Here is a 144179-nt window from a genome sequence, read left to right on the forward strand (position 1 = left end):
TAATGCTAATGCGAAAGATGTCTCATTTGCCATTTTACTAGACTTCAACTAGCTTTTGATACAGGAGATAATAGCATCCGGATAAACAGTCCTGAGCAATGGGTTGTTCCATCATATAGAGCCTTGCAGTGCATGTCATCATACAGTGGTTTTCATCATATGGTATTTTTCAGAAGTTTGTAGTGTAGATCAGTTACTGTGTCTATTCTTTAGCCCTAATAACAAGTGGAGTGCCCCAGGGCTGAATTCTAGAGCCACTCGTGTTTTACTTTACTTGTATTATGTTTCACCTTAAAAGTACACAGAGTTTACCCTAGCTACATTTCTGATCTAAACATCCCATTGACTTTTCTGCCTAAGTATACACTTTTGCAGTTCAACATTCAGTTTTAAAAGCTAACCTGGGGCTGGTAAAGATTGCACTACAAAGCCGGAATCTTTCTTCTTCTTCTTCTTCTTCTTTTTCTTGTACTTTCCTTTCGGCTGTTCCCTTTCAGGGGTCACCTCAGCAAACCATGTGTCTCCATTTAACCCTATCCTCTGCATCCTCTTCTCACCAACTAACTTCCTGTCCTCTCTTACTACATCCATAAAACTCAGCTTTGGTCTTCCTCTAGACCTCCCGTCTGGCAGCTCCAACCTCAGCATCCGTTTACTGATATGTTCACAATTTCTGCTCTGAAAATGTCCAAACCACCTCAATCTGGCCTTTCTGACTTTATTTCCAAAACATCTGACATGGTATGTCCTTCTGATGTACTCATTCTTGTCAAAAACCTCAACCCCCTGCCTCCTGTCTTTTCTTCAGTGCCACTGTCTCTAAACCATACAGCATTGCTGGTCTCACCACAGTTCTGAACATCTTTACTTTCATTCTCTCTAATTATCTTTTATCATACAACTTGTATGACATGCTCTGCTGCTCAGAACTGTTACCTATAACCTCACCGTTCCACTTGGTTCCCTCTCACTCACACACTTGTATTCTGTTATACACATGTATTCTCCACCTGGTCTCTGTTCTCGCCACAGATCACAATATCCTCTGTGAACATCATAAGAGTCTCCCACTCCCTCCATAGTGTCCAACCTAGCATACAAGTCCTCATATTCCCTTTGTTTGGCCTTAGCCACCTCTACCTTCATGTTATGCTGCATCTCCCTGTACTCCTGTCTACTTTACTTACTATGTCAACACAAGATGTAGTTTACCTGAATGCTTCTACATCTGCTCTTATATGTCACCCTATGTTTCTGCCTCAACTGGAAGAAGGTATTCACTATAGCCATTTTGCGAAGTCTACCACCACCCGCGTTCCTGTACTGAAGACCAAACCTGCCCATCACCTCTGTTTCTTTCACCAACATGTTCATTGAAATCTGCACCAATCATCACTCTCTTACTTCTCAGGATGCTCTGCATCAGATCATCTAACTCCTCATCATCTTCTAACATTTTCTTCTAATTCACATCCTTCCTGTGGGGTATAACTACTAATATTTCTAGTGTGTAGTTTGCGTACAACAGTATCTAAACATCTACACTTTTATGCTTATTGTGACTAAAAGATTTTGAGCTTAAAAGCGAATGTTACTGAACCATGATAACAGTTATGATCATACATTGTCATTATCGCTATCATATTGGCACTGAGAATGCTATTAACAGGTAAAGAACAGTGTGATGATGGCCCCGATTGTAAAAGTATGATCAATGCCAGATGGCTGTAAACACATAGTGAGCTATTGTCTTTCAGCTCTGGTCTGCTGAGCAGGATTCTGGAAGGTAGAGAGGGATTGGCAGGGGAATGGGAGGAAAAGCAAGTTTGCTTTGTTTTGAGTTAAAATCCCTGGACTGTTTCTTCTCTGCCGATAGCAATAGCAGCATGAGTAATTAGTGTAAATTCACAATGTGCAAATGTGTGTGTTTTTTGTGGTGTGTATTTGTATTCAGATGGGTGTGAAGGAAACATTTGTGTGTAGTTTATTTATTTATTTTTCAACCATGGAGGCACGGTTCACTTGAAGGTAAAAAAAAAGAGATATATTTACAACCACCACAGTACGTTAGATTTTGTCTGGCACTGATCCTCTGTTTAAAACCCAAGGACACATTAACTCTCTGGCTTCAGCTCTGCATGGATGGAAAGAAGCAGCAGGGAAAGAGATAAGAGAAGAGACGAGGTATTTTATGGTGAATGAATGTCAGTTTGAATATAGTGGCTTTGTAGATTGAGGGACATTTACACATCCACACTGGGACCTTTTAATCTCCATTAATGGGAGACAAAATGCCAAGAATAATCTCTAAAACTCCAAGAGATAATGTTGACTACTTGCAAAAGAAAGTAAAGAAAAAAGTACTGTAGTGTAAATTTGTTTTGGGAAAGATTTCAGTCCAGATATGAGGTCTACCTGCACTTTAACGTTACAATTCTTCAAGCATTATTTAAAACTGATCAGCACTCAAATATTGCTGAATGTGGTTGTGTATTTCTTTATAAACATATTTGACAAACAATCATTGTCCATGCAGATGCCTGTAATTGCTGCTTCACATTTAAAGGCACTCCATATTTAATGAGCTCACCGCTTTTAATTTGAAATAGCAGCAGTGGGTGATGTGGTGTTTGCATTAGCAGTAACTGCATACAGTTCAGTTACAGCTACACAGTGATATCATGGAAAGAAACTCCATGAAGGTGGGGGATAAGTGGCAGACCCCGCAACCAAAAATAAAACTACTGTATAGAGAGATAGTTGCTAAATATACAGAAATGTGAAGAGTGGCTATTGCTGCAATAGAATTCAGTCTTTAATTGCTTTCAGGATTGTGACTTTACTGTTGACCTGTCCACAGTGTACCTGTTTTTTTGCCCAGTGACATCTGGGATTGGCTCCAGCACCCCCGCAACCCTAAACAGGATAAGTGGTTTGGATAATGAATGGATGCATGGAAATTTAATGCCGGTCACATCTCGGTCACATGGCGCACATTGCCACCTGTCAAATGCTCACTGTGAAAAAAGAACAAAAATGCTGCTGCATTGAAAAAAAGAAAAAAAGATTTGGAATTTATTTTGAACTGACGTGTGTGTGTCAAACAGAAAGGAAGCTGCTGAGTGTGAACACTGCCCCAACTTCTACTTTGCTGCTAAATATAAACGTGTTTCCAAAGTTAGTCCGAGGTGTTCGAACAACATCTATTTAACATCAAATGATTTCTGGGAAGTAGAGAGCCGAGGGAATCAGCGAGGAGGAAAGTAGGAGGGGATATATGAAGACAAGAAGGAGGGGGAGTGAAGACAAGCAAAAGGACTGGGCAGTAACTCTTCCTGAGCATAAAAGGACATGAAACAAAGATAATAAAAAGAGACACCAAAGAAAGGAAGGAAAAGAGAGAAGCAGTTTTTTTTTTTACAGAAGTCATCTTTTATTGCCACGTAAGAAAGTTGTATATAGAACAATGGTGATATACTGTCAGATGGCAAATCAACAACAAAAGAAGAACAAAAAATATCCCTGTCATCCCTCCCCAAAGTAAGGAAAACAGACAGATTCATAGCAACACTATGGTAATATATCTCTTGGACAAAACATCTGCTATATCTCTTTTTCTAACAATATTTGTATAGTACCAAAATACAGCTTTTTCATAACTTAATTTCACAAATTATAAAGTCAGTAAACAGTAAAAGGACGATGGGGCATCACGGTGCATATTATAAGCTACTGTGCAAACAATAGTTGGAGATGGGCTCTAACATGGAAAATATGCTTTACTAGTCACACATAAATGCAGTGTTGGGGCCATATGTATCCATATACACATATGCATAAATACCACAAACTGGTCTGGACATCAAAAATAGAAAATTGGTTCTGATATAACTTTGTATGTAATGCATGATTAACACCAAAATGAGTTAATCAATGAATTATTCTATAAAAGGATATACTTGCTAATGGATAGTAGTCATATCGCAAATAGCTTATTGATTCTTCAAAGGTAATGGAAAATCCCTTGGCTCTGAACCATAGCAGAGGTCAACAACCATCCACTGTGATTGATACCCTTCTGGCAATGCTAACAGCAATTATATTTAATATAGCTTAAGGATAAAAATCATACATATAAAGCATAGGAGCAAACCCTTTAAGAACAGACGTTGAGCGTCACTGGGCAACAAACACTGTGTCTCCTCTGTGCATAAGTACAGACAGCTCCCGATTGGTGAAAACATTGCGTGTAAGGACTGATGCTATACAAAGTCGTAAACATAGCTGACGAGTAACCCTTTAATAATATAGTGATATACTGATTTTTTTTTTACCATACAGATGCTGCTCTTCATAGGCTGTGACATTTACAACGCTATCGAGTCCAGCAAACAGCAACAGGAAGTGACAGAAAAGAAAAATCATGGAGGAAAATCTGGTAAAAATTTAACTTGTGTTTGAGCCCTTTAGTGTCATTGCAATGCACTGTACATATTCCACCCTCTGAGCATGATAACACTGCTCTTACTGTTCTTTAATGAAAAAAAGTATACTGCATTTTACCACTAATGATAAAGGAACAAAGACTCTCTTCACTGCTTCCCCACCAAGACATGAATATTTACAGACAACTGCATTTTCCTGATTCAGACTGACACCAAGAAGGCCTTCATCTTCAACGAGGATGCTCAAAAATACACAATCCAGCAGGAACTGACGATTATAAGTCACCACGTTTTACAAACAACCAAATCCGTCTGGCGGAATCAGATGTGATCAGCTCGGATAGCTTGGGAGTCGGCATGTCTGTGTAGCAAAACTGCAGCAACATGAAAACACTGGACAGAGGCATTTTTTTCATCTGTGTGGATGTGTGTGAGCCGCCGACAGTCATCTCGGATTCACAGCTTTCCGAAAGCAGCTTTTAGCGCTCACGTGCCATGCAACCCCAATATTTAGCAGTATCAATAATCCAGAGCTTCCTCCCTATCAAGTGTTGACAAATGGTTCTTTTTTCTTTGTCAGCCACTGTGGACTGAATGCACCGCCAAAAGCTCTTCTCCAGATTTCTCTGCCGATTAAAGACAACAATAAAAACTCATAAAGCCCCCCCCCCCCCCCCCGGCCACTGGTCCCACCACAGCTCCTGTTCTATCTCTTATTTAATTTTTCTTGTAGATATTCCACTGTGTGCTGTCCCAGTGGCTGGAAGTGGTGCTGAAAAAGAAAGCTTGACTTTGCATCTTTGTATTAATAGATATCACCCTGGGCCAAACCAACGGAGAACAAGTTGGAGCCCAGTGCCCCTTTTCCATATACCATTCACAACTCTTCTAGCTGCTTTACCCTCTCTGGCACCTGCCTCTTTCTGTGTCTCAGTGAAGCATGTGTGGGCTGGTGGGAGTATAAGCTCTTGTAATACACAGTTTTGTATTTTGCTACTACTTGTCAATATGTATTTCGCGGGTGGGTAGGTGGGTGGGTTTGAAAGGTGTTTGCTTTCCAGCTTTCCCTCTCTCTTGTTTTGAGATGTTTCATTAAAATCTAAATCCCTCTCGCTCTGGTTCTTGTTTGCTTGTCTCGGTGCCCTTATTAATCTGACATGTTAGCACACTCTACCACAACACAACTCCCCGACTCAGTATTAGCTCAACAGTCATTCAGACCTTTCAGTACACAATACAGTAAGCGGTTTTGATGAGAGATGACTAATGTGGTGTTGTGGCTCAGGTGATGCAGGGATAAAATAGATTAGTGCAGAGACCCAGGTTCAAATTGTGTGTTTTGCAGGTGGGAAGCCAGTGAGGGAACACTGTTGACTAAAGAATCCTACTGGTTGGCAGGTCTTACTTTCTTCTGTTGTGCTCTTTCTGGTGATTTATTAAAAAATTTGAGCTTAAATGTACTGAAAATATTAAATCGGCAAACAAGACAGCATAATATTAGTTATTAATTCCAGGTCATGAGGTGTTAACACTACACAACTCCAGGTTTCATGTGCGACAGGCCTGATTTTTGCTTCTGCTGCTGTTGCTGATCAATGTACCAGTGAACCGCCGTACCCTCTACCATGGGTCTGATACCTATAATTAGGCCAATTGCACTTCCACTCTTCATTTGACTTCCATTCAGCCAGGAAGGAGAAAAAAGAAAAAAAAAAACCCCAGTAAAGACAAATCTTTAAGCTGTGGCAGGCGGCTCACCCACAGGGTAATCAGGATGTGGATGGCTTGGATCAATGAGTTCAAACTGAGTGGTCAAGCCTAAATTTGGATCTCATTTGGCAGTGTCATGTTTTGTGGTTGGTAGTTAATTAATCACTCTGAAATGTGAAAAAGGGAGGCAGACATTTCCAAGCAGTGCAATTGTCTCCCAAATAGCACAATCACCCCAAAATAAGAAAATGGAATAAGGAATAATTCACATTTACCTCTTTTACTTTTCACCTTGTAGGTTTTGGTCATTGTTATTTGCCACTAAATATACTACCATGAATTCAAACACTACATGTAGTAAATCTGAGAAGGACAACAACCTGATCTTTTTAATAAATAATGAACTGTTCGAGCCTGTAGACTATCTGTGTCCTTCTGTCTCCTGTTTGTTTTTTTGTCTGACTGACTTTATCTGATGAAAAAATGTCAGACATGACTCCTGAACTCACTCATCTGTGGCACTGACCCTATCAACTGTAACCCAGCCAGCGCAACCAATTTCCCTCTTTCTCCCAGGTTTATTTTGGCTGTTACGGTGAGGGATGAAGGTGTTTGTTTGCCAACCGTTTCCACTGTCCTGCCTGCTTACCAATTGTTCCAGTGACTGCTTTTGTAGAGCTGAATGGGCTTTAAGGATGGAGCAGTACAGGGTGGCAACAAGGGTTCATATTCCCACATTTCCGCCTTGCTGGATTAAGTCAATTGGGTCTGATAATGCACATCCTGAGTAAACATTGACCTGCTTCTCAACTGTGCCACAAACAAAATCACCAGCTGTCAAGAAAAGGGGAAAAAAAAGAACGACTAAATTTACGAAGGATTATCACAGGAAGCAAACTGGTTTATGGGATTGCAAACTCAATTTATATATGATTCACTTTGTTTGGTTTGTTTGTTTGAGTTCTGACTTCTTCAGAGACAATAATCATATGCCAAAGTTGGATTCACACACACACACACACACACACTCACATACGCACACACGCAAGTTATAAAGAGTGGTGTTCAAGAGGACACACAACGTTACAAAATTGCAAACTGTATTACATTTTTTGGCACACAGAATCAATCACTTATATTTTCCTGCTAGGACAAAACCAGTCATGCCTTTGAGAGGTGGGGGTGACTTATTATTCACTGTCTCATCATGATTGTACTCAACTTTCACAGAAAAAAAGAAACCGTCGTATATCTGCTCTGAACATTTTTCATTCAGCCATGGAAGGCGCAAAGAAGAAGAAAGGGGTGAAAAGAAAAGTGTAGAAGAAGAAAGCACAAAAAGAAAGAGATTAAGAGAGAAAGGCTATGTATATTTATATATATAAAAAGCATAATATCAGTTATCGCTACAAAGGGCCAAGGTCTGGAGTTTCACAGTCTTTCATGTACAACAGGCGCAGTAACAGTACTGACTGTCTCTCTGCTGCGATGACGCCGGCACTGTGGGAGCAGTAGGAAAGCAGAGTCCACCCTGTAACATGTGTGTGTGTGTGTGTGTGTGTGTGTGTGACACATTTTAATGCTTTGATTACTTCTTAAATCCACAGCCTCAATTTAGTCTCAGGTTTCCAGTCATGTGACCCTCAAGATATTCAAGAGTTTGACAGTATGAGGCAAAAATACGCCCTTCCAAAGACCCGCCCTCATCTTACGCGCAACTGGCTCAGTTGTATAATCGCTATTTTGTTTTAAAAACTCAAGTATTAGGCCCCCTTTTGGATCTCAGATCTAGAGTGCTTGCAGTCTGGAAATGCACTATATCTAAACTGAGTGGAGCACTGCTGGAGGTGGCAATAAAATGTGTCACAAAAATCCAATGTCTTGTTCTCTCATCATGTTCTCTTGTACTTACATGCTTTAAAAAGGACAACTAACACATTTTTTTTTTTTGCTTGTTCTCTGTCCACAAATGTTCTGACAATGTGTCTTTGTTAGTGTGATACTCTCAGAGCCAGCCATCCCCTGGTGCTCGAGTTCGATCAACACAAAATGTCTAAGACATAATAACGGTGCCAAATTTATCTCAAAACAAGCAATCAGATCACATGCTGCTCTCACTGTGTCCTGGGTGTAGATTTTTTATTTTAATGTGACTAGGAACAATCAGATCTCCTAAGATGCATCCTAATTGCAAGTGTAAAGAGGGTCTTATAGGTGGGGGCAACATTTCAGATAACAAAAATCAAAATGATAACTGTAGGTGCAGCTGCTAAAAAGTATCACACCATTACAAAACAAGCAAAATATGCTCATAGAAGCCCTTAGAACATTTGGCCTATTTGACAGACTTAAGGATTTATTTTTATGTTTGAGTCATATAACCCAGATAGTGTTTTTTTTTTTTTTCCACTGATAGTGATATTTTTTTAGCTAGAGCTTGAGTACAGTGAGTGATCTAATCAAGCCGGGTTTCGTGCGGCAGCGTATTCCATCGCCAATGAGAAAGTGGTATTTTTATCCCCATTATGCTCTCTATTCACAGTAGTTTCTTGCTTTTGTCTAATTATAGAGAGGTAGAACATACACATTCGGCAAACTCTGTGCAAAAATGCAGAGACGCCAATGCTCACGTTCTTTCCACCTTAATATTTCAGGCATATAGTTGCCCATATATATATATTATGTGTGCTGTTATACTGATACATACAAAAAAACATCTCTTTTAATAAAATAAGTCAGTCTATCCATTTTTAGTATGGCCCTTCCTAGCCACTCCTACAATAAATCAGCTTTACTCTTGCATCTCTTTTTAAGGAACAGTTCAGCGTTTTGTTGCCTGACAGCCTCACTTTGTCAATAAAACTGTGTTACTGTGCACAAAAGAAAAGAAAGACTCCATTTCATGCTTAGATTTTATTATTTGGAGGTGTCTGTAGCTTTTTATTTTTCTACTGGACAGAACCAAGCTACAGTGGCTGTTTCTCTCTGACTTTGTGCTAAGCTAGGCTAATGGACTGCCCTCTGTCGCTTCATATTTAATTAAAGTAGTTATGTATCCCAAATTGTTACTGACTTAGCTGCCATTCCTAAAATGATTTCTTTCTGGGGTATAATAACACAGTCTTAGAATGTGGTTTCTCTAAATTGACAAACACTGAACTAATTGTTTAATTCAAACAGTCTAATGCAAAGAAAATATCACAAAGTTAACAAAAAATATCAGCCACCTGGAATTGTTGTCCTTTTTTAAAAACCCTTATCAGTCAGACCGTCATGTGTGCTAGATCTACAGTATATATTTGTTTATGTGTGTGAAAACGTGTCTGCATGTGCATATTTCGGAATGCTTCTGTGCATTTGAGTGTGTATGTATATGAGAATGACGCTCCGAGCAGCCGCTGCTAGCTGCAGCATCGTCCAGATGCTCCCTTCCTGCCTCCTCATCCCTCCTCTGGGCCAGCTGTCACCACACAGACGGGATCACAACAGAACAATGCCAGTGCTGCAGCCTCCGTTCGCTGTGCTGGAGCCTTGTGGAAAGGGGGCAACCTTCAGCTGCAGAGCTTATGAAGGCGCTTCTGAATAGCCACAGTACAAAGCCCTGCATGTCTGCAGTCCAAAGCCCAGTGCCCTCATCACGTGTGTCTGTTTCAAAGCCCTCAGGTGATTTGGGGGTGAATCACAAAGCAGTGTTATTTCTTCCAAACCATACAATGCTTTGTTGGGCAGATGAGTAGAAGTTGTTGTGAGGTTTGTGGCTAAAGTTGCTGTGTTTCGCCATTCCCACAATGCTTCAGTGCTCTACACTTGATCCGTTATATTGCTTCTGAGGTTTGATTCATACAGTAAAGCCAATCAGCAGTTTCTCACTTTGCCGTCGGTGTGTAGTTGCACTGTAATGCTCAGATATTATTATCATTAAGAGTAGATATTAGCTGTGAGACAACACCCTAATATCACCACACAACCACCCTTGGTCTGTGGGCTCTTTGCTGTTATGGTTACAAATGCCAACTTGGAGGCGAACCTCTTGACAACAAAAGTCCATTCAGTGATTTGATTGGTGAACTCTCTGATTGTAAAACAAGGACCACTAAGACAGTGTCACTGTCCCACGACAATCACCAGTATACCCACGAGCCTCAGCTTCTTCACACAGACACATACACAGATCTGCACCTTTGACCACCCCAGTAGTTGGTGTATCCACTCACAGATTACTTGTGCCACCACTCCACATGCATCCTTTTCCTCTCTTTTTCTCCCTGTTCTGCTCTCTCACACAGTCACCTCTGTCTTGCTGTTGGTCACAAAGTAGGGCTGTGTTGGGAGGAAGTGTTGACTGTGGCTGTGGCCTCTGGTGCTGTGGAGCTGGTTCGGCTCCAGCACGGTACACTGAGGCCTCTTGTGCCCGTAGGTCTTCCTCCGGCCCACCGTCTCAGTTGCGATTGTGTTGGAACTGTATGCTATTGGGCGGCCCATTGTAGCCGAGCGGGCCCCAATGGCAGTCTCAGCAGCCCTGGAGATGCCCAGGGATGTGCCACCTGGCATGGTCCCCACCATGTGAGCCAGGGAGGTAGCCCCGAGTCCTGGTGGCTTGCTACTGTGGCTGTGAGCATGAGTGTGAGAGCTATGAGAACTGTAAGAGCTGTGGACAGCATGGCCATGGCTGACTTTGAGTTTCTGGCCGTTTGGCTTGAGTCCCCCTCCTCCTCCTCCAACAGCTATGTGCCGTTCTGTTGGCAGGGTTGAGACAGAGGAGATGCTGGGCATCTCCGTGACATAGGTGGCTACTGGTTCTGGTGTCAGTGGACCCAGGGAAGTCATTGGGGTCATGGAGCTCATTGGGGTCATGGAGGTCATTGGAGTCATGGAGACCATTGGGGTGAGGGAGGTCATTGGGGTGAGGGAGGTCATTGGGGTGAGGGAAGTCATTGGGGTAAGGGACGTCATTGGGGTGAGGGAAGTCATTGGGGTAAGGGAAGTCATTGGGGTGAGGGAAGTCATGGGTGTCATAGATGTCATGGGGGTCATCGACGTCATCTGGGTGATGGTGGGGTTCATTGGATTGGAGGTCATGGGGTTCGAAGCCATGGGATTGGTAGTCATTGAGGGATTGATTGACGACATGTTTCCCATAGTGGGTCTCGAGTTGCCCATTGGCTGGAGAGGAAGTCCACCTTTCGTTGGCAGTTCCACCATCAGCCGACGCTTGTTGTAGATTTCACCATTGTATTTAGCAGCTGAAAGAAGAGAAAGAGACAAACAGGGACCTAAATTAAATGGTAGGTTGACATAAAAAGCTTCTAAAACAAGTACTTTTAGAAATTAAAATTTTTTCTTTTGGCTGTTTGCTCTCTTTAGTTCATCACTTGTGAAAAATCAGTATCCTTAGCTTATCTGTTTTTTCTACTGTGGAACACAAAGAAATAAAACACCTTCACAGAATGACTTGAAAAATAAAACTTTCTGCAGTGTGCAGAAACCAAGGCATGCACATGTGACACAAGAAAACACCCAGGCAGGAGTTAGGATAAAAAACACCCTATCCCTTTTACTCCCACAATCTCAAAAGGTTGTACTGTATAACAAACCCTGTATACTTTTACTTTGTTAGTCAGCTTCCCCTCACAAAACTGACCAACCAGGGTGTCAGGGCTACTGTAAACGCCTGCATATAAATGGCCTGTTCTGCCACCGGAGGAGTGAAATCAAAAGGAAAGCCCAGAATGTCTCCTCCACCTCGCCTCTTCCTCTCTTTCAAAGCCAAGAAAACATCTAATTTCTGTGTGGTGGGAAGGTGTTCACTATGATAAAAAGAGGAAATCTGGGAGAAAGATGTGAGGCCATTGCCATGTGGTGTGGTGGTCGTCATTCCAAATACTCCTTTTGACATATAAGATAGTAAAGAGACGACTGTAAGAAGACTTGGAGTATTGCCTGTTCTGCAGTATGGCGTAAAGGGTAATGTAATTTCTGTGCAGTATTTGGCATCTTTGAAACGGACAGAAAAACCACTACAACGTGCACTGCAGTTGTCAAAAGATGTTCTCTGTATGTTATGGTACATGCAAAAAGTTGAAAAGTGCAGTAGCTTCTTCGGCAAACAAGCTGTTATTCTCATTCTAGCTAAATGATCTTGTTGATTACTTGTAGCTTGCTTGGTCTGAGCTAACTGTGTCCGGCCAAATGCATGACTGACTGGTACACGCAGTATATTCTGTTCCTATCCAGACAGTAAATGGTAGCAGAGAACTAGACACAACTCTCCTGTCCACTATTTTACAACACAACCCAGGATTAAGGGATTACTCTACTAGATATGCAGTACTTGACATTTTATAGTGAGACAGGAAAGCAGCACGATAACTTTGCATGAAAAGGCGTTACATAATATAATTTTAAGGGATAAAGAGTATGACTGTATGTACTGTATAAATGAAAAATGCATGCTCACGCTGTACAAAGTCACACAAAACAGACTGTATGCATGCACAAACGCATCACCATATCTTCTGCAAAACGGTGTGTGTGTGTGTGTGTGTGTTTAGTCTTGGAGCAGTCAGATTTAATGCATCACATCTAGTCCCCCCTCTGTCTGTCACCAAGCATCTTATCACTGCGAAATGTAACCTTTTTCCCTCGCCAGATTCATGTTCACAGTCATTACTCTTTAGCCCTTGTTGCTGCCACGTCCTTGAATATAAAGTTAACACACTCGGTGAGTTTGCTTTGCCACTGTAACTATAAATCTAGTTTATTGCTCTATGATCAGGGAGAAAAGTGAGAGAGTGGCCCTGTGGAGGAGTAGCGGAGGGGGCTGTGGATGAGGAGGTAGGGGTGGAGGGAGAGCAGCGTGTCACCTGAGTCCCCCGCTAGACCGCCCCTGGGGATCAAACTTGCTCGGGCGACAGGTGAATCAATCCGGTGGCAGTCAGCTCAACGGTGCACACATCCAGCAGCATACGTGAGTGGAAATGGAAAACACTGCTGTTACACAGTGTGAGCTCTGCATGCCTCTGCCTGAGAGTGGCCAGCATCCCACAGAGACTAACACACATTATGCATCAGGAGAAAAATCAAGCACTGCTTCTAAGAAGCCCCTCAGCACCAACACCATAAAGATTTCATTGGTGTTAGACCAGTATGTCAATTTGCTTTTTATTAGCTGTCAAGTTGTCATGGTGATGTAGGGCTTATTCATTTCCCTTCCTAAAACCTTTAAAATGTGTCTTTAATTTTACAATATGTTTTTACAAATCCAAAGACCTAATTAATTCCTGAGATTTCTTAGTATGTACTATTAGTGGGTGGATCTCTGTGTCACCGTGCTGCCATGCTACCTACAAACATCCATTAGTCTGGGTTTCAGTAGAGAGTTGAATTGTCTTATGCTGATGAGAATGCTGTTTGTGAGGATTTCTCACTTTTGAAAAGTAAACTCTTTACAACTAAAGAGTTGTATTATTTGGCAGGAAAATGGTCAAATATAGAGATTTTCAATGCTGGCACAGGATGTGAGATGTAATCTGAACCTGCTCCCTGCAGTAGATCAGCTACTATCTCCACTGTGCAAACACAGTAATGCCAGGAAGAGAGAACTATTGCCAATTGTAGCACATAAAACGGGCTATTAGAGATCAGTGCAAACTGCAATCTGTGCTCTGGTATAAAATGCTAGAGAATATGACATCTCATTGTCATGAATGTTTTAGCCACCCAAGCAGGGTGGCTTTGCCATTGGAATGAAATTGTTGGTCTCTCTGGTGATATAACCATTTTTTGGTCGCCATTATAAAATGATGTTTTGGTAAAAAGCTAATATATCTGATATCTTTTGCCTGTGTTGCACTAAATCAACAGAAAAAAGGCAGAAAATCTCTTCCCGTGTGAAGTATTTCTGAAACTAATTTGTATGTAAAGAGGATTATAGAAGATTATATCACAAATGAGGTTGTGGGAATACAGTGGCAAAAAAAAAAAAGTATGTGAACCTTTTGGAATTTTGTGGTTTTCTGCATTAATTTGTCATAAAATGTGATCTGATCATCATCTGAGTCAAGAGTATTAAGACATATAATGTGCCTAAAATAGGGACACAAAAAAACTTAGGTGTTTTATGTATTTGTTAAACACAACCATGTAAATCTCACAGTGTTAGTTAACAAAGTATGTGAAGGTTTCACATTCGTTTTTCCACTAGCACTATGACGTTTTCATGGTTGGTCTCAATAAAGACATGAAATATCAGAATTGTGTTTTGTGTTGTAACTTTAGACACATTGTATTTGTTAATTATCTTGACTTAGATGAAGATCAGATCACATTTATGACAAATGAATGCAGAAAACCATGAAATTGCGAATGGTGAAGGTTCAAATACTGTTTCTTGCCACTGTACATAGTTATAAGCTACATGTTTTCAAAACACATTTTTAATAGAAATCTTTTCTTAAGTCCTGCATACAAAAACCCATGCAATAAATGCTGGAGGCAGGGTGTGTGGAAACTGAAAGTCTGTTGGAAGATGCAGAACGGGAGCAAGTGGGATAAAACAGAAATCTATAAAAATCAAAAACTAAGCAGTTCAAACCCCAATTACTGCAGATTTACCTCGCAGGCCATCCATGGAGAAAAGGAAAAAACATATTAACAGGCATGTGAGAGTATGGATTTCTAGCAGTTGTTAGATGTGGCAGAGTAGATTTGCCTCAGACATGGGACTAATTGATCCTTTGTACTTGTTGAAGTACGCATCCTCCTCTGGGCTCGGTTACAAGTCTGCATCCAGGGACCTTCGTTAGTTGGTTTTTGCCTTGGTTGCAGATAGAATTCAATAAAGTGACCTTATATAGAAGCACATGGGGGATAGTGGGGATATTGACTGACAGAAGTGTGGCTTATCAGCTTGATGGCAGACCATTGGGAAAGTGGCAGAGACAATTAAAGAAAAGTTTAAAAAAGGCAGCCAGTGGATGTTGAGGAAATGGTTTTGATCTTAGACTTAGTTCTACTCCTCCTGGGGTCAACAGGCAGTGAAAACACCACACTGTGTAGGAGAGAAGAACGAAAGAAAAGCAGAGCGTATTTAAGTTGCTCAAGATTAGCGGAGCTCACGTAAAGGTGACCTAAAATAAATAAATAAATAAGTAAATCACCGCTGGCATTTTAGATTTCGTTTGCTGTTATTTATTCCCTCTCCCTCTGCTTCTCTCGCTCTGACTCCACACACACATTTTTCACAGCTCATCTTCTGTGACGTCCCCATCATTGAACTCATAGTAATGGCATCTTGCCTCCTGGATTCCCAGGCTCCTTTGCTCTATCTATGAGCAGGTTTCCAATCATTTCATAGGTGCCTCTTTGAATACCACTTGTGGAATTGAAATCTGTCAGTCAAGGGTGAGCCTGAGAGGGGGAGGAGGGGGCCTTCCTTCAATTACAGAAGTGGAATCAAATATGAGCCGCTATAAGGGAGGATCGAGATTAGCTGCCACTGATTCTTTAAGGGGGCATGTGTAGTGTGATGAATTGAAGGAGATAGTGAAGAGGAGCCGGTCTGCGAGAGAGAGGTAGACAAAAGAAGCAAAAAGAAAAGCAGAGGAGAATGCATGAGGTGGATGTTATAAGGAAGAAGATGACAGAGAAACAGCCAAGACATTAAAGGTTAGAGGACCGAACACGAAGGGGAAGAATGATCTAGATGAAGGAAATGAGAGGGTAGTTTTAGATATTAAAGAGAAAAAAGGAGTACGTGTGCTCAAAAGGAGCTCAAGACAATAAGAGGAAGATACTGACAGATAAACCATGCTTAAAGGTTAAAATGTAAGTGCTGCATTGTTGCCTGGACTGAAATCAGTCTTTGCAAAGACAGCTGTGTGCAGACCCAACTGTGCAAGGGGTTTGAAACTGTCACTGTCACTAACATTAAAACAACAGATTGAGAATTTTAAACAGCTAAGATGAGCACGCTCTTCTACCTATAATATTACATTTCTTAGAGTCAATTTCAGAGAAGACTTTTTTTTTTTTAAACTCCACTACGTGTCAATAGATTCACTCATGGTTTTAGTCCACTAAACTCTACTATGAAACATAACCGGCACTTATTTAGCTAGATGGTCTTCGTGAAGTTTTCAGACAGAAAATAACAGAGAAGTGTGTGTGTGGGAGTTTACAGCTTTTGCAGCATCCAAAGTGGAAAAGCATTCATTTGAAAGCACGTTACAGTTCTTCTAAAAAGAAGTGTCATTTACTGCCCGTCATAAAAACAGAAGTCACTCTGTTTGTTCTGGGATAAGTAGGAAAAAATAGAAAACATTCAATAGCTGGGTTCAACTGTGGTTTGATTGTTATTAACAACGTCTCTGAAACAGATGAAGATCATTTCAAGTTATATCTGTGGCTGATAAAAGTTTACTGAATGAGTTTGATTTGTTGAGTGTTGGATTTACAAAACAGGGTTGGGCTCATTTTGCATTTCCTCCATCCCTAATTGTTGCTTCATTTGAACGTCTGACTCTCACTGTACAGCATGATGCATGCACACACTGTTTTGACTTCAACTCATCTCATAACGCAGCTTATACATGGATTTACATCTTTACGTTGAAGCTATTTTCAACCCTGCTCCCTAAAGATGTTTCAAAGTTTCTATGCAATCAAACTGTAAACACAATTATGTTTTAGTAGCACACATAATCATATTATACTCATGTTCTGATTAGTGCTGTCGGTTCGTTAAATTATCTAATCACACTCACAGACTATGATGAATCACTCACTAGCATCTCTGCTCACAACAGCAAAAATGGGCTTCGCTCAGAGATCGTCGTGCGAACCGGTCGTGTTTCTGTGGAGGGACATTTCATCACTGCAACGTGTGCACAACTTGTTTTTGTTGTTTTTTTTTCCAAACCTCCACCTAGAAGCTTTTCATGAAGAAACTTAGAGCTCAGTCTCGCCAATAATCCTAATATCTGCATTTGACATGCTCTTATCATACTACCAGGTCCTTGTCTACTCAAAACCACGTGCTGTAAGAGTTTAAACACATAAACCTGCAAAACAAACAAAAATTAATAAAGCTAAAGTCACAAAACTGGGTAGTTTGGCGCAAAAGAAAATGTAGATTGGATACTAGGCAGGAAAAAAATCTGCTGTCTGGTTAGATGTTATTCATATGTTCAGTGTTTTGCTGTTTATTTCCTACGTTTTTCCAAAATTCCACCCTGAATCTATTTATTGGTGCAGTGAGATGAAAGAAAAGCAGTCGCCTGTCATCAGAGAGTGATGATAGCCGACTGATTGTCAAGTTGAGTAACAGTGGAGTAGGGTTCCTGTCTAACGGATGTATTACACTCTGATCTATTGAAGCTTCTGTCAGTAGAGGAATTGACATCTCTGCCTCTCAATCTCCTTCTCTTGTTGTTGACTGTTGGTTTAGATAAATCCACAATTTCCTACGATCAAGCACAGCTGCGTTGAAAATAACTTTGCCGTTGTTAGATGTCTATATTGGTGCCAGTTGTCTGGGAATTATAAAAATACACCGCTAAAAATGACGATGCCTGGGTCCAGCACATGACAGTGTTGATCACCATTTACATTCGTGTTTTCCTTTAAGCTCAACCACGATGTGTCCACGTATCATTTATTATTATTCTCCCGTTCCTCTGGTTTCAATGGTGCTGCTGGTTATGTAAACCTCTACTGCAATTACACAACACCTTCTTGCTTCCGGGGCACAGAGCAGTACTCAGCATAAACAAACAAGATAATCTATTACACTCTCTTACTCTGTTACTTACATGTGTGCGGATGAGTCAGAGCGCTGCACATGCAACACAGAGGAAGTTCACACCTACGTTTGTCATCTGAATCTAATCTTTTACTGTGCGCTGTTTGGCACGCAGCAGAAGGTTTTGCAAAGACAGGCCGTGTCTGGTTACTCTACTAATAAAGGGCACAAATGCAGACAAATGGCATCTTGCAGGTGTTTCCACAGATATTGTGATGTGTTTGTAGAAGCGGGGCTGAATTCTGAGTCAAGCGAAGGCCGACTACTGTACCAGAGCGAGTGAAAAATGCACAAGTCAATCTCAAATTAATCTGGGTTATGAAATAGTGATGCCACTGCCAAATTCAAATACGCTGCACTGGCAGCTGTCAGACTGGTATAGTTTAGGGACTGTGTGTAAACTCATCAGGATGTAATTTATCTTTGTTTTTGTAACAACCAATGCAAAATACATCAAAATAGCTAAGTGACACAAAAAGCTTTTTCCCCTCCTCTTTAGGAAACTTTAGTAAAAAGCAAGTGATGAATAAATCACAAGGCCAGTTCTTCTTTTCAAATCAAGACGTTCTTCGCTGCCAGCTCAGGATGCATCACATGGTGCCTCCACAACAACAACAATAACAAAAAAAAAAAAAGCTGGGGGAAGCCCTAAGATTCATTGTCATGATGATGCAGTCACTCCAAACACTGAGCCAGAGGAAACAGCTCGTAAAACCAACACCTGTTTCATTTTTATAACCAACAGTTCAACATCAAGCACACAGCACACCGCCTATCTCTAAAGGTTTTTTCAGTTCATCTTAAATTTTAGACATTTAAAGAGAGCATTAAATTTGACATCCACTCACCCACAGCCTTCAGGGAAGCGTATTTGTTGAGATCCTTGTTCTGCTGCTGCTGCTGATGTTGCTGCTGCTGCTGCTGCTGCTGCTGCTGCTGTTGTTGCTGCTGTTGCTCATAGACATGAGCCAGCTGGCTGAGGGTGGGGTAGGGGTGCTGCTGGACCATGTTGGTGGCTGGCCCCACGTTGTTGTTGATCTGAGCGCCCTCTGTGGACGAGGACACAGGATAGGACGAGGTTATGCTACGGGTCGAGGGCATTCGGGTGCACTGACAGTTAAAACTCCAGCCCTAATTGGACATGAAGCCGCTCCAGAGGAACACTTGTTGGTCAAATGATTTGCTAAAGGGCATCTTGACAGGAATATCACTCATTAAAATTTTTTTATACTGTCTCATCTGCCGTTCTATAAATGCTGTCGTCACTCCACAGGGACACACATCCATTCATTTCAGTACCATCCACAGACGAGCTCTTCCTGTCATTCTGCAGCTGCAGCCTATTGTATGTCATGTAGCCAAATGCACACAGTTGGACCCAGTCCAGGGTCTGTGTATGTACACTGATTAGCTGCATCTGCTGTCTATTACGTGAGATTGCACCAGTAATTTCACCATGCAAACCAGTGTATTTGTGTCTACTATTAAAGCTGAAGTGCTCATGTCCCACATTACACTTTTTTTGTGTACATTTCTCATAACTCCATTAAATGAGCCCTCTCTAGCTACAGACTCAGCCCAAATCCTTGAGTGATGTACAGCGTGAGCATTGTCTAACTGTGTTTCTAACTGTAATAGTCCAACCTGAGCACTCGGCTTGATAAGTGAATTTTCAAAGCGAATATGTATGAAGCATATTTTTCCTCTTCATCGTTTTTTTTTTTTTTTTTTGTCACAGCACTTGACCACCTTTCCAGAGCTGACATGTGGTTATTACCGCTGCAGCGAGCAAAAAACAAACTGTCACATTCAACTCTATCGGCGTGCTGTTTTGCGGACAGTTTTTCTTTGATGGGGACGTGGACTTCTGCTCTTTATGGTCCACCTGTTGAATCTTTACAATCAGCCCTCACAGCTTGCTCTGATTTGAGGATGAAAGTGTGTGATTGAACCGCTGAGCTGAGATTTTGTTCTCACAGATGATCTACTGTATAAACTGCTGTTTCAGTGTGAACCACAACAGGAGGAAACCAGTGCTTACCTTTACCTAACGACTTGTATTTTAATTTAACTTCTTAATTTTTACTTGTAACTACTTTGTTATTAGCAGTACTTTCAACTGGTAAGACTTTATAAGTAGTTATGAAGCACTCTGATGTTAACTGTAATGAATTAGCCTAATGAAATAAGTGATTATTAGATTTCAAGAGATTTGTTAAACAAATGAGTCTACTCTCTAATCAATGCAGCACATAGCCCACAGCTCGAAAAAAAAAATCCAATGGCTTTAACTTGCTGCCTGTAAATGATTGGAAATCATTAGTAAAACTGAATTCTTTTTTATTTACAAGTGCAGCAGAGCTTGTGATTCGCAGGAAGACAGCTCAACCAAGGGATGGTCATAATGGGCTACTTGGTGGATCAGCCTTCCTCCACACTTCAGTTATATAACGGCACCTAACGCTGCACCTCCACTGGAAGTACAGAAATCAGAAAGTAGGATAGCACGTGCACAGACGGAAATGAAGGGTGGTGGAGTCGCACCAGAGCAATGGGGAACTGCTCTAGCAGCTGCGCCTGGCTTTAAAGTCAGACACAGCTGAATGTTAAAATATGTGTGGGAATTCAGAGGACACTCCGCGTTGTTCTCTCGCTGCACTGAGCCTGCCAGATAATTGCAAATTCCTGTAACTGAAGGTTATGGTACTGTATCCTTGCTAAGTGAATGCATTCTGTTAAAAGCCCCAATACTGCCACTTGATCATTTGAGAAGTAAGAAAAAGTTAAGAGACAGAGAGTAACAGGAGAAAGTGCAATAGAAAGAAGGAGACAGAAGAGGGATGCATAAAGAATGAAAATGGCTGGCAGACAAATAAAGGGGGGGTGTGAAGCACAGAGAGAGCTAAACGAAATAATTTATGCAGAAAGCCGAAAGAAAGAATATAGACGAACAGTGAAAGACAGACAGTCTCAACACAGCCCTATACATACAACTCTTTTCCTTTAAGTCTTCTTATAGACGCTCATACAGATGGCATTTTGTTGTTCTACAGCAAACAGAGAGGGAAGCTGTGTGGCCACAACCTGACAGTATTGATTTGCTCCACCATTTTCTCTCTGTTTCATCTCAGCAGCGCGTCGTCGAGCTGCGAGGTTGTGCTCGCAGACCTTAAACCTGCACCGCTCAACTGCCAAGGCTGAAGCAAGTTGCGTTGTTACTAATTAATCACTTAGCCCTGGCACCGACTCAAGCACGTACCGAGTGGCAGGGGAGAGAGAGAGAGAGTAGAGACAATTGTGTGAGTGTTAGAGACAAAATAGCCTGATGTGATGAAATTATCCCATAATGCTGGAAGAAAAGGTGAAGACACGTGAGGTAGGTATGTGTAGACAACAGGAAACTGTTGGAAATAATGTAAGCTGGAAATGTTTCTGTTTCTTATTGAAGCGTCTCCCAGGTGCTCTCTGTAAACAGTTTCTGCTGTACTGAAATAGTTGGGTAATACTGGCTCGATGAAAGCTACATCGTTTAGGTAAATTGGAACTGAGGTTGTGTGAGGGAGCTCGGCATATGCTGCGCAAGGGAGAAGGAGGAAATAGGGTGAACAGAGAGAGAGAGAGAGAGAGAGACAGCCATGGAGAGGAGGATTTTCTCATTTCATAATGGATTTTGTCTGGTTGAGAAGCACAATTATAAAATTCAATATCCTATATAGAAGCACAGGTGCACCTTTTTTTCAGGAGCCGGTCGGCAGCAGGGAACTCACGATTAAAAAAAAAAAAGTGGGGACCTCACATTCGTACCACACATATTATCCTTATGTTGTTCATGTATAATATCAGTTCTGGTGAGTCTGGGTTCAGAGACTACAATTATCATTAATCTGGATTTTAATATCTTATTCTCTTTCTAAGATTATACTATAAGAAGTCCAGCAAGTGCAGGAGAAGGTTCGCTTTTCTTAGCATGAAGACTTGAAATGAAGAAACAAGTTAGCCTGGCTCTGTTCACAGCTAACAAGTTCAAATCTAAGTAACACAATAAATAAAAAATCAATGTGCTGGTTCAGATTTTGCCCCTGACACCCACTACTTTTTTAACTCAAGAAACAATCAGTCTTGTTTGCCTACAATTATTATTAGTACTATCCTACTATTATTATTGAAGCTGTATAGAAATGGATGGTAAAGTCTCTTGGCATACTAAAATAGGAACAACTGTCCATCGCTATCTACTATCCTCCATTTATCTCATCCAGGATCTAGCTGAGTAAAACGCTTTCCTCCCTAAATAAAAGAGATCACACTCACACACTTAACGGTTCAAAGTGAAAACAAACGCATCACCCTGGACGACACTGTGAACCCAGTCGACAGGATGACTGACAGCTGTCAACAGGATGCCCATCAGGATGATGCAGTGGGAGACTGCTGGTGTGGTCACGGCGCTTTGCCAAGCTGAACCAAAACACACAGGTCATGACAGTGCCGGCCAGCTTTAATGCCTGCAGATGTGCGGTTTCACACAGATCACGGTGAAACATGCAGAAATGAAAAGACATTACGTTGAACTTGTGGTTGTAGGTCTGGCAACAGAGCAATGATAAATATGTAGCAGAACAGTGGTCCTCCTCATTGAAATTCAGCATTTTAAATTAAAGCAGGAAAGTTAAGCTGTGCTGGATGACAGTTGCCTCTGTGCTAGGTGAAAGGTCACGAGGTCAACAAAATCGGTGGGCCTTTTCGTGTACAGAGGACAGTGTGTTTATGAAAAGGCCTGAGGACACAGTGTGCTCGTGGAAAAAATTGAAAGATGCTAGGGAGAACATTATGATGCCAAACGTGTTTTAAAACTTCTGTGCACAGTCTATCAGATCAATAATGGTCTAATGTGGAGTTCTTAGAGAAGGTACAGTGCAGCAACTACTACCACTGCCCTGTGTAGCAGATATCATGGACCACTTTAATAACAAGCTGTGCACATCTATGCCACAGTCAAGAGTGTAATAACAGAACATGAATCCTTATTAGTGAATTCAGTTTTCGTTTTCTTCGGCACTGAAGATTATTTTACAGACACTGAGCTTTCTTAGTGACTCGATGTGGAAAAACATTGGTTGGAAGGGGCCATTTTGGAGGCTGTTGAAAACATGCAGTGTTGATGTTGGATGTAATCCTGTATGGGGATTTTTAATCCTATTAGAGTGTTTTCTCACTAGCAGTAGAAGATAAAGGCAAAAAACATAGATTTTATTCTTAATATCTATGAGGTTGCAGTTGTGCAAACGGGGACCCTGTTGCTGGGTAGTAATGTCCTCACGTTCCTCCTCAAATATATTGATTTAAAGTGGACGTTCATTGGTACAATGACGAATATGGAGAATTCAAGGTTAAAGGCAGGATTTAGCTACTGCTCTTGTTTAAGAGAGTGTTTCAAGATCACTAAATGAAAATGAAATAGTAACTTTTAGTTTACTGCTTTGTTGTATTTCCTCACTGTGAGTTCTGATTTATTATCAAATCTGTTCACGTACATCGTTTCCATGGGCGAGCATTTTCCACCATGCAGACAGTTGAATGGCTGCCAGAAGATTTCTAAAGGTCAGTTATTATGATTTTTCTCAGACCTCTGTGAGCTTGACAAGATGGACGTCTGGCTGTGGAAGATTACTGCAGACCAATCAAATGACTTCCTGTATGTTCTTTTTACAGAGTCACTCCCAACAATGTCTCCTCGCCAAAGTATATATTACATGTTTTACAGTGACAGTAAATTGGTTTGAGGCTGAATCATTTCTGTTACATCAGTCGCTGACACTGTTAGCAGTTGATTTGACCGTGCATTTGCTCTGAAAATATGCCCCTGATGTAAATTTATTTTTACCATTAAAGAAAAAGGCATTTACACGAATTCACACTGCAGGGCAGAGGCGCGGGAATGTCAGGATTACAGTAAGTGTGACTGCACTGATGAGACAGCGTGTGGATGATGAGCTTATGACCGCCAGGTAACAGACAGCGCAGACAGTAACGCGCAGCACGAGTGTGCACTACAGAACGCTGCAGAGGCAGGAGTCATACAGCACCAAAACACAGAGTGATTTCAAAGCTGCGCTGTCTCCCTTGTGGGAAGCCAGACATCCAGCATGGAGCCGCGAGGCTGTCCTCCCAGGGGCAGAAACGGTATCTGTGCTTTTTTCTTTTTTTTTTTTTCATGTCCCACACAACATACTCTCTTCTTCAACACATAAAGAGGTGGAAATACGGCAGACAGCACATTCGACCGTGTCCCTTGATGTGCACTGTATAGCCGTGTGTGCTCAAGAGAGAACGAAGCGAGCACATATATGTAGGAGTGCTTTTATCTCATGCTTGGCTTGTCTCCATTGCTACTGGCTCTACAGTGTAATTTCACTGTTTGCTTGATTCGGCACTGAAAATTGTAAGCAGCTGACTCATCTAATATTCCTTGTTTCATCTCACTCTGCAAATGAATAAACCCTTTTCTTTTCTCGGGCTGCAAAACTGCCTCTCTGTCATTACTCAACCTTCTCTATCTCGCTCTTCCTCTCCCTTGTCATGGCAACAGTATTCTCTCGTGTAGTATTTTCTCTGCAGCACACGGCAAGTTCACATTGTCCCGCAGTCACCCGCGCCCACATATCAACAGGCAGGCCGGCTGTACTGTACTGAAGAAGTCATTGTTATGCAACCTATACTGTGCTGCCTGCTGCTCTGCTGGTCTGCCTGCTCATCTCTCTTCACTTATTCTTCACGTGTCTTCTTGCCTCTTCTGAGCTTGATCTGGGTCACATCCTAACAGCTTTGTCAGACATTGTCAAAAAATAAATAAATAAATAAATAAATCACTCGTGTTTTATTGAAAGACCTGCTCTAGTTTTGTATAAAGACAAATCTGTAAGTCATCTTGGGGTATAGGCGAGCAAAGCATTTTGACGTTGAATAGATGTTGACACAAACGTCTGCACAAAAATTAAAACCAGTGTAAGTAGATCCTAAAAATAAAAGATGGGACGTGCACAGTTGTCCAAAGTGAGAGTAAAGACCTGTGTGATATTAATTAGTAACAAAGACGTTTGGCACAAAATGCTCCCTGAGACTCCAAATGACTTTAGAAATTTTCTTAGGAGTTAAGTTTATCTGTAAGAGCTCTTTGCAGAAATCATTCAGTTACACAGTGTGTGACAGGGTACACACATCGCATCTCGTGTGGGGTCCTCTCTGTTTCTCTACATATTCATGTTTAGTCACACTGAAAATGGTAAGCGGGTTATGTGTGAGTCTGTGTGAGGCAGGAGTATAGAGCATCCTCTTTATTTGCCCTCCTGTCTGTTTACAGAAGCACTGCATCTGTCTTGACATCATCCCTTCTGGCTATATCTCTGTCCCGCCACATGGAGGACAGCGAGGATCACAGGGCGAGAAGACGCCTCCCTATGTGACCGCTGACCTCCTGAAAATTTAGCCAGTAGCTAGACGTAACATCCCCTTTGTTTGGCAGGTCAAGGAAAGCATGTTTGGATCCTTGATTGAATGGGTCAGACCTCCAGGATTAGTGGGCACGAGGGAGAAGTTCCTTCTGATCCTTGTGATAAATAAACATAAAAGTTTGCTGGCGTGAGAGAGAGAGAGGAAGAGGAAGCTAGAGAAGAACAGATGTCTGGTGCTCCATGGGTCTTAATACCTGCTGGCCCTGACAGCAGTGGGAGGCAAGTTTGAAGTGTAAAGGCCAAAAGGTTCACAGATAGAAAATATCAGACACTGGTGCTTACACCTTGAGAGAGTGCCAGGTTTATCAAAGTCAAGGGAACAGCAGACACATTTTAGAGGTTCTTCAAAAGTCACTGAGCAGCCTAGTTGAAATCAATGATTCCTAACCAGGGCTACTCTTACCCTAGGGGCCATACCTGCAGTTATCAGGAGATATGTGTAAAGATTGTGGAGCAACTCAATTTGATTAAACACTCCATACTTCATACACATTTTCAGTCAGAATGTCACCCTGAAACTTTCAAACTAGTTGGCAGGCAAGAAGACACGTCTAAATAGGTAGCAACAAATATTAGAGGTAAGCATCATTAGAACTGATAAGTTAGATAAGCAGTTGGATCGATTAGCTGGAATTAAGTAGTTGAAAAGTTTAAATACAGACTTTTGAATTGTATGAAAATCCCTTGCAACAGCATCCACATACAGTATATAACAGTGTTAAATAACATTCGGTTTGGAGAATTTGGAACAAGGGTTCGTGGAGCTCACTCGTGGGAGAACTGTAAGTCTGAAAATAATAAATAAATAAGAATTTGCATGAACATTATGAAGATAAGAGAAGGAAAACCAGGCATGTGCAATATGATAAATGAATCCTAGTAATTTAAAGGCATGTCCCTGGCACCAGCATTTATTTATTTTCTCACAGATTGTTCCTTAAGGACTCGGGTGTTCGTCTATCATGAGGGGTATACCCTGAACAGGGTCGCCAGTCTGTCACAGTGCTGGCACACGGAGACAGACACCCATTAACACTCACATTCACACCTACGGGCAATTTAGTTGCCAATTAACCTAACCTGCACATCTTTGAACTGTGGAAACTGGAGCAGCCAGAAGAAAATTCACCGGTGCACAGGTGTGGAGAAGATGCAAACTTCTTGGGTGTGCGTGCACATGCATAATACATCTCTTTTGCTCAGCTATAGGGTCCGTGTATGACATCCAGTGAACAACAAAGAAATGTGTCCGATCCTCAGCCTTATATAAGGCCTTGTTTTCCAAACATTGTTCATCTCATTATCGTCACCATATGCTGCTAGCTTTGTCTTTGCTCATTAGTAAATCAGTACACTCACACTTAGGAAGAGATAGTGAGAGGGGGCACGGCGGAGACTGTTGTGAAATGTTTAAGAGATACGGAGAAATGTGTGGAGCTCATTCCAAATGTGGACACGTATCTCTGAGGGATTCTCATGAGGGTTGACCATTACACAGATAGAGGATGATGCACTGAAACCGTATTATTGAAAAGTCTGTCACGGGAAATGGCGGCGGGAAATGATAGCAGGGAGAATGGCTTATCTACCCTTAATTGTTCTTCCCTGAGTCTTTGAAAGCACAATGACTTCCGCAGCGCCATTTTATGATTAGAGCTTTCTGTCATACCTTCCTCATTTTGAAGAGCTATCAATTGGTATTGTCCCTTGCTTTTTTTCTATCCTATTCACGGGGGCGCATTTGCCGCAGGATTCAACAACTGTCTCCCTCGTGTCTCAGTCTCGTCACAGGACAATCCAATGACTGAAGTCTCACAGGACATTGTTAAGGCAAGTAACCGCATCAATAACAAGCTATCACTGTGATATATGACCTGATAGCTTAAATCACAAATAATTCAATCAATGGGAGCAGAGTTTTAGGTCTGAGAAAGAAAAGAAATGTGTATTGGTGTCAAACCTATTGTGGTTATGACCATCCCCTGAACATTATTTTCAATTCATACCATACTCAGATCATTTATAGTGTGTAGTTTGACAGTTGTCTTAGATTTCTATCTGTATCCAGTTCCTGAACTGTAGCAAATGGGGTCAACCATGTGTAGAGGCATTATAATGTGTCATTGCAACTGACTTCTCGCCTGTATTAAAATGGAAAAGAATCTACCCTGTGACATCTACACTACACGAGTCGTTGGAAACATGAAGGGCGTTCAAGCAAATGAAATGCAAAGTGACACCTCTGGATAACAAGACCTGTTTATCAGATGCTTAAAACCGCATCCTCTGCAGAGCGGAGTGGTGGCAGATGTCTGAGACAACACCAGGTATGAAATAGAATATGCAAAAAGTTGTTTGGAGTAAGGAAACCGGTGAAATACTATCTGAGAATGGCAACTTCAAGTCAACAAGAAATCAGTACATTGACTCTGTTGTTTCTCATTGTGAAATAAGTTTCAATTTATAGATTAGTAGCTTGACATCATATCAATACCAAGGACTCTAAAGGTTAGGGGCAATACCATTGAATAACCACTGAAGAAGAAAATTCTCATGCATTATTGAGCAAATTATTGATCATTATATCTTAGAATTTATCATATAACTCAACAACTCCCAATTCAGTACTAGCGTTCTCTGTTTACCAATTTTAACACATGTGAACCAAAAAGCACAAGATCACCAACAAGTGGCTGAAATGAGTTTCCTCCATAGGCTGGCACAGCTTAGAGATAGAGCAAAGAGCTGAGACACGCAGAGAAAAGTCAAAGCACAGCTACCACTCTTTCATGTTGAAAAGAGATCTGGGCATCTCGTTTGGAAGCCACTTGGGCACCTTGTATTGAGGGTTTCTGAGCATGTCCCCCTGGTAGGTGACTCAGGAGAGTCATTATAAAACATAACATATAAGAAATATTAGGAGTTTCTGCTACCAGTTAAACTGAATTAGTCAAGATGGACTGTTAACTTAGTTATTAGTAACACAGCAAACCCTGGCCTTGTGTTACATGAGAATGAATCTCAGCATTCAGTATCTGTCACATGTTTGTATCGGAGGCCCCTGGGTGGTCATCTCCAGTGGTTACAGACCAGGTGCTTCTCTCTGTGACAGGGCTCATCAGTCACCAGGCGACAGAGAGAGAAGCAAGCAGACAGCGAAAACAGAGAAATAGATACCTGCTTCACTAAAGCACATGATTGACAAAGAGGAGCCCTTATTCATCATGATGATGAAGCACCACTCAAGGAAACAGGGCATCCGCAATAAATAACATCTGGGCCTATTGTTTTTTTGTTTTTTTTTTAACAATCTTTTGTCTCTTTCACAGAAAAATGTTCCATTTTAAGTCGCAGCCTGATTGGTATGAAATGTTGCCAGACAAAGAGAACACTTTTTAAAGTTAGTGTCCTCTATGTTTGCATCTTTCCACCTTTCTCTTTTGAAAGTCTGTAAACTGTAGGGTGCTGATAGGTGCAGTGCCACCTTGCCTTCCTGTGCTGCCATGCTGCCCACCCTCCCCCCATCCACTGTTGTGAGTCAGTTGTGCGACCGCCGTTCCATCAACCAAGGGCAACATGTTGCTAGAGACAAAGCGAGACAGACAGAGACAGACAGATAGGGAGGGAGGCAGTGGGAAATGGTGATGATAATGATGTGTGTCTCTACAGGGGGCTGACACCTCTGACAACATGTCAGCAGTGCCGACCCAGATACTACTAGAGAGAGACAAGCAGGACACTGCTTTCCAGTGGTTGCTTGCGAGAGCCTGTAAGGACGTTATAGTATTTATTCTAACTAAAAAACAGAAAGTCCAGCGCACAGTATTTTACTCTGTATCCTTGAATTTGTGCACAATGAAAAGGCACTTCAGAGATTTAACACACAATGTTCAGTTTACCTATCACAAGCAGTACTACTCAGGCTGTGGATAGAATTGCGTGACATCTCTTAACATGACCTTCACTGTGTTGCTTTGGCTTGAGTCTTTGAACTGTGTTACAAAGTGGAGATTGTAGTCTGAATGATACTGTAGCCAGTCTGTGACTACTTGTACATAAATTTAGCCTCTTCTGCAATAATCTACCTGGCAACCGTCTTAATTTTAGAAAATGACAAACTAGGACTGATCAAGGTATGGCCTTAACCTCCCTGCACAACTCATTTTCATTTATAGTACGTTGTTAAGTCATTAAAACCACCTAAAAATGTACATAGGCATAGGGCTTCCAGGTTATTTTGTAAATGCAGGTGGATGCTGATCAAGTGGCATTTACACAACACACAGAAATAAATTAGTAAGTGGCATTTAGTGTACAGTAGTGTTTTTCTACCATATTGGTATTGGTACTCAAAGAGCTTAACACTGCTTCTCATTCACCCACTCATCTGCACAGTCACATACACTCTCAGAGGCAGAGATGCTGGCCTGACCCACCGCGGTCAACCTTCGGGTCAAAACACCAACCCGACAATAGTTAGACGACCACTCTACCTCCTGAACAACAGTCGCCCAACAGTGAATTTCCTTGGTAAATAATGAGGTGTCAAGGTGATGCAAATGCGATCTAAACTTGTCTATGTAGTGGCAGGTGCATCAAACTGTGACAAACAAATGGTGTGCAGCAAGAAGTCTTCTCCATGTCACCAGCTAAGCAACAGCTAAATGCAGCTGCCTCTATTATTATACACTAGACAGACTAGAGGTAGGATCCTGATAGCCGATTGTGTTTAATTAAGTGTAACCTCAGAATGTATTCCCCCTGCAGTCTCTGACCCAAAGTCTTCTCCTCTGGCTTTGCTGAAGAGAAGCTTTAAGTGTAAAGGCTTTAGTCTGTTGCACCTGGCCCCTTGGACTGAATCCCTGGCAAGTCTAAATGTTGGAGTACAGCTGTGAGGGGCTTTGCTTGGCCTGTGAAGACAGGAGAGGACGGTAGGCAGGTTTTCCCTCGCTCATCCCTCAGCAGCCAGCCAGCCAGCGGCAGCTGGAGGAGAAATGCGTGACAATAATTGCAGAATTCATGCAAACCTGGGACTTAAAGCGGTAACAGCTTAAGCTTCGTGCAGCATCAGAACAATCTAATCAATCCTAGACTTCAATTAATCGGCTTTTTTGTTTGGTGAACAAAGAAAGGGCTTCTAGGTGTATGTATAGAGAGCTACAGTACAAATAACCCCTTGTTAGATAGTTTCTGGAACTGGCTTGAAGCACAGCGGCTTGATAATGCTTTATCATTATCTACAGACGTAATTTGGTTTGCTTGCAGACCTTGACATTTCCCCGAGAAGTTTCCTCAACAACATTTTAACCACAATCCATTTCATGTCCTGCCCCTCCTTTCCTAAAAGCCACAACACTACACATCAATGATAGAGTGAGTTGAAGCAAGGCACGAGAATAGCCTTGCATCCTCTACACAGCTCCATCTGTGAAGCACATAATCTGTCTCATGCTTCTCTCCTGCTTTAGCTAAAAACACTGGGATTTCACCTTCTGTTCGCTTGCTGGGGGTAATCTGACGGGAGGTTTTTGCTTCACCAAGGCTGCGATATGCTGTGGACTGAGTGTTTGTATGTGCAAGCATAATTTGCTTAATTAGAGTGTGATTGGGTGCTTTACAGGAAATGTGGCATTAGTTTACTAGAGAGAGAACGGCTATCACGGGGCCAGATCAAGAGTCTTGGTGTTTAGAGCGATCTCTCCTCTCCCTTCATCCTGCCTCTGCGTTGCTGCCATATGCCTGTGTGATATCAGCACATGGTAGGCAACACACTTGTGTGTGCCTGTTTATTTGTGTACCTGTTTATCTGTCCTCCTCCTCGCTTTCAATCCCCTGCTTTCTCAGTCCATCTGTTGTCAAAGGCATCCTGAGTATTTATCTGCCTGTCTCTCTGCTTTCTTTTCCAGCTACAGCTAAAAGGGCAGGTCAGCACACTTTCCCTGCAATCCTCTAAACTCAAACATATATCTCATAGAACATCTCCTGCCTTTCCCATGCTTCCTTCCAGCCTATGACAGTAACATTTGAGGCGAGAAATAGAAAATACTATTTCAGGTAGCTCAGAGTACCCCAGAGGGATCTCCGCACTAAGAGGGACAGATTAGCCCATGAGTGAATCCCACACTCCACTGCCGGACCTATCTATTCATCCACAAAGATGCGTCAGTGATGTTCTATTATTAGCTATATAATCTAAATATGCAGCTTATTGATGGGCCGCGCTGCAGGAATCAACTCGAGCAAGACATGCATACTCCCTTAGAGAGCTGGGGATGCGAGCGAAAGAGGAGAGGGAAGAGAAAAAGTAGGTTACTCAAGAAAGACCGGCTGCCTCGTTCCATTGGTAAGCAGGAGAACGCAAGCACTGGCAGGGTGCAATGTGTAGTGTGTGCTATGTGAATGTGCGTGTGTGTGTTACATTGTCTGTGTGAGAGAAGTGGCGGCAGGAAGTATACAAAGAACAACTGTAATGATGCATGTGAGTACAGGCACTATGCCGTATGAGTGCGTGTGCACATAGGTGCTTGCACCAGATTCCCCATTTGTGCAACAGTTTAGAGATGCTTTTTATGTTTCGCCTTGATTTGCTAGAAGTAGTAGAAAGGTAGACAAGAAACATAATACAAGAAGTGTGACATGAAGCAAAGGTCCACAACCAGATACGAACTGGGTACGCTGTAGTTCTGTAGCATTCACTGTAACCATTCGGCTACCAGGGTGCTCCAGTTTCTTAGGAGTTAGTTTTCCTATGAGCCTTTGTTTCGTGCACTTACAGTTTTGAATATCTGCCCAATGCTATTTGCTAGCATCCATGTGACAGTCATGGCAATGGTCCTGCAGAGTGGGAATGTAACTGTCTGCTCCTCTGCCTCGCTCCGTGTCTTGGCAACAGGGAACGTGAGGGAACCAGTGCAAGCACACAAAGACACCTCCTTCTGCCTGATGAATGTTGCAGAGCAGATGAGGCAGTCAGTGCAAGAGACGGTTTCTTTGCAACAGCATGGGGCTAAGAAGTAGGTCATAAGGAAATCCCCATATGGACGACCCCCCCTCCCACACCACCACCACCATCACCCTGCCCTGCTGGGCACTGCTTGCACTGCCAGCAGCACTCCAAAACTAACCCAGAGCGAGAAGCATGGAGGGGACAAACGCTTGGCTACATATAGAGTTGCCAGTGTATTTGGAACAGCCTCTGCCCTGACACAGATTGCATCTTCTAACAAGTTATGTGTCACGTGAAAAGTGGAATACCATCAGTTAATTAGAATGATTTAGTGTAGCTGAAAGGGCAAATAAAAAGTAGGCTATGAATATGGCAGATTCCATCTTCCAAATGGTTTATGCATTTGGATTTTCAACCCCACACACACAATTTTACAACTTGATCAGAAGATCAAGTTGCAGAGTCAGAGGTGCTGGCTCTCCTTGGACACATTAATGTCCCACATACTCACTGAAAAATGTCCGAGCAGCATTGCATGTTTTGACATTGTTGCACGTTTATACTTTTGTGGCTACAGTGTAAGAACTATTAGACGTGAATAATTCATAAAAATTCAATATGGAACCAAACTTGTGTTGTCACCAAATGGCTCTCTAATCTCTCTAGGAGAGTTTCTGCAGTGCGTTCAGTGGCCTGCACGGACTGGTGGAAAGGTCCATTTCTGTAAAATATAATATTCCTACAACCACCATCATATAGAATTCATGCCCAGACAAATTCATGCCAGTCCGAGGGTCACAAGTGCGGCAACACAGTGCTAGTTAGCTACACCCAATTAGCTGCCAGCTGTGTATTTCAGATGCAACCCTCTTCACATTGGGCTTTAAATAGTAGGTTCTGCAGACGATGAGGGTTTTCCCTTGGAAATGTTTTTAGGTGCACACCTGAAACCGGCTCCCTGAGGATGGAACAGGCACAGAAATATGAATGCATTTGCATACATACTGTACACTTCTCTTTGTTGACTATATATTTCATTTTGTCTCTTACTTGTGCTTTTCCCTATCCATGCATACAGTAAACACACCCTCACACTACTGTACCAACACACGTCTGCACACATTGCCTCATACAGTACTCGTGTCTTCCCAAATGAACTAAATCTAAACTGGTTAATTATGAGATTCATTGCTGTTAGCACCTGTTAGGTAATTAATGCCAATCACTGCCTTCTGGAGAGGAAAATTATCCTCTGTAAAAAAAAACATGCTTTAGCCCGCATCACTCTCTGTCTCTCCCTCTCCTCTCTCGTTTCCCTCTTCCTCTCTCTCTCCCATGCTTATTACCTCCATCAACCTGTGTGCCCTGTTCCTGCTGTTAGCAAATCACCCCAGAAAATAAATAAGCACTGCTATAAACAAATGTTGGAGCAATGGCCACACTCATTGATAAAGCAGTTGTGGAATCCCATCAACCACAGATGGGCAGACAGTGTAGGAGTGTGGACATGCTGATGAAGAAACCTGAGATGTCAGTTGGCAAACGCAATGAGAAAACAGTAAATAATTTAGGACTGAGCAAATGCTGGAATGGTAATGGTAGTTCTGGCCGGACTGATAGCTGGCAAAGCAACCTTGTGCTGCAGTTTCACAACTGTATATTGATATTTAAACCAGAAGCATGTTATGAAATTTTAAGATGTGTGTTGCAAATTTCATCAGAAATCAGCCACTTCATATGAATCCTTCACTCCAGGGTTGTTGGCTGCTACTGTCAGGTTGGAGGCGATGACATACACTTAGGCATATGTTTGATTTTCTTCTCAGATTGGTCACGGACACAGTCTATGTCTGGCAAGTTGCACTGTAAACGTGTTTCTAAAGATTATGATGTTCTAGTATCAAAAGCTGCACACTGCAATTGCTTGCAAATACAGAGGCTGTTAAAGGTGTCGGATTTAACATTAATAAACCATCAAGATAAACAAGTCACAAACAAACAGATTATCACTTTAAACGCTGGCACTTCTCTTGCTAATGTAGATTTGGTTGTAATAATTTATGGCAAAGGAGACAGCTTTACGCTCAAGCTTTTAGCATTTATAGCATCGCTAAGAAGAAAGGAAGAAGCAGCTATATTAGGGACTGATTCATCCAAACAGATAAACAGTAAACTCCAGTACAAACAACAGTGTAACCCTAAGGCTTTAGTTATCAAGAGCTATGTTCTACAACTAGATCAGTCATGTACCAACATCACTCATGGTCTGAACATGTTTACTAGAAACATCTCATTTAACAGTAATGGTGGGAACACAATGATTTACACTAGTGCTGGGAACAAAGTATTGATCATGGTTTCAACTTTTAGGAGAGAGACCTGCCCAAAGGCACGGATCACAGACTCCTGGTGGAGTGATGGAAGAAGTTGGAGTTCAGCTGTGAGGGGCTTTGTTTGGCTTGCGAAGGATTTTAAAAACCATATTAACTGGTTGACATTTTAAGATATTAGCATTTTGGCTTGAATTAGATAAAGCTACAATCAGCTCCCTCTCCCTGCCCTGCTACGCTCTTCTACGCTCTGCAACACTCTGCCCACTAATCAAGCAGAAATAATGGAAATTCTTGCATTGGTCAGAAGGGCAAACCTCGCTAGAAACTTTTTTCAGCGTCTATCTCTGCACTACTCTTAGGCTGTTCAGTCAGTTTGGGTCACAGGAGGCACTTTACCATTATAAGATATGTGTTGGAGCAGATTTCTGTGAAAAAGATTTTGCAGAATTTACACACTGTCTCTCATAAGGCACCTTGGAAGAACACAGCTATTGCTTATTGCTGTAGATACTTTGCAGCTCACCTCAACTAAACTTTTGCAACAAATTACAAATAAGTGCCTTGTTTTCACGTCCACAGACGAAAGTTGAATAGTGTGAGATACATTATAATTTAGTAAGGTATCAGGAGATAGATGCTGTGGGTCAAGGGAGGCAGTTACACATAAATCTAATCTGTTGCGCGGGCAGCGCTGCGTGCAATGAATTATACATCATTTATGGCTTTTAACTGTTGACCTGAGGGCGACGCAGAGCCTGTTGGAACAAAGTACACAGCGAGAGAGGAGGAGGAGAAAAAAGCTGGTGGAGGGGAGGTGGCCGACTGCGGGGATGTATTCCAGGTGCAGATTAAAATCAATACAAACATAGCTGGACTAAATGGACTTAGGTACAGCAAGCTGAAATTCAATATGATCCTGACATAACATGAGGGGCAGGAAGGGAGCTAGGTGAAGTGCACTCCAAGTCATGCATGCAACAACATGCCAATGCACACTGCACATACATAACACAGTAATAGAAAATGATATGATATTGATATTATAAAACATTATTACATCTACAGTAAATTGTTCGGCTGCCACATTATTTTACAAGAATCCATGACAGAGCAGCTGTATTGGTTTGTATTAGATTGTACAGGTGTGCATAATAAAGGGCCCATTGTGTGTAAAGAGCCCTGAAAGATGGAAATGCAAATGTAGGAATAAGTTTTTCTTAGATTGTCTAATTTATTATTTTAGGACAAACTAGCCATACGGTATTGGACAGTACATTGTATACTATATAGTAATGTTTATAGCAGAAAACCCAATTCATATTTGCTTACAGGCATATTTGCACCAATTATCTGTGCATACACAGGCGGATACAAACATACAGCAGCTTCTCTCTGCCATCGTCCTATTCTCCATCTACCAATCTACTGCCTTCTTATTGTCTACCAACAAAAACAAAAAAATCAATGCCTCTCATTTTCTCCGCAAACTAGACAAGACTGATCCACCTGCCACATTTGCGTCAATTGCATTTGTTCACACTTGACATGTAACAGACTTGCCGACGCCACGTCTTCGCACACAGAGGAGCGTTTGGCCAATTCAAGGCTAAATGAATGGCGAGTCGCTGAAGCCGCATCGCCACAACAGAAGGATGTTGCCATTGTGTGCGTGAAGGCGAGACACAACAGGGAGCTTTGTCTGAATCCTATCTGCTGTCTTCCCACTTTTATATGAGGAGAGGCCTGAAAGATCGATGGTCTCAGTATAGATTTCCTCACTCTATCTTTCGTGAAACACTCTCGGCGTCCAATCTGTGGGCTCCATTCTTCCTTTTTCATAGCCTTTCTTTTCTCATCTCCCGTCTTGCGCTTGCACTCTGCCCCATCTAATTTTTGTTCCCCCACTTTATGTCTCTCTCTGTCTCTATCTTTCAGACTTGGCATTTGCGACTACTCTCAGTCACACTCCGTATATCAGAATAGGAGCGAAAAAAAAAAAAAGGCCACTTTCAGATCCCCTGCTTCCATTTCCCCAGATTCCTGAGGGGGACTGATTCAATCGCTACCTGCTGGTGAGGTTGACAGTCACATCTAACGCTACCTCTCCCTCTGGATGTCTGTCTTTTATGCTTCTCTAGAATTCCACTACAGCAGTCAATGCAATTGCGGGCTCTCTGTAGTGAAAAAGTGCCTTTCTTGTGCAATTGGAGATGATTATCATATGTGCTAGGACGTACAGATTTGTATGATTATAGGCTGCCGTGTAGTGACTCAAGGGAAGTATTAAATCTGCATGCAGGAGTTCTACTTGAGATAATAAACCCAGAAGTTGAATGCATCATCACAAGCATAGTTCTCTATATTATACATTACTGGGCAGCCACATAAATTAATGTGCTCTCATATTTTCCAATAAGGTAGGGCCCTTTAGGATTATGAAGCTCATTAAGTTGCTTTGTGCACAGACACAGTGATCTGATGAGAAGATGCTAGATTGGTGCATATGCATATATGCATGAGTTGAAACACAGTGGCTAATGAAAGGCCAAGAAAACAATCCACATTTCCATACTGAGTCAACAGGTTCACCTAACCACCGAGAACGTGCTTTTCACAGGGAGCAATCTAAACCACCCCATATGAAACGGATAATGAAGTCATCAGTTGGTATTCTGGAAAATATGTTTTTTTCTTGTGAGGGTATGTGTACGTGGACACGTTTCACGCATGATGGTGTCCTGACATCGTGAAAAAGAACAGTAAACACATGTAGTGCTAAAAATGAGTGTGGTATATGCACAGTCAGCATGCTCACAGTGCAGACAGAATTGAAAAAGGAGCAGCCATGAAACAGTGAATACATTTTTCCGATAATCACCAACATCACACAGTGGCCCAGACTATTATCAGAATTAGATCCATGTGGTGCTATATACTCTGAGCCCTGTGATTTATTCCTATATATGTGTGGCGTACGTAGAATATGCAGATACTTTACTTTTTATGGTCAGAAACTGGAAGCATGAAGACTTTTGTGCCACCAGAGCATGTGCCACTGACCAACTTGGGCACCATCTTGTAATCCAGCACATAACTCTCCATAATACTGTACGTCTGTGGTGGATTTTCCACATGGACAGAAAAAACTCATTTTGGAGCTGATGAAATGTACGTCACACGGACCCTTGCACACACACAGAGCATGAGTTGGCCTTCACATGACACTTCTCTGTTTCTGCGCTCTAAAACTGCTATAATTGTAATTGTCAGTTCAGTTCATTCAGCTATTATGTAGAAACAGGCACAGCAGATCAGTTCTTTGCAAGATTTTGAGACAAAGGAAAATGAAAGTGTTTATTCGCTGTGTTTTCCTCAACTCTTTCTTTTGACACAGAGGTGATTCTGGCTGAAATAAATAAAGACAATGCAGTATCTGACCTTTCCTGAAAGAACACCTTGTGAAAAAAATAATAAAACTTGATCTGCTAGTGTAAATCCTCCAAGGAGGGGGCTTTGTTCTCTTGTAGACTTCACTTATTATCACTTGCATGTCACATAATTCTATATATGCTGCGATTTGAACACGTTTATCAGTGTTTTCCAAGCCTGCTGCATACATATAGAGTAAATGGCTACAGACAGAGACACATTCCTGCTGCCCTGTGGGGAAAACGGTGAGAATATCATCTATAAACTGCAACAAAAACAACACGAGGAGTAAACAGAAGAACAGATTCCATCACCAACTACTGCCATGAGAGACAAGAGATGCCAAGAGAAAAAAGCAACAGTGTCCAGAAGCCGATGGGAGCTGAGAACAGGGCGACTGCTGCAATCAGAAGGGTGGAAAACAAAACTCCTTCTCTGTTTTTGTGGAGATTCCAGGCTGGTAATTTGCAGGCAGGCAGACAGGCACAAGATCTGCCGAAGTGAGAGCCCAGTATCGTGATGCATCTCTCTCAGCCACATGTCCCCTATCCATGGGCCAGAGCCCAGCAGGATAGGGGGTTGGTGGTGGTGGTGTTGGGAGCGGGGGCTGTAAGCCTGTCCACAAATTTGTATGTTTGAGTGTTTGTGTGTGTCCATATGTATGTGTGGGGACGGGAGGGTGAGCGACGGGAAGGCTGCCAATGTGTCCCTACCTCCTTTGGGAAGGGTGCTGCGCAAGCCAGGCCATACTGACGCCCGCAGGCGACAAGACAGCCACCATGAGTTTGGTCATGGGTGTGTGTGCGTGTGCAGGGAGTGGTGGCACGGATTGTAGATGGGGTTTGGGCGGGCGGGGCACCATTGCTGGTGGCATTAGTCAGCTAGCCAAGCAAATCTGCTCTCTGCCCCCAGGCCGTGAGAAACATAGGCGTGGAACAGAATATATGTGTACATACGGAGCTTGTACACGTGTGGGCACTTTTTTTTTTTGGGTGGCCATATGCAAGTGTGTGCATGAGGAAAGAGGTTTCAGCACTTTAGAGACAAGGAAAGTGATCTGTTGCTTTGGCCGCTTCATCCAAAACAGACTGTTCCCTCTCAGAGCCAAGGCTTTCAAAAAGCACACAGAGCTGAGTGGCCAACGCACAGATTGGCGCCTATGACAATGAAAGCCCTTATCTGTCAGGTATACCCAATAAACCCTGCAAGGTAAACTCAAGTACCACTTCATGTTGTAATGATTTTAACTGAGTTTTAATACTAATAACAACAAGATATGAAGAAATCAAAGAAATCACAGAACTCCGTTCGGAGCCAGCAACACCCCCTTCATCTGTGGTTATCTATTACTTGTAGCTAAATATTTCAGCTGTCTATCCTTTACTTTTTTACTTTTTAACTAGTTTAACAGTTTATTCCCTGTGTTTGGACAGTCCAAATCTATATATATTCTCATTTGCAATTCAAACTGGTATTTTCTCCCTTGTTGTTCGAGATTGGCTGAGCTACTCCACTATTTTTCCATCTACCCCTGGGAACTGCAGAAGCACCCCAGGTTGGGAATCACAGATTTACTTCATGTGAGGACAGCTTCCACTGTGAACACTATTAGAAAACAGCTGGAACACTGTTGGAAAAGTGGCTAGAATATATATACTATTATTGTCAATAACACAGATGACTGGGGCTCTATTTAGGAAAGCTGTGCGACAGTAGCTGCAGATTACAGTAGATTTCACACAGCATAGCACAACTACATCTTAAGAAGCCTAAATAGGCTCATATTGTTGCTATGGATTCAGCTGTATAACTGAGAGACAGTGAGCATGTTATTGTTATAATGACCATAGCTGTTTTCACAGTAGTTCCTCTGCTGCAATGGGAAAATTAAGGACGCATGCATTAAGCCAAGTGCCTCTTGAAACTTAAACCCTGCTGTCTGAAGAACAAATAAAACCCTTTTGCTGTAGAAAGTGTGTTTACATTTATCTTTGTTAATAATTAACATTTTGGGTGAATTCCTATGATATAATATAATAATCCCAATATTTGCAAAAGGCTTGACTCATTAATTTGAATAGTCGATTACGAAGAGTCAGTGTAGCAGTTAATTAGAAACCAGTGGTGATAACCACCTGTTCAAACATACAGATGGGACGTCTGTCTTCTTATCCCATGACTGCTTGCGAGTGCTGAATCCTTACAGATAGTGAAATGTAAATGAGACTAAAATAGATGAAGATAGATAGATGTAATATCACCCGCCCCACTCAGGATTTCAGTGAAACGCAGCACACGTTAGGCACCTGACATACGCATGAGTGCACATGCACCCGTGTTATGTGTTGAGCTCATATACACCTGTGCGAGGGAACATGGACTTGCACATATGCACAACCGCAAACACACACACACACACACACATAATTACCTGTCAAATGCAAGATGTGACTTCCTAGGAGTAAATGAACTGATTCATATTCATGAGGAGGGCGAGGGGGGGAAAGTATTTGGCTGATTAGAAGTTAAGATATTCAACATCGCTATTGCTTCTTTTATTATAACTCCAGAATGACAAGATGGGAAATTACAAACTGGAAGATGTAAAACACCAGGTAGAGAAAAGGATCGGTGGCTTGCATTAGATCCCTTTCTTTGCCCATTACAATACTATTTGATGTGATTTTTGTTCCAGTTGATGTTATTGCTTTGTTAGGATTTCAGAAACGAAGGTAACAGGAAAAAAAATTCTCTCATCTTCTTTTCTAAAATCCCTTTTTCTCCTTTTCTCTTTCCAGTCCTCAATCCCAGTCTCCTCCCCCCTGCACACTGTGTTGACTCCTCCCTGGCCAGCCTCCCTCTGTACCTGAGTGCTGCTGTCTGCTGCTGGTCGATGCTTCCTGGCTGTGCAGCCCCAGAGCCCTAATAAACAGGAGTCTAATGGTGTCCCTGTGCTGCTGTGGGGCCTCACATTAAGATAATTAGGCACAGAAAGGTTGCAGGAATGAGGCTCTGGAGAGGTGGAGGCGACACCGCTGCTCAAAGAATCTGGGCCAGTTACTTACGGTCTCCTGATTTACACTTTTCTTATGGCAAAAACAATGTGTGTGGCACGAAATAAATGTGTGAAAATGTTGGAAAGCAATGGTGGTTTCTTAGAGGTGACGAGGTGCTCAAACTAAGAGCATCACCTAAAATGCATGGAGTTATGAGGAGACCAATCCTGATGTCTGGCAGCTAGAGGAAAAGGGGGGTTCTGTGCAGCGAGCTCCAATACAAGACTGAAATTTGATTAGTGTTACTTTCACCTGCTGCCAAAACTTTAAACTTTGCGAGATAGGGCTCATGGTCATTATTATTTCTAAATGCAAGTGTCTGAATCCAAATATGCCCTAAAATGCCGCTGTACTAATAGCCATATGATAGGACATTAGGGTCTCACAGCTAATTAAATTTCTTCTGTGTTAGGTAGCAAATATGAAAGCTATAGACTAGAGCAATTAAATCTAAAAACAGAGCATGCTGTGGGGCATGTTTGTTTTTGTCTGACAGGATCCTCAGACTGTTTCTCTGGATTTTGGTGATTAGCTGTTAGCCCTGTTTCTCTTTAAGCTGGTAATGATGAAACCCCTTTTTTTTTTCTAAAATTGCAATTCGGTGTCAGATAATGTCACTTCAGGAGGCCGACCTGAACACAAGGGATTCGCAGGAAATGATGCATACATGCATTAGGAAGCATGCACGTAATTGAGCATCATTCAATCTCACTGATAACAACTACAGAGTTACAAATCTGTCTTACACTGCTGCTAATACAAGTGGAACATCCCACTGCTGCTGCTTCAAATTAAAAGCATTCAACTGCTTTAAACACTGAGGGGCTTTTATTCTGAAGAGAGATTTGTCATTACTCTAGCTGCAAAAACGGCCAAAGAAGTAGCAGCAGTAATTTTCTGCATTTATTTTGCATTAGATGAAGAGTTTGCACACCTCCTCAGCTGGGGTAACCAACTCGTAGCACCCTGCTGGTATGTAGAAAAATCCTCACACTGTGCTCAGCATTATATTAATAGTCACAGCTACAATTCTTTTTGACTGACCTTTTTATTAGAACTACGTGAGTATCTTGATGAGAGATCCACCAGTTGTTCCTCTGCTCAGTGAGTGTTTGCCGCAATAACTGCACTTGCTGTTCCCACTATAGGGATTACACGTCGCTGCCCAAATTAGAATTTTCTGGTTACTAACTGTGTGGTGGCAACTGGTGCTGACAAATCCAGGGAGACGTGAAAGCTGCTGTGTTTTTGTGTATCTTAAGTTCAACTATGACAGATTCAGGAAATGTGTTTTGTGTATTGTGAATAATCAAATCGCTGGAAAATAAAACAAGCAAAAATGTTTTCTCAATGGTTTGGATCAGAAAAACTAGCTGTAGATATAGTGGAAGCTTTACTGTCGCTTCAATGTGCTGCGAGCCTGGCAGAAAACTCAGAGAGCCTCAACTGCACCTGCTTTTTCTGACCGTTTGAGCACAAGGACAGAGGCAGGGCTTCAATGGAAGCCGGCGCTGGAGTGACGCCTCAGATAACTACCTCCAGCTCTGTCATTTTCTCTTTCACAGCCTCGCTTTGCTTGTTTCTACGGTCGTCGCCGCCGCCGCCGTGTGTAGATTCACTAGCGGGAGTTCCTCTTTCTGCTCTGGCACTCTGCAATCAGATGTGACACGCTGAAGGCTCAGATGACAGCCGGGAAGACAAGGTCACACAGTCACCTACTTTTTAACAAAGGATATGAAGAGCTCCTTTTGACAGGCCCCGCGCCGTGCGTGCGTTTCGTGCACGCTCGCAAGGCGGAGCTGCAGCATTTCGCAGACAGGGGCCTTTTCTCGTGCCTGTGCAATCTCAGAAGCAATTATCTATTAAAATTTCATCCTTCCCATCTCCGAATGTTTAGGAAAAGATTATAACTGCTGGGGAGGTAATTAAGCCTGCAAATGGTGAGATGAGTTGTGAATACAGAGTGCTGGGTATGTGTGTGTGAGCGTGCCTGTGTGTGTTTTATCTTTATAAAACTAATAGCTCTGCCCACGTAAAGCTCTTTAGTGTGATACTCAAAATGACAATTACAGAACAGAACTGAGAAGTACAACATTGGTCTGGAGGACGTGTTTTGTGTGGAGTAACTGACAAGGATAACTATTTTCCAATTACATTTCACACCCGGTTCCATTAGATTATACAGTAAGTGTAGTAACAATGAGATCAGCTGCTGCTTTTGTCAATTAGCCTTAAACTCACACGACTTCTCGTTTCCAGCGCGATAAACTACATTGTCACAGTGAAATGGTACCAGCTCGATCCGAACAAGAATGCAGCTTTTCATATTGTGGCGCTTTAAAATCGGTCGCTGCCATCGGTGTGGGCGCTGCCACTGAGATCATCCGTACTGCTCCCTCTCCTTCCCCATCCTCGCTTTCTCCTCTTTCTTCATTCCTCCCATCTTTGTCTTCTCGGCTCTTTGATGCTCAAAGCAAAGACACGCAGGATTTTCAGCCTTTTAAGGATTCAAACAAAGTCTTTGGGTTGTGAGATGACATGAAAGTCTGCCAGTCATCCCAACTGGGGAATTGGTGGGCTGGCTGGTTCTGGTTCACAAAGCAACCAATGTGTCCATTTTTAATATGCAGCAGGTTGCGAGGGCCCCCTGCTAAATTCACATGGGGCACCCAACAGAACAAACAAATGCATCAGGCCTTTGTGTTACTAACTAATGCCGTGCTCCTCTCACTTTTGTGGCGCGTGTGATAAGGATCGCAAAGCGTATTGAAGTCTGCTTGATGCTCTATAAGATCACGTTGACGAATTCATTGAATAAATCGCTTTATATAACACAATCATATAAATAATAAAACAGTGGTGGTCATCAGCGATTCCTTTCTAGACAAGTAGCATTATGACTGACAGTCACACAAAGCCCAAAGGAATTTTCCCCTTCCTTTACATGCAGCAGAGAGCACATTCGTTGGTGCCAGCAGCAGGGCAATCTGGCCATAAGCTATAATCAATATGTGGTTTGCACTAAAAATAGATTTTTCAGCACAGTCTTCCACTGTATGTGAACAGCTCCTTTGTGTGCTCAAGTATGTGCACATACGGCGGCCCTTTAAACGTGAGCACTTATCTTTACATTGCAATTACCACTCACTTCGCACTTCCTGCCTCCTTCCCTTGTCGGTCCTGCGCACTCACAGGCCCCAACATAAATGAGAAATTATCATGCACTATTGAGTCTATTTATCTATCGTTAATCATGTAGAAAAAAAAAAAACATGTCAAAATCCAGTAAATCCATATCTAATTCTTCTCCCCTGCTACCACCCTTACGTGGTTCCATGATAAATCACCCCCACTCGCCAACCGAGGGATCGCGCAAACCAATCAGGTGGATGTCGGCGATGATCCTGCCAGATCACAGAGGTTAATAACGTTCCACATGATTACCCACAAGCCCAAGGATCATAAGGTTCAGGGGAGCAGGTTCCACATTGCAAATAATAATTTCACAGCAGTGTCCTCCTGGCACTCAGGTGATTGCTATCTCATCTTTCCCACAGTGAAGAGATGAAAAAAAAAAAAAACACACTGGAGCGGACCCCAGCACTGGCTGAAAGAGTTATTTATTATTTATTTATTGTTTTACTGAAATTCCACATCTGTGAAATCAAACCATTTTAATGAATGTAACCTTTCTCACCCCTTTTTCTATGAGATGCACTCTCATCATAACGTTGAGGTCTGTGGGCGTAGTGCTTCATGCTGAGTAGGGTTATGTCACCTTGTCGTTTGCCAGGGGAGTTGTTGTAGGATTACATATTTATCTCATTCTCGCAAATAGAAGTAGTTACTCAATCCCCCGCCACTTCCATACATGTACTCCTCCTGATTTTATTCTGGCAAACCTCTTGCCAGATCACTGGTGATGGTTTGAGGCTCAACTGTGTAGAGTTTGCAAACAGAAACTGTGAAATTCAAGGGAACGTTTTTGGAGAATTTAGGATGCTTTTGGTGTTATACAATAACACATACCGATAAAGGCACTTAACATTGTAGTCATGTGGACTCTATTCCTACAGCTTTCTAACTCGAAACAAGATTAAATGGTGAAATGCATTCACAAAGCCAAAGTGCAGTCTTTTTGATGTATGAAAACTACCGCTGCAGGGAGATGAAACCGTACAATATTCCATTCACCTGCTGTGTATCTTGACACTAACACCGGGATTGAAGAAGAAGCATCTAACGGGGTGAACGTGTGTACAGTCAATTTGTGTCTACAATACATGGTTTATGTTTAAAAATGATTTTATGTCTGCCTATTGTTTTGAGGGATTCCGAATGCTGTATATCCACTATTTCCATGCGTGTATGGCATGTGCATGTATTTATACACATGTTTGTGCATATTTGAGTGTGTGTGTATGTGTGTGTATGTGTGTGTGAGTGAGTGTGAGCGTGTGCATTCATCAGTTTGATCTTTGGTGTTAGAAACACAAAGAAACTCGGTACTGTAGCAGCCCACGGGACACAACAGAAATAGACGGCATTCATACGCGCCTGCATTCTACCACCACCCCTCGAACGCAGAGCCCCACCACCCCTCAAGTACCCCTACACAAGCTACCACCACTTCCTCGCCGACTCACACACACACTCCCACTTCCCTCTTTCTCTGTCTCATTATATCATGTGGGCACATACTGAAATAAAAACAGGATTTGAGAAGACAGGCAGATATTCTCTTTCTAACGTGTTATGAAACGGATGGGTATCTGGCCAGTGCGAGATAAATCCGAAAACCAGTGCCATCGTTGGAAACGAAAAAAGGGGGCCTTCAAGGATGCGTGTGTTCTCCCCGTGCACGCAATGTACTCTGGGTTCATGACTGTGCACCATTAACTAGATATGACTTCATGAGTCCTGCTGTAATGACTGGCTTGATTTCACTGTCAATCCTTAAATCCCTCCTTCATGAGGGCACTGTGACACCAACCTGGAGACATTCAAGTCATATTTAATTTTTGCTGACACACATACACACACACCACCCACACCACCATATGCTGCTCTAAGTTATAGACATGGTTCACAACAGTCAGGAAAGAGCTGTGCAAAACACTAATAACCAAGAAAAACAGGAAAGAAACTCACGGAGATTTGTGGCCCTGGAAACATAATGCTGCGAGTGCATCCCAAGGGCCTCCTCACCACGATACTGCTCACCTGGACACCCACCCTGCAGCACACTGGCGACGGCCCTGTCAGACACACAGACAGAGAGATGAGGGAGACAGTGATGGAGAGGAAGCGATGGATGAGGGCTGCAGACATGAGGAACTGTGCATAACATGATTAATTGAATTAGTCAGTTGGGCTGAGCTGCTGCAGAGAATCTTTTTTTGTTTGTTTGTGTAGTGCAACTAAGTGGAATAAAATGTGGCTTCATTTGTGCTTTTTTTTTTTTTATTATTGCGGATACACTTACACTGTTGCATTACACCATGAGAGTGTGCATATGAAAGCTTTTTCACGGGTCTACAATCGGGCAGATACACAATGGAGGGAAATGCTGCCTTACTCTAGTGAAAGAACCCGCCCCTGCCTCATAGAAGAGTAGCTCACGTAATGTTATATCACAATGGATAGACTGGAGTGGAGAAAGCATGTAACATCCACTCCTGTTCAGAAAAATCTCTACAAGGGAGATGACACAAGTTGTTCTGGTTGCCCAGTAACCAGGGGCTGGATGTGAATATAGCTGTAATATCCCTGACGCATTTATAACTAGTGGCACTTCAGTGTTAAGTTTATTTATTAGGAGACACTTATAATATGCACAGGGGGGGGAAAAATAGGAAAAGAACGACACGTTGCGCGCTCAGCATCCCTGCGTGCGTAGGCTACTACTGCAAGAGTCTTTGTAAACAAGCGCACAGAGGGAAGCGGGCGGAGAGGGAGGGAGAGACAGACGGAGACTTACCTGGTCATGTTCTCTCTCTGGGGTCGGTGCGCCTTTTCCAGCCCCAGTTTGGTGAAAATCCCCACGAGAGCCATAATGGCCACTACTCCACATATGATGTAAACAATTAAGTTCGTCTTGTCTTTGGTGCTGTCGTGCATCTTGTTCATTTTGTTGTAGGGTGTCTGTCCGGTCTTCATCCACACCGGAGTGTCATAATTTTTACAGGTGCTTTGGTCCAGGCGTGAGTGTTTGTAGGAGCAGCAGAAGCGGAAGCCACAGGTGCCGCAGCAGTACAAATAATTGCCCGTTTTGCAGATGAACGGCGGGTCCCACTGGCCCATCACGTCGTAATAACCCCGACATTTGTCTTCTGTGTGCGGGGTCTCCTCGGACGTGTTCTCCTCCTCTCTGGAGCCGTTCGAGGTGGCGATCATTACGAATCCTCCGAGGAGTCCTGGCTCACCGTCAGCCTTGCACACGAGAGCCATAAGTTTGAGCAACAAGAAGCAAAGAAGAAAGTATTTCCCTCTCATTGTGCGTTGTCCTCCTTTCAACTTCAGGCGGAAACGAAAAGACTTGGAGAGAGGATAAAGGGCGCAAGGTCATGATATGCTGAAAAGTCCAACAACATACATCCAAATGGCAACGCACCGTCATCCGCGCCTAAGAACATCTTTACTAAGGTGTCATCCTCCACGAAAACGCGCAGTATATAAAACAGTCTCAGTGGAAAGAGCTTAACTTGATCCGACGGCTCTCCAAAGCGCGCTCTCAGAAGCTAACGTCTGTCCAGAAAGAAATGTGCAGGCTTAGGTTTCGCGTTTTTAGGAGTGCACCACTTCACATATCCATCGGTGCGCTCTTACGCACAGGGGGGTAGGCAGAGACACAAGCCGCACCGAGGATGAGAGCGCAGTGAGCGAATAGAAGAGCCGAGTGTGGGAGAGCCTGGTGCGCAAAAGGAGAGGAGGAGGAAAACAGGAGGAGGGAGTGAGACTGCGAGATCTGAGGACAGTGAGAGAGGAGTGTGTGGGGTGGGGGCTTTATTGTGAAATATTATGATAAAAGCCCCGGATTACGCACATCACTATTATGTTTTGCAGTCTAGGAAAGACGTGGTAGACCCCCACCCCCTTATTCCACTTTAGGCATTTTGAGTAGTAGCAGTGGGCAGTGGCACAGCAAAAGAGAGGAAACATTTTGAAAAACATCCTTCAGTAAAAAGGCTGCCAAATATCCACGGGGGCTATCTTGTAAAGTCTTCCTAAGTGGTAACGCTCATGAAGACCCAGTCCTCAGTTCCCAAACTAAAGACGCAATCAAATTAGATAGATTATGTATTTTCTTTATCTTCAAGCAACAAACACATTGTGTGTGACACAGATTTTGTTTAAGCTGGACATGTTCCCAGGCAGAAGCCGAGTGGAAAAATATCTTTCTCTTAAAATGAATAGTGGCCCACTTCAAAACAGTGATGTCACACATTCAAAGCTTGCACCGTTGGCATACACATCTAGACACAACACATAGGCTGTGGACACTGGGATGCTATGAAGGAAAATTCACTTTAACTAATTTGCCTAATTTGAGCTGAGCCTAAATACTGTGTTGATCTATTTAGTGGGTAATAGCAGAACCAAAGAACGTATAACAGACACAGAATATATAACACAGGCCAATAAAGCGCAGGGACTGAGGATGGGTGGATGGATGTGAATCTTGAAACGAGCCCTCTCCGTGGTGCTGAAAGGTTCCAACCTCTGTCCAAGGTCCATAACGTTTTGTTAAACAGCTGTTTACCCTATTAAAGTTCATCATTGGTGCTGTATGCTTACATATAAAACAGCTATTTGTGTTACAGCATGCCAATCCAACTCTGTAGGCCTGTAGTTTGTGAGCAACAAGATAGCATCATTTACTGAATGGACATTTACTGAAAGGACATTCTGCGCTTTTCTCTACTACAGGTTAGTAACCACTCCAGGACATTTGGCTGTACATATATATATATATATAAATATACAAAATGTATATATTTATATATATATATATATATACCATCTATATAAATATATAATATTATATATATAATATATGTATATTTTACTTTTTTAAAAAGTGGATTGGAGAAAGAGTGTGCACGATCCCCATCCCCTGTTGTCCATTAAGAACTTTGTGAATAAAAATGACTGGTTTCTTTAGTGATTTTCAAAGGTTAAACATCGGGGGCTCCTTTGTGATGCATTTTTAGCAGATCAGTGTGCTCAGTGCCGACCTTTGACCTGTGATCTGTTCACTGTGGACCCTGACAGGATCAGCTGTTAGGACCCATGGATGGATGGGATTTGCTCATAGCATGTAATCTGGCCTAATTTAAACAGTAAACGTTAACTAATGACCGCTCGGCTATGTTGTATGACCAAATGTTGCAGCGGATAGATAAATGTAGATGTTAGAGCCCGACATGTTGCTTTCAGGCAAACTCGCCCTTTTCTCCACACACAGGCAGAGTAATCGATCATCGATAGTCTCCAACGTTAGCTAACTGCACTGACAGCTGGAGCTGCAAACCTCGGCGCTCTGACAGCTTCACTAAAGTGACAAATTAGTTTTCCTGGACCACTCTTTAACCAGGGGATCGTATGGCTAAGAGTGATGATATCTTTCTCAGGGCAAAACATCGGACGTTTAGCGGACTGACGGAAGGTAGCCGACTGTTTTAGCTTCTTTAGCCTCGGCTGTTAGCCATCGTGTAGGCTAAGGCGTTAGCTAACGCTCTCTAACTTGGTCGTTACACAGGCTCTTGTTGCTGGTTAGAGAATAGAGGTCTGACAGCAAACGCTGTGACTTGACAGCTGATTTAATTTAAGTTTAGTAACCGGGCCAAAGCTTGTTTAGGTAGCTAGCTTGCTAGCTTGTGTTTACAAAACTATTGGTAGCGTTGTACTCTGGTTCAGTAATGAATCAAAGTCCAGAAGTTAGCTAACGTTAAGTTCCTTCCTTTTTGTGGTCGTTTAAGTACTGGACATTTGTCCAGTATTATTTAATACTGGGCATAGGTGGTGGTTTAGGTATTTTATTGTCAAATAACTGACACTTAAAAAGTCATAGTCGTGTCATGTGTCACAACATCAAGTGTTGGCATCTAACAGAGGATCATTATTGAACTGAAACTTCACACTGAACATTTGGAAAGAATGAAGAAAGAATCAGATTCAAAACCTAGACACAGGGAGATACATACAGGGAGTGCAGAATTAATAGGCAAATGAGTATTTTGACCACATCATCGTCTTTATGCATGTTGTCTTACTCCAAGCTGTGTAGGCTGGAAAGCCTACTACCAATTAAGCATATTAGGTGATGTGCATCTCTGTAATGAGAAGGGGTTGGTCTAATGACATCAACAGCCTATATCAGGTGTGCATAATTATTAGGCAACTTCCTTTCCTTTGCAAAATGGGTCAAAAGAAGGACTTGACAGGCTCCGAAAAGTCAAAAATAGTGAGATATCTTGCAGAGGGATGCAGCACTCTTAAAATTGCCAAGCTTCTGAAGCGTGATCATCGAACAATCAAGCGTTTCATTCAAAATAGTCAACAGGGTCGCAAGAAGCGGGTGGAAAAACCAAGGCGCAAAATAACTGCCCATGAACTGAGAAAAGTCAAGCGTGCAGCTGCCAAGATGCCACTTGCCACCAGTTTTGCCATATTTCAGAGCTGCAACATCACTGGAGTGCCCAAAAGCACAAGGTGTGCAATACTCAGAGACATGGCCAAGGTAAGAAAGGCTGAAAAACGACCACCACTGAACAAGACACACAAGCTGAAACGTCAAGACTGGGCCAAGAAATATCTAGACTGATTTTTCTAAGGTTTTATGGACTGATGAAATGAGAGTGAGTCTTGATGAGTCAGACGCCAGCAAGGTGGAGGTGGAGTACTGGTTTAGGCTGGTTTTATCAAAGATGAGCTTGTGGGGCCTTTTCGGGTTAAGGATGGAGTCAAGCTCAACTCCCAGTCCTACTGCCAGTTTCTGGAAGACACCTTCTTCAAGCAGTGGTACAGGAAGAATTCTGCATCCTTCAAGAAAAACATGATTTTCATGCAGGACAATGCTCCATCACATGCGTCCAAGTACTCCACAGCGTGGCTGGCAAGAAAGGGTCTAAAAGACGAAAAACTAATGACATGGCCTCCTTGTTCACCTGATCTGAACCCCATAGAGAACCTGTGGTCCATCATCAAATGTGAGATTTACAAGGAGGGAAAACAGTACACCTCTCTGAACAGTGTCTGGGAGGCTGTGGCTGCTGCTGCACGCAATGTTGATGGTGAACAGATCAAAACACTGACAGAATCCATGGATGGCAGGCTTTTGAGTGTCCTTGCAAAGAAAGGTGGCTATATTGGTCACTGATTTGTTTTTGTTTTGTTTTTGGATGTCAGAAATGTATATTTGTGAATGTTGAGATGTTATATTGGTTTCACTGGTGAAAATAAATAATTGAAATGGGTATATATTTGTTTTTAAGTTGCCTAATAATTATGCACAATAATAGTCACCTGCACACACAGATATCCCCCTAAAAACTACTTCCAAAAATATTCAGCTTTGATATTAATTCGTTTTTTTTGGGTTCATTGAGAACATGGTTGTTGTTGTTCAATAATAAAATGAATCCTCAAAAATACAACTTGCCTAATAATTCTGCACTCCCTGTATTCTCTTAGTTTGAATCTTTATCACACACACACACAATACCACATTAACTGTAGTATTATAAGGAACCTAAAGGGAAGCAATTGAAATCAGTATTTTATTATTTGCTGTGAAAGCAAGCTTCCATGCGTTGTCATCTCAAGTGATGAGTAGTTTTGTTTGGGCTGCACCATCTGCCACCTGAGAAATCTCTAGAAATCATGTTTGAAGTTGTATTCACTCAGCGCAGCCGCACAAGGCTTCAGCTTCTTAACTCCTTGTCGTGGGAGCTTTGCCAGCTCCCGCAAGTCCTTGTGTCTTCTTTATTTCTTTTTCATTTGTCTCTGAAATAGTTCACTCATCCGACTCCAGAGAGAGACATTGTACTATGAAGTATGCTCAGCGTGACAGAAAAGCTTGCAGGTTTTGTGCGAGAGAGTGTCTTGCAGCCTCATAAAATCTTTACAGATTGTGTTTGTTGTTAAGGGCACTGACAAAGAAGATGGCTAATGACTCAGGAGTTGGACTAACACATGCTATGCTCATTCACATGTTGTATATTGTATGTATAGGCCCAGTTGTGTGTCTGTGTCATTTGAATTGCATTGCTTTGCAGAAAATGGAAGGTTTTATTTGCTTACTAAGGCGTGCATTGTTACCCATAAGTTGAGAGAGAGCTTGGAGAGAATTCTGCTGAGCTGCAAGAGATCAAGATGTGCCGATGAACGTTTTTGATCAGTTTAAGAGACGGTTCTCATCTGCCTTCTTTTTTTTTTTAAAGAAGCAAATGCTAATGGACTGTCAAAGACTGCTGAGATAAAGGTAGGACTGTGCCACAGCAGGAAACGTAACTTGATAATAGAGTGGTCATGGCAGCGGTTTAAATTCTGAATTCATCAGCAGTCCTCACTGTCAGCAGCAAAATTCATCAGCGGGTGCAAGACACTCTGTCGCTCTTTCTTTTCCTATCTTTGCTCAAGTTTCTCAGGAGGAAAGAATTATCATAAACTCATTTGGGAGAGTGATACACGGAGAGCATGTTAAACACAGTGGATGCTGAACAGCTAGCAGACCCCGCTGAGTGTGAGTGAGCGGATTTGTGCAGAATGCAGATGCAGACTCTCTACTTTGACAGCAGCGCGTAACTACAGCACTGCTTCCACATCCTGCGGAACGTAAATGAGTGGAGCAGAGAGCTGGTTTTTTTTTTTTTGCACCTGCTCTTGGCATCTGTCCATTTGTGGGCAACAATGGGGACTCCATTTCCATATCACTTTACTAAGCTTTCTCTTGTGCCTTTCATGTCATACTGTACCTTGTCAATGGCTGAGCTGAGCCTCACTGAGCGTCTGCTCCTGTTCTTTACATGGAAAGCCAGGCAGAGTTTGCATTGTTAACGAATATTTGAGGGTGATTAGACTGTAGGGCCCTTCTGTTATGTAATATCTGGATTATGTAAAACACTTGTTCTTTGTCAATTATTTAGCGTTGGAGACTCATGAAGTGAACATGTACAGCTTTAACAAAAGGCTGTGTGTTACACCCCCCTTTTCACCTCATTCTTCACTTCTCTGTCTTAAATCCTGATCACGGCGCTTTCAACTAATCAAGTGTTATGTTGATTCCAAGAATGAATATGATGTGGTTTGTACATGAAGCTTTCACAGCAGGCCTCACACTGCTGAATGACTAATTCTGTGATGACACCTAATCCTTAAAGCTTTAATTTTTCTGCTTATTCCTACATGCGGTGTTCTGTGGAAACATCTTGTGACCTAAACATATTGAAATGAAAATGTTCAGATGTTGCCAAAATGTGAAGTTAAGACCTGGCAGATATATTAAAAACCATATAACTGAGGCTGAAAAATGATTGGACCCTCAATTTCTTCTCTTTTCGTGTGTCATGCTAATTCTCATTTTATCTCCGCCCCGGTTTCCCCTTTTTGTTCCAGATGCAGAGCATGAGTGGACAGGACCATTTTGCTTCATCCAGGCCGCAGACCCTCAGCTTGGCCTGATGAAGGCTTGGAGGGACGGGGACTGCGATGGCGGAGGGGACGAATGGGCGGATGAGGTTGAGCTCACCAAGCAGGCTGTAGAGGCTGTTAACCAGCTCCGACCCAAGCCCAGGTTTATGGTGCTGTGTGGGGACCTGGTGCATGCTATGCCAGGTACGGACAGAGCACAAAAACGAAACAAAATGCATTTAAAACCTATTTGAGTTACATGAGAGTTTGTTGCATCATTCCTCTAAATAATGATGCTACTATTTGTGTTTTTTAAATGGGGAACTCTTTCTTGACAGTTCTCTGTCGTTTTTAGAGAGTAAAGACTTTTTTTTTGGTTCATAACTCTTAACAGCAGCATCATTGTGATGAAAGGCTGTTTTGAAGTGTACTGCTTTTTTGCTAATCATTAAAATACTTTGAACTTCTCTGAGCGATAAATACATGCTGGGTTCTAAGGTCTGTAGAACAGCTACAGCAGCACATGCTTGCTAGTGAACAAGCTACAGCAGCGAAGAGAGGTTTCCAGCGGACACTTACCCATATGGACAGTAAGAGCAAGATATAGGCATCAACTAGTGAAGCTGCCAATTACAGCGCTTAATGTTGGGGGACATAATGTGAACTCACAGATGCCGGTTGTGTGAGCTTTAACTCTGCTCTGCTTCATTTAGTCAGACCAAATGATACAGCAGTGGCCCTATAAGTGTTATCACATGGCATCTGGTACCTCATGCAGGCTCATGCAAATGCTGCACTTATTTTAAAGTGTTTGAAATGGCCCTCTGAAATTACAGATAACAGCAAACTGTTTAGAAACACAAGCTGTGATTTCACACACCGTACACAGTTTCGCTAAGCAACTTGTTTTACGCCTTGTTGGTGTTCAGTATCACAAAGTTGCATGTTGACAGATTAAGTGCCTGAAGCAGATCTCTCTTTTTTCATCAAAGGATGATCTCTGATCCATTAGACAGGTTAGATAAGTTAGATAGGATCAAGAACCACCACCTTAAAGACGTAATATTTGGTCAGGTTATCAGCTATCAAGTCATCCCTTTAATATATATATTTTTTTTTTCGTTCAACAAGGTAACAGATAAAATGTGAATTTGTGGACAATGAACAAAAAGATTTCCTACTTAATCCTACTTTAAAGTGACAACAGGTGCAATGGAGAGGCAAACCCACATGTGGTGCATGTGGTGGTCACAGACAAATATTCTCTCCTCATCCTTCCTGATGGATTGTTGTCAGGTTCTGTATTTTGCTTATGTCCTTGTCACTACTGGTAGCATGACACAGTATCTGCAGCCCATCCAGGTTGCACAGGTAGTCCAGCTAGTCTGAGATGGCACATTTATACGCGTGCTCGCAAGAGGGTTTTCCCTTTTTCCCTTTAGCATGACTTGTTCCTACAGCCCGGCACCATGCGCCTTGATTGACATATGCCAGAAAACACCCGAATAGGCAGGTCCACCACTGGCACCTTGTTTTCTTCACAGATAATAGCAGGTTTACAATGAGCACCAACAGGCTTGAAAGAGTGTGAAGACACTGTGGTGAACATCGTCCTGCCTGTAACATGATTGGTGATGATTGGTTTGGAGGTGGGTGAGTGATGCTCGGAGGAGGCAAATCCTTGGACTGCAAAGACCTTCATGTCATACAGTAGCTAACAGTACCCTGACTGCTGTGAGGTACCCAGATCAAATCCTCAGAGCGATTGTCAGACTTTATATTGTTGCAGTGGACTATGTGTACTTTTTGGTGCAAGGCAATGCCCAGTCTCATTTGGTCAAAATGGCGGAGACACGATGCCACTAAGTACCTTCACAGACAGTCCAGAAGCTCACTGATGCCCTAATCTGGATCTTGAAAAAGACCTCCCAGGACATCATCTGCTTTCTCATCGGGAGCATGTCCAGACATTGTTGGGAGTTCACGCAGGAGCCCTACATACTTCTGAGTCACAATATCAGTTGCCCTGATGATGAACTTCATACAGCTTGCACAAGCCTGTTTGAAGCCTGTGTTTCCTTAACGATTTTGATGGCTGAATGATATCCACTTGTAGCCTTCACTTCCTTTGCAAGATAAAATATTATTTAGTCTTAGCTGGTTTTTGGAGTATTGGTAAAACTAACCTAAAGATTAAACACACACTTGTTTACATATTTCAACCTTGTATTATTTTGCGATGCATAGAGGTCACACTTATTATCAGTGTTAAACCTGTCTCTGCTCACTCCATATTCACTTTTCATTTCTGACCTGCCCAGCATGAGACAACTTTCTGAACTGATCAGAAAACAGGTTTCACCAATCTGTCATAATAAAAAAATGTGACAAAAATATGCTTAACTAAAACCATTTCTTAATCAGAAGCTGTAATTTCTGAATATTTGTCTAGTGAATATAATAGATTCTCTCCTGTCCTGTGAGATAGTCCTGGTCTAATTAATGCAGTCTTTAAAGAACATCAGTTTTGGGATGGTTCAGCTACAGAATATTTCTAATTTATGTTTCTGTTTCTCAGACAGAGTCTGTAAACAATGTAGTCCCCTGTGAGAGCAGCTGATATTTATCTATTACAAAGCACAAGCCTTCTGGCTATTCTCAGGTTGATGCTGATGATGATTTTGGCTATTGATCACACTTTGAATTCCTTCCTAGCTCTATCAATCTATGAGATAGCAGTTAGTATGGTCTGTTTAATTTAGTATGTAAATATCAAACCCCTCTACCAGCATGCAATTTTTATTTCTTGGAAAGCACCTATATCCTTCAAGCTATTTCCATGAAGTGAGGATTTTGCTTTGTTGCAAATGGTTCAACAGATGGGTACTGGTTGCAGTCATTTGTTAATGATATCCAACAGTAGTGTACACTGGTTTCTCTCCATCAGTCTTATGCTGAGTGAGACATGTTAGATATCTTGTTGCCAGCAAGACAGCAAGCCAACTTCTTGCCATAGTGGCAGCTGGTTTTCCCGATTTCACCACATGCTTTCACTGACTGGGTTTGAAAAGAGTAGGATACCTCCAGAAATTGCTGGCCGGGGTAAACAAAATTATGATTCTGCTCCTAATTTCCCACCTTGTTTGGAGCTAACATGCTGTTCTTGACTCATGCTGTGTTTAGTTGTTCTCCCATCTTACATTTACATTTTGTCATTTGGCAGATGCTTTTATCTAAAGTGACTTAAACATGAGATGCAAGGTACAAGGGTAGGCAGGCTAAGCGTAAGGAGGTCTTGCCTAAGGAGCCCTACTGGAGGTAGGTTACAGCTGGGATTCGAACCCCAGTCGATCTTACCTCTACACTATCCAGCCACTCCCGTCTGTCTGTTTCTTTTTTTTTTGGGAAGTGATGAGAGATACAATACGATAAATAATAGTAAAGTAATAGCATATAGCAACCACTTCTACTTACAAAGAAAAATAATTTCTAAAACTGTACACAATAATCATGCATTTCTTGGTAGGAGAATACGGTTGTGTAGATGGGTAGACATTAGTGTTAAGTGAATGCTTTTATGCAAGCAACTGTAATTAAATAAGTGTGTGTAGCATAATGTGCATGCTTCTTGATGTCCAGCTGCCAGATTCGATAACAGGGTAAGAGGAACAGGCTGCCAGGACCCACTGCTGCGTTAATGTTCAGCAAAAAGAGCTGCAAGCTGCCAACCAATGCAAACTACCTTTGCATGACAATTAGGGAGCTAGTATGAGGTGGCTGCCAGGCCTCAAGGAATGGTCAGAAAAACAGAAAAGAAATCAGCAGGCGATCCTCTCTCACTGCATGTTCTCTCTCATTGTGTCCGTTTACTTGATTGAGTGGGACACAGTGAAAGTATTACTGAGCTTGATCTTGATTTGATTATTGTAAAAGGTATTTATCAGATGCAGAATATTTTGTTGTATTCCATGCAGTATGTCATGTGTAGCATGTCCTTGGCCCTTGTTTCTAAAATGTATCTCAGGGCAAACTATTTATATGCAACACAGATTTGACTTGGCTTAGTCACAGGGCAACTCTTCTCTTTTTTTGGGTCATGGTGGCCACCAGTTTTAACTGCACACAGGCAGTCATGAACATTTCTAGAGGTGTCGCTCCCTTTCATCTACGACTCTTGCTGTAGGCATCCAAGTATCCTTATCATCTCCGTGACTGCACCATTTAGACCAAATCATGGCTGCCGTCCACTTTCCACATCTCCCTCTGATCACTTGCATTTAAAAGTCACAGCGAGCTCTATTTCAGCTGCACAGCAGGACAGTAGATAGCGTAAGCATGTGGTTTAACCGCAAGGCCATGGGGACCTTTAAACGCTGCAGCGTCAGCCCTTGTTACTGTCAGCCACAGCAGAGCAGGTTGTGTGTGCCATCCTCATTACTAGCCACGTCCGTCACTTGCCTGGCAACTGGACTGCTGCATTAGGCGGGAGGAGGGAAGTGATATTATAGCAGGAGCTGCTCCTTCCGTCTCTCGGCTGACATTTCCCCTTAAACTGTTTATTTACAATACAGAATGAATGGGTGGCAGCCAGAGGAAGCTGGCTGTCAACCGGCATTGTCAACACTGCTGCCTGTCGGCGACAGGAAATTGGCAACTGTATTTCTGTTCCTACGGATTTTATTCTCTATCTCTCCTCGCCGTCATCATACTCTGTTTCTTTTGGTCTCTCTCCTCTATCATCTGTCTGTTCTCTTTAGCAAACAGCTGTGGTCTCATGCCTCACACCTTATTTTGACAGCCTCCATTTGCTGACACCATACACAAACACAAACTCATTTATTCTTGCATCCAACTGATCTATTTGAAGCATCCATGATCTTTATTTGAAGGCAAACTAGTAACGTCCCCATTTAATACATTTGATTCCTTATCAAACAGTTGTTGGCAAAGCAATGATTAGTACAGCTAGCTTGTGAGGAATCCTGACCAACACAGTGGTCCACAAGGATCAACCTCTTTCCCGAGAAGAAGAAACTATTTTAGGTCCTGTTTTCTTAAGGAAAGTTGTCCCGTGTATGCTTTCACAACCGTGTGTTATCCAGACACATTACAGACAGAAAGTACCTTGATCTCAGATCCCTGTCTCCAATTCAAGCCAAGCCCCAAGAGACACTTCCTCATCTCATGGACTTCCATCAATCTCAGATTTCATTCATTGCCTCTTGCTCGCTCACTTTCACATTTTCAAAGCTGACAAATGAAGAGGATAAAGAGCAGAGAGGAAGGAGGGGGCGGTGGCAAGGGAAAGAGGTAGGGGGAAAGAGCGAGATAGCGAGCTGATTAGATTAGAGGAAAACATGCTGGACTTAATACTCTCCTAATAAGCACTACAAAGGATTCAAGCTGTGTCTCCAGGGATTCATGAGGGATGTTACGCACGAAACAGCAGGGTGTGTGTGTGTGTGTGTGTGTGGGGGGGGTGCATCTGCTTGTGTGAACGTATTTATGTTAAACTCACAAAGGTGAAGTACAGGTTACCTTGGGACTTCCCTGTCCCCTCTCTGTAACTGTGGAAACCTGTTTAATTTCCGTTGAAGGCAGATAAAATGGGGCTCTGTGGGATTCTGAAGCATAAAAGAGGAGAGTATGAGGGATCGACTGCCTAGGGAAAATTTGTTTTTGGGACATGTGGAGGCATTTTGTATTTTTCTTCTGGGTGAGTGGGGAGGTTCTGTGTGTGTTTATCTAATGGGTTCATTGAGTGGTTTGCGAGCAGTAATAGGTTTCTGAGGGGGTTTGAGACTGCCAGGGCTGTACAGGTTTAGAAAAGTCTCTCTGTGTCTCTCACACTTTCATAGAGGCCCAGGAGATATACAGTTCAAATGTCAGTGTGAAAAGATCCACTTATACTTTGTAAGAAAGTCAGTGTAAATGTCAGGTTGAATCCAGTCAGGCATCCATTTTTGACGACTCGTCCAAGTTTTGGTGGCAGCCATCTAAAAAAAGGTAGACCAGATGTCCCTTTCCAAAGCTGTGTCCTCTAGGACATTGTCAGGCCATAAGGGATATGCAAGGCCTTTCTAACATGGTGAAAAACGCTGCCATTGCAGCTGGCATTTAGAAAGAGTCATGCTCTAACTGTGCTAGTGCTCCTTGTTTGTGATTCTTTTTTTTGACGGGGCCCTGACCCAGCCACTTCCCTTCCTACTTTCTTCTACAACACACCAATAGTAAAATAACCGACACGTTTAGAAAGACATCATAAAAGCAAGGTGAGCTCCTCACCTGTGCACACAGGGCTGCATGCAAGTACATGAATTTTTAAATGAGTTGATTGTGGCCCTATGGCTCGGGTTAACTTTTATAAGGATTCGACAGAGTCAACACTGTCATCCCAAAGACAACATTGTTTCTAGACTTGGGGAAAATAGATGGGTTCACAGATGATTATAATTCCACTGGTCATTTGTCACTGTCAAGGTTGATGCCCTGGGGGCTTTCATTTCACCTCCCTTAAATCAACTGGTGAAAAGACAGAAGCTGACTCGACAAATACACTCTATACAGGGCTTACAATATTTGTTTCCCACCATAAGTAAATACAAGCATCTAGTTATATTTTGGTATCTACTGTAAACTCATGTTGGCGGCCAAAAGAAAAAGTTGTTTGATAATGAGCTTGCCTGAGCTTTCTGTAGTTTACTGAGTTTTCATGGTTTGTGTTGAATTTCAGGATTTATTCACTCTAGTGTAATGTTTCTAGTCTGTATGTGAAAGGTTTAGGATACAGTTAATATGACTTAACCTCTGCTACCACTTCCTCACAAAATCTAGACCAGTGCCACATCAGCACAACCTGTCAGTGCTGGCACATGCTTCAGTTAGTCCAAAGTAGAGGTCCCCACACGTTAAAAATACAGTTGTTTAAGTGAAGGAAATGCACACGACAGCAAGACCCCCCCCCACACAGGCCCCTATGCAGTCTCGACATGCCGTCTTTAGAGGAAATTGAGGGAAGTGCTTACAGTGTTGGACAGGCTCAACGAGAACCTGCCAGAGCCTCCTGTCAAGGCTTGAGAATCACAGTGTTGCAATCTCATTAAATGAACGAGACTATTCAGTCAGAGCTCCAGAGAGAGAGAGAGAAGTATTGTGTTGCTGTTTTATTTCCGTAAACCATGCCTTGTACATTTGTTGTTTATTCCAGAGGAGGAAAATGCATGCATAAAATAATGTTTTAATAAAGTGGTTTGTGTTTCTTCCCTTATACATGTGCACAAGGAACCCTGTTTATTTATAAAATGGGCTTATCTCAGCATTTGATTACTCTTTTCTGTGATTTGTTTTTAATTATTATTTTAATTTGCCTTTAAAGGCTTTTGCTTGAACCCGTCAAGCAGAGCAGGATATGCTCATCCCAATTGTCCGTTATTTAACTTTACACTACCTAAAATGTGTTTAGATCCCTAAGCACTTACCATTATTTTGAAGCAAAGTGTCCTAAATACAAATTGGTGTGGTATAGTATGGTGGAGGTTTCAACTGGAGTGCAGGAACTGTTTTAAAAATGTTGGAATTAACACCACCTACCTAGATATTAAAACAAGTGTCCAGTTCATTTGTGTGCCACACACACACTGTGATAACATGTATGTCACTCATACACTGGTTGATGCAAGAAAAGCTCATTAGGGAAGTTGAAGGCCTTCCACTGTGTGAGAGTACCAGTGATATTTATTAGTTTAAAAATTATTTGTACCTAGATGGTGTTGAGTCTCACTCTGATTCACAAATTTGCAAACTGCTACTGTACATATACATTCACATTTGGGCAGTGTCCCACTTAAACATTTTGTTAGCCATTGAGCAGCTGATAAGACTGTGTGCCTTGCCCACACATTGATGTTGTTTAGAGTAGTTTTTTCTTCAACTCTAAGCTCAATAAATACTTGAAACTGGCAGTATTAACGCAAAAAGAAAAACACTTGAGAATAAATGTATAGAAGTGTCTCAAATCTAATTGTGTGTAACAGCAGGGTAAGCTAAAACTTATCAGCTGCTACAATTGCCTTAGCAGTTCAAATGACAACCTCTGAGCCCTCTATTCTTCACACTAGCTTCATTATTGAGACTGGTTTTGTTTGTATATAATTGCAGCACTGGTCAGATATTGTGATTGTGAAATAATTAATCCATATTTTGTGGCCTCAGCTACTATTCATCAAGATATTCTATTCTATTCATCACGACTGTGCTTCAGACTGAAGATATTAATTTATTCATTTTCATTTTTGCTGTAAACTATTTCTTGGACCACTTACTGTATTCGCTCATAATCACAGATAAGATTTGATAAATAATGTGACTTGGTTTGTGCAACTTTATGCAGCCAAAACTTCTTTAAAAAGATGTCCCCACTTACAGTGGCAAGGAATTTCATGGTTTTCTGCTTTCATTTGTCATAAAATATGATCTGATCTTCATTTAAGTCAAGAGTATTAACAAAGTTGTTCTCAGCAGGGTGTCTATGGCAGGACAGCACAAAGGAAGCTGTTGCTTATTAAAAAGTACATTGCTGCACACCTGAAGTTTGCCAAAGAGCACATTGACACTCAGCAGTATTGCCAAAATGTTTTGTGGTCTGATTAAACTATATTGAACTATTTGGAAAGAACACACAGCACTACATTTGTGGGGAATATGAATTCAGTGTCTCAAAAAATTCTTCAGCATAATGTGAGAATGTCTGTAAGTCAGCTGCAACTCTGTAGAAGTTGGGTGATACAACAGGACAATGACCCAAAACACACAACAGAATGACTTTAGAAAAACAAAATCCACTGTTTGGTGTGGCCAAGTCATACTTTACTTTAGGAACATTATATTCATTAATACTCTTGACTTTTTGATGAAGATGAAGATAAGATTACATTTTATCACAGACTAATGCAGAAAACCATGAAATATTACGTTATGTCATAACATGGACCTCAATTCTGTTTACTGACCCAAACAACTTGCATATACATCTGTAGATCATGAATTACAGGGGTGTACAAAAATCTTCAAATCCTAAGAATTTCATAGTATCTGAGTACACAGCTTGTTAGCTTGTGCATATAACTTTCAAAACAATCTGTAAATATCTTTAATATCTGATTATTGGTCATTGGTCATGTAATGACCTAAATACAATATTTAATCTAAATAATTACCACCCTTAAAGGCAACAGAGGAGAAAAAAAGAAAATACAAATGTTCTGTCTTCCTTACTTCTTGTAATCATGGTATTACTCTTGTTATTGTTTTGAAATCTCTTCTATACTGGGACAGAAAACCTCAAACCATGTGCATGAGGTCCCACTTTAAAATCTGAATAAATGTATATAATAGATATATAAAATATATCACCCTTATAAACATTAAAAGGAAAATCATGAAACAAAACTTTGCCAAATGCCTATAATCACATGCATCGTCCCATGTTGATGTTTAAAACTTAACTGATTGTTAGTAGTAAAATCTGTTGCTCTACCCTATCCAATAAAGTATTTCCCAGTACTTTGAACAGAATGCTCTCCAGGAATGGCACTAATAAAACAGATAGGACAGAGTCAGGAAGAAAACCGTAGACTTGAACAAAGTGGACCTGCTTAAAGTTTCTTACCAGCAACTTTCATATGCTCTGCACTTGTGTTATCCATACCACGCCTTATTGTCACTTAACTTTATAACTGCTTTGTGGATTTCTTTCTAGAAATCATTCTGATTTTTATTTTGCAACTTCCTGGCAAGTGAGTCAGACCTCATTGTGTTTTAATACATCGCAGGGCATATTTAAAGCTTACATTAGCACTTTTTTTATTCTATCTTACCCAACCCATGCTTTTCTGTACAAAAAACATAACACATTACTATGCTGTGGGTTCACACAATTCATAGCACAATGCACACTGGCATCTTCTAGTAATTCAGTACTTCCCAGCAAGACATTTGTCTGAGATGTCTTTTTTTTGGATTCTCTTAGTTAGGTTAGACCAATTCCTTTTCCACAGGTAGACTGTGTAGATTTAAAATGAATACGAAAAGTATGGGGGCAGATTGTAATTTATCTTCATGGCATCAAAAGAAGCACGAGCACTGGCTAACCCACATGCAGTGATCAAGCTGTGAACTTGTGTGCCAAGCTTCATATAAATTTCAGGAAAGAACACCTTGCTAGAGAGAATTAAACCACCCTCACAGCAGAACTGCTTTAAATGATTGCCAAATAAATAGTGAGACTCACTAACATCAGCCTTAATATCTCCAGCAACATAGACACAAAGAGAATGATTATCCTGACAAATGCTGGCACCTTTTGTCATTACAGTTAATCTTAATACCAACAGCCAAGTCACGCTTTTGGTGTGGACATGGCATAACCCAGCAAATTTGCTTTGCATTAGTGATGCTGATATTTCTTTTGTGATTAATCATTTGACCTAAAAATGTCAGAAAATAATAAGGAATATCCTAGGTTCGATCTCCAAATTGTCTTACCAAGATTATTTTGTCTTAGGGCGTATTGTAAATCATTGCCTACGCATTTCATGCCTCAGTGGTAGATAATCAGTAACAGACTTGCCAGAGCTTTAATGGCAGCCTAGTGATGATCTATTTTATAGCTTTAATCAAATTGTTTTTGTTACATTTGAGGAAATTAATATACTGTGCAATTACACATACAGTTATTCTCCAAACGTGAACATAAAAGCGTTGTTAAAATTGTCACACATCATCTTTCTTTAGTATTTGAGCGCGATTGTGCATAGCATTGACAGCTGGAAGTCTGACAGGCTATTTTAATTATAGAAAAGAGACAGAACAACATTTTACCTTTCATCTGGTTAAGTGTTAAACTCTAAATTCTCTCACTGTGTCATGCACAAGATGTTCTGTCAGAAAAGGCTTTTATGTAATGAGTCCTATTTGAACATCCAAGGAAATGTTTGCTCCAAAAGTAGGCCAATAAAATAATTACTCAGATGAATAATAAAGGAAAGGAATAAAAGAGAGGAGGCACAGAAAGGGAAAAGGGAATAACTTCAGAGCTTGGCTGATAGGTTTGTTTGATATACATTGCATTATAAATTGATTTGACTCTCACCCATTTTCTGCCCTTTACACTTTCCAGAAAGCAATTGATTTGACTCAAAACACTCAACACAACAAACAACTGAACATATTGTAAAGATCTTGTAATACAAATAGACTCATATATCTGACACAGTTATTCTGCCAAGAGTTGTGGCCTTGGCACAGCTTAGCAGAAAGGTGAGTTTTACAGACTGGGAGGCTTCATCATGCCAGTAACCATGGTAATATTAAGTCGAGGTGTACAGAGCATTGATCGTTCTGTGAGCTGTCATCATTGTCATCCAAATAATCCTGATTCCCCAAGGCGACACACACCTGCACTACCCGTCACACTCTCAATCTGACTCTTATCAACATTGATATATCTCATTGATCTCATGATTAATTTTTATCATTTCAAAGTAAGGCTTTATTTACAGCAATTGGTTTCATGCCAGTGTTGTTTTGTTTGTGTATATGGAAATCGGTAAATCCTGCCTCCATTTCACATTTTTTTCCCCTTTTGCCCCGTAGACACACCATTCAGAGAAGGTCAGGAGCGAGACCTAAAGGCAGCCTTGAGTGGGACAGATCCCTCCATCCCAATGATATTTGTGAGTGGGAACCATGACCTGGGTAACACCCCTACCCCCAGTACAGTGGAGCAGTACTGCAGTTCTTGGGGGGATGATTATTTCAGCTTCTGGGTAAGTGGAGATCAAATCAAAATTGACATGAGTTAATTACCTGTCAACATTTACTTAGGTCTGCTCCCATGTAAACAAAAACATTTAATATTCTTACCTATCTGAAAAATCCTTAAGGCCATTAACCTCCCATCGGCTCACACAACCATTTTGCTCCATGCCTCAATCAGTAATAGCAGGGTTTTAAAAATTTGGTGATTATTTGTTTTTGCAGTAGTATAAATTATAGGTATCAGCTAAGACAACCAAAAAAAATAATAATGGTATGAATAAATATGTCTTGCTGGTAAAAGATACTCTGTAAAGTGTCCCCTGGTTGTATTAATGCATATTAGATGTTATGTAACTGACATCTACACCTTGTTTTCTGTCACCTGTTGTCCCAGGTGGGTGGAGTCCTCTTTCTGGTTTTGAACTCACAGTTGTTCTACGACGCCTCAGCCTGCCCTGAGCTAAAGGAGGCCCAAGACACATGGCTGGAGGAGCAGCTGTGCAGGTTCTCCTCCTCTTCAACGGTAATCCAGCATCAGTGACATGATTACATTCTAGTCTGATTGATGAAGAAATCGAGCTACATAATGTCTTCTTTTTGCTGTGTCTGGACATTGTGTTTTAGGTTATTGCTGCTGACTGCAGCCATGAAACAGAACAATTGAATCAGCCTTTGTACATCTGTAACGTTCTCATCATTCACATCTGTCTCTACTCAGGTACCCAAACCCAAACATGTACTGGTGTTCCAACATATTCCTCTGTACCTAAAAAGCCCCGATGAGGACAACGACTACTTCAATCTGCAGCGGGGAGTCAGAGAAAACCTACTGGACAGGTTCAAGAAGGCAGGTAGGAAGAAAAGAGAGAATTAATGGGTTTTGGTGTGGGTATGGCATTTTTCTGCTCACTTTGCCTTTAAATGAACCAGCTCACAGTGACTAAGCAATTATTTTGCTCAAAGGCATTTCAACATGACATATCATTAGTATTCTAATTACTTTGTCTTTTGAGTCCGGCTTTATATTTGTTTGCCTACAATTAAGAGACAATGAGATAAATCAGAGTTTTATTGTTTTCAAAGTCAAGCTGCTGCCTCTTCCAACACCCAAAAATAACAGCAGTATTTTCTGTGATGATGGATTTAGGCCACTGTGAAGTGAACATTTTTTCTAATTCTCCTTGCTAATATTCCTGTTAAACCTGTTCATTTCTAGCATATCTTACTGAAGCACTGTTAAGATCCCAGCACAGAGGATTAATACAGCATTAGCCAGAGCCACAGGAGGAGCTCCAGGCACACACAACTCACGCATAATTGAATTAATGAATGCATCCACTTCCTATAAAGAGAATTATTCCATAATCAAAATCCATTGTTATCGGCTTATAGGAGTGTGGTACAAGGATATTTGGCATGGAAACTCCCACAAGGACAGTAAGTCTTAAAGAAAGCACTAACAAAACACAAACAAACTTTTACACACCACATTGGCAGCTGATTGATAAGACCTGTGCCATACTTCTCAATCATGTATCAAGGTGACTGGCTAGGACTGCATTAATTTCATTACCCTGCTATAATTCCAGCAGGTATTTAACCATGTTTGCCCATTTTGGTCTGATGACCTTTCTCTCATTATTGATGGCTTCACTGGTTAAAGATTTAAAAGGCAATTTGTTCAGGGCTGTTACATGTGGGAACAGACGGTATTAACCTACTGTATGTGCAGAATAATCCACACACAAGTGGCCCTTCTCACCCTCACTCATTGTTCACACATTCTTCCAGCAATTATAAATTCACACTGCATACAGGACATGTACTATATGAGCTACATACATAAATGTAAATGGTTATAAATAATAGATGAAAGACATTTTGCTGCTCATGAAGCTGCGTAGGCTACATGACTTTTTCACGTTTACACATGTAAGTGCATTATAAGGAACATCCCGCAACCACAAAAAGGATGAGATTTCTGTTATGTATCCACCATCAGTCAGATTTAACTCAGTATATACATATACAGTGTATGACTGGAGGATAATAATAATAGTAATAATACATTTCTTGGGTTCAGGTGCAGGTATTGGTGAAATAACCTGCTTTGTTTTATTTTTTGTGAACTGCTGACAATATTTCTTTTCTACATTTAAAACAGATAATTACAAAAAAGCTAAGAGATTTAGCAAAGTTATGTCATTGTTAGTGTTTTTTTAATATTAAGCTAAATGTATAAAATCTAAACCACAAACTGACACACTCTCTTTCATACCCCTTCTGCTCTCTACATCATCTCCCTCTAGAAGCATCTTGGTGACTGATGCGGCAGCATCTGTATTCTGAATCCACTGGGGTCTGTCCTGGAGGCATTTTTATAAAAGAGAATGACTGTGATCATTACTGTACTCAGTGTGGGTTTATGATAGAGCTGGGACTGTACATTCTTATCACATACACTGTAACCATGAAGGGCAAGAAGTGACACAGTGACTAGAAAGACACTGTTGTACTGTATAACTGATGAATGAGCCAGAGTAAAGCGTATAGTTCCAGAAAGTTTAGTCAAAGATTTAATTTTACGAAATCATATATATAAAAAAAATGTTCGTGCATAAAGTGCGCACATCACCAAATAGCAGATACATTATTATACATTTCAAGTTTACGATATCTGCATCAACTTGCATCAACATGGAGTTCCTGCAGGGCAAGCAAGCGCCTAGCAAAAAATATCCCAATGGATTTAGAGGCAGAGGCAATCAAAACGAGGATATGTTATTTACAGCATACTGAAGACAGAGAAGTGCGTTGTTTGTCTTCCTATCTGTGCAGCGAAGGGCTGTGTCTCCTCTCATCCTTGGTAAATTGCATCTCTTCTGGCCATACAGTGGCTGTGGTAATTTCTTTCCCCCTCTTTGCATTCTGTAATTCACCCCCCTGCACCTCCTGGTCTGTCCTCACAGCTGCACCCTCTGATGTGGAACCTCCAGATGTGCACTTACAGTGGTTACAGTAAAAGGCATCATGATTAACTTTGCACATTCTTTATCCAGTTTGGGTTCAGGTATGGTAAGGCACAGGTGAAGCAGCCATATGATGTTTCTGGTGAGTTTTATTAAAGTAACTATCTGACAAGTATATGTCCTATTTACATCTAAGCAGCTAGTGCTCATGTAATTATGTAATAAGAAATATGTAAGATACATTTAGCTACACCAGCAGCTGAAGGATTACGTGTTTTGTAGTGTAAAACATATTTAGCTCCAGAATCCCTTATACAAACACTGCAGAGTGCTTTATGGTACTCAAACATTGTTTCTTTGTACCACTAACACTTGAACATTTAAAAACTCTTTGAGGGGTATTCTTCTTTGCTGGCTGGCAAGAACACACAGCTAAAATTGGATGACTTGCCTCATTCTTTAGCAATTCTAATTCTACAGAATGAGGCTTTGAAACGGGATCGCTGGATGTAACACAAATTTTACTTTGGCATAAAATCAATCCTCATAAGTGAGCGCTCGCTGCTATGTGTAACTGAGTTTTCCGTCCACTTCAGAGGTGTCTTTTTGTCAGCTGACTTGCAGCAGCTGGGGATTTGGCTCAGCATTTGCGACGTTATTGCTGACGCTGGTTATCTGCAGACCCCTACCACTTCACTGACATATGATGGAAATAGAGAATATAACCTCCTGCAGACAAGAAAATACATTTAATTGATTTTTCCTCCCGGAGATATGTTTCATTCCACCTTTCGACCTTCTTCCCATACGACATGTGTGTCAGGAGGTGTGAGTAATTGTATGTGTACAACTTTTTTTTAGCAATTTTTCACGCGTCTGCATTTTGCATATAAATTGTTATGCAGTGGTGCATTTCCTACAGTAACTATCTATATGTTATCTCAGCAACACAGCTGCACATGGGAAAGGTGCGACACCAATTAGTCTTCTTCTGGCTCATCAGAGCAAGCAGTTCCACTCTGGGAACTGTTGACTGCAATCCAGCTCATATTAATGCCAAACTGTCTCTGTGTGACGACCCCCACTTGGCAGAGTGAAGTATCGCACCATTCATTTTTTTAATTGCAAGAGAAATGATTAGGGTTTGTGATTTGATTGATATTAAATCTTGCCTTTTTATTCATCACTTGTTTCGTGTGTTAATATCCTCCGAGTTGCACCTCGTAGCAAATGACGTTTCCAATGCATAAATAAGCCTGACACCCAGAGAACAACCCTCCTATTGAGGTATTTACTAGTTGGCAGAACATATTTTGGCCAGTATAGTAGAGTGCATTTGTTGGTAACAGTCACACAAAACATGGTGGAACAAGATCTTTACTCTTGTTGAGGTTACTTCTGTACTGCCTCATCACTGTCATATTGTTAATCATAACAAATAATGTTCTCTTGGGCTTTATTGCTCCTACCTATGCCAGTTTAGCAGTGCTTGAATGCGATTGTGACAGCATTTAGCTACTGCGAGCAAAGGAAGAAAGATGTCAAAATTGCAGGGCACTTGCTCGTTGAGAATGTTGAATTTAGAGCAGGTTTTACACACATCCAGTGTCTCTTCAGAAGAGAGGATTGAATTCCTGTGGCTGAGGGCCGCTGTCTCCTCACAGAGAGGCGAGTGGAGTAACAGAAATCCCTACAGTGCTCTCAGCCTTTCCTCTCCTCATAGATGGAGTACTGTAATTAGATTTCTTTGCTCCACCTCCTCCTCCAAGGTTTATATCCTACATTCAGGATGCGTTCGGTACGCATGCAAACAAGGATGAATGAACATACACGCAGATACACTGACAGATACGCGCTACCCTGCTGCCTTTGTTCACCTCCAAAATGTTTTTTTCATTCTGTATACAGAGAGAAAAAACAAAAACAAGAGTGCAACTGAGAAATTCATTGGAATTCCCAACATTGCTGGCAGCTGTAGAGTTTTACATACAGTTACTAATTAGAGGCAAAGATAAGCTGTATGCCGCTCTGCACCGTCTCTCTCTCTGTCTTTCCCTCTGTGTCTCTCACTCTCTCTCTCTCTCTATTTTGCCGCTGGTTGTCTTTATCAGCAAGGGTCCCACTCTGTTCAAAAGCGAAGACGCATTTATCACCCAATGGGGATTTGATAAGAGGCCACGCTTAAGCCTTTAACCCCATTGTTTTAATTATGAGGCTGAAGAATGCTTTTTGTGTGTGGAGCTTTCTTATTCTGTCTTTGTCTCACTCCCTTTCTCCCTCGTTCTGCTGCAACCAAGGTGAGGCGTGAAAAGCCATTTGGATCATAAGACAGAGGCTTTGTTAGTGAGAAGGTGTTGTTTCAGGTACCAGTGAGATGATGTAACACAGTTGAGGAGGAAGGCCTAAAGTACTTGTCTGTACCAGTGAGGTACACTTAAATGTCTTTGATTTGCTTTACGCTGGATGATGTGACTTGTGTTTGCATCCCTGCTGCGTCAAAGCAGTGGCCTCACTGAATGAATAACAGTTTTTATGTACTGATCCTTCATCAAATGCTTGAAACAATCTAAGTCAATAACGTGGATGATTACAGTTACTTATTTAGCCATTGAAAGAGAGCTTGCTGTTTCTTTTTGTTACCAAAGCTTTTACTAAACTCAATATATATGTGTATGTGACAATCACGGTAATGTTGCAAATGTTTAACGCTGTGAATCATTGTGCCCCAGCTACTTCTTTTCTGTGAGTTTTGCTAACTTTATGACAACCCTTCGAAGGCCTGGCTTACTTGTGGAAATATAGGGATCGTGGCTTGGTGAATTCAGGGTGATTAGGTACCACATTGCGTGTGTGTGTGTGTAATTAGAGAACACAGGAAGGGGATGCTGCACAATGACTGATGGCTGAGAGTGATTTATGGGAAGCTGGGATTGCAAAATACCTTACCACGCTACATCATTTTGTATCCCTCTGTTATGCAAATTATTAACAGCCACCATTTCATGATGAATTATTTCCCAGACCTGCACTTTAATGACAATACAAGCATACACGTTGCACACTCACTGCTACGCAACCCACCGACGGCTCACAGATGTGCAAATGACAGCTCTGTTCAGAACTACATAAGGAGTTTGAGGCAAAGACAATGAAGGAGACAGAGAGGAAAGGTCTGTGAGCTTCTCCTAAAGGTAATCACAGATAGGAGGTTTAGAGTTAAGATAAGAACTTGGCTCGCAATTAGCAAATCCAATCTTGTAGCCTGCAAATCAGTGACCATGAGATGAAAGGGAGATGATAGAGAGTGGGAAGGCAATGAAGGGGAGGGCAGATTGAAGGAAGGGGGCAAAAACATCAAACACGATTAGATTCGGACGCGCATGTCTTCTGCTTCCTTTGTTCCTTTATTTTGCAGCTTACATCTGGGACCACTATTAGCATTTAAATAGTAAATGTTGTACTGAATAGACCCACCAATTAAGAAGACAGCAGTGCGAGCACATATTGGGAGAAACTCCCCTCTCCATTCTGTGCATTTTTGTGCAACCCCTGACCAGAATTCAATTTGACGTTAGGTAATTTCCTTCCGTTTGCATTCAATATGTTTTCATCACTCCGACTGCTTACTCTGGGTAGTATGCTAACACCTCCCTCACGCTCTCCTTCCCACCCTTCCCACTTCTGTCTGTTAGAGCAAAGGCCAGTCCCCCAGATGGGAGTCTTTATCACAAAGAAATGCACAAAAGAGCCAGCGCTGTTTCAAGGGTGACAGGTAAATGGGATTTCCGTAGGGACTGAGAGAAGACATGAAATTATCAGCGCAGAGAGTGCATGTTTTCACGAGGGCACCCACTCAGCAACAAAAGGGAAGGGGACAAATGCAACAAAGCAAGAAGAAGAGACAAAAATGGGATGGAAATTGGACTTACCATTCCTCTACTGAATGTGATACTCCAATTTAACATCCTGAACACATACTGTTCCTCCTGTACCTTTAGCTCAGTGAGTGAAGACACTTGCACTTGCATGGTTATATGTTCCATTCTCTTTGTGGCTGAATAGGCTTTGTACAGTCTTGTGAGTGGAAAGAGAAGCATTTTATTTGTTATCTACCTTCATGGCTAGAGCCATGGTCCTAACGTTACCACAGTTAACGGTTGATGTCCCACTGGGCCACCCACGCTGATTGTACTGTGAGGCATTTTGAATGTACAGAAAGTGATATGTGCTACTTTGATTGGAGTGAAACAAAGGGAGATGAGTCATGTATCATACTTCATCATTGTCAAATCAAAGCAATTTTCCCAGAAGGGTGCCAGCTATCGTTATCCCGAAGGTACAGTGCATGTAAGTCCGCAAGCTCTAAAGTCTGCCTTCCACCAGAGAACCTCAGCAGGTGTTTGCACTTGACACGTTCTTTCTCGCTAAAGGTGGGCACATCGTGAAATCAGCTGCTGCAGTTTTTCATGAGAATGAGTACGTGCCGAATCCTTTAAAGGCATGACAAAAAGTGAATTAGTCTTTCTCGTTGACAGCAGCTACCAAATCTAAATGAAGCTAATTTCTAGCCTGACACTTTGAGTGGAGCTCAATTTTGCTGTCATGTGGTACATATCAAACTCTGCAAAAAGTTTCAAGATTAGTCTGTAGCTACATTTTACTAAAAGAATAGTTTCTCCTTTTATTGACTTTGAAACAACTTTGGGGTATTTGGGGGGTGTTCAAATAGCTTTATTTTGTGTATTATTCAGTCCTATGAGGACAATCTCTGCCTCTTCCCTTCATTTTGAAAAAACGCCTTCCTTCATTTACTGGCAGACTATTTCAGAGGTCAGCTTCATGTTCTGACTGCATTGCATAAGGGGCAGCTTTCCCAACGCCTTTCTTTTTTTCTTTTTTTTTTTTCTTATACAATTGTTTATCTTTTATTCATACAGACAATCTTTTGAAGATTGAAAGTGCTTTTCTTTCTCAGACAGGTCATCTTTTCTCTTGAATGTTTTAGTAGACAAGCACCCAAGTGGAGTGGTTTGACTTCTAAATCCTGCGTAATGATGCTGTACTGAAGGGGACATGCTCAATTGAATTCAGGTCAGGGTGTTATCACTGGGCTTTTGCTAAATTGTTTCTTTGAAATCGGTTTTGCTCCATAAGAGCCAGTGGGACAAGCCAGTGGAGCAAGACACTGCATTTCCTCAACATACGACGTGCATACTGGTCCACTTCAATTCTTAGCTATACTTAAGACCTTGAAAGAAAGAGCGTAGCATGTCATGATGATCTAACAGAGATCCCGTTCTGACTGATACACATTAGAGAGGTTACCCAAGTGGAACTCTTCCAGGATCCCTGTGCTTTAGAGGGGAAAACTGAATGTTAAATCTCCCATTGAACATACAAATGACTAGATATCGACACTTACACTTAATTTTATATGTTTTAAGTTAATTCCTTATATTTAGAAATTTCATATGTAACTTTAAAAATGTTTTCCCCACTAGAAATATGCTCTAAAATGTATCTACATGTAGAGACATGCCTTAAAGCATTCTAACCAATCCTAATCCTAACTTAACTTGACCCCAGTTTTACTCCAATCACTCACATCAGCCCACTGCGGAAATGCACGTCATAGTCTAGAGAGTCCCCCTGTATCGCCTTCTGTTTCTCCTTATATCTCCTTAGCAGAATGCCACCATCTTTGTCTAAAAAGGGCCATGGATGCATCAGAAATATGCCACATCCATATGGGAGAAAGCTCACTGTCTCCGTGTGGTGTCGTCTTACGGCATGTGTGTGGGACGTGGAACATCAGAGACGTGGCGACAAGACTCAGACACATGTATACATATGCACACTTGCACACGTACACACTCCCACACGCTTTATTTGGCAGCATGATTAATCACGGCATCTTTGGGAGTTTTAGAGAAGGTTCAGAAAAACCATTTCAGCTTCAAAAAGATTTTTCAATTCTTCTGAACTTGTCATTATTATTACAAGACTCATCATCTGTCTATCACTTCATTACTACTTCTGTCTCCCTCCCACCACCTCATCTCTGTGAGGTGACGAAGAAGTTGCAGGTCTCTTGCGGATACTGTAACAAATCCAACATTTCCACAATCACTGTTACTGAGTCATCAGGTGATCGCATCGAACGTTTTCGCTGGTTCACGCTTCTGTTACTGCTTTACTTTGTTTTCATTCACAGAGTCTGAATAATTGTGGATGAGCTGTACAGTTCCTCTTAGGACACAGAAAAAAACACTTGAGTGTCTGTCAGTGTAGGAGAACTCGACCACACACATACCTGTACACACAGTCTTACAGAATAATGAGTACGTGCTTTGGCCTGGAGACGTAGAGGACATCCGTGGCCTTTCAGCCCTCATCTAGTAACAACATCAAGGACGTGCATTTACATAAAGTCACATGTACACACATTTGTGAGTAGACAGTTGAGCCTGGCCACTTATTCAGTTACCTAGAGCAGTGGCAAGGTTATATGAAAGGCCACACATGCATATAAACAGATTCATGAGATGTGTGGTCCTTTATGATATTGCTGCAGGCCCACCCACAAGCCACAGAAGGGTGGGTTTCTCACACCTCTGCCCTAGGTAACTGAATTTAGCCCAGGCACTCACATACAGGACCAAATCAGAAACGTCCATCTATGGCAGATTAATAATTTAATAGTCCAACATGTGCAACTACTGTGCTCACGTAGCTCAGAATATTAATATAAATTTAGGTCACATCTGTATTCTGGTGCCGTGTGATTATGCAGAGTGGTGGACTTGATGATTCAGGGCGATTTCACAGTGCTGACATCGAAGTAGTATCAGTAATGGCTGCATAGGAGTTGTTCAGAAGGGTCTCCTTTGTCTTTGATTTCTGAGACAGACTGATGTCTTTCTCATGCGCAGACTGCAATTTATCCTCTTTTGTTGCCTTTTTATGGGGGGTGGGCATCTCTCTCTAGATGAAGCAGCAAGCAGCCACTCTCCCCTCCACGGGAACACTTGCAATTAGAAATTAGAGCAGCTCCTTTTCTCTGCCAAACACCTGCTGTACCTTTACATGCATGCATATTTGAACATCAACAACAACACATACTCTAAGTAGACATTAGAATACAAACATGCACTCTTACCTTGCCTAAATCATGTTCTACTGTAATTTTACGAGCATCTACCTTGTTCCTAACATACCTCTAATTCAAATCTGTTTTTCCAACCATATCCTAGCCTTATGCTCGCCCCCTTGTTCAAGTGGAAACTGTCCAAAAACTGTCAGCTACTTCCCAGAGTGAAATAGTTTCTGTCCAAGATAAGGATATAAAATCACACGCACAGACATTCAGGGAGAGGCTTCTTTGGCAAGCCATTTTAGGTGTGCAGTCATTTCAACTGTAGTGACACAGCATCAGTGCCGCAGGATCAAATGATATCTTCACTATTGTATCAACAGTGTCATTTGTAATTAAAAATAAATGGAAAATTGCAGGGCCTCTAATGAAAGTTCACTTGGTTTTCAAATAATTCTATTGGGGTTTCTTCTCCATCCGTCTTCTTTCTGGTTGCTATTGTTTATATCCTCCCTACGTTTCATGTTCTACACATTAAAACATTTTAATACCAACATTTACTTTGAACAGTAGAATTTGGTTTAAAAACAGAAGTACTTTATTTAAAACCTCTTACTGATCACAGACCCTGTCAGCAGTGTGCAGACATACAGTATTTTGGTCATTTTGTCCTCTGAGGTGTTAATAACTGCACATGTTGCACCGTTGTTTGGCGTAGATAGAGAACACAGCATCAGACGTGGTGTGAATTACTGTACATCGTACCTCAAACAGCATGTTGCCTATGTATGGTAATATTCTAGTTGAGATCAGTGATGTAAGAAGAGACGGTCTACTAAATGACTAATACAAGCTTCTCACATTTCATACTAGGCTTCACGTAGTTTTGTCATTGCCATACCAAATCTTCTGTGCTTCCCTCTCCGGCACAGGAGTGAAGGCGGTCTTCTCCGGCCATTACCACAGAAACGCCGGTGGCTGCCACGACGGCCTGGACATGGTTGTGAGCTCGGCCATCGGCTGCCAGCTTGGCGAGGACACCCACGGCGTCAGGGTGGTGGTGGTGACTGCTGACAGTGTCATCCACCGCTACCACAGCCTGGAGCAGCTGAGAACACGAGGCATGGACGAGGACCTCAGAAAGCTCCTGCAGGCCTGACGGATGTCAATAACAACAAAGATAAATTGATTTTCAGGCATGTGCTGTATGTTTGACCTGCAATAAGAGAAAAGAGTGAACTAAAATCCATAAAAACCATACCACATGCCAACCAAACATTACAAAGTGCGCAGACTCTTATGATTAAATTAAATTGGCTTTTTCTGTCTCCACTGAGTGCTTTCCTAAGATTATCTCTTGGCAAAATGGATGTTATTATCTTTGCTCCCGCTGCCCTAAAAGGCACACAAAGATCATCGACTGTGTTCTAAAACCGGTGTTTCTTTTGTGCAGACGCGCTGCCTTGACGCACAGTCCTCTTGCGTCTTAAGCGGCATTACATCCTCTGACACCCACTCCGTCTGTCTGTGCTGTGTAAAATGTTCAAGACAATACTCTGTGACGTAATCAGATTTTATCGGTGTGACTTTAAATGTATCCAAAGTTTTCCATCAATAAAGGAGGATTCCACTCTAAAACACTAACATTTCAGTCACAACAACGAACATGAAAAGACGTATTTCAGCTCTTTAGCCACTAATGTAACTAAAAGTGTGAGAGTGTTAAAAGTGGTATTTTATATTAATGATCCTAAAATAGCCAGCTGTAGCTCTTTCTACCATTTGCCGTAGCCTAATGCGTGTTTGACCATCCTATGCAAGCTGATCACGTGATCGTATTGTGTGTTTTGTTTTCTAGTTTTTTATGTTTATCGTGGTACGTTTGTTTGACTCACCTGGAGGATATGGATCTAACTGCTGACCTCTGATCACACCCCTTTCAGGACCAACTGTTTTAATCTTTTTGCTCTCGAGCCAATATACTGTTCATGTCATCTTTGATTATATGTTGACAGATTATTTTCTATTTTATTTCAATCACAACGAAACAGTCTCTGATTTCCGAGTTAGATAATAAAATATTTAGCCCTTCAGTCATCGACACCTCTTAGCGGTAACATCTGTGACAAATAACTTAATATTTTCCAGCCACTCTTACAGAGTTAAAGTCGCTCTATGAATCAGCAGATATAGGAAACCACACAGCTCTGACACTGTTTTGATAGTGAAAGCAAACAGAGTGGCTGAGATCATATTAGAAAGGGTGTCTTCTTGTGTGCTATATTTAAAGCCAGCATGGGAATGGTGGATCCCACCACTAACAAGGATTACTGTTCTATTAAGATTAAGAATGGAAATACTTTGAGTATAATTGCAGAAAAATGGAACCATAAATATATTCACAATTGATTTTAATTTCAATATCCAATATCAAGGATGTAAGTTTAATGTTGTTTGTTTAGTTTTTGTCTTGTTTGGGAATTGTAGCAGAGCTCAATAGTGCCTGACTGATCACTAAGCTTATGTTGTTCCCGAGCAGAAAGTCCCTGACGTCACATATGAGAGCAAATCAGATTACTTTATTACCAAGAAATGACTCTGTAGCTGTAGGAGTGTTGCTGTATCCATTTGGTTTTTATTGGCAGCTTGTTTATGAAAGCGTAGATCAAACTGTCTTCTGATATTTTTCAATCAAAACTTAAGGTTGCCACTCGACAGTTAATGCGGAGTTGCACCTTGAAGGTGTTATTTAAATGCTTCATATTTAAATAACGCCTTTATCACTTTCATCTGCACGTTTACCTCTGCTTGCAGTGACCTCAGCACACACAGAATAGCTCAGTAAAAGCAAATGTAGAAAGGTATTGCTGAATGCCAAAACTTCAGGGCTGGTGCCAGGCTGCTATCTGTGACAGATCACGGTGGGAGCAGCACAGTGTTTGATTGACTGTTTAGTCAGAGCTAAAACAGCCTAACAGTGTTACAGCCTAGTAGCTGCAGGCTTATTCGGGAGCTCACAGTCCTGAAATAGTCTTTGAAATGGACATTTCTGCAACAAAATGACTTTCTTTGTGAGCCCTAAATGATTCTACTCGATTTCACTTTCCACACACACACACACACACACACACACACACACACACACACACACACACACACTGACTGACTGGGAATGTAAGAGAGTTGTCATGGCAACCCTTTAGCAACACATCTGTGTGTCTGTGTGCATCTCGGAGAGAGAGACAGAGACGCAACTTTTTCAAGAGAAAATGTATGTACTCCCCGTGTGTGTCTGGTCGTGGTCTGATGGTTCCTGTACTGTAGGTGATTTTCCATCACTGACCTCATTTCACACTGACACATTCTTTTTTTTTTTTTTTTTTTTCTTTCCCCAAAAAGTCAGCAGGTGATGGAGGGAGGAGAGGGCGTCTGAGAGGAATGGATAATGAGTGTGATGTGTGAAAGACAACTCAGTCCATCTCCTTCATTTCCTGTCTGAGAAAGAACCTTATGTCCTTATCTATTTTTATATCCTCATGGTAGCTGAGCTCAATCAAATTGTTCTTTATCATTTTCTGTGTGTGTGTGTGTGTGTGAACTTAGAGCATGTGGCTTCATGGGAACATCGCACACTTGTTGGATTCCTGAGAATATCAAATTCTAATGAATGACTGTACTGAAAACTGGGACTGTGACATGATTGGTTGTATTTTTATAATAAATGTTGGTTTTATCTAATGACTTCAGTATGTTATTTTGATTTGTATTTGTATTTTTTAGTACTTTAAAAGCTGGAATGGTAGAAACCTGTTGCTCTGTGACTCATGACCAGGACAAACAGAGAGACCCATAATACTGTCTCATGTGTTCAGTGCTGGGTACAATAAGCTCCAGGTCTGATGCTGTATTTCTTTACGTAGGTTTACGTGTGGACATGTATTTGTGATGGATAAGTCACATGGGCAAATAGCTTGGTAACTTCTGTTATTAACACATTATCATTTCAGTTCACATGTAAGCTTTTTAAACAGGCACTGGAATTAAAGAAAATCCTGTGAACCACTTTGCCCTATTTGTTTAGCCTCATAATAAGCAACATGCTCCCAATTAGTTTTCTCTTTAAATGTCACGTAAATAAAAAATAATCACCTAAGTGAGAAATCTGACTCCATTAACACACAAAAGCAGCGCACAGCTGCTGTGAAGGTATTTAAACTGTGTTCTGGCCGATTTGAAGTGTCGTCTTTTGTACAAACAGAGTAGTCTGGCCTAATCTAACTGACAGTGGACTTAAGTTTTAGAAAAAGCTCAGACTTACTTCTTGTACATTCATTTTTAGCACTTATGATAAAGAGAGAAATTTCACATTGCTCACGCCGGACTGATGACATGAGTCAACAAAGGTGTTCAGCAGCAACATGTTCATCTATACTCGTGTCAAAGTCTGAGCTCATTGCTGCTCGACAGCGTGCTGCCAAAGTTCCCTTTTGTTCTATTATTTGCAGAGATTCTGTCCGTTTCTTATTACTTCACCGTCGCCCTGACGTTAACTGATCAAACTTTAGCTTCGTCTCAGTTTGTTTTAGTATTCATGTGACACGGTTTGTGTTGAGTCTCTTTAAAAAGGACAAACATCTCTGGCTCCAAAAAAAAAAAAAAAAAAAAAAAAACGCCTCCTCAGTTCTGTTCTGGCTAAAAGCACGATGGTGACTCTGACATGTATCCGTCACTTCCAAAGTAAAATCTAGCTTCTGCTGGACGTAAGGTCAGAACATGGGTGATCAGTTTAAAAAAACACACACGATCCACAACACGCAGCATTTGCTGATATGAATTTAATACAAACACAAACGTCTTAAACTGGAACCGATCCATGCGCCCAGATTCCTGGCAAATGGTTGATATTAAAAAAAGAGAAGTCCTCGCAGAGCGGCAGCTTTCAGGACGGACTTCAGGTCACCAATGTGGCCTTTGCTCTCTGCTCTGCTCCGCTCCTGCAGGAGATTTCTTTTACTGTGATAGATGAAAGCTAGTTCCTGTTTATTGATCCGAAGCGTTTGTCGCAGAGTCCTCCAGTGCCTGCACACACACACACACACACACACACACAAACACACACACGAGTCTCTCCACAACACTTTCATCAACTGCTGAGGAGTAAAATCCACCACACTGATGTTTCCCCTCAGTGTTTTTCTCATACGAGAGCGCACTTCAAGCACATGTGGGCTCAGGTCATGGGTCGGCTGCTTTTGAACGCACATGAGAGGCTTGTGTGCGGCGTGATAGCGTGAGGGGGATGTTTAACGTTTCAGAAGAGAGCTTGGTAACTCACCAGAGACACAAACAGGAGCTTATTTTATGTTGCCCTTACTGTTTGTTGCTTTCTAATGGAGTCCGAGAAGATATCACAAAAGTGGTCCTCAGATATTCTTGTGCGAGGCCCACTGGAGACGAGACAACACATTCAAATATCAAAAAGGAGCCCGGTGCCATTCATGTTAGGTTCATCAAAGTTTTCAAACTCAAGGTAATGACGGCTGAGGCTGCTAAATTACAGGGTCTACGAGTTATGGACTCCCGTTCCCATTGTTGGAATAGAGAAAGTAATTTCACAACACAAAATCTTCTGCAATACAATGCCCGAGGACTCAAATCCACTTTTGTTTGGTTCGCTCAAATTACTCCATGCTAGAGAAGGCCTCGCAGTAAACGGGAGATTTGTGTGGTAAACAATGACACCGCTGAGAGCTTTAACAAAAAAAATGATACCCAAACTGGAAATTGCTTTCTAAAAGGATTTGTGCAGTTATGGCACGATTCCTGATGTTTCTGTGATATGATGATCGGCTTAAGTAGGAAGGGTTTCCTAAACGTCTGGTCACGACCGCTCTGCTCTCAGAGAGAGAGTTTGTGTTGCACAGAGGGAGAAACCTGAATTCAACGCAGCGCGTTTAGCTGCTAAAAAGGTTTTAATTAATCCAAGTCGTGATTGCACAAACACCTTTTTTTTTTTAACAGTAACATTGGAAAGAATGAAGAATAATAGTGAGAGTCTCATGGTGCAAAGACAAAAGTTCCCAATGTGACAAATGAATAGATGCTGACATCCAAGCACGCATGCAGAAAAGCAAGTACGAATGCTGAACTGTTTGAATGAAACTCCTTGTGGTCCCCTCAACCTAATTCCACTTTTAATCTTCTCTCGTGCATCTTGAGCATGAAAACCTGCCCCAGCGGACCGTGTTGGTCTTCAGCACCTGAGGTTTGCTCTGTCGTCACGGTTAAAAGGAGCGACCTCGTGAGAAAGATGAGCTGTTCTGCAGCTTTCAGTTACAGAACAGGAAGCAGCACTGACCACTTTGTTGTCGTACATACTATATGTAGCACGTGCAGATCTCCAGTATTTACGTTTCTTACATTTCATACCGCTGTATCCATCCTTGGATACTTCAATGTCTATCTTATAATAAACCCAGTAAAGGTGACCATATGTTGATAAAATGCATCACGTATGGCTTTTCACTGTTATACATCATACATAATTAATTGATCCAGTGTTGTTATAAAAAAATATATAGGTTTTTAGCAGCTTTAAACTGCTTAAACAAATTACAAATTATTTTCCATGCTACAAGCGTAAAAGTTAGATCAGCTCTCACACACACTTGCACACGCAAACACACACACGCTAGGCCATTCTCCAGCACCACCCCGCCTTCATTTCTCCACACAGTCCACAGGTGTTGGTGTTGGGGGGGGAGGGGGATGCAAATGAAAGTTGGCGTATCCAATCATTTCCTGACGTCAGGGTGCCGCCCCTCCTGGCGCGGGGCCCGCTGACAGAGCGAGCCATCTGGTCAGCAGAGAGAGCCGGCGACAGGCCCATCCATCCCTGCGCCCTGCCCTCTGGGCCTGCAGCCAGCGAGACAGACTGGGAGAGCTGGCGGGGGGGGGGGGGGGATGAGATCTCCTGACTCGCTCGCCGAGCTGGAGCATGTTTTGATGATTCTAGCATTCAGTGGGGTCAGAAATGTGAATGATTAACTTTATTTAATGCTACAGGTTGGTACTGGTCACAGATGTAGCCCAACTGTTGCATTAGGGCCGTTAACAATCTTTTTTTTTTCACATAAATATGTGTACATCACTTTGTTATGGGTAATATTCACTGCATTTTCACACCTTTATTACCTACATCAACTATTTCAACTATATGCCTGCATCATATTTACAAGCAGCTGTCAATCAGCCTCCAACTAAGTTAATTCTAGTTCTTCAACTTTCTCAAAATGAACATTTTCGGTGGCTACATCTTTTATTTATTATTTTTTATACATTTTACAGTTGCACAGTGTTTGTGTGTCACAATCTCTGTTACACTGACAGAGATTGTGCTGCAGAGTAGCATGACTATTGTTGTTCTCTCGCTCTGGTGGATTTGCCTGAGGATTTTTGTTTTATTTATTTTTTTGTTCACTTAGTCAGATATGGAACAGAAGGCTCTCTGTGACATTTACCCACAATACTGTTCTTCACACCACCACCAACTGGACTCCCACTCTCTCAAAGTGAAGATGGAAGATTGTTTTCAACAGTTTGTTTGGACATTGAACACAACCTCCCCACCGACTGGCCACCTGCTGACTAAATATGGCCGAATGCCGCAGGATGTGAATGTAGTGGATGAGAGGCGGAGAGAGACAGGAGTGGTTCGAGGAGGACAACAGGGAGCACCTGTGCCCGCCCAGCTACACAGCACAGCGCGCGCGTCTGTGCACAAACAAAAGCTCATGTTTGTGAAGAGGGATGGTGGAACCACAAGGTATTAATGTAAACTGCTGGATGGTTTCCCAAACTGAGAAACATTCACTAGAATTTCATTCGTCTCCATCTTACTCTGCACCTTCCTCTGTCACGCCAACCTGTCGCATGTCGTCCTTCACCATGTCCTTGAGCCTCCTCGTTGGCCTTCTCTCCTCTCCTCCTGTCTGACAGCTCCATACTCAGTTTTATTCTCTCGGTCCCTTCACCAGCAACCATCGCTCAACGTGATATTCACTAAACAGCGGCACACTAGTTTGCAGCACCGCTGTGGCTAACTACAGCCTCACAGCAAGGCTGTATAGATTTTTAGTCTTATATGTACTTACATATATATTGCTCTCCAAAGGTAATGGCAGTTAAATCACTATTTACAGCTCTGCTTAACAGAAATCCTGGAGGTTATTTAGGAGACATTGTGAAAACATATATCAGCGTATGCTTGGTGTTTTATTCACCACTCAACGAGGCGCTATGAAGTTTCTTTTTATTAAATGATGCAATAAAAGTAAAGAGCAACGCTTTTCCCAAAAAAATGGGACAGATATGGCAATATTGTCTTTGTTGTTCTTCAAGCCAGAATATATTAAGCTAAGATCACATGGTTATTTGTTTGTTAGTCCCAGAAGAAATGTTGCATCAAGCTGTCACATGAGACCCAGATTTAGTTTAGTGTTCCCGCGGGCCAGCACCTAAACTAACTTCAGATTTCTTTAACTCAACAGGGCACTTTGTAGTGTGGCACAGCGGCCGTTCCCCACCGTCATCACTAGACTTTTCCCTCACTGCTGCATTGTTTCTATCAGACTCCCAAAGAGCAGCACAGTGTAACAGCTGAATAGAAGTCAACCGCCTCCTATTCCCCGAGCGCGCACACACACACACACACACACATGAACACACTCAGTTATTTTCTCCACCATCCATATGCGTATATATCCACACACTGATGCAACCATCCAGATGCTGGCAAATGCACGACACATTCTCCTCATGCATACACACACACACACACACACACACACACAGTATAAAGTCGGGTAAAGACTAAATTTTGCTTTTCTATGAATGTTACTTCACACAATTCTTAGCTTGCTTTAGCACATGACGGCCCATCTGCATGCCATTACTGTGGGTTTCGACACTAATGGAGCCATTTCACCAAGCAATAAACTGTGAGGGAACATTAGCACCCGAGATGCACGCTAACAACACACTAAACTGACGGGCGCCGACGTGCTGCGCATTGCTGCGAGCGCCTCCAGGGCAGAGACAATGTGAGGTGAGGCAACAATCACCATAATATTCTGAGAAGGAGGAAGAAAAAAGCCTAATGTGCTTAATGTGAAGCTCAATCCAAAAGTGCCAAATATTGTGATTTTCTTTCTAGCGTCAAAAATGTAACTTTCCTAAAGTGACAGTTTTACATTCACGCCCCGTTTCACAAAAGCCAGCAGCCAAGTGTGTGAAGGTGAGAAGGTGAGCGCTCTCTGAAGCTCGCTTTCTTTCACTTATCACTGTAGATTCTGTCACTTTTCCTGTGTGAGTGAGTGAAATGCTGCAAATTCAAAAAAGTTCTTGGATTATATTTGTGTTGCTGTGGTTCTCTCACGTTCCACTTCGCCGAGATGTTACCTGAGTGCTGATTTACCAACATTTTACAGGGTGGGTTTTAGGTGTGACTTGCTGCGTCTGCACGTATCAAGGGCAACCGGATGCAGGATGAAAACCACAGGGCCTATTGAGTTCTGTGAGAGATGCCCAGTGGCTGATACATCTGGTTCTCTCATTTAAAAAAAACTGTTTCTGTTTCCGCTCCCATTATTCACATGGATGCAAGTACAGTCAGATGCTCACAGGGATACAATAAACACTCACATGTGGTTAATGCATTAAAGGTCTTGCCTCCAGAAACCCCCTCTATGTGCTTCAGCCTCTCATTGCATGCCTTTAGCATGAAACCTTACATTTTAATCCACACATATATTTAACCGAGTTCCAAAAAATTGGTAGCAAAAAGTAACTGAAATAGGAAAATCCAATAAAACACTTGTTTTGACAGTGAAAACTGTGGGATATAATGCAGCAACAATTACCTTACCACGTACTGTCAAATGCACAAACACACACTTAAGACCATTACAAAAGGCACAAATAGCTGTACCACGGCTCCCAAACACTACCACAACAATATTAATTAATCCAGATATCTTTTCCCACACAGGATATCCATGGCTTTCATCCCCTTCTCAATTAGATTGAACTTCCTTACTGTTATGTTAGTGTTTGGATTATGAGGAATTACAGAGGAATGCTAATGTTTGAAATCCTCCTTTGCCTTTGATTTAGTGCATCAGCCGCTTGACAGCTATCTGGCTCTTATGAGGACCCATGTGTGTTTCTTTGTGTATGTGAAGCAGTATTTGCTGCACACACACACTCGCTAACCTTTCACTGTTCTTTCTGTACCCCTGACGTTTTGTAAGTGAACTTTTGCCCGTTGTCTCGTCTTGTTTGGGGCTCCAACGTCAAAGACAAAGGCTGATCAGCTGATCACACCTCACAGGTGGAACTAATAATATTCATCCATTCATATTTATTATGACTTTGGCTTTTCCAGCTTCAGTTTTATATGTCAAAAAGTCTTTCCTGAAAAAGGTCTGCCATAATTACATTAATCAGGTAGTGAGGGAGATCAATCTGTAGTGTCCCCCCACAGTCCTAATGAGAGGTCTAATTAGGCAAAGTGTGTGTGAGTGTATCGCATGGCTTAATAATACATATCTGTTGAGACGCTGAAAACAGTGATTTAATATCTGCTGCCTTGCATATCTTCGGTTTTAGGCAGTGCTGATGTCTGAAACAGGCAGCGCATAAAATGGAAAGTGCTTCATCTTATTCATGTCGTTATTAAAGTTCATAAAATACAACATACGTTGACAAAAAATCCAAAACACGATGCAGCTTTAGGTGGTGCAGACTCAGGGTCAATCCGCCAATCTGTGATGTGAAAACATAAACATGTAAACCAAGGTTTGAACACATTAAACACAAGCACCCCCTCAACATCATCCACACCCAACCCTCCTCCCCGTCACAGACACTGGAGGTTTGTCTCTCCAGGACATCGCTGGTAGAGATCAAATCAGTCTTTGAGCTGCCTTGATCTCTGCTTTCCCTCTCTGGTTCCCTGTTGTTCCTCCGCGGAGTGCAGCTGTGTAGATTCCAGGTGTACAACTGGCCTGCGATCTGTCGGGATGTAGGATTTATTGGTTTATAGACAAAGGGAAGTGTGTGGCTGCAACATCAAACAGAAAGCCGTGATGCTGTAGCTCGCGCTGGGGGAACATGTCCCATGAAAACCATCGCATGTCTCCCGTGATTGCTCACGAGAGACGCCGAGGGAAATATGCTAATGGGTGCTGAAAACTCTGCATGTGAGTCCCTCTGCAGTGTGGTCCTGAATCTCACAGACTAACAATCCCTCCTCCTCCCTGTATCTTTGTCTCATACTCTCTCCAACAAGCCTCATGTGTTCCTCCCATTGTCTCTCCCTCTCTCTCTCTCTCTCTCACACACACACACACACACACATACACACACACACAAACACACACACAGAAAAAACACACATGCAGAAGCCATCCCCGCTGGCACCCACTCCAGCGTGTAAAGTGTGTGTCATGTCACCTACTGACACCATCATCCAAACCTCCAGTCTGCCAGTGTCCCTGAATTATTCAGCTGGCCATTCTGCAAGTTCACCAAACATCACAGGCGAGAGCGATTTGTTCGTCTGCCTCGTTGTTGTGTCTCACTGCTTCACTTCCTGTTATTGTCTTCTCCTCCCCCTCTGATCCCATTTTCTCACCTTTTTTCTCACTAAAGCCACACTCCCCTCCCCTTTACCGGCATCTGTTGTCCGTTGATTTACAAAAGCAGATGTGAAGCCTAATTCACGCCTGTTATAAAAGTTGCACAGTTGCACATCTCGTTTCTTCTGCTTCTTTTTGCAAGCTGTGTTTGACCATGAGGGAGTGCGACTTCCCTCTCTGCTATAATGTTAATTCCCCTGCTCTGTCTCTGATGATATATGCAAATTGCACCTCGGCAAAAACGTAGGTCTTTGCTTTTGGTAATCAGCTCCCACCATTACGTAAACAAAGAAATGACTTGTCTGTCTGTGTGTGTGTGTGTGTGTGTGTGTCATTATGGTTGAGCATTACAGGGGCTGCTTGACCCAGCTCTGAGTACCAAAGTGCTCCTCTCCCTCATCTATATTTCAGTGCAGCGAGGGTGTTCTGTAATAATCTCAATTTGTGAACATGCAGCGGCACCACTCTGCCACCTCGAAGCACCATAATCTTTAGTCACATTCCGCTTCAGGTTCGGGAGTGAAAAGGGTCATGACTGCGTGAAATGCTATACGTGTCGTGCCCGCAGCAGCCATCTTCTGTGCTGCTGGAGTACTTTTATTTCCACTGAAACGCAGTTCAGCTTGTACCATTTTCGGTACTCGTGACTGCTAAAAAAAAACCTTTCAGTGAGTCGTTGTTCTCAGAAATGGACCCTGGGTGAGTTGGTTCAACTTGAGCAAACTAAGAGTCTAACTGCACTGTAATTATGGACATTTATAACAGCAACAGGTACAGCTGACGTGATTTTGGAAGCTATTGTTCTGCAGGACTGGATGGGGGTTATTATTTCCATATTTTATAGTTGATTTCCAGAAATCTGCACCAAACAAGAGGAAACATGTTACAGAAACAGAGCTTTTTCCCTCTATGTGCTGTAGCTATTGGGTCACGACCTTTGGCTGATGCTTTTATCCAAAGTGACATCTACTATATCTTAAACGAGGTATTCTTAGTCACCCAGCAGGGTAAAACTCAGCTGCTCCAGGTGAGGCTCGAACTCACAACCTCGGCATCACTCTGCAGGTTACTGTCTTATAAGTACCGCGCGCTGACCGATTGCGCCACTGGAGCTCGGCATACCTCAGGTGAGGTGGTGTTTCTTCCCATTTATACAGATTGCACCACCTTAGTTTGGTATGACTTGGAAACTGTGTCAACGCTTTGCCCAGTTAACCTAACGGTCTGCTGGCTCTATGTTAATTTTCACTGTACAATCAGTCTTCTCATCTTTTGCAGCTCTCAGCAGAGAAGGAAACAAGCACAGCTCTCAAGTTTCTCTTCAAAATGTGTGTGTTAACCTCCAGAGTCTCCGTGTTTGGCCCTTAGAGCCTACTTTGCTCCCAGGCTTAGCCGTCCATTTACAACAAAACCCTGCTGCTTCTCTTCTCCTAATGAGGGCTGGAGGGATGTATCAGCCCTTCAGCTGTTTTCTCTTCTCTCTCTCTCTCTCACGTCTCCTTTCTACGCTGCAGTCAGGCAGTGTTAAATATCTCATCTCTTATTTTATCCTCCAGCTTGCCATCCATTTCAAGCTGTTCTTCTCTCGTCTACAGTGGTGTCCCACCGCCCATGAGACCAGGACGCATCGACTGCCAAACCGTTTCACTATTCAACTCGGTGCAAAGGGAAGCAAATGAACAGTTATTGCCACATTTCTTCACATGCGCCAACCAACGTGCAGCCACTCTGCTTTCTCCAGGCACATTTATAGATGATTTGATTCAATTTCATGACTCGTAAAAATGTAATAAGATCAGAATAAAGTCACTGTGTCTCACCAGCTCTAATGTGTTATCGCTCAATCCCAAACGCCTGCCTTGTGTTTTTATCTTTACATTACCTGCCGATTGTCTCCCTGAACAGAAGAGGCTGGACAGACATGAACGTACTCACACACGGATCACCCCAGAGGTAGACTTGTGTTAGAAGACGTTTGAGTTTTCAAAATAAAGCGCTCCACTGCTCTCTGTAGGCTTGCGCAGGTCAGTGCATTACTTTAATCCTCAGGGTGTCTGGGTGCTCAGTTGTCCAACATTTTTACTCAGTCATGGCAGATCTTTCTATTATATTTAGTTTCTTCAAAAGAGCAAGTCGTCAGAGGCATTCTGTCTTGTTGTCGTGAACAATTGGCCAAAATAAGTTAAATACAAGGCTGCTAAAAAGGTGATGCAAGAGTTTTACCATGTGTCCTGTGTAACCTTTCCTGCAGCTTTTATGTTTTACACTTGACTGAAAATCCTAATATTGTCCCTTCTAAGCTTATATTTCTAGGCAACGTCATGCAGCCCTTTAAAACTGTGCAACACTTTTCATTGTCATGCTGTGACTTCTTCAGCTTTCACTTGCAATTCACGTTCTCAGTTGCTGTTGAAGGCACTTATAAATCTCTCCAGTAGTGCTGCGCTGTTCAGTCAAGGGAGTGTGTCTCCTGCTACCTTCAGGGTCACCTTTGATGTCAGCTGTGTTGTCTGTTTTTTTAATTTCTCTCTGTGGCTCTACAACTACAGCTTCTTACCCCCCCCCCCCCCTGCAGTTTGGGAGAAATGTCAGCATCAGATCACACAAACTCAAAAATGTTGGATTAGGAATTTTACAGTGAACTCTGAGGCAGTGGATGTGGATACCTGAACACGGAGCTTTTATGTGGTTATGAAACATCTCAGCCCAAAACTGTGACATAAGATGTTCTACTAATATATAATTCTCCTTACATGTAAGTAAAAATAAAAAATCCAATATCCGTCTTTAAAAGCACAAATGTCTTAAATGTACTTAATGTATTGGAAATAAAAAGAAAAGAGCTGAAGCCCCTGCAGATAGTTCCCAAACTACCCCATAACTACAAGATAATCACAAGACAGATTTTTGAATGGGTCATAAGCCAAAACGGTCGCGAATTACTTGTTTAATTATTGTATTAAAATACAGTCAAATATTCATATAAATAAAATTGTATAGTAAACAAATGTATTAGGACAGGTGTTTCCACGTGGATTCTGTAGTATTAAACTTTCCGTATTACTGTGCTCTTACTTGTTGTCATCATGAAATTCATTAGTGATCGAAGAGAAGAGTCACTGAAAAATGAGTTTTAATTAAGATGCTTACCTGATTCTTAATTTCGGTAACAGTCCTTCACCCCTCATTTATTCAAACTCAGGATATTAAAAGAAATTAGTTTTCCTGACAGAACAAATTGACACACACACACGCACGCACACGCACACACACACACACACACACACACACACACACACACACACACACAGCTATGTGTCATTTCAAGGGTAAGTTTAACTAACTTTGTAAAGTAGAACAGAGAGAAAAAAGAAAACAAGTATTGTCCACATAACTCATAATCAGTCCTACTCAGGGGTCCATGTGTTGTTTTATATAATACGTCTCCACACAGAGTGAGCACATCAAAGTGGTTGAGTGACAGATGTAAACATCAAAGTGGCTAAATTCAAGCCTGATGTCTCCAAACTGTGATGAGTCATGTCTGTGCCTTTGTGTAACAGAACCTCGAGCTGTGTCGAGGGTGGTGGGGGACCACCATCCCTGCACCTCTGCTGTCATTCATGAGCTCACACGTATTCCTGTGCTCTCAGCCTCCTCTCTTATGGCACAGAAATGTGGGCTGACACAACAGCCAGCATTACAAAGCCCAGCTGGCAGGCTTTGTTGCACAAGCACATTACAGCTCTGTGCCTGTCAGTGCATTACAGGAATAATCCACCTGAAAACACTTTAATACTGTTACTAAAACAGCTATTGGCTCTGTACCCTGTATTTATCAGCCCATTACATTGTTCGACAGTGTATTCCTATTCTATTCTATTCTATTCTATTCATCACATAAATACATATAATATAAACTAACTTTAAATGTAATGTTCTGTGCTAGAAAACATCTTAATGTCTACTCAAGGTTTTTTTTTCCTGGTGTTATTGCTGACAGTTTAGTTTACCAGAGCAAAGTGACACGGTGACATTATCTTTATTATATTATCATTCTGTTTCAACACACACTGAGATCAGACTCTGGTCATAACTGATGCATTCACATACTGTTGTTCATAGCAAGAGGGAAGTGCTTTTGCATATTTGATGAAAATGTGAAAAGGAGATGTTTATAAAGTCATAAAGTGAGTGTGCATTTCTTAACACAAACACACACACTACAAATACTTGCAGCCCACGTACGGTACATGTGGCTGTGTGCAGTTCCACCCTCCAGGGCTGTAGGTGGCGCTGTTTGTCTTGAACGTAACACTCACCCCCGCGCCCTCGTTTGTTTTTTAGCGCCACATGACCGGATGTGCAATTTCAAAACATTGCACAGATGTGAGAGATGTGAGAGAAAACCCGGTGAGTTTCGTGTCCAGAAGGTTATTGTAGAGGCTCCAACATGGCGGGGCCGCTGCTGGAGTTTGAGACCGAGATGTTCTTGTCTCTGTTCGGCTGTGACGGGCTGCTGGTGGCGGCGGAGGGGATGGGGATAGACCGGATTCTGCTTCAGTTCATGCGGGTTTACTCGGAACAGGGGAGCCTGGTTCTTCTGCTCAACACAACTACACCCGAACAGGTCGGGACCATATAAGTTAGTTAGCAAGATTTTACTCGTTTATTTTGGACAGCAGTGTTTAAGCTTCTTTTTGTGTGAAGTGTTATTTGTAATATAAGATTTTAGTGCATCGCGGACTATTCAAATATATGTGCAGTATATTCCTATGTATGTATTTAGAAAAATACTTCTCCTCCCCTCTCAGGAGTATTTCACTGAGCAGTTGCGAGTGGAGGGTGTGAGCCACCTGCCCCGGACGGTGACCAGTGATGTCCAGAGCACAGAGCGTTATAATGTCTACACTGAGGGAGGAGTGCTGTTTGTCACCAGCAGGATCCTGGTGGTTGATTTCCTCACCGACCGCATCCCTGCTCATCTCATATCAGGTCAGAGGACTGCCTGATCCTGGCAAAACTGAGAGCCATAATAAAAAAATCCCAACTTTTATACTATTTATTGTATTACACTATTGTATTAACCTCTTTTTTTTTTTTAATTTTAAATACCAACCCATCAGGCATCCTGGTGTATCGTGCCCATAAAATAATTGAGTCATGCCAGGAGGCCTTCATCCTTCGTCTGTTCAGACAGAAGAACAAGACAGGCTTTATTAAGGCCTTCACTGACAAGGCTACAGCTTTCTCTTCAGGCTTCTGCCAAGTGGAACGCGTGATGAGGAACCTCTTTGTCAAGAAGCTCTACTTGTGGCCTCGGTAAGATGAATTGCAAAGGGTCTGCATTTACAGAAGACATTTTGACATGTCCTACCAGGAAGAGAAATATAGTTGTACTTCAATAATAACTGTATGTGTCTCTCCTTCCTGTTTACCATTGTTCTGTTGGTGTTTTATTCAACAGATTCCAAGTGTCGGTGAACACAGCACTGGATAGGCACAAGCCAGAAGTGGTGGAGCTCCATGTGTCATTAACACCGACTATGAGGGCCATCCAGGGCTCCATCCTGGACATTATGAGTGCCTGTCTGAAGGAGCTGAAACGCTACAACCCCACCCTAGAGGCAGAGGACCTCTCCCTAGAGAACACACTAGGCAATGCTTTTGAAAAGGTCAGCTACTGTGCAACTCTTGTGTGACTTATTAAAGTATTTCCAGCTTAGAGAACCTTTTTGATTAAAATGTTTCATAGTAATAAAAAATGGGAAGGCATAATGCACTACTGAAAAAATTATAGGAACACTTCCAAAACACATCTGATCTCAATGGGTAAAATTATATTCTGGATATCTAAACTGATATGGACTGGGTAATGTGTTAGGAAAGAAAGGAAGCCACATGGTTTGATGGAAAATGATCAACCTACAGATGGCTAAATTTAATGACACCCAGAAAATTTAAAGTGAGGAAATCATACGACAGGTTAATCCATTTTGCTGAAATGGACTGAAACATAATGTCCCAGAGGTGTTCTTATGGATTTAGGTCAGGCAAGCATGGGGCCCAGTCAGTGGTATTAGTGCCTCCCCAGACCATCACTGACCCACCACTAAACAAATCATGTTGAACGATACAGGAATCTGTACTCATGATGAACCTGCTGTCATCTGTGAAAAGCACAGAGCAACAGTGGCAGACCTGCTAATTCTGATGTCCTATGGCTATTGCCAATTGAGCTCTACGGTGCCTGGCCGTGAACACAGGGCCCTCTAGAGCACATCGGGATCCCAGGCCACCCTCAAAAAATCTGTTTCTGATTGTTTGTTACAAATGTTCACACTAGTGGACTGCTGGAGGCCTTTTTGTAGGGGTCTGGCAGTGCTCATTTTGTTCCTCCCTGAACAAAGGAGCAGGTACTGGTCCTGCTGATGGGTTAAGGACCTTCTATGGCCTGTCTCCTGGAATCTCCTCTTTGCTCTTGAGACTGTGCTGGGAGACACATCAAACCTTGTGGCAACGGCACGTAATGATGTGCCATCATGGGAGAGTTGCCTTTTCAACCTCCTCTGCTACTTAACTGACCAGATCAATATCCCAGAGGTTTATTTTTCTTAATGCAGAAGATTTATGAATGGTTGATCTCTGTTACATTTGATGTCTTACTTTATCTAGACCATCCGTCACTACCTTGACCCCCTTTGGCACCAGCTGGGAGCAAAGACCAAGGCCCTTGTCCAGGACCTTAAGGTCCTAAGGGTTCTGCTGCTCTACCTCACCCAGTATGACTGTGTCACCTTTCTCAATCTGCTTGAGTCACTGCGCTCCAGCCAAAAGATCTTTGGCTCTAATTCAGGTAAACTACATGGACCTTTCTCAGGAGTTTTAACTTTAGGTAAAGCACTGGGCTTAATATTTTGCAATCTATCTTATTTGGCCCTTTTTGTTTTTTGATTACATGTGCAATTATCAGGGTGGCTGTTCCTGGATTCCAGCACCTCCATGTTTGTGAATGCCAGGAGCAGAGTGTATCGCATCCCTGAGAGCAAGAAGAAACTCAGAGTAGGAGCAGAGGCAGAGAAACCGAAGTCATCCTCTGCCTCGGGTAACTGACCAATGAACAGACTTCTGACAATTTATTCCTCAGATATCAGTTGTGTTTTCTTCTTATATATGTACAGTTTTGTTGAAATACCAAGACTGTGTGTGTTTGTGTGTGTGTGTGTGTGTTTCAGAGGTGAAGCGGGAATTGGTGTTGGAGAACAGCCCAAAATGGGAGGTTCTGACTGAGGTTCTACACGAAATTGAGAAGGAGAACAAGAGCTCTCAACTTGAACCAGGTTTGCGCTCACAGCTGTTAAAGGATTGTAAAAATCTTTTACATAGCACTAGTGTAATACTAGCACATAGGTAGAGGAAATCCTGTTGGGTTGTATTTTAAATTTAGAATCAGCCAAAAAACAGCTGACATGACACAAAGCTTCCCCTAGAGTGGGCTGAGTGTCCTACTTTAATACTTGTTTTGTAGACTACAGCATACACACAACACCCATACAAAGTATAATTGCAGTAAACACAGTCAAGCTATTTCTGATGAATTAACAACAGGGCAGTAAATGGAATACATTTTTATCTAGGGATGGATAAAATAGAAAAAGGAGGAGTAGACCACTCTACATTAATACATTTTTTATAATACTTATAATACAAATGTTTATTAAAGCAGACTACAAATACAGGTCTAATTGAATTATTAATTGCAATTTAAATTACAATACCCGTCTGAAAAATCTAATTATATATTTTCAAATATGCACATGTTTATTAACTGTCATATCACCTCCAGGTCGCGTTTTGATCTGTGCCAGTGACGACCGGACTTGTGCCCAGCTGCAGCAGTACATCAGGCATGGCTCGGAGTGGCTGCTCAACCGACTATATTCCCGCACAATTGGTAAACGGGACTCTGCTGCAGCTGCTGCCTTTGAACTTGATGCACCCAAAAAGGGCAAAGCCTGGAACAAAAAAGACACCAAGGGAAAGGAACCCGTGCAGAAAAAAAACACCAAGTTGACAAAAAGTAAAAGCAGAGCCTCTCTGACCCTGACTCAGATGATGGGGAAAGAGGAGACAGATGAGGCGGCAGTAAAGGGGAGCAGTGGAGACGAGGATGAACTGGTGGAGGAGGATGAAGGCGAGGAAGAACAGTTAAAGTTGGATTTGTCCTCTGATGCCTATTATGGTGTCCTAAAGGAGCCGCTGACTGTCATCCACCCTCTGAAAGGCTGTACTGACCCCCACAGCCTGACACGTGTGCTGCACGAAGTGGAACCCAGTTTTGTGGTGTTATATGATGCTGAACTGAGTTTTGTTCGCCAACTTGAGATTTACAAATCTCTCCGTCCTGGAAAGCCACTCAGGGTATATTTCCTCATCTATGGAGGCTCGACAGAAGAACAGAAGTACCTCACAGCGCTGTCTAAGGAAAAGAAAGCCTTTGAACACCTCATCAGGTCAGAACTACCTTTACCTTCAAATACCTATTGCAGTATTTGTTCATTTGAGTTTGTTGGGCTTCTCATTGGTTCTTGTGTGTATTACTATAGGGAAAAAGCTACTATGGTTATCCCTGAGGAGAGGGAAGGTCGAGAAGACACCAACCTGGACCTCGCTAGAAATTTAGAGCCTGCCAATGCCACCACCAACACCCGCAAAGCAGGCAAGTGTCTTGTGTATTTTTTAAATCTTTGAAACAGTTTTCTTGATTAAGTGTGTCATTATGGTATATTTCACTTTTCACTCCTGTCTGACAACCAGGAGGCCAGGAACAACCCAAAGAGCCCTCACGAGTCATTGTGGACATGCGTGAGTTCCGCTGTGAACTGCCCTCCTTGCTGCATCGTCGTGGATTGGACCTTGAGCCCATCACCCTAGAAGTTGGTGACTACATCTTGACCCCAGAAACCTGTGTGGAGCGCAAAAGTGTCAGTGATTTAATTGGCTCGTTGCAAAGTGGCCGGCTCTACACCCAGTGCCTCTCCATGACCCGCTACTACAGGAAACCAGTGCTGCTCATTGAGTTTGACCCAGCTAAACCGTTTTCTTTAATGGGTCGGTCAGATTTCCGTAATGAGATATCATCGAATGACATTTCTTCAAAACTTACCCTACTCACGTTGCATTTCCCTCGGCTGCGTATACTCTGGTGCCCCTCCCCACATGCCACCGCTGAGCTCTTCCTGGAGCTGAAGCAAGGCCGCCCTGAACCCGATGCTGCAGCAGCTCAGGCAGTCACAGCTGAGTCAGACATGGTGGCTGAATCAGCAGACCTCTACAACCCTGGACCTTATGACTTTCTGATAAAAATGCCTGGGGTCAATACAAAAAACTACAGAGCTCTTATAAGAAATGCAGACAGCCTGGCAGATTTAGTCAAACTCAGCCAAGATAAGCTAACAGAAATACTCGGGAATGCTAACAATGCTAAGTTGTTGTATGACTTTCTACACAATGTTGCTGATGTTTCAGCTTCTGTGCAGAAAACCAAACACACATGATACTGCCCAACATGTAAATAAGGGATTTTGAATTCTTTTTTTTACTTTTAAAGTATCTTTGCATTATTATCATTATTATTATTATAAAGATGGGTGAAAGTTGGCGCAGACTGAACTATGCCATCTGAATTTTCCTCCGAGTTATCAATTTCCAGTCCAAGTTAAAATTAGTATGATATTAAATACAAAATGAACTGATATAATGCAAATATACTTTGCATATGTGTGAATGTAATTAGATGTTTTTAAAAAACAAATTTTTCCATTATGAATAAATAAAATATTAAGTGTATTGTATTATTGTATTTGTGTAGCTGTTATTTCAAAATAAAATGTCCAAAAGTTGACACCAGTTAAACATTAACATGACATGATTAATTATTATTATAATTAATTCATTAATTAATTGACAGAGTTCATTGACAGAAAAGTGTAACATTCAATAAATTATTATACATAGACCTTTTATAGCAAAGAATAGTAATACGTGAAATCCTGTTTTCCCTATTTTTTCTATGATGGTAAAAAAAATGTAAACATTACATTTTAGTATAATAGCTGTTGCTCAAGCAGAGGTGGCAGAAGTGCAGGTACTTGCTTAATAAAATGCTTACAATACAGGTAAAGGTACCTCTGCAAATTCTTTAATTTTGTTGAGATACTTAAGTTGAGGTACTAAAGTACAAGTACAGCACTAAGAAAGCAATGTATTTTATACATTATTGAATCCCATGCTGTTTATAACTTAATTGCACAAGTGTAGTCCGGATGCAAATAGCAACTAGTAAACCTAATGGAGTGACGTCAATAGTACTAGAATTCCCTTCATTGTAGTAAGTTGTTGTAAGTTGTGCTATAATGGTACAAATTTCTGAGAAATCTGGGACTAATCAAGCCATTTATATCTAAAGGAACAAGTGAAGAGGATTTAGGGTTGTTCAGTGATGTGATGACTGAGTGGAAGCAGAAATGTGCTCAGACACACGCGCTCCATGAACTCTGACCGGTGCCTCGATCTCTGGCCTCTGCCACGCCCCCCACGCTTCCTGTCCGACAGCGTCATTACATCACTGCGTCCTAAGCCAGACCAGTCGCAGCCATTTTACTCCGTGAAATAAACTTCAGCCTCATAGCTGGAGGAAAGAAAAAAACGAAATACACAAGATAGTTACGCTGACACTGATGGATATCACGTTGTGAACCACACCTTGGACCGTTTCGTCTTTCAAGCCTTCGCATTTCGGTAAGGGCTCCAGAGCCGGCGCGGCGCTGTCTTGTTTTTAGCATGTTAGCCTGTGTTAGCTAAACCTAGCTAACTAGCGAAAATGTGAGGAGGTTGATGAAGAAGGTTCGTGATGCGCAGATGAGAGAGTGCAGGCGGGACTGAGTAAGAATACACAGTCATTTGATTGTTACTTCTCTTGATATGTGTTTTCTGGTCATAGAAGAGATGACAGATAATAAAGACGAGCCTCTTTTCATGATTGCCACTGTGTTCAACTCACTCACCTGTCAGATTTAAAGTAGCTAGCCAGCTTTAGCTTGTCCCACACCCACCAACCTCGTACTTGCGATAGCGTTGGCTGCTGTAAGCCGACTGCCATGACACTCATTTATACTCTGATTTAGCAATTAAGACCAACTGGTTGTCAGGTTAACTAGTGGGTGTGTGTCTATTACAGTCGTTTATTCTAGAGTCCGGATGCTCTGTGCATGCTAAAGCAGGAGTTGGCAACCGCATCTCTCACCATTATACTAACCACCGCGCTGTGTAATGAGGCCCCTCTCGCTTACACAGTGATGTTGTATTATTTATTTCCAATTGATTGATAGCGAAGATAGTGAGATAGGGCTGCAGCAAATCCAAACAGGTTGCAGTTTGTGTGAGTCATACAGACAGGCAGGATGTGGGGGTATCAGAGACGGCCTTTCCAGTCACAGTGTCTCATTGAAAAGTGTGAATTATTAACACTGACTTAAACACTGTGAATATGTTCGGATGGCAAAGAACTTTTCCCAAGGTTGTAAGCCATGTATCGTCATGTGATTTCATTATCTTAACCTCCCAATCCTGTATTAGTTTGTCCACACAGATAACTTCAGACTCGGGTTTCTCTGTCTCTCCAGGTGGCAAATTAGATGAACATGAAGCCAAGTATCACAATATAGACAAAAGCGTGTGCATTTACATTGTGTGCCGTGCGTTTCTTTCTGTGGTTTGACTATGGATTTACACTGTGAACTGCTGTGGTTACAGTATTTGCTACAAAACAGCACAGGTTAATTTTCAGGGCACAGCTGATCTGATCCTCAAAGCAAACACCTTTTCCATGTTTACTTAACAAATAAAATAACAAGAACACACGTGGTCACTTGTGAAGTAAGCGCTATATCCTGAAGTACAACTTTCCATTTTCCCTGGAACCACACAGAGGAATATTATTTTTAAAAAGTCTATAATTAAATTCTATAGCCATTTTACAGTGTGACAGAATTTGGCTATCTTAATTTCCCACTGGCTGTAGCCATTAGCGAGGTGACTTGTAGTGAAGTGAAGTGTTGCCTCTGGTAGTATCATTTCTCATTTATAACAATGTTCCATACACCATTTTGAGCACATTGTCTGTGATAGCTGTAATATTGTTTGTCAGTTCTTCTCCTTGGTTCATTTTGACAATACAAGTGTCACATGATGCTGTGAACTAGTTTCTAGTAGTAATACATTTCTTTTCCCCTGTGCCAGCAAAACATGTTTCACCAGCCTTGAGAATGTCCTGCAGGTTAAGCTGGGTTAACAAAACACTAGGGTTTATTCACTCTGAAAGAGTAACTTCAAACACACTTGTATTTAATTCTATTCTGTCTTTTCAACAAGAATATCTAAACTAATAAACACATAATTATCCAATTGTCACACATAAGACAGCCATTTTTCTCAAACATTATTTCTAGAAAAGTGTTTTTTTTTGTAATGGACCAATAGGTAGCACTATTATAGGCACAGTATATATTTGTACTTAATGTGGCAGGTTCCACAGGCATCTGTACATGTCCTTCACACCTCTGTAGTTGTGACCAATCTGTGCATTCAGTACATGCCACTTGAAAATGTCATTAAGATTTTCAGCCACACTAATTGCACACAGCTCCATGGTAATATTAGTTTATTGGATTGTTGGACTCAGTCACTTTGCTGCCTCCAGGAAAGACAAGAACACAAAAGCAAGTAGAATCCACCACATGTACTAAACAGAGTGCGTGTGCTGATTAAGTGGCACTGTAAGTATTGATACAATATGATAAACGTTTTATCATATGTCATTACTGTATGTAATATTTGTTATGGTCAGTGCACACAACCAAAGAGGAAGTTTTGCGTTGGTTACACACATAATGTAGAATACTGTTGCCCCAAGTGCTGGCTAAATATTGAAATAGTAAGATTTTAATAATGATTAATCTTTGTCCACATTTAGGCAAATATTTGAATGCATTGATTTTGTCAAATCGTACTGAGCTCCAGGGGTTGCAACTACTGCCACTTAGAGTTATCTACCCATAGAGTACCACCCTGGGCATTTTATTCAGATTTACTTCATTTCTCAGAAACTGCTTTACATAACAAGCCTACATAAGTCTTCACTGCAGACAGCACTCTCTTACTTTCCTTTTGTGTTAACACTGTTGAAATGGTCCTCTTTAGGTGTGATTGTACTATGGTTTTTGACTCTTAAAACAGAGTGTGTATTTGTCTTCTTTCTGTCTTTGTTTGTATAGTCCATTTGTTCTGCTTTTAGATTTTTTTTTCTTTTTGACAAAGGCAGCCAGGAAGGAACTGACACCACATGTGTGTCTGTGGGAACAGCACAGAACACTGATTCCAGTGAATGAGCCACGGTGACATCATTTCTGTCTTATCTCTGGATGAAAGCAGACTTCTTTTGTGCAAGAAGTGGTTTATTTAGGGAGGAGAAAACTGCATACTCAAACAGTAGTTTGACTCAAAGCATTTCTCATGATTGTGTGCTAATGTGTCAGTGTTTTGTATGTGCATTGGATATTTGTTTAGCATAATGGCCCAGAGGACAACATTATATTGGCACCATTAATAACTCCTAGAATATTTATTGCACATTTACTGAATGAACATTTGTTCTGTTTGTCCAGATTTCAGTTTTAAAGTTTTTATCAGTATGTTCTCTTCTCGGTCATTCACTGCACACTGTCCACTTTATTAATTTCACTTATACGATTGATCCAGCACAGCAGCTTAAATTCTACTTTCTTAAGGTTGTAATTTCTCAGTTTTTGATTAATCTGTCAAAAGGTGATAATTCTACTATATGTTTTTACTGAGGTAATAGACGGTGGTGCAGACATAATGGCATGCATCAATATTTATTTATTTTTTATCGTTATAATAAGTGTTTAAGGTTTTGATCCCCTCGTCTGTATAGGTAGATTGGTACTGGGGTGCTTAATAAAATAAGAAATTTAATTTAGTACTTGTAGACTGCTTTTAGAGGCTTAATTGTCACTGTTATATTAATGTGTCTTCAACAGATTCGAGACTTTATCTCATGCTGTCAGTTGAGTAAATGTGTGTGAGTGCATTTGAATTCTTGTGGGCATTTTATCAGTGACATCCTTCACAGCCAGGCCTACATATACAGTGCTAAAGTTGACCCATGACCTCCTTTCGTCAGTATGCAGAGACTGGCAAGTGGTGTGTGTTGCTGTGTTGGATGCTTTGCTCCGGTGGGCTACTGATAACTCTTCAGCTGGTTTGATGAAAACATGATTGTGAAATGTTTGTTTTTTATGTCTGTTTCACACATGCTTCTTCCCACATAATGACATTCTTTCACAGTTCCACTGTTTCTGCAGAAAATAAGGAAGTCATAAACTATCTCACCTTTATGTGCCTTTTAGAAGGCTAGGCAGTATAAAAAAAAAAAACCTGAGGGGGTAGACACACCCAGATACTTACATCATAGTGCAGAAATGTCAAATGATAACCAAGTTGAACCCTGAGCTTGTGTATATATTAAAAAGTAATCGAAACCTAAAGCCAGTGTTTGTTTTCAGCTAATCGGAGTCCAGCCTGGTTAACTTGGCTAAGAGGCTACCATTGCAGCTAATGCTGAGAAATTACTTCAAACTATCACCAATCTGAACTCTGTTGGCAAGTGAGAAGTAAAATAGCTCATTTAGAAGTTTTGATAAGGAGAATGTAATTTTAGCTCTTCCCACGAGACAGCAGAGATCTGACAATTGTATTGTCAGCCAGTTTGTTGGATCTTGTGTTTGAGTGTCTAGCAGGGCTCTTGGATTTTTCAGGCCCTTAATCTCCTTGATCCATATGCATTATCCAGTTTTTGTGATTTTCCAAATCTGATCAATATAAAATTAGCCAGTGATGCCATCTTTCCATGGTGGCACTGTTAGTTTGTTTCAAGAATAGTTTCCATTTCAAATACAATGTTTACGATGGTGTTGAGGTTTTAATCATGTTAATGTCTTTCTTCTTTTATTTGTCTCAATGACAGATGGTGATATTTAGCAAAATAAAGGCTGTGTGCTTACAGAGAAGAGATGGTTGCATTTGTGATAACTGGTTGCACAGTATAGGGTTTGTTGACATAAGTGTGGGGACTGCAATGACCGTATATGTTGTCTATGCCTGGTTCTAAATAGCAAACACACTCACTGGCAGGATAATCAGGCATCTCAAACAATGAAACTGTTGAGCCCATCTTTGAACCTTTGAATGCATTTACATATGTTTGCGTATGCATTAGACTTTGACAAAACACATGGTACTTGTTGCCAATGTCATTAGAAGAACAGCTGAGGGCAGAGCAACACACAGCTCTGGCCATCTGGATGTGCTCTTTGGTTCTGCCGGGGCAGCGTCAATGTTTATGCTTATCGTCAGCTGTGACAGTTCTTTTCTCTACTGCAGAAAATACCAAATTACCAGTAAAAATGTTCAGAAACACGTGAACATTATGCAAATCTCAGCAAATTGATAGGTCATTACTTACTGTATACACTACTGAAGACCCCAGCAAGCTTCTGTGTGTCCAGCAGATTAAGCATTATTCTAAGACACTCTCACTCAGACAGCGGTGTGATGCTACATTGGAGCTCTTTAGTCTTTAGTACCAAGACCTTTCTTTGTCTCTGCATGAAAGATCCACTTTCATTGTCATAGAGACCTTGCAGATTTGCCTAGCAACCTATGAACATCAATTTTCAGCCTTGAGTGTTTTTTAGTTTAATTTGGCATCCTTAAATGACGCACTCAGTTTTAATCAATACTTCATTCATTCACCAGTCTCTCGTGCTGTTTAATTTCAGTTTTTTCCTTCTCTTCTAGAAAGTGATATCATATTACCACATTGTTTTTGTGTTTGGGATAGACAGACACACCACAGCTATGCCCGCTCAGTATTACAGATGTCACCAAAAAGACAAGGCATGCCTCATTGATCAGCACATTAAGTTGTGATTTGGTTTAGTTAGATTGATGCATTTGCGATCTTCATGTTTGTGTTTTCCTATTTTCCCAGGTTTGACTTCATGGCTTAATGTGACTGAGCAAAGCAACAAGCACAGACACCTCTCTCCTCTGTCCCTCACTGTCCTCTGCTACTAAAGGTAAGAATTTACTCACGAACAGAATGAGCATATTGGTTTTCAGTTTGTAGTTGGTTAAGCTTCCTATCTTTGTGGCAGATTCTTGTCCAAAATTGACAAAGCTTCTTTTAAAACTTTGTAAAAATGACTAAAGCTTGGATCAGTTTATCCAAAGACACCAAGGTAAGTGTCACACTTTTGACTATAATCAAAGTGTGACTCATGTAAAGCCTCTGTTTTTAGTTTTGGACATCAGGGCTGGCTTATGGGCCAGAAATGTAAAAGGCTAATTAAGTTTTATTTATCACTCGTAAATCATATTCTAAATTTTGTGTGGGGACCTTTTGGCAGAGACAAATTACTCTGATTACCTGATATTAAAAATCATTGCCAAAAAACACTGCTCTCCCACTAAAAGCTAGCCTGAGAAACATTACAATCACAGATGAACACAATGTTTGATTGTAATGTATAAGAAATATATACAATGCTGTTTCTGAGATTGAAAAGTTTAACATAATTGTCTCAATTACAATAAAAGCAAGGCTGTTTTTATTTAAAAACATATGTGCTCAATCGTTATTAAGAGGTCGTAAGGTGGCTGTGCGTTAGATGCTAAGTTTTAAAGGGTCAGGGAATGTCTCAGTGGTGGCAGGATTGAGCATGCACCACTTCGGGCTTGTTCCATTGTTTCATCAAACAAGACCATTCAGGCCACGTGTAAAATGAAACCAACCAATCAGACTGAAGAAGCCACTTGGATGAGTAGTAAAACGTTTCGACATAAAAAGAAAGAAGTCCAGTTTCTAGATACTTGATGTCTTACTGGTTTCTTACAGTAACAGCAATTTAAAGTTACTATTGTTGACTACAGACTCAAAAGTCTTAAAGGCAAAAGAGTCATATCTAAAATCTATAACTATAAAAAAATGTAATTATTGTAAAATCTGTGGGACATTTCAGCTATCAGACATTAAGTAGGTAAATAGCATGTATACTAACAGCTCTGTGCAAGTTAATATACTCTGCTGTTTCCTTCCATTTCCTTTTTTTCTGTCCATTAAAATAATTTCAAATTGGTCATAAATACAGTGTAGACATTAATGTTTTAAATGACTTGTAGCTCTTTTTTTTGTGGTTTAATGGTTGAAGGTTTACAGAGGCTTATTTCCTTTGTGAATTAAATTTTTTGAAATTAAAAAGTTTCTCAATAAAGTTCTGAGACCTTTATATAAAGGTCTTCAATAAATGGTGCCTGAAAAAACTTGTGATTGCTGGTTTTCTAGGCAGCACTGCAAAACACGTCAGTCTGTTCTGTTCTGAGAAACAATGGCTATTTCATGGAAGCAATTAATAAGTTACTAAAGATCTCATACAATTTTGGTACTATTACTTTCACAAAACAGTACAAACTTGCTCTAAACAAAATAGAAAGAGGAGTTGGAGGCCCTGATGTACAACTGAGAGGACAGATACAGTAGAGCGTGTAGTTTAAGAAACGGGCGCATCACAGGTCCTCAGCTCGCAACTTCAATAAATAGTGCCTGTAACAAAACTGTCTCATTATGGATTGCTGGTCTAGGCAGCGCTGCAAAGAAAAACTTACAGCCCTAACTGGCCCATTAAAAATAACCGATTAAGATGGACAAATAAACGCAGAGGAAAAATAAAAAAGTGGATGTCGCTTGATTAGAGCCAGTTTCATTCTACAGCAGGACAATGTCCCAAAGCACAGATCTAGACTACGCAAGAGCTATTTAGGGAAGAAGCAGTCAGCTGATGTTCTGTCTGTAATGTTGTGGTTGGCACAGTCACCAGATGTCAACACTGTTGTAGTGGGAGCAGCTTAATGATGATATCTAAAAAGTATAGTTGAAGCCATTATTAGGCAGCATGGACCATCTTTTAGCCTTTGTCATGCACTTGTGCTCTTGTAAAAAGCCAATGAGAAATCTGGCTACACATATGCATTCATGTAACTAATCAGAGTTCTTGGGGAGATAACTACCCACAGAAATTGGGTTTCTCTAATACCCTACACAATAACAGAAGTCAGCTTTCCTGGTGACATGACGGTTAAGAAAAGTTACTTGAGAAAGCCGACTGTAGCCTGATTACTAAATGCATGTATCTGTAGATGCACTGATGGAGGTGAAATTGCCAGACTGAGTGCCCATAATCTGTAACTGCAGCAAATGCGGGATTCATTAATGAAAGCAACTTTTGAAGGACAAAATGTTTTTAATTTCAAATCACGTCACACACAGACACACACACCCTTGTCTTTATCCAGAGCAACTTAAGTTCATATCACTGAAGCTGAACGTGATCTGCTGTCCATAGGAAAATCTTTTGTAGTAATAATAATAATAATAATACAATCATTTTTTTAAGTGTTTAAAAAAGCACAATGAATCAGAAGCCTTACAATTTGTTGTGTTTGCATGCTATTACTCTGTATCACTCAGTAACCAAATCCATCTCAGACTAGTTATGTCCCACAGTCCGCCTGAACTGTCTGATGCCTTTGGCATTTAAAGCTCTACTGGGAGAAATAAAGTGAGCCATAGGAACATAGGGGTTCTCAGCCAAAAGCAACACATCAGTATGGTTGGTAGAGGGTGTTTATGTCCTGGAATGGATAGATGTGGGTGTTGCTGGAGAGCGATAAATAGCCTATGTTCAGACTGAGCAGTATGTCATCTGCTGGCTAAGACACTGTTGGGAAGCCATAGTTACTAAAGTGTTTATTTTGCTCCCTGAAATGTTTCCTTTCCCTCTGTTTGAAACCACCACAGCAACGTCATATTCCAGATTATGAAGCTTGTGTGAACAGAGAGAACATTCATGCACTAACTGGGGTTTGTTGCACACGAGCAGTGGTCTGAAGTGATTATTCAGTGTAATAGCCAACCCAACTCATTTAATGAATAATTTGGGCTGCGACTGAGTTCTTCCAGATGGCTGAAATGAAATGCCACCCTTAGCATTTCAGCAGTTGGGTGAAGTAGTCATACCAACAGGATGATGATGATGAAGTTTCTGATGAGCCCACAAATGCATCTGAGTAATGTATCAATTCTGAAATAGAGTTATTAGTTTTTCTTCTCATTCCTAATTCTTGTTTCATTTTCTTTTAATGTATTCACACAGGTAGCAGCGAGACATATTAAGGGTCGGTGATCCATACCCACTGTAGCTTGCCTGGGATCCGACCAAATCCTCCACCGAAAGCAGGATGGAGCCACAAGCCTCCCAGGGACAGCTAGGAACTGAAGGGGACTGTGAGATGTCGAGTCTGCTGGTGCCCAGTCCCCAGAGCGAGGCAGTGACCCATGAGATGGAGGAGCTGTCACTGCAGCCCACACAGAGTCTGCCTCCACTCAGTGAACGGAAAAATGGTGAGAACATGCTGCTGTTCAGACCTTTGACACTAGAAGATACATCTAGAATAGAAAGTTAGACAAATTCCTGTAATAAATTACAGTGTAAGTAGAAAAACATATGACAAGGAATAAAATTCAAAATTAGATTATTGATTAAACTATTTAATGATAACTCAACAAAAATTCCATCTGCACTGAAGTTCTGCAAATCTGTTTTTTGTTTGAGAAACAACCTAGTAATTAATTGTAGATGTTTGCTGCTTTACTCAGTCTTGATGGTAAACTGAATATTTTTGGAGTTCAAACTGCTGGTTAGACAAAACACTCCCAAGATGTCACATAGGGTTTAGTAAACTTTGGAGACTAACCAGTTAATTAGGAAAGAAACTTTATGGTGTACTTGAAATTGGCAATAGGTCACTGAAGACTCAATGTATGTACTGTATAAGGACTAAATGGGCTCTCTAAATACATGCACTGAAATAAAATTCAACAAATGTACAAAGCTTAAAATTGATATATCTAATAACATCAAGATCTTTATTTTATAGAGTCTGGTCCAACTGTATGTCAGCCATGAAAACCCTTCATACCTGGATTACACAATGTTTATCAATACATGTACACAAGCTCATAGTTCATGAACCAACAAATGTGTTCAAAATTAAAGTGAGTCCACAACTCCTGAAACATCTTATCTTCTGCAGTTTACATATGTATTTATGTCAAATATCATTATAATATTGTGCTAGCCAGCATGTCTGCTTACTTCTCATCACCATCACAATGATTTACCAGCAACACAACTCTGACTCAGACACTGATGGATGGATACGTCAAGATTGGCCTGTAGGAGCAAGTTAGATTCATTCCTGTGTTTGCCAGTTCCTAATCATGGCTTGGGTGATACTGATCATGGTTCTTAGGAAAATCTAATTTGTCAGATACAAATGCAGTGTGTGTAGCCAGAGCAGTTTGAGACATTTTTAGGACAAATGAAGCATTTTGTGCTGTGTGTGGCTGCTGCTATCGGCAGGAGAGCACACTAAACCAATTCGATGGTGGAAAATCTCTGTGGAATGTCAGCAGTAGTAGCACCCACTCATCATCTTGGCTTTTGTCATTTCCCCTCCAGTGAGAACACACACCTCATACTTTCCACCCTGTGAGCCATTCTCAGCACTTTGCCAACCCCAGAGTCTCTTCTCTCATATTGGTTTTAACATGCAGGTGTTAATCTGCCTGCCATCATGACAGGTCTGAGTGTCCAAGACCACTTTACTTATGTGGGTCAGGAGGCTGCAGCTCAAAGTCTGCAGGGAGATGAGGAGTGCTGCTCTGTCAGCAGATTGGTGGGACGTCAAGACTAAAGACAGAGTTTGTTGTTTATAAATAGTTTGATTAGAGGTTGTCAGATTATTTTTAAAAACTAAGACAACAAGAAAGTGAAGGAATGTAATTCACAAAAATGTTGAGCTATTTCTCTAGTAAATCATAAAACGGTCTTCTCTTACTGACGACATTTGAAACACTGTTCAACCTTGTCTTTACTCAGTGACCTTGTTGAGCATGCTCACGTATGTGCCATGTGTCCGTGTGTGTGGATAAAACAGCTCAGTGATCTTTGGCCTCTCTGCTCAGCCTGCTGAGGTCAGAGGTCACCATGTGTTTGTCAGGCTAGGTGTTATTTCCGGGAGGAATTGAGGACAGTGTTACAGACTGGAAGTCCATATGAATCACCTTGAACAAACAAAATCCCACTGCATACTTTCTCCAGATATTTACTCAGTGTACATGTGGGTGAAATTGCTTTTGTCTCTTAGATTTAAAATCTTTAAGCCGGAACCAGAGCAGACTGTCTGCAAAGATTTCTCATAACAACTTTAGACAGTATCCACAGAGTAGGGCCTAGACATTGTTGTCCTTTCACACACATAGCACACAATGGAGATTGACTGTGTCAGACATGTTCTCACCTACTGGAAATCCTCTTTTTGGTTTAGATGAGGGGTGGTTCATAGCGGGAGTGTCCAGGAGGCAGGACAAGACATAAAAAGTGCGGTGTGAAAATGTTGTTTTCAGCTAATCAGACCAGTGCCAGTTGCATGATACAAACAGAATCAACACACCCACTTGCTGGCTGTGAATTCCCTGGACAGTTACCTAGTGTATTCACACATGGGCTCAATCGGATATAACACAAACTTTGTACTAGGGAACTGGCAAAGTACAGACTGTTTGATGTCCAGTCCAACTGCTTTGGATATTAAAGTGTTTGATCACAGCTCTAGCTGGAATTAATGTTGCAGGGTTTTTTATGTTGTTGTTTTTTTCAGCCAGTGCATTCAAAATATTATGATATTTTTTGTATGACAATTTTGCATAATTGCAAAGCATGCAGTCAGTGGTCTCTTTAAGTGTCTATACTTGTGTCAGTGTTAAAATGTGTAAAAAAAAAAAAAAAAAAAAAAAAGAAAAACAAATGTTCCACACACTGCACTGTCAGTTCTTTTCTCAAAGGATTGAGTCATATAGCCAATTAAATCAATAAAAACTAAAATGTAATTATGTGAGACATAAATCATTCAATATAAGTTATTATAGAACTAACCATGTAGAAAACAAAATGAAGCAAAAAATAAAAAGTATTTACTAAATTTTTATGTGGAGCTTGTACTGTAGTGTGTAGATCTTAGTTTCCTTTTTGGTCATAATCTACAGATGTTTTTTGGATATGCACGGCATACAGTATATTCTGTTTACCCGTGTTTTAATTTGTACAAATCTGCTAGTTCTAGTTAAGCGACTTCGTTTGTTGTTGTAAACCTACTAACAAAATCACATCAGTCATTGTTAAATCAGATATGTTACTGTTCTCAGTAAATTCAAATCTCAGTACTTACAAGGAACTACTGTAGTCGCCTACATCTGGCTGTGTTTGGATTGCCTGCAGCTATAAAATAACCCATCCCAAACTGGCAGAGTGAAAGAGGGAAGTAAAACTAGATGGGAAGGAGTGGGTAGCAGTACTGTAATGAAAAGTAAAAGTCAGGGTGGGACGAAGAAATGGAGGATGGACCTCGTGTTGTTGCTCTGAAATTCTTAAGTGTTACAGTGCTATGGATTTTCATTATTTGGGGGAACAGCTAATGGAAAGGTTGATAAGATATGTCTAAGTGACATATTTTGGGCTCAAATACAAATGCTGTCACCTTGGACTCAAATGGGGCAGGCATATAAAACTATGGCCTGTGGAGAGGTCGACCCACTTGTCAGCTGCTGCACGAGGTTTAGAGCCAGAGCAGGTGAGCTGTTCTCTTCTTCTTGATGATATAGTCTAATGCTGCCATTTGTCACATTGGTATCCCTCAACTAACAGATGGATTTAAAGAGAAGAAGGAAAACTGGTAATGAGTTAATATGTGGTGTCTTGGTGGTGGGTATCTGTTTTTGCTTTACGTCATTGCTTTGCACAGTTGTTTTGTTTGTGGAGAGCAGTTGTCTAAATCTTAAATCAGGATCCCCTTTGAGTACATAATAACAGCCTGGTAAATGTCATATGCTGGCAGCCTTAGTCTTAGTGGGGGGGAACAAAATGAAACTGCATCCCAAACCTTCAACCACCACAGAGCGCTGAAGTTATACTAAGCAGTTCTCAGGAGCAACGTTGTGAAGATCCCATAAGAACTTGAACTTAAGTCCCCTTCGGTTTTTAATGCCACTTAAGGAGTAGCTGGTGTAGTTCCACCACCTAAACATGGATGTCTGCATGTAACCAGGGGCCATGCAGTTGGGGTTATCTGCTAAGATAACTTAAGACATGAGTGCAAGTATCTTTTTGATCTATCTTTCTGACAAGAGAGTATATGAGTTAAAGATCAGTGTGTGGGGATAGGTTACAATGTGTGTAACTGCCTTAGTTTGATGTCATTTTCTTCCTCTTTCTAGTTTAGTTTTCTTATTTTTGTGCACTACCTCATTGATTCCCTGTCTTTCTGACATTTCTCTAGTTGCTCTTCTCATGTTTTCTTTTCCATATAACATTAAAATAATTCTTTTATAATGATTATAATGTTAATAGCCAAAAAATATTTTAAATGTATTATAACAGCCTTTTTCCTTCTTGCTTGCAGTGCTACAGTTGAGGCTCCAGCAAAGGCGTACCAGAGAGCAGCTGGTGGACCAAGGCATCATGCCACGTGAGTATTAGCCCTGCCTGTTGTCCATCACTCACCAAAATGCTAATGTGGTGTGGGTGGTTAAATTATAACAAAGTGGCACCCTAGTTCATACTGACAGCTGTAATGATAAACATGTTTGCTAAATTTTTAAAATTTGGATCACATTTATCTAAAAAATATGTGCTTATATTTGTGCATTAATGAAAATCTTATGTGTTGCAGCTCTCAAGAGCCCGGCAGCTTTCCATGGGCAGATTCGCAGCTTGGAAAGAGCCAGGGTAAGGCGCACAGTTTTTAAACAAAAGCACTGAATTTGAGGCAGGGGAAATGAAGACCCAGACTGTTTCTGTGGACTTGAAAAGTTAGACAGTTTACTGATTGTTTTGTGTCCACTTTTGCCTGTAGACTGAGAATTTCCTGAAGCATAAGATTCGTAGTCGCCCAGAGAGAGCAGAACTGGTCAGGATGCACATCCTGCAAGGTACTGGTGATTCTCTAAGTTTACACTCATTGTTTTATCTGGTGTACCCTGAGGACTGTTGGCGTACACTGTATAGAATAAGGTGTTTCCTCCTATATTTGTCAACTGTGGTTGGCCATACAACCTATTACATGGCAACCACATTTAGGACTAAATGAAAGCCTTGAAAACTTATTTATTTAATTATGAATTTGAACCATCATGAGATTCAAATTGGCACCTGACTGCATGCAGACACATATTATACCAGCACTGGCAACAAAAACAGTATTACATTTATTTCATGCCTCAGAGACCGGCGCAGAGCCATCACTACAAGCCACCCAGATGAAGCTGAAAAGGGCCCGTCTGGCAGACAATCTGAATGAGAAGATCGCCCAGAGACCCGGTCCCATGGAGCTGGTGGAGAAGAACATCCTGCCAGTGGATTCCAGCCTTAAACAGGCCATTATTGGTGAGAGTATTGGATAAACAGTTGAAATGGCTCACAAAAAGTCTAGCTCCTGTGGCAGGTAGTCCATTGTAAGAAAGATTTTGTAATAATGATGGTTATTTAGTTAAGAGTAAAGTTGATGCAGTAATAATAGTCTTAACCTAACATCCTGTTGAAACTCACCATTACTGGTGCGGTTAATGAAAAGGAATCTGACGGTGGGTGGTGAGGGTATACCTGGACAAACAAAGGCTGGGAACTACTGACTGAGACAACCATTGCTTTTAACAGAGTTCTACTTTACCATTTGCTATCGGGAAGACAATATTTATACAATAAAATAGAGATATAAGTAATTTGAGTGGAAATGTGAGACTTATTATTTATTTGTTTGTCTTGGTTTATCTGTCAGTGGGCCAGGTGAATTATCCAAAAGTGTTTGAAGAAGACAGCAGTGATGCCCTGTCCCCAGAGCAGCCAGCAAGCCAGGAGTCTCAGAGTTCTGTCCCCTCACCAGGAGAGAGCAAAGTACCAGAAACGCCCTCTCCAGCCACACCACTACCACCACTACCCAGCACTGTGCTGCAGGTTAGATACAGGAGTAGTTCTGGAGTAATACTGGAGTTTCATATCATTGATATTGGGTTTGACAGTGTTTATGAGAAGTTCAGTGTTTGCTTTGCCGTTATAAGTGTCACTTTGTTATTTAAATTCAGGCCCTCCCAGTGACTGCAACAGCAGACTTTATGAAAGTGATCTCTACCAGTGAGCCTTTTGCCAGTCGCCCAGCTGTCACCCCTGCTCAGCCAGTCACTACAGCTGCTGTTTCAAAACCAGGCCCAACACTGGTGAAAGTAAGAACTCGCTTTTCAACCTTTAGTCTTATAGCATTTTTCCTCTGTATATATATATATAGTACTGCCTCAGAGTAGCTGGTTGTCATAGTGACACTGAATCAGTGTAGTGTAAACTGCTGTGAAACTGCAGCACACATAGGAACAATGGAGGACAGTGAAGAAGTGCTGTTGTAGTGTCTTGGTATGTGACTGTCACAGCATAAGGCAAATTGTGGTTCAGAAAACTGAAAGCAGCAAAATCATCAGCATCATGTGGTGAAAAAGTGCTTCTCATGTCACCATTTTATTTTGTCTCACAGCTGTTGAACTAAATATATGTTACATATTCTTCCACATTCCCTCCCACAACAGCAAAGCCAGCAGAAGACACCCTCAGAGAAGAGTCGTAGTAAAAAGGGGAAAGAGCCAAAGCCTAGGGTGAAGAAGCTCAAGTACCACCAGTATGTTCCTCCGGACCAGAAGCAGGAGACCAGTGAAGCACCCATGGACTCCTCTTATGCCCGACTACTGCAGCAACAGCAATTGTTCCTCCAGTTGCAGATCCTCAGCCAGCAACAGCAGCACTACAACTACCAGACTATATTACCAGCACCACTAAAGTATGTGCATACAACATTAAAACACTACTGCCTAAATAAGAAAAATGTGTTAGTGTTATTTACACTTCCCTTTGCAATCCCACATCTAGTAGCTATGGATAAGTGTCTGCATTTGTCATGCCCAACTGGACTACGAGGGATATGTTATGTAACTTTCTAAGTGTATTATGTCCTGAATGGTTGGTTACAAACATACAGAGAGTTACAGGTAGAAATCATCTAACATTAGTTCTTTTATAAACATATCCATACCAACGACAGACAGCCACAGTTGACCTGATTGGTTTGTCTTTTTGGATGGCAGTAGAAGCTTAAGACGAGTGAGGGCCCATACATAATCAAATCGTTTTTTTACATTTTACATTCAACCAATATTAATATACAATCCAACTACGCTTGCTAGCCTAGTTCACTTTTTTCTGTTTGTTTGTTGTCATGTTTACTAACTGTTAATGGGTCTATACATGTAGTTTACTTCCCACCATTGTATTTAATTTTTGCCTCCAATCTGGTTTGGCAAACTGTGACTCTTTTATCTGTTTATCTGAAACTGAGAGAGCAATCCAAATATTGTTGTTTTCAAAAACTCACAGAGCCATTAGCTAGTTTCCAATAACAACTCATAATCTATTCATATTAATAACTAACAGGATTTTGTTTCACCAGCTGCTGTTTTCAGAAATGTCGTCTCAGCTGCGTCATGGCCGAGCTGTCTTTGAACTGTGCTTGTGTACTGGGCTTTGGTTGACTGGCTTTGTTACTGAGGTGTAGGGCACAGGATGGATGGTCTGTTCACATTGAGAACAGACTTCCTGTCTCTGTTTCCTGTGTTCCTCTATTCTCTGTTTCCAATTATCCCTACAATAATACTCTTTTATCCACCTTCTCTCTTTCTCCCACCCTCTCTTCCTCTTTTTCTGTTTCTTATTGATACGCAGAATGTCCTCCAGTAACAATGACCTCATCATTTTGTGTTTGTTTGTCTCTTTAGACCTGTGGCAGAGGGTCAGAGCAGCACTGCCAGCAGCCTGCCAACCTCCATCGTCGTGTCTTTGCCCACTACTCCTGCACCTCCCCCTCTACCTCCAGCTCTGGCTCGGCCAAACAACTCACTGTCAAACCGCAAGCCAGGAGTCTTGCCTGCCAACCTGGAGGAGATGAAGGTATTTGGAAACCCACTTGTACCAGCAAAGTCTTCACTCTTGCAGCTTGGAACAGAATGCTCCAGCAGTTTCAAAATAATTGTAATAATCAAGAGAGAAGGATTTTTCACTTCATAAAACAGAACAGTTTTAACATTTTACACAGGCAGTATGAGAATGGAGCCCACTCCATATGATTTAAAAATTTTTTATAAAGGTATTGTCTTGTCACTGAGGAAAGGTCAGTGCAGTTTGTGTGGTATTTTTTGTTACATTGGATTGAAATGATTTAAAAAAATCAGTTATAGCTCCCTTTTCTTCTAAAAACACTAGCAGATTAGGTACAGAAACCTGGAGTTTTGTGTCAGCGTAAAGCTTTCTGACATATCACTTATATAAACCAACACCTATTATATCAACACAAACCAAGTGAAATATGAAAGCACTAAGTTGTTGTTAAATAGGGGTTTATGTTGTCAAATTTTCATGACACATGATCCAATGTGTTTAGTAAGTAAGCTTCAGGGGTGCTTGTAGGTGGATTTTAAACAAACACAGACTAGCCGTTTCCTTTTGTCTTTGTCTCTACTGGCACCAGCTCCATGTTTAACAAAAAGAATGTGTCAATATTTTTGTTAAATTAAATTCCAAACATGTTCCTTTTAAATCAGCTGTTTCCTCTTCTAACACCAATGGTGTTAGAAGAGGAAACAGGTGACTTGATCATATTTTTATTTTTCTAGGTGGCTGAGCTAAAACTGGAGCTAAAGCTACGAGGCCTGCCCGTGTCAGGAACAAAGACTGATCTGATTGAAAGATTGAAACCTTTCCAGGACAACCCCAGCACCTCTGCTCCGACCACTGTTACTCCTCCAACCAATGCCACTCTCTCCTCCATACCCATGGAGGTCACCACCTCCACTACGACTCCTGCCGTACTACTCCCAGTCCAGCAGTTGGCTCCAGAGAGCACAAGCTCCACACCTCCAGTTTCACCCATCCCCATTAGCTCTAAATCCACCCAGCTGGACGCAAGCATATCTGACACTCCTACTGAGGCACAATTGGTGAGCTCAGGCTCGGCAGGCCTGCAGTCCTCACCTCTCCCGTATTCTCAAATTCCAGAGGAAAAAGACAGGAGGCTCCATGAGAAGGAACGGCAGATAGAGGAGTTAATGAGGAAGCTGGAGCAGGAGCAAAGGCTGGTGGAGGAGCTGAAGATGCAGCTAGAGGTGGAGAAAAGAGGCCAGGGTAGCTGTGCTACTGAAATTGCCTCTTTATCTCCCAAACTGACCTCTGTACCTTCAATGAACCCTGTTTCTACTGTCCTGAACTCAAATGTAGTAAAGATGGAAGGTACAGTCCTGTCCAATTGTTCTTCCACTGGCATTCCTAATACAATTCTGGGCTCCCAGGCTTTTACAAGCCACCTGCCAACTATGGTGAAATTGGAGGATGTCACAGTATCTTCTGGCAAGCCGCTCCAGCTCCAGACACAAACCCAGCTCATCACCCAGATCCAGCCCCAAGCCCAGCCCCAGGTAGCCACCAGTCCGCAGCTGCTCCACCACTCACAGAGAAGTCCCAAACTCCAACCGCAGTCCCAACCTACGACCCCCAGCCTGCAGCAGTTCTTTATCAGCCACCCAGGTGGAGTCTCCCAGGTGCTGGGTCAGCCTCAGACCCTGTTAACTACATCTGGTCAGGCTGGAACTCAGATTCTCCTCCCAGTCTCACTACCCAATAGCGCTACTGCAATCCAGCTGCCAAGCACCACTGTCAGTCTTCAGGTGAGATTTCAGTGAAATAGTGATAAGACATATAACTGTTAGAGCCTGTTTACCTGATATTACTGTGGTTGATGATGACAAAACCAACTGTGTTAAAGAGCATTGTCTTGCAAAATCATGTTCTTACACCCGGTTCCCTTATTTCAGCCTGTTCTCCAGGCCACAGTTTCAAATCCAGGCCTGGCTCAGGCCTCTGTTCCTCGGCTGCAGAGCACTACGATGGAGACAGCGTCCAGCCAGCAGTTAGCCAACCACAACCCATTACTACAGGTCAGTCAGGTTACATAGTTAGTTGTACTACAGAAGATGAATCTGTTAAATAGTTTGTGACAGAAAGAAAACGCAGCATATGATGACATTTGAGAAACTGGAACCAGAGAGCTTTTGAACCTTTTGGCTTGAAAGCATTATGTACAAATTGATTATCACTGTTTTTACATTTGCTATGTATATTACCTTTATTTTATAGTTGTTTGTTGTTGTTTTTGCTGTGCTGGCATGATTAAATCAAGCCCTTATTACATGATGGACTGACACTCTGTGTGTTGACAGACTCTGACTGTGTGCAATAATACCCCTGGTTTGGAGAACCAGAAGACTAGACCTGAAATCAATACCCAGTGTTTCCTTAGAAGCTCCCCAGAGAACAGTGTCTCTCCACGGGCTTCTCCCAACCATCACGTCTCCAATGGACCCCTTAATAAGGTATCTGAGCTGATGATCATGATTATCCTCATCGTGTGTGTCTTAATGGATTTACAGATGATTTACTGTTTTATTTGAAAGACTTCACACTTGTGGGTTCTTAACTCTTTCTGTATTTTCTCCATCTCTCTCAGCCGCCCTCTCCCCAGCCTGCCTTTATTCTGCAGCCCACCTCTCGTATTACTCAGCCTCTCAAGACAAGAGAGCCTCCCCGCTATGAGGAGGCTGTCAAACAGAGCCGCAACCTGCACATCAACAATGCCTCACAGGTTAAATACACACCACCACAGTTCACGCCGTGCTGTATAATTTCCAGTAGATTTTACCTACTGTGTCCTTCAGGCTTTTCAGTTTTACAGCCTTGAGAGATTGAAGTGCTTATTGTGTACTAGCCTCAAGTCAACGTTGCTGTGATTTCAGGTTCCCACAGCAACCAGCCAACAAATGGACGACTTGTTCGACATTCTCATAGAGAGTGGAGGTAAGCTGGTTCACATTACGGCCCACAAGGCACGGTTTAGTATGAGCGAGTTTAAAACATTAGTAACACTGAAGATACAGCTGTACTTCTTCCAGTGGACCTTAATATAGGTAAAGACCTGCACACACTTAAAGACTAGTTGAATAACTGTTCACTTAAAAAGGGTTTCACCACAGATTTAAAATTTTTAGCAGTCTGGAAGCAGCAGGAAGCCTGACGACTGAGTACACTGAGACGATGTTGGCTTTAAATATCAAGTCTTTAAAAAAATCTTTATGAGATTGTCTGGCAGTGACTTCTTAAGACTAAAGACAGGAATCTTTACACAGCACACACTTAACAATTGTTTTATGTTTACATACTAACAACTGACAACATGAATCGCCAGCAATATGAAGACCAGTTATTCAAAGACAGGGTGATTTTGAAGGTTCCAGGGGTGAGATGGAAGAATGGGGATTAACTAACTAACTACTAATTTAAAAAGAGAAAATATATTGTAGAGTATTGTTATTGTATAGTAAATGAACAACAATTTAAGTAATGCAAAAAAAGAATCAAATAATAATAATTTTTGTCTCCTTTTTAACCCCCATCAGAAATCACGCCATTTATCCAGCAGGACCCCTCAGTGACTCTCAATAAGACCTTCCCAGTCACAGCCAATATCACCACCCTGCCAGTCAGCACGGCCCTCTCCAGGCCTCCTCCACAGATTCAAGTGGCACCTCTTCCCATTTTGAGCCCTGTTGTCGACCCCAGCCTACCCAGCCTCTCCTCGCTGGCCACAGATAACCAGCTGGAAGCCTTTCTAGAGGGGACACTGGCTGAAACGTCGCCTGTGTCAGACCTGCGCACACAAGGCCTGATGGAGGAGCTGCAGGCACAGCTCATGGATCAGCAACCCTACTCACCCATGGACACCTCAGACCTGTCTTTCTGTGATTCCTCCTCGCCTCCCTCTTCTCTCAACATGGGCCTGTCTGACCCCGGGTTAGATAATATGGAGTGGCTGGACCTCACCATGCCTTCAGGGCCTGCTGGGGCACTCACACCACTGGGGATCCCCACAGACTTCCTGGATGCACATGACCTGCAGCTGCACTGGGACTGATGGAGCACTGGATAAAGACGTTTGAAGAGGAACCAGCTGAGCCAGGAGGGAGAGATGGGTGGATAAAGAGAAGAAAGGGGATCAACAACTGCAAGGAGGTTGAGTTTGAACATTTTAAATAAGGGAGCAAAAGACAGAGAAACATGGCATCTGTATGCCGTATCGCTCTTCAACATTACATCCATACCATCTGTAATATTCCCACTACAGTAAGACAGAGTGCACGAACAGTGCACTGCTTCAAACTGAACTACAAGCAGGAGTTTGCACAGCTTTAAAAGAGGGATATCATGAATACTGTCATCACTGGTATTACCCATAGTATTAGTGATATAGGATTTTAAACAGAGTAGACTATTGGTATCGGATGTCACGGTTTTAAAGATTATTTTACAGATACAAGGAGACAGAGCCAAACAAAGACAGGCAGCGTAGACTGTTTGTAAATACTGTTAAAGCCACACTTATACAACTTTACTATCTCTGGCTGTGTGGTTTTCTGTGAATACCTGGTCTAATTTACTGTGGAACCACAGTAACAAAATATGTAAAATGTTCGTGTCTGATTAGGCCTCTGTTCCACTGACAATATTGTGCCATACTAAGTTATAAAAGCTGGTGGCTACAATAACTGTGTCGCTCTAAGCGACTACATGCTAGATCTGGGTCTAGTTAAAACATTGATAGATTAGATTCTCAAAGACGTTGAATTGGAGGCTTGGCCTGGGACATCGGTATCTTACGATGTCTGCACAGCCTCAGATGCTGTACGGACCGCTACCACTCCACTGGGGAAGACTTTAATTAAACCAGTCAACCAATCAAGTGCTTTGAGAAGTTGCCTCAGCCTGTGTGAGGTGCTGTACAGTCAAATCTGTCTGTTCCCTTTATGATTCGAAGCCAGACGTGATCAGTCAGGCAATGAGCCATATTTTGAAGGGATTCCTAGCCGAGAAGAGGTCAAGCATCTTTCCACACTGGTCCAGTCCACTACATACTGTACATGATGTGTGTGCTGACTAATCTGATATGTTGTATCAGATGTGACTGTTTTCTTCTACTCAAGCTGATGAACCAATGACTCTGAAGAACAAAGACTCCAGTCAGACGACGAGAGGAGGAAACTCCTCCATTTATGTGAGAGCTATGCACTAAGGAGGCGGCGAGACCTGACAATGCGCCTCATTCACCTCAGATGAGGAAATGTGAACTCTGCATATCCAAGGTGAGCGTTAACACGAAGCGAGCGATATGATTGTGATCAGCGTAATGATCATGTGGCCAATTGCTCCAGAGATGCTGCAGTTGTTGTCCAAGTCTCTGATTTTGAATGTACTTTGGAATATATAACAAAAAATAGGACTTTACTTACAACATTGGCAGCTTTTTTTTTTTTTTCTTCTGATGGTGAAGTGACATAAAAGAGTAGAAGGGGATCAATCCAATCTCAATTTAACACACACCCAAAATAGGTGGGAACCGAGTGTGTGCTGCAAGTTAAATCGAGGAATAATGATGTCTGTGGAGAAGATGAGCTTTATATCTCGCTGTCCTACAGTTATCCCTGCACTTTGTATGTGTGTGTGTGTTGGGGGGGTAGCTGTGTGCCTGTAGCTGCAAGCCCAGCCATCATCTGGAGGAATCCGAATATTTTGAAGTAATATTTGGTTACACAAATAGACTGCTAACACCAGCTACTGTGGGCTGCTGTCAGAGTGAGTTTCCTGACCATGAGGGTGTGAGACAGAAGCTAGCATGCTCTGTGTTTGTGTGTGTGTGTATGTGTGTGTGTGTGTGTGGTTGTATGGCTGTCATTGTGAGGACCAGCATGATTTTTTTTTAACCTATGGACATTTTTAAAAAGAGAGGACATTTTAGTCGGTCCTCACAATGAGAAGGGTGCTTAATGAGCAAATTCGGGGTTAAGACCAGGTTTGAGGGTTAGAATGAGGATACGGTTAGGGTAAGGCAGTAGATGTGATAAATGAAAAATTAAAAAAGAGTAGATTAGCATGGCCTACGTGACAGTAGGGGGCTAGGGAATGCATCATGTCAAGTGTGTCCTCACACTGACTGCCATACAAAATGTATGTGTGTGAGAATTTGTCTTCCTGTCTTTTGCATGTACACCAGTGTCTCCGTGTGCATGATTGTATTAACATTTAAACTCGGACTGTTCCGAGCACTGTCACGGCTGTCACCCTCAAGTTGTCTGAAGAAACTGTTGAATATCTCTAAAATCAAATAACGATGTGCTCTCTAATGAACATATTCCACATTTTCTTCTTCGAAAGGCATCTGATGACTGTTTTTTAATCTGATGTTCAGTCCTCGTCCTCTAGTCAAATGCGCACAGACACCTTTGAGGTGTGTACAGTATGGTGTCAGTGAAGAGGGCTTAGCTCCATTGAAAGCTGTCATAAGTTCTCACTGTTTGTTTCTAATGCGTTGCATTAAATCCCACTTGCTGTTTCTTGGTAAACATTGAGTTACTGATGTAGGATCTCAGTCTAAGCATTAATCTGGGGATTGACACATTCTCGCTGTCTGGCACTTTTTTATTTTAATTCTCACTTTCTAAACCTGTCATGTTCAGTGAAATGACATTTACATGCTGTTGTTACTTCAGGGTAATTTCTACAGAAGTAGTTTTTTTTTTTTTCTCCTGCATTTAAAAAACAACGTCTTTCCTGCCTGTACAATGCTGGGTTTTTTTGTTTGGTTGTTTTTTTGCTGTTCACATCGGCAATAATGTACTGTGGAGAGCGGAGCAAAATGTCTGAGAGCCCTTCATGTAAACAATGTTTTGTCAATAATGTACTGCTGCACTTAGACATTTAGCATCAGATCAGGGCAGGTAAAACGGAAATGTGCCCACATCTAAAAACTGTATGACCACCTGAAAGCGCTACCCCAAATACTGCACACGCTTGTCTCCTGATGTGTTTTTTTTTTTTTTTTTTGACAAACCCTCTTCTTTAAGCCACTGGTTGCTCCTGATTGTTGCATCATTAGTTTAGTTCCCAGTTGCTGCGAATGTTAAAATCCTACATAGCAACGAACAGTAAGAACTTGATTTGTCTGCGTCCTAGAAGAGATGAATTATTAGTGTTCTGTTGTCAGTCTGTCAGCTTTAAGACTGTCAAATTGGAATATTTGTTGCCAAAAGGCAGTGGAACTTACTTATTCATATTTTTGTCATATTTTGTATGTATCTTTTTATTTTTTTAAGTAAAAGCATTTAACCTTGTTTCCGTACTTACGTAATACATGTTGAAGAAGATTTCATTTGTATATTTTTGGTTTGCAAAGTTTCCTTTCCTTTTTTTTTTTTTTTTTTTCATATCAAAACATACACAAACCTCTCTGCTGCAGAAAATGTCCAGCGATTCACACTCAGACGCGACACCACGTGACGGCCATTCGGGTTACTGACCGGCCAGACAGGGACGGCGAAAAGCAATAATGGCTGCTCTCCCTTCATATATCGTACTGTAATGTCAAAACCTGCCTTGATTTTCTTCATGTAAGAGCCTTTACTGCGTACAGAGTAATGGGACAGTTCAAAAGCACTTCATATCTGAGTGGTTAAATCGTCCGCTTCTTGAATAGGCCGAGTTATCAGGAGTTGACGTCACTCAGCTGCACCGTTCATTATCATCTGAACGCGGTATTATAATTATTACTTTTTCTTTTTAGTGGAGAACTTCAGAACAGAGCTCTGTTTAAAAAAAAAAGAAACCTTAAATGAAAGTAGAACAGAGGTTCTCCACCCTCATCAGCTGAGTTCTGTTCTTCAGTGTAGCAGTCTTTATCTCCAGCACCCATGCCATGCCTCTCGTTGTTTGTAATGCCATATGTTTTGCACATTGTGTACATATTTATATAGATGTAATGCATATTTTTATACATGTTAAACATCCATGGGCTCTCTATTTTGTAAATACTCAAAAAGATGTATATAAGTACTGTATGCCTTTATGTGTCAATAAAATTTGGTGTACTGTGAACACCTCCGCAACTCTTCTCTTATTATTTACAGAACATTACATAATACATCAAATACATAAAAAACAAAACAATGAACATCCAAGTTATTAAAGAGTAGAGAAAGGGAAGAATCGAGGACTTTGAATACATTTGAACCATGCTCTCTTTTACAGTATATGAAAATGGTTCTTTGTTAGACGTTTGGGGTTATAAAACAAATTTACATATGTTTTTCTTGTCAGATAATAGATATTTACATCAGTAATTAATAGGAAACACAAAGGTTGCTGACAGAGAGGCTGTACGTTAACACCAGCAGCAAAAAGAACAAAGAACGTCTGAACCTTTGTGCAGTTTATACTGCAGTCGACTCCAGGCCCGGTTTATGGAAATGTCTCAACGTAATGCTGGCAAGAAAGAAATGCAGCTGTAGGAGCCGACGGTCGTGCCGTACACACGAGGGCTGCTGGTAAGGGAACCTGTGCCGTGTGTCACAATGGTTGGTAGGTGTATATGTTCGTCTGACAAAAGGGGCACTGATGGTCGACCTTCTTCATACTGTCCATGAAGAAAGGTATCAAACAGCAGCCTGCAACACAGCTGGGAGACAGAGAGCAGAGATGAAGTTGAATATCGGAGCTCCCTCTGTCTAGTTTGTCTCCACCTGCTTTCTCACGCAGTATTTTTGTTATTTTGTTATCAAGAGCACAGAGAAGACTCCAGGAGACAGAATGACCTCCAGCAGGCCACTGATGTGAGCTCAGATCTGTCGTCTCATTAGGAGCATGTCCCGACGTTGTCAGACATAAAAACACGTGGGGGCCATACAAAGTACTGAGGACCATTTGAATGAAACTTCAGTATGATGGACTAACCTGCTGCATCAGCCATCATTTTAGTTTCTAACACAGCACCCATGTCAATATAAACATCAGCCCAGACCTACCCCATCATGGAGAACAAGCAGCAGAGAAGCCACATTGCCTCGCTCACTTTGGGCTGGATTTCTGTGGAGATGATCTGTTCACAGGATGGACACCGGGTGACCACAGATTCCTTCCCCAGCTTCTCCACTTCCCCACGACAGAGACAGACAGACAGTTTTACTAACCTAATAATAACTGCACACATTCAAATGCCCGGCGTGCGTATCAAACCCACCTGGAATGATCTGGCCTCCTGCTGTTTCCGCTGCAGATGTAGTTTTGACTCTCTGCTCCAGGCTGGCCGGTGGCAGCATGTAGATCCCCCCTTGGGGTGTCTCAGACTTATATAAAGTGGAAAGTGCTTTCTGTTGGTCTGATTTAAAACATCAAAACTGAATGTCAGAGATGCCTAATGTAGCTATAAAATGTGATTTATTTCAAATCCTGGAGAGGAAAAAAAAACCAACAAACGTGCCTCCATTTGCTGTGACACTGAAGCTTTCTCCCTGTCTCTCCAGCTCCTCCTTCTTAACTCGCAGCTCCTCGAGCTCCTTCTGGATCTCCTCCAGCTCACAGCCTTCATCGCTGTCCTCACTCGTCACTGGAGACGCCACACGGGGAGAGACAACGTTTACAGGGCGGAAAGCAGACCCACAGCCAGCTACTGTGGCGAGCAGCGTCAGCCCAACATAAACCAGATCAACAGATAATGGCAGTAGTTACATCACAGAGATGCAGAGTGAAGAGCATTTCCTGTCTGACCATCCCAGAGTTTTCCTCATTTTCTTATCACCTGTCTAATTTTCCAAATCATCATGGTCATGTGCAAATATCTGAGATGCAAAGAAAGACAAGCGAGGTCCTACTAGCTACCAACCCTTTTTATTATTTTTAGAAACAACTTTTTGAACTTTGGTTACGAGGACCTGCAGGCTAAATGCTTTGTGATTTGAACATTTAAAACCAGCTGATATATGGTATTTAGAGGACAGGAACGAAGCTCCGTATCTGTATTTATACAACCTACAAACGTCAGGGGAAAACAAAATGTGGAATTTAATGCTAAATAAGTGAAAACAAAAACATTCAAGAAGAATCCACAATCCGGTGGAAATGTTTATGAGCATAATTCAGGCTTTGGTTGAACTCACCTTTGCTCCTACAAGAGGTCACAGGTCAAACTATTTAGGAACCACCGAATCACCAGCCTATTTTTTAACTGCTGTATGTTGTTTTTTGTTGTTGTTGTTTATTTAACTCGTCAAATGAAGTACCTGACTCATTTTCACCTGCGGTTTCACTGCTGTTCTCTTCCGCCTTCTTCCTCAAGTCCTGCATCTTCTGCAGAATTAAAAGCCGGTTGTGAAGCTGCTGGATGCGGAACTCGATGAGGCCCAGAGGCCGGGGGTCGCTCCTCGGCTCTGGTGTCTCTGCTGGCTCCTGTTGGGATTCAAGCTCCGTATCAGGTTGGGACTCATCCTGTTGCTCCTGTTCTGGCTCTGGACCCACATCTGTGTCTGACCCTGTACTTTGGGACTCGAGAGCCTGAACGATCAGCGAGTCCTTGTCCATATTCTCCATCCTGGTTCGGCTTGAATCGAGATGCTGTTGATGCCGTTCTAATCCTCAAACTGAAGTGATGTAAACCAGGAACCAAAACCAGCTCAAAACCACACTCTGAATCCAGCCTCAAATCCCTTTGGGATAAGTTTAGGTATCAAGGTAAACATTGCTGGCCTGATAAAAATCAGTCTCCTCTCAAAAGAAACTAAACCAGATGAACGCCAGGCTGCAGAATAAACTGGAATCACACATTTTCATCATCCACCAGTCTCGTACTCAGCGTTCAAAGTAGCTACAACGCAGTCTTTGCCCAACAGAGCTGACACTTCCTTGTAAACGCTGTAAACAGTGTTGCCAAACAAATTAATGTCTATAAAACTGCACATCATGCAAATGCTGTCAGCCTGAGGCAAATGCAGGACAATGGACAGTGGATGACGTTGCAGGAAGGACACAGGCTGCATGAACACGATTGGACTTCTTCTGGCGCTTAGAGACGAACTCGAGTTTTACTTGTGGTCGATTCCTATTTCACATCAACGCTGCATTCCTTGTGTTGTATTGTTTTGCAAGCTGCACTCGAGCCGTGGCTCAGCCCCTTACTGAGACACTTCGGGGTGCATCCGATCACACGTCTGATGCCGCTGAGCAGTTTTAACACGATTTTGTCTCAGCCGACCGTTGTTCTGAAAATAACTCGGAGCTCGTGGGGCTCGGTTGAACACAGAGCAGCAACTTGTTGTTGATGTCTGACCTATATTCCTACATATGCCTACAGAATAAACTCCCGTGTGTGTGTGTGTGTGTGTGTGTGTGTGTGTGTGTGTGAGTGTGTGTTTCATAATGCTTATCTGTGATTTCCTATTTTTTTTATTATTATTTTCAGTGTTTGTCTTTTTTTTTTGTCACCACATTGTGTGTCGGTGTCGCCGTTAACCTGTGTTTCTATGTGTTTCTGTGTGTTTCCATGTGTTTCTGTGGCCCCGTGGAGTCGATCCACAACTCCAGCTTGAGATGACGCTGATGTAAGGCATCGAAGATAAAGTAGAAAAGAGAGAACACGTGTTCAAATGGAGTTGGTGTGTCTCCCCAGGAGCTGACCACTAGATGTCAGGATGGTACACCGCTATGGTCTCCGTTACAGGGGCTGACGTCACTGGTCCTGCAGTGGCAGACGTCCTCCATACATCCATCCACCCGTCCATCCATTTAAAACTCTCCCTCCCTCCCACACACACACACTTACACACACTATATCCACTTACAAACACACACACTCACATACACACAGTACTCACAGACCAAATTTCTTAGCTGCTTTTTTGACTCTGTGTTTTGTGTGTGTGTGTGTGTTTTGTGTGTGTGTGTGTGTGTGAGAGAGAGAGAGAGCACAGATAGATCAAATAACAGTAAGGTATGTGTGTGCACCACCTGTCAGGGTATTAGTCACCCAGGGAAGAATACACAGTCATTGATGGTTAATGAGCTTCAATCTACAGCTACGTGAGGTTCTCATGTGTCTCTGGACAATAGTGTTGCTGTAGTGGAAACGTTAAACACTACGACCAGAGTGAAGTCTAGATTATTTCTGAGGAAAAATGAGTTTTTGGCCCCAAATAAACCTATAAGAAAAGATAAGAACTCCATAGTCATCCTAGAATTACACATAAAGATCATTAGAAATGAGAAATTGAACGTGCTGTTGTGTAATTTCTCTTCTTGTTCTGTTTTTTGGACAAAAACAAACAAACAAACACAGAGAATCTTAAATCAAACAGGACATGTGGTAATAGCTGGGGTTAGAGACATTATACACAAGTTAGAAAGCAGCAGCTGATCAGTTTATAGACGTGTTATTGGTCGAAGTCTGTGTCTGTTCTTTAAGACTGATGACAAACAACACACAGTCATATTATGATGAATTATCTGATCACCAGCAATATAAGTGACGTGACGTGACTTTGCACCTCTAGGCCCAGTTTCCTTCGGGCTGCGTGTTTGGTTGAGAAGTCGTTAGACGTTTCCAAAAGCGTCGTTAGACGCGTCGTTAGACGTTTCCAAGGAGCTAGTGAAGTCGAACAGAAATAGAATATACTGCAGTGAAGCGGAGCTTTATGTTCTCCAGAGTGTGAGAAACACCTGAAACACCGTCTTCCCAGCCACAACAGTGTTACATAAGTCCCACGCAGACGGCGGCCTATCGAACCACTTAATCTTTAACTATGATAACGCTGTGACACCTCGCTGCAGTGACACAGGTCGGAGTGTGTTTACCAGCTGTACTGCTGCTGTTTCGTAGGAGAGACAGATTACTTTAATACACTCTGCTCCCCTGTTAGGCAGCATGTCCTCCCAGGGGACGTCTCACTGATGATGACATACAGTTTGCTCAGAGGGTTGCGTCATGCCTTGATTAGTGTGTTTGTGTGGCTTTATATATGTGTGTGTGTATGCGCGTGATAAACCTAAGCTGTGTAATTAGCTCGCTGTCTGTGTCGCTCCCATCCACGTTTCCGTTGGCTCCGTTTAGACTCGAGCTCAGCGCTTGTAAGGAAGCTGGGAGCGAGCGACGGCCTCGAGGGCCCTCAAACGTACAGTAGGACAGTGTGGACGAGGGAGTGCTGTTGTTAGAAACACTTCCTGTGCAGCAGCTTGCAGCTGGACTCTCAAACTGAGTAACGGGAGGAGAATTTGACTGTGCACACACACACACACACACATGCATGCATGCATGCACACTCAGTGGCTCTTGGTTCCCCACATGGTTGGATGTAAGTGGCAGGAATTATGTCATAAAATAACCCCCACACCCTCCTCCTCATGCATTTTTGGGGCAGACAAGCAAGATCACTGCAGCACTTAGGCAGATCAGAAGCAGCGAGGAGAGGAGGAGGAGGAGGAGGAGAAGTGTGAAGGGACAAGAGGAAAACCAAAAAGAAAATAAAGGAGGAGAAGAGGGAGAAAGCGGGACAGGGACAGTGAGGAAGGAGGATGTCAGGCACACTGCCAGCATGCAGGTCGAATATGAAAAACGATGTCTGCTGCTGCAGCGTTGAGCCGAGCCGGGATGGATCCGGCTTGTGCATCCGAGACACTGCATCACGTCGCAAGCAGAAGCCCGTCTGCACACAAGTTCTGTTCACGAACATGTCGTTGTTGTAAATCACCTTTTGGGGGAACAAGGGGGGATTACGCAACAGCGCTCCATCGTTCAGTAGCAGTGAAACGCACGAGATTAAAAAAACGCTCAGCAGCTCATTGTTCTGCCTCGTACACGTTTGGTGGTATTTAGCCAGTGAGAGCATTCTAACATGCTTCAAGTGAGAACAGTACACATGCTCAACACCAGTGTTGCATGTCGTGGAATGGTGAAGACTTAAATGTGGAGATTGGTGTTTGAATGTCAGTGCTGCATGTGTTCCCTCCTTCCTTTGCAACCCTGTGTTTCCGTTGATGGACACCGTTAGTGTTGCAATGGCCTGATTTCCCACAAGGGATCATTAATGTTTCATCTAATCCAATCGAACCCCCGCCGTCACCGCAGAGCCGCCTCGCAGTCAAGATGCGATGCTTGCAACTGAAAAACCCCGTTTGAAACGGACCACGTGGCGTTTAGCTCCCACCCTGTCATAAAAAAAACGAAGCTGAACGTGTGAATCTGCACTAGAACGTGTTGATTAACCCAGCAGCTGAGGCTTTACTGTGCAGAGACACACAAAATGGGACCACAAAGGGTTACACAGACACATTCAGAGAGCCCGAGTGAACATCTGTGGCTGTGACATCCTCCAGTGTAACAACCTGCTAATTCACCTGGAAACCTGTGTGTGTGTGTGTGTGTGTGTGTGTGTGTGTGTGTGTGCGTGTTCCTCTTCCTGCATGTCTCCTGAAGATCTTCTTCTCCACATTCCAGTCCCCTTTTGCCCCTCTGCGAAGGAGCAAAGCGAGACAGACAGGAAGAGAGAGAATGACAGAGAAAAAGATCACGTGTGTGGAGGAATGTCTGCCGCACACACACATACGATGAAGGAGGAGGAGGAGGATGAGGAGGAGGAGGGGGGAGGCTGCGAAGAAAGGACGGGGAAGTGAAAAAGAACGAAAGAACAGAAAGGAGCAGTTCGCTGCGTGATGCCGTTTCAAGGCCAGTCGGACCTGTTTAGGCGCACACACACACACACACACACACACACACACACACACACATGCAGAGGGTTCATGTTCACGCACACAGACGTGGGCAGACGCTGCATCGCGTCACTTGTATGAATTGAGTTGAAATGGGAACAGAAACAGCATGTGTCTGTGTCTGTCACTTCCCCTGGTGGTTAGTGGTCTCTTTAGAGTCCCACACACACACACACACACACTCACACACACACACACTCACACACACACACACACACACACACACGCACACACGCACACACGCGTTTGTGTACTGTACGTGCACGCACAACTTTCCCTCGGCTTTCCAGCGTAAAGGTTCAATGTGTTGTTTTTGCACTGGTGTGTGTGTGTGTGTGTGTGTGTGTGTGTGTGTGTGTTGGGTGCTAAGTCTGGTGCTAATGCGTCCAGCCAGGCAGCACTGATACAACAGTGAGAGCAGAGATAAAGCCGGCTTTGTGTCCAACTCAGGATCTCAGACACTGAGTGGCTGAAATGGCACACAGCCATTGTCACAGGTTCACCGCGGTCATACACACACACACACACACACACACACACACATAGAGAGAGAGAGAGGAGAGAGCTGCAGCAGTTCTACCCATGCTGGCTTTGACCACGCCATGGCGACACTGTTTAACATCGCCATATCATTTTGACACCTCCATATAATTACTACAAACAAATGACACCATCCATCCAGTTTCTCCCTTGGGTGTCAGCGGGGCTGGACTGTGCAGGAAGCGCGCACAACTCTGTGTTGAGGCTAAATGCAGAGAGAGCTGTAAAACGTCAGCTCATCCTCAAAGCTGCATTAACACAGTCAGGAAATCAAGTGTTTGCTGGGTGAAAGAACAAACCCGCCTGTGTGTGTGTTATGTACGATTACTGCTGATACACACTGGCAAGAAAGATGCCACATATCCATAGTGATGATGGGAACCAGCGAGACTCGAAGAATACACAGCATCCGGCTTGAGACAGGCCGAGTGATGGATGTGGCATCATTAAGACACGCAGCTGCTCATTTCAAGCAGCTCGGAGCTCTGGATGGTGCTGACCGTCCACGATGTCTTATTGGTTCTCTTCTCTCGCGGCCCTTTGACTGGCAGGTAAGTCTGTCGTCAGCCAGTCTCTTTCCCCCCTTTTTTCTTTTAGTTGCCACTTTGCTTGCTGATTTTCCAGGATATGAAACCTTTATTTCAGTTGAACTTTCACTGAGCATGATATCAGCACTGCTTCCTTCCTCACCTAACATTTGCTCAGTCTGAATCGTACTTTCGCCGCCTCTCTCTCTCTCTCTCTCCACCTGTGCATGCACGGTATGTGCATTGTGTCCGTGTATCGCGTTTGTCCAACTGCCTGCTGCAGCTTGTCCACTTTAGGTGCCACATCATGAACACACTGTGTGCGTTATGCTTCCCTGCCCACCTCCTGCCAGCGTGCAGCGTCCCCCCGTGTCCCCTATGACCCATGTTTACTGGCCTTTTTCTTATCTAGCTTATAAAACCTGTTCGCTCCAAATGAAAATGAGCTGAACTGCAGAGGCTAAAGATAAAGGAGCTGGAAACCATGTCAAGTGCAGTCTCCTCAGTTTACACAGAATACAGTTAGCATATTAAGGTCAAACAAATTCACCAGTAGTAGGTGCCTTACAGTAAACAGTAACTAACACAGTGGTGTTTACACATGAAGCAAGACAGGTGTACTGATTGTGTGCCATCTGTGAAGTTGTGTCCACAGCATCCGGTGACCCAGAAAGGCACCGTCCTGGTTTCGTGTGAAGGATAGGATAAACTGAACAGAGTCCCAGCTTCCCACTGTGGCAACAAGCGGCAATTTGCATATACAATTCAGCGTGTTTTGGATTTCCTCCCGCTGAGAGCTAGATTCCGCGTTCGCTGTTCTAAACATGTAGCTACTGTTCTGGTCTGAGCTCTTTCAAAGGAACAGCTGAGGTCACGTCGAGTGTTTTAGGTTTCGTTTGCATCAACAGTTGGACTCGATACAAGAGCTCCTTGCACGGTTTTAGCCGTTTCACAGAGGTTGGGAAAATAAGAAAGTTTCTGGGAAACCTTTGAGAAGCAGAATAAATAGTGACCTACTCCTACTGTGAATTGAAAGTGTCTGTAAATGATTTTACGAACCCTAACTGGCAGACTTTGATAGCACAAGTCCCACTAAGTAATGCAATGCTGTCACTGACTTATGACATCACCATTAAGCTCGAGATCCCAGTTAATGCCTTCACACACTGAGCTGCTCTCGGACAAACCCTGTTCATTGCTACTCCTGTTCCCACATACTCAGATTCACTGCTGTACCCGATGCCAAGTTGCCGGCATTCACCCAAGTCCCCCCCTGACACACAACAACTCAAAGACACAGTGGTGCACACAATCAGCAAGGGGATCTCTTTTTTTTTTTTTTCTTCCTGTGGGGGAAGGAAGCAGTTGGGGGTGAGCTCAGGACATAGGAGAACTCTGTGACCTCTCATTTACCACCATCATCACTACACCACTGGCATGTGTGGGTGTGTGTAATGAGTGTTTATGTATGGTGATCATGTGCGTGTGGACAGCTGGCTTTTGTTTGTGTTTACATCCACAGAGCCATGGATTCGGGGAGATGAAGATAGCACTGGCCGCAGGGCAGATTTTCTCCATCCCCCCCCTCCCTTTCACCTCCATTTTGGCTCCCATCATGAGCCAGCCCTACCATCTTTTGCGGCTCAGCGTCAGACACATTGCTCAGCTGTCAGACGCAGACAGACGGAGGAGAAGGAGAAAAAAGACAGAGAGGTTTGTAGAGCGTGATTTTGTAATCTGGCTGGGTGACTGTATTAAATCCGCCTGGCTGAGATTTGGCCAAGCATGACATTAAGATGCGTCTGTCTTCCTACTGTCATTATTTAACACACTGCTCTGGAGTCAACTGTACATCTTGATAAGGAGGTCAAATGACAGTTCACATAAAACACAATTATTCAGCCAATAGTTACACAGTATAGTAAACCATGCCAAATAGGATGACATACAATATTTATTTAGGTTCACAAAAATGATAAGTTAATTATCAGGTAGTCCACAAATATTGTGGGAATGGTCTCATACAGTCATACAAGGGGGGAAACATACATGAGAAACCATTTAGGAACAGGCCCACCCAGAAACGTTCCGATTTAACCAAATAAAGTATGAAGCATGGAAAAAGGATGAACTCAGACATTTGTTTAGTCTAAATAAGAATTTTAAAAAAGGAAGTTGGTTATTTATTCATTATTATACCCATAGATTTCCTAATCATCTTAAAAGAAAACAAAAAAAATCAGACCCCCAGTTGTTCAAAATATCTTCTTCTTACTCTTGTTGTTGTATCAAATGTAAAAATAATCCGAACAGGACAAACTAAAAAAGGAGCAGACCCCCCACTTTAAAATATTGCCGTATGTCAGGGTCAAACTAGGGACCCTCAACTTTTGTAAAAAATAAAACAACAACAACAACAACACACATTTGTGGGGGTGTATGTGTGTATATATATACACAGTGCTGATATTACACAGTGTATATATTTATACACACTGTATATCTCAAAGTAGTCTGTAGTGTCCCCAAATAGTCTGTGATAAGCTTCCTGAAGCTGCCCCACACCCATTTTCTTCTTCTTGTTTCTCATATCTAACAACACACTTTGCACTATTGCATTCCCTTGAGCTTTGGGAATAAGACCCAAACGACCAGCCCATCCTTCACTCCACCCCCTCCCATAAACATGCCTCGACCTCATGTATGTTTGCTACAAAAGATGTTACACGTTATGAACACATCATGCAAAGTGGCAATTCTGTTTACAAAGATGGAGTAGTCGTGTTTTTTTTTTTTGTTTGTTTGTTTTTTGTTTTTTACTTTAGCCGTATTAGCTATATTTGATTCACCCTTTCCAAAATAAAAAAAAAAAACATCAACTTTAAGTCCCACCCGAGTTCAAAGCAACCTCCCTTAACCCTTTCAACGAAAACAAAACAATCGGCATCATCATCAACGATATTACATTAAACCACGATTTCTCATTTTTCTTGTGATAACGCAAAATCTCCAGAAAGAAAAAAAAAAGTTTACAGTGGACAGTTGAAGTCTGAGTCCAGGTTTAAAACGATGTCCAGAAAAAGCCACTGCAGTGAGGATCAGTTAGCATAGAGCCGAGTGTCTGCTGCCTTTAAGAAAGAACCTTTAAAAACATGTCCTGTGGTGGTGGCAACGGTTGGTTTAAGAAGAATCCCTGATTGGCTGAAAGAAGTCAGGTGACCACCAGGTGAGGTAAGAACAGTCCCACCTTTGACGATGGGGATGACAGTATGGAGTTGTTTCTTTAAACTCTATATACTGTGTATACATATATATATATGTGTGTGTGTGTGTGTGTGTGTGTGTGTGTGTGTGTGTATACATTTTCGATTACAAACTGATCACCCGCTCACATGCGTACACACTCACACTCAGGTGCGCGATTACTTTTGAGTCGATCTAAAACACTGCGTTGCAAGTTCCCCTCTCCTCATGCAGCACAGACAGTCGCAGAAACACAGGAGACCAGTGACAAAAACACTGGCTGAAAAGATGTGGGGAAAACAATAAAGATAAACTAAAGGAAAAACTGAAATTTTACTTGAACTTGCTGCCTTGAATGTCCTTGAACATCACATAGAATCCTTGGGCGTGACAGTTTTTTTTATTTGTTTTTTTTGTTTTGTTTTTTTTAGTTCAATAATATTTCTCTTATCTATGCATTTACTTAGGAAAAAACTAACAAAGATTTTAGTTGCTCTCTTATTACTATGTGTGCGTAACTTTTTTCTAGGTTTGTATTTGCATTGGTTTTCTCCTCTTGGTAAATTGTCCATGTTGAGTTTTTCTTGGTTTTGCGTAGTTTCCGTCTCTTTCCGTATCCATCTGTCTTTTGGGGGAAAAAAAACCCATTTCAACCCATTCCCCGCCCGTCCCACCCACCCAGCTTGTAATCTCAGTTGGGGGGGGGGGCTTCTCAGTCCCATTCGGCCCTTCATCTCTCAGCTTCCATCGCTACACTAGCCTTCTGCTCAGCACCTGTGTGCGGGTTTACACCCGTGGGCCAGGTGGGGCATGGCTGCATGGGGGGCTGCCCCTGAGTCCAGAGTCCCTGTGGAGGTTGCGGCACATTAGGTACGTTTGGTGAGAGCCCCCAGCCGCCAACCTGGGGGGGCGGAGGTGAGGTTGCCATGGAGGCGGCCATGGGGCTGCCACCGCTGCCGCTGTTGAAACTCTCAGACGCCTTCAGCCGCGAGAACATGGTCAGTGCGTCTGGGAAGTTGGGGGGCGTTGCTGGTGTGTTGGCTGGGGTGCACATCTGAGGATGAGGAGGGAGAGAGGATGATTAATGAATGTCCAAAATAAGAAGCCCAGGAGACAGAGACACTAAGATATTAGGCACCCATAAATATTACATGTGAGTTTGACATGTTTAATGATGAGGTCTATCCACACAGGAGACTTTTCTCTTTAGCACAGTTTCTACAGTGGTGAGAGTCAGAGAGCCAAAAGACGTCACTGTTTCCAGCACCGGCAATATTAGTGTCTTATGATGATGAGTATCACTGGAATGTAGACTGCTGGAAACTTCAGAAAATCAAAATAAAGACAACACTTGCTAGGAAAAACTGATGATGACATTTTTTTAAAAAGGGAAATGTGAAATTTTGCTGATAAAGCAATAAAAATAATGATTCTGGGCACTGAAAATGTTTTAAAAGCCTTTTAATCAAGTTAGAAGAAGATGAAGATATGTCTAATTTATACAGGACAATTACCAGATTAATGAAATGAAACAGTTTTAAAGAAGGACTTTCTATAAACACCATGCAATAATCTTGCTGCTTTCAGCTGTGGGTTAACAGTTGTCTTGTGACTGCACCACATTTTATCTACACCACAGTCAGTGGAAAAAAAAAAAGGTATTTCTTCCTCTTATAATTTCTTTCATATGATTCTTGCCTGATTGTGTAAATTAATGAGGCAAAAGAGAGGTTATTGCTTATTTAAGTAAATGACACCAAAACCTGATGCCATAGGTTTTACTGCACAGCAGATGTATAAAGTCCCTTTGTCCATGAACATGAACACACACGGCCAAAAACAGCCACACTAAAAGCTGTTACATACAGTGTTAAACATGCAACTATGCCTTTAAATGAGAAAAACTGTTTTGTTTAAGTGAAGGGAAATTTAGGGGAATCCCAGACCCTCTTTGCTTCCCCAGAGGGTCCTTTATGATGACATTACAGTCCTTTGTTAACATCAACTTCCTGTTTCAACTATAGTATAGGCGTCCAATCTGATAGCAGACCATACAAACTTAGTTAGGCAGAGAATAACAGCCAGTTTTGCTTTGTGAACACATATGAGCAAAAACACACACGTCTCCTTGTCCTTAATAACCCCCCCGAGCTCTGACCTGTCGTTTCTCTCCTTTGTGCCAGCACTGTTGCTGTTCTCCTGTCAGAAGTTCCTTTGGTGGCGCACCTCGAGCACACACAGTACAACCATGTGCCAAAAACAACACTGAACCTACCACAGCTAACGGGCCATGTGAACATTATGCTTGGCTGTTTAAAAATAGTAAATCTTCATCATGGTCGTCCCCCCAACACAGCTTCTGACATACTGCTCCGTGCCCTGCTTCCTCTTCCATTTCCCTGTCTGGTTGTGACCAGGAAAACAACAAGCTCATGTATTCCACAGGGAAGAAGAGGTGGAGGCTCGAGTAGCCAGGAGGCTTTTCATCTAAAAATAAGAGCCTGGACTGGGAGGCGAACAGGGCAGGCACCTACATGACAAACTACCCCTAAATCACTAGGCATCAACAATGGAACAAACATGTTCCATTGTATCATGATTAATACAAAAGTAAAGTCAGGTACAACTGACATTATGTACTTTATAAACCCTCTATCAAGAATCCTCAAAACTTGAACTGTCTCCTTAGTATCATCGCTGTTACATATTTCCTCCACTACGACACTGTTCAGACACTTCCTACAGTTTAAGGTTAAATACTAGGTTGTTTGGTTTGAGGGAGTCATTAAGCTTATGAACCAACTACTGGGAACAGCAGCTGCACTCACACATAAACACTGGACAAGAAAACGCTTAAGCTAGAAAGGAACATTGCTTTGCTGGCAACTGGAACTCAGTCTGACCTGTGCTATCTATTCTACCCTTGGCTCCATCGCCCAGGATGCTCAGATGTTGACACGCAGCATTAGCACACAAGCAGTCTTCAGAAAAACAGAGTGACAGGAAAACCATTCCTCCCTTGGGGGGTGTAATCGGACCATCGTGCCCCCTAAAAGTGCTGTGGCTTGCAGGTTAGTGCAGTGAACACACAGTCAGGCTCGGGCTGGGCTGTGCCAAACTGAGCCAGGGGTTCTCAGAGAGGAGCGCTCTTGGGAAAGGTGAACATGTCCACCGTGCACTCTGACCGGAAACGCTGGCTCATGTCTCTCAGGCTGTTTCCTGCTGTAAAGAGACACCCTGGAATGCAGAACGACCTCCATGATCCTTCCTGTGTGTGGTAGGCAGCAGTGGAGGCTACTTGGTTGGACTTCTTTAACCTTGTGACTGTGCATGTGTGACTGCTACTCGGGTAGAAAACAACAGAGGAGGCCTTCTGCCTCTTCTGCCTGTCTTCTGTGATTATGGCCCAGGAACAGAAAATCGGACAAAAACGCTGACACAGGACCCTCCAGGTTATCCAGTTAGACCTTTGCATATGACTTACTCAACCACAAATACACATGTGAACAGTTATAAGTACACACCTGAATTCAGCTAACAGCTAAAGATTTCACCTGTAAATATTCATTTCTTGGCTTTTGCTTCATATTTAACAATAGAGCAAAACAGGATCGATTGGAGATAAGAGGCTGACGACAAAATCTACTTCAAAACACCTTGTGTGCATCTCACAATTGCCCACCTCACACTCCTCCACTCATAAATAACTAAATACACCTCTGTGTGTTTGCATGCGTCTGTCTGGTGAGGGGACCTTGGACAGAGACAGAGACGCAGACGGTATCGACCCACAGGGAAGAGGATCTGGTCCAGATACACAGCAGCATCTTCTCTGTCACGCTCTCAGAGTTTGGATCTGACTGCTTATCAGACACTTTCTCGCTGATAGAAGCTTCAGCAGTGCTCAGACCTGTCAACATTACTATTCTTACGATGAAACCATGAACAACAAACCAGAGCTTCCACTTCCAAACAACTGAGGCACAAATAAGGTAAGTGTACAGTATAGGAGCACATGACCATACACACATTTCTCTTGTCAGAGGAGACCAGTTCAGTGAAACAGCACCCAAGGTAAAAATGTATTAAAAGCTCATGTTGTTGTAAAGAAGCAGGTTGCTGCTCTTTTTTCTTTGTAAACAGTCACATTAACTCTTCCTGTTCTGATGCAGGGACAAATACAAAAAGCAGCAATCAGCTGTTGAGACAAGTGTGTGCAGACTGAGGTCAAATCCAGTTGGCTGAGAGTTAATAATTAATTGAAGAAAATCGCTATCACTATATGTCCACATTGATTGTAAATAATTCATCTACGAAGCAAAGGGAATTACTTGTCCAGCTTAAAACTGGTATTTTAACACTTCATGTAAAACTGGTCAGCATTTCATTTAAGAGGAAGAAATGATTTGCTTGTTTAATGCACCACCTTAACAATGTCATTCAATTATTCTTTAACTTTGAATCACATCTTTTTCACAGCACCAACACCGCTCAGTGTTTAGAAACCAAAGCAGATGTTAACTCTATTGCTGCATCAAGGTAGGGACTTACGTATAGCTTATGAAACAGCATCCACAACGTAAAGTGAGGTACAGGATCTATTTGATCTACAGATGGAGAGACAGAACAGACAGCACGAAGCCGTTTGTGTTGAAAACAGAGCCAGCACAGACGAGTTGCCATGGGGACGGTTGTTATGAGGAAGCCATACAGATCCCTTGTTCACGGGACGGGGCTGTGGCAAACCTGGCACTGTGGTTGCAGCGGCCCGGACCTGTCCACCCTCTCTTCAAGTCTGTTTGCTGAGCCCAGCTTGAGGAACGCCTGCCTGGTTGGCAGAGACCGCTCTAAACATGCCTTCCATGAGCCAGCGGTGAATCTCCACAAACCTGAAACACTCTTCCATTTGTGCACACATGTGCATGTTTGTCCACAAACATAGATGAGATGATTTCCAGTTACCCAGAGGCATTCCTTAGAAAGTGTATGTGCCATGCAAAAAAGAAGCTTTCTATCCACTTGCATAGCTGTGCATGGAGTCTAACTATATGTCATGACCCTGACTGGCCTCCAAAATGTAGCATTTACCTCAATGCTTCCACCCCACACACTTTCCTATTCAATTTCTTCAATGTGATCTGCTAGTTTCTATTCATTTATTTGAAGCAAATCAACAGACTTCCTTGTTGACGTCATAATCAAGAAATATTGAGCACATTACTGCTGTCCACTTCCAGTCAAGTCAAGCTAACTTTTATTTATGTAGCACTTTTCATACATAACAGCAAATCGGAGTAATTCACCGAAAAGAAAAATCTACTTTAAAACATGTCTTGCAGTTATTTGCAATGTTTTGATTCGATACTGATCCGATGCTGTTGCAACATTTGAAGTTGTACACATCACTATTTACAAAACAACACTTACATTAGATGTAGCCCCTGCTTCTTTTTCTCCATCATCCCCACTGCAGCAATTATTCTGAACCTATGACGTATGTGTTTTCTTTCCCTTCTCTATCTTTCTCTCACTTCACTCTCAGTATCTTTCTCTCCCTCCAGTCTGTGGCTGGCTGTGTACAATTCTCACATTGTGTGTCAAGGCTTGCAGAGAGCTGAGGGGAGAGAGCTGTGAGACACAAGAATCACTGTGAAACATGTGGGCTGATGTCTCCCTCCTCGGGCACACTTTCTTACTAAAGCTGTATTTTATGTCTGGATTATAACCCAACTCGATCTTCAACATAATATATTCTGATAGTAATTGGACAACGTGGCTCTCAGCCTGATATACAGCTTTATAGCTCAATACATGAAAACTGACTTTTGTCTGACAGTAAAAATCTATTGTTTGCATATCTGAAGTGAAAACATTTCAACATTTCTGTTGACCAGTTTTAAGCTAGTTCAAACCATTTTAAGATTACAAAACTTGATTTGTGGATGTTGGGTGTTATTCCAAGGAACACATTCGTCAGTGTGACTGTCTGAAAATGTTTCGTCACAACAGAAAATCTGTTAACTTGCAAAACAGCACATATTCTTGCTTCTACATCTGAGCCCTCTCATGTTAAAGAGAACTATTTTTGCACACTGTTAAAATTCACTCTGCATAAATTCTTATTATCATAAACAGCTCCACCTTCCAGGAGCATTTTAAGAAATAACTTTACAGCACAGGGCAAGGAGCAGTTTGCATGCATTTAAAAACATTGACTCCATTTGTTTGGTCTTTTTGGACATGTGAGGACAATGTCAACACTGCACTGCAATCTCCAGCAGTGTTTGCAATGCATGTCTTTGTCCACTTTAAAAACAGTTCAGTTAGCTGGATATGAAATAATCATGGCTTGAAAGCCAAGATGAACAAGATATACTGATGATGAACTTGGCAACATGATATGAAATGTTTCCTACATATAATCCAATGATGTGCTTACTGTAGAGACATGTCCGTCACGTTTAGCTAATTTTACGGGAACTGGGTGTGTTGACTCCAATATCCTTCCCAAATCTGTAACCTCAACAGATTTGCCAACACTTCATCCAATAAACAAACTTGTTTTGATTCCATGTGATGTTCAATTACTCATAAAGTTACACTGATAATATGGCAGAACCTCAATCAACCACAAACAGACACAACAAAATAAACGTTTCCTCTTCATAAGAAAAAAAAACACGCTGTAGATATGACAGCAGTCTGGCATGGCTGATTATTGCTGCTGCACTGACAATGTGGGTCACATAGAAGGACAAGGGAGATTAAAAGTGATAAAAGAAAACAGCAGAATGAGCAAAACTGTAAAAATAAATAAATAAAGTTCATAGAAAGCCTAACAGGCTGAGCTTCTGACAAAGTGGTAGAAAAGTTAGAAGGAAAGACAAAATAAGAGAGCGAGGGCCGACAGCATAGATTACTTCTGCATTAACTGTACATTACTGTGCCTGCCTCAAATGTTCAATGTTTAAATAAGGAGCTTTTGATGGTGTGTATGTAACTTAGCACTGCTTTATTATTCTAGAGCTGCAGCTCTGCAGTTGGATTTCAGTGCAACCATGACCTAGTAAAAATTGTATTGAATACTATATGAAATTTAATTTACGGCTTACTTAAAGCATAAAAAATATATAAACAATACTTAAATACTGCAGATATGTAGTCAAAATAAGACTGAAAATAACTAAAACAGGAGTTCATCCTCTCCAAACTGCCTGTTGTACTAGAGGTTTGGCATTAGTTAGCATCACCGCATTGACATTATAATTAATATCTGGTCACAGAAGTCATTATAGGAGTGACTGGATGTTAGAGCTAGGCGTCTCTTCCCTAAATTAAATAAAGGAGGCTGACAGGTGCTACTGACCGTTTCAAGTGACTGTCCCCTCCCCTCCTCACCCCTTGACCCTCGCTCCTTCGACCTCACCCTGCTGCCAGCAGCTGAGCCAGAGTGTGTGGCTGAATTAGTATTGTATACATACACTCAGGGTCATGATCGGCTGAGTTCTTCATGAGGATTTGTGCTCATGCAGCTGATCATTAACTAAAGCTGGGCTGTTTTCGTGTATATTACAACACCATATAAGAAAGAGAGAAGAACAAGACAGAAACCAGAAAAGAGAGAAGCCATGAACAGAAAAAGAACAAGAAACAGAAACTGAAACAGAATAAGAGCAACTACAGCAGGCAGAATTAGGAGAACTGGGACTGAGTGGAGCATGTGTTCTGTTTGACCAACCACACACTGGACCAATCACAATAATGGCTAAGAGGCTAACAATAGGTGTTCAGTGGCCTACTCATATCTACAAAGAGGAGTTTGGCCTGTTGACTAGTAACAGGCTGGCAGCGGAAACTACTAGGCCAAAGGTCACAGTGAGTAAGAACAAAACACAATTATGATGCAAACACTAACGTTCAGCCTACCAAAAGATGTCTTTCTTAAGGCTTCAATGCAGAACAAATTTAGTTTAGTTTCCCTTTAACACATGCAACATCCACTTTTAGTGTGAACCACTGACCACTGTCTGATAGAGATTTTATTTTAAAATTCAAATGGACATTTATCACTGGTGCTCTCATTAAAAGCTAAACGTGTGTTCAAGAGCGGCATACAGAATGGTTGATTGACCTGTTTTGCAGAGATGACAACAAATTACAGGATGGAAAAAAGACCAGTAGTTGGTTGGCTGGTTGAATTCATATGGTCCAAACAAAGCCTTAAATCTTTTTAATGGCAAATAGGAATTTTTGGTTAAAATTTGAAAATAGTGGTCAAATGTTGCAACATCGGTGTGATTTGACAAGGTAGTATTTTAACTTGAGCTCCTCAGGCTTCAGATCAGGAAACTCTGACGTAAACTTCATGGCATATCCTAGCAAGGAGTAAAAGGAAAAAGATGGATGATGGGGAAGCTGAAAGCATAAGATTAGTAGCACTAGGTACCAGCAAGTCTGTGCTTTCCTGGGCTTGGTTGTAGGGCTAAGGCTAGCCAGAGAAAACAGACTAGGGGAAACACAATGTGGCAACTCTCTTTTTATGCAACAGAAAAGGTTACCGTTTGCTACTAGTGTTTCCTTAGCCATACGCCTAACCCTGTGTGTTTCTCTGTGGCTCTAACAACCAGTGTGAAACTCAACATAACTGCACCACTCATAAACAAATCTGCTCCTCACAGGCAACCCACATGGATTCCCAATGCCTGAGTCCCTTGAGCAAAAGTTCCTGTGTGTGTCTGCGCACATGGCTTTGTGTGTGGTTAAGAGTTCTGGGAAGCCGTGCTCCTGGAAACATGCAAGGCAACACGTTGGAACATGCAGAGCACAGGCTAAGCCTCTTCAGATGTGGCAAACTGCTTGTTATGGCTGTACAACACACAGGTACGTACACACACAAACACACACACACACACACACCGATTAACAACTTAACAGATCTAGACATGATTAAATCTGATATCTGAGGCACATTGCTGTATTCACACAAAGAATATAGAAGCCACTCATGACATCACCTCATTATTGGGAGAAAATAAACTGCATTTCACCTCATTTTGTGCTTAAATTCTGCAAGTAATGTCTGCAGCAGGACAGAGAACACCTTGTGTTTCTATAGTGGCCCAGACACAAAGCAGCTTTGTTTCAACTCTGTTATTGTATCTTCTACCCAGATACCTGGTATTACCCTGTTGTTAGAATATCTCATCTAAAGTGTGAGACAAGCACACTTTCTCACTGCCATCCAAGTAAACATTATATTCAGTACTGCACTTCAGCCTTCCTCCATCTCTCACAGTGTCAGGATAAAAAGATAAAATAAAGACAGAGAGATGGGAGTAATAAGTCTCCTATGTTGTCTCATCATGATTTATGAGGTAATAGTACCTCTGCATGGGTACACCACACACTTCAAGTCTCAGTAAGAGGAGATTGCATATGAATGAGAAAAGCTTGGATTTCTAAAAATCCTTTTTAAGCCACACCCGGACACCCAAACCAAATGTTTGTAGTTACCAGAAACACACACACAGCCCTCCTTCTTTCTTCTGGTGGGTGTTCATACTGCCAGGAAACAGCTTTTAAACAACCTCACGCCCACTTTTATCACTGCCCTGCAGTGTCCAATCCTTTTCTGCTCTACGTCGGTAACAAGGCAGTCAGAGCTGAACATTGCCCTTCATAAAAATCCCAGTTTCATTCACCTTGAGCGTGATGCCAGTGACTAATGGTGATTACAGCACAATAAAAAGGGTGATCGTTCAAACCGTGTAGCTGTTTCTTCATGACTGTGGGCTGTGGGTGGGTATGTGGGCCAGGCTGGGTTGTGCTGAGCAGTAGGACAAAATTGTTTGTGTTTTGAATGAATGACCATAGCTGAAGATGACTTACTGCTTATAGTTAGCTCATATGACATAATATAAAAAGTTCAGATCCACACACTCAGGACAACATATTTTAGATTTGTGACTTCAACACACGGATGAATATTCCTTTTTTCTTTTGCTTCAAGAGTGTATTGGAGTGAGAACAAGAGGTAAACATACAGAAAGAAACAGTGTAGATATGATTCAAGTGGGAAAAGAGAATGAATCTTGAAGAGATTATTTTAATTACCCCAGCTTACTTAAGACAACATACTTTAACATCAAAGCCCTGACTTTCATGCAAGAGCTGCCACATGAGGACCTCAGTTCAACTTCTTTTATTAGCCATAACTGTGGAAGAAATTATACACATGTAAACCAGGTTTTGTGGCTTAGTTTGTTGCCCAGCTTAGTCACATGATGGGGTCACATGTTCCCAGATAGCAGTGGAAGTCATCCAGCTGGGCTACTTCCTCCCCTGTGGTCACATGAGGATTCATTCACTTTGTTGTGGCTGTATGCGCCCTACATCA

The 144179-nt window shown here is 41.9% G+C and overlaps 6 protein-coding genes, 1 long non-coding RNA gene and 1 other non-coding gene across 9 annotated transcripts in view; 4 read left to right on the forward strand and 4 right to left on the reverse strand.

Annotated features, from left to right (window-relative positions):
- Nucleotides 1-3436: 3436 nt before the first annotated feature.
- On the reverse strand, nucleotides 3437-48036 carry shisa9a (shisa family member 9a). The gene is made up of 4 exons (XM_026350733.1): nucleotides 47211-48036; nucleotides 46382-46488; nucleotides 18804-19004; nucleotides 3437-11398 (listed from the first exon to the last, which is right to left on the reverse strand). Exons 1-4 carry the CDS (start codon nucleotides 47723-47725, stop codon nucleotides 10434-10436), a joined length of 1788 nt encoding a protein of 595 aa, XP_026206518.1. The 5' UTR covers nucleotides 47726-48036; the 3' UTR covers nucleotides 3437-10433.
- A 1677-nt stretch (nucleotides 48037-49713) lies between these two features.
- On the forward strand, nucleotides 49714-79480 carry cpped1 (calcineurin-like phosphoesterase domain containing 1). Its single transcript, XM_026351753.1, has 6 exons — nucleotides 49714-49898; nucleotides 53849-54067; nucleotides 65516-65688; nucleotides 66075-66203; nucleotides 66399-66531; nucleotides 76675-79480. Exons 1-6 carry the CDS (start codon nucleotides 49835-49837, stop codon nucleotides 76899-76901), a joined length of 945 nt encoding a protein of 314 aa, XP_026207538.1. The 5' UTR covers nucleotides 49714-49834; the 3' UTR covers nucleotides 76902-79480.
- An 8980-nt stretch (nucleotides 79481-88460) lies between these two features.
- trnai-uau lies at nucleotides 88461-88554 on the reverse strand. Its single transcript has 2 exons — nucleotides 88517-88554; nucleotides 88461-88496 (listed from the first exon to the last, which is right to left on the reverse strand). It is a non-coding gene; the product is annotated as a tRNA-Ile (tRNA).
- A 3251-nt stretch (nucleotides 88555-91805) lies between these two features.
- ercc4 (excision repair cross-complementation group 4) lies at nucleotides 91806-97282 on the forward strand. Its single transcript, XM_026352275.1, has 10 exons — nucleotides 91806-92071; nucleotides 92256-92436; nucleotides 92568-92763; nucleotides 92909-93116; nucleotides 94117-94297; nucleotides 94415-94546; nucleotides 94677-94781; nucleotides 95288-95954; nucleotides 96048-96160; nucleotides 96259-97282. The coding sequence occupies exons 1-10, from the start codon at nucleotides 91895-91897 to the stop codon at nucleotides 96996-96998; spliced, it is 2700 nt and encodes an 899-aa protein (XP_026208060.1). The 5' UTR covers nucleotides 91806-91894; the 3' UTR covers nucleotides 96999-97282.
- An 803-nt stretch (nucleotides 97283-98085) lies between these two features.
- Nucleotides 98086-121763, forward strand: mrtfba (myocardin related transcription factor Ba). Its single transcript, XM_026351396.1, has 17 exons — nucleotides 98086-98241; nucleotides 103574-103661; nucleotides 106794-107041; nucleotides 111160-111225; nucleotides 111430-111485; nucleotides 111613-111688; nucleotides 111981-112142; nucleotides 112534-112709; nucleotides 112838-112975; nucleotides 113330-113577; nucleotides 114569-114740; nucleotides 115463-116509; nucleotides 116657-116779; nucleotides 117062-117214; nucleotides 117349-117483; nucleotides 117635-117695; nucleotides 118295-121763. The coding sequence occupies exons 3-17, from the start codon at nucleotides 106879-106881 to the stop codon at nucleotides 118807-118809; spliced, it is 3291 nt and encodes a 1096-aa protein (XP_026207181.1). The 5' UTR covers nucleotides 98086-98241; nucleotides 103574-103661; nucleotides 106794-106878; the 3' UTR covers nucleotides 118810-121763.
- Nucleotides 121764-122131: 368 nt separating this feature from the next.
- Nucleotides 122132-125604, reverse strand: LOC113156321. Of its 2 annotated transcripts, none has more exons than XM_026351399.1 (5): nucleotides 125015-125604; nucleotides 124201-124326; nucleotides 123961-124098; nucleotides 123746-123872; nucleotides 122132-123399 (listed from the first exon to the last, which is right to left on the reverse strand). In XM_026351399.1, exons 1-5 carry the CDS (start codon nucleotides 125304-125306, stop codon nucleotides 123291-123293), a joined length of 792 nt encoding a protein of 263 aa, XP_026207184.1. In that variant the 5' UTR covers nucleotides 125307-125604; the 3' UTR covers nucleotides 122132-123290. The 2 variants fall into 2 exon arrangements, with proteins under 2 accessions (XP_026207184.1, XP_026207183.1); XM_026351398.1 differs by having other exon boundaries at nucleotides 125000-125604.
- Nucleotides 125605-130157: 4553 nt separating this feature from the next.
- LOC113156324 lies at nucleotides 130158-133681 on the forward strand. The gene is made up of 2 exons (XR_003298293.1): nucleotides 130158-130564; nucleotides 132063-133681. It is a non-coding gene; the product is annotated as an uncharacterized LOC113156324 (long non-coding RNA).
- ubald1a (UBA-like domain containing 1a) overlaps nucleotides 132477-144179 on the reverse strand; it is a 15740-nt gene continuing 4037 nt past the window's right edge. Inside the window, exon 3 of the mRNA XM_026351400.1 lies at nucleotides 132477-134837. Coding sequence (XP_026207185.1) covers nucleotides 134514-134837 — 324 coding nt within the window. The 3' untranslated portion in view covers nucleotides 132477-134513. The remainder of the gene's footprint in view (nucleotides 134838-144179) is intronic.

This window comes from Anabas testudineus, chromosome 19, assembly GCF_900324465.2.
Source record: "Anabas testudineus chromosome 19, fAnaTes1.2, whole genome shotgun sequence".
Lineage (NCBI taxonomy): Eukaryota > Metazoa > Chordata > Actinopteri > Anabantiformes > Anabantidae > Anabas > Anabas testudineus.

What these genes read in the sequence shown, in the direction of transcription:
- cpped1 (XM_026351753.1), top strand. Translation starts at nt 49,835, where the DNA reads ATGGCTAAGAGTGATGATATCTTTCTCAGGGCAAAACATCGGACGTTT. An exon ending in ATGATTATTTCAGCTTCTGG is followed by an intron (nt 65,689 to 66,074) that starts GTAAGTGGAGAT and finishes CTGTTGTCCCAG; the next exon opens with GTGGGTGGAGTCCTCTTTCT. An exon ending in GGTTCTCCTCCTCTTCAACG is followed by an intron (nt 66,204 to 66,398) that starts GTAATCCAGCAT and finishes GTCTCTACTCAG; the next exon opens with GTACCCAAACCCAAACATGT.
- LOC113156321 (XM_026351398.1), bottom strand. Translation starts at nt 125,306, where the DNA reads ATGGAGAATATGGACAAGGACTCGCTGATCGTTCAGGCTCTCGAGTCC. An exon ending in CGCAGGTGAAAATGAGTCAG is followed by an intron (nt 124,327 to 124,999) that starts GTACTTCATTTG and finishes TGGCGTCTCCAG; the next exon opens with TGACGAGTGAGGACAGCGAT. An exon ending in TGCTTGTTCTCCATGATGGG is followed by an intron (nt 123,400 to 123,745) that starts GTAGGTCTGGGC and finishes TCTGTCTCCCAG; the next exon opens with CTGTGTTGCAGGCTGCTGTT.
- mrtfba (XM_026351396.1), top strand. Translation starts at nt 106,879, where the DNA reads ATGGAGCCACAAGCCTCCCAGGGACAGCTAGGAACTGAAGGGGACTGT. An exon ending in CCAACCTGGAGGAGATGAAG is followed by an intron (nt 114,741 to 115,462) that starts GTATTTGGAAAC and finishes TTATTTTTCTAG; the next exon opens with GTGGCTGAGCTAAAACTGGA. An exon ending in CCAATGGACCCCTTAATAAG is followed by an intron (nt 117,215 to 117,348) that starts GTATCTGAGCTG and finishes CATCTCTCTCAG; the next exon opens with CCGCCCTCTCCCCAGCCTGC.
- shisa9a (XM_026350733.1), bottom strand. Translation starts at nt 47,725, where the DNA reads ATGAGAGGGAAATACTTTCTTCTTTGCTTCTTGTTGCTCAAACTTATG. An exon ending in TTCCAGGGCCACAAATCTCC is followed by an intron (nt 19,005 to 46,381) that starts GTGAGTTTCTTT and finishes CCTCGTCCACAG; the next exon opens with AGGGCGCTCAGATCAACAAC. An exon ending in CGCTTCCCTGAAGGCTGTGG is followed by an intron (nt 11,399 to 18,803) that starts GTGAGTGGATGT and finishes CTCTTCTTTCAG; the next exon opens with CTGCTAAATACAATGGTGAA.
- ercc4 (XM_026352275.1), top strand. Translation starts at nt 91,895, where the DNA reads ATGGCGGGGCCGCTGCTGGAGTTTGAGACCGAGATGTTCTTGTCTCTG. An exon ending in CCCTGCTCATCTCATATCAG is followed by an intron (nt 92,437 to 92,567) that starts GTCAGAGGACTG and finishes CCAACCCATCAG; the next exon opens with GCATCCTGGTGTATCGTGCC. An exon ending in GAGCTCTCAACTTGAACCAG is followed by an intron (nt 94,782 to 95,287) that starts GTTTGCGCTCAC and finishes TATCACCTCCAG; the next exon opens with GTCGCGTTTTGATCTGTGCC.